The sequence below is a fragment of the Panulirus ornatus genome, chromosome 34, assembly GCF_036320965.1.
Source record: "Panulirus ornatus isolate Po-2019 chromosome 34, ASM3632096v1, whole genome shotgun sequence".
In the NCBI taxonomy this organism is placed as follows: Eukaryota; Metazoa; Arthropoda; class Malacostraca; order Decapoda; family Palinuridae; genus Panulirus; species Panulirus ornatus.
The window spans coordinates 1963838-2076071 of NC_092257.1; the positions used below are offsets into that span (position 1 = coordinate 1963838).

Genomic DNA, 112234 nt, shown 5'->3' on the forward strand with positions numbered 1-112234 from the left:
GTCAGCCTAAGCCAGGTATCCACTTATCGACGAGACCTGAGGGGAGGATGGACACCTAGGTTGGGTGTGGGCCGCCTACCACGGTCAAGATTCGAACCCATGTGAGCCTTATGCCGGGTGGATGTGTGTGTGTGTGTGTGTGTGTGTGTGTGTGTGTGTGTGTGTAGTTGTCAAGGCCAGCTGATCGCCGGCCATGTTTATCATCATGAATCAATTGATGGAGTTATTAAAAAATCATGGGTCATGAACCGCGCATGGTTGACGACCCAGGGTCGTCCATAGTCGGCTAGATGACTCATGACACGCTAGCTAAGGTAGCCTAAATAGGGTCACCTTCTAAGGTCACCTGGGTTGGGGTCATCTTGTATGGGGGTCACCTTCTAAAGGTCACCTGGGTGGGGGTCATCGTGTATGGGGTCACCTGGGTGGGGGTCATCGTGGATGGGGTCACCTTCTAAGGTCACCTGGGTGGGGGTTAGGCCTTCCTACAGGTCGACCACTTGGTATTCATGGGATGTTCTCTCCTTTATCACAGCAGTGTGTTAAGCATCATTTCCTCTTTAAGAATGTTTAGCTAAAATGTCAGTGATATGTAAAGTTCACTGAAATGATCTAATACAGAAACTAACGTAGTGGAATCGGAATCATGTTTCTCTTTCGTATTTATAATGCTTTCTTCATGACCAGTGGATGAATGATATCTATATAGGGTTTCATCCTATCTATATGGGGTTCATCCTATCTATATGGGGTTTCATCCTATCTATAAGGGGGTCATCCCGTCTATATGGGGTGTCATTCTATCTATGTGGGGTTTCATTCTGTTTATACGGGTTTCATTCTGTCTATATGGGGTTTCATTGTCTATATGGGTTTCATTGTCTATATGGGGTTCATATCAATACGGGGTTAATCCTTTCTATATGGAGTTCTGTATTCTCGGTACTGTAGGGGGTTAGAATCACGCATTATCACGGGTTTAATTTCCCTCAAATTATTTACCCCAAATAAAACCACATGGGTAAACGAACTTCATTTTCCAATCGCTTATTTTACGTGTTTAATACATCTTTGTGGAAGTCGGAAATAAACACAAGTGTCTCATAGCGTCTTTGTGGAAGTCGGAAATAAACACAAGTGTCTCATAGCGTAGCTCACATTGCTGAGGGAGATCATAAGATGAGCGTGGAATAAATCTGAAACTAACAAAAACAGGAGACATTCTCCTCTCTCTCTCTCTCTCTCTCTCTCTCTCTCTCTCTCTCTCTCTCTCTCTCTCTCTCTCTCTCTCTCTCCAACGGTCATCCCAGCCCTGCTCGGGCCCCAGCGTTGCCAAAACAAGGTCCCCGAGAGACCAGCGTACTATTGTACAGTCCACACGCGTTAGTCATTAAACCCCCCCCCAACTCCCCTGGGGTTGATAATGACGACACCCACCTGGGACACGTACCTGACCTGGGGAAATGTGTCCTGGGAATTGCTTTTGTAATTCTGCTCTTTTTTTTTTATTATTTACCTGCTGTGAACACGGGCACTGGGAGCTGTCACGTGAGCAGATGGCTGTATTGCATGTATTTACTCTCACTGTAGTGTGTCATAATGTTGTTGTTGATGCGGTGATACAGGTCCTCAGAAAGCATGGTTGTATAACTCACTTTATAATAAAGCATTTTTATGTAATTATATTTTGTATCTTTTTTATTTCTTACGTTTCATTAAAGGCTTGCTCGTGATGAGGAGTTTTATCAGTGCTTGGAGGCATTCAACAAAGAGTATAAACGGCGTAAAACACCTATTAAGTCAAAATAAGTACCAACTACACCTGCTTTTTAAGTAAAAAAACGTAGTTATAGTATAAAATAAACTGTTATAGTTGTGTAAGAGAATAGTTATAATTAGAAAATCGACAGAAATATTTGTGTTCATCACATGAAGAGAGAAGAGTGTAGGATGTATGGCAGGTGGCAGTACACAATGGTTCCATACCTACCTGTAGCGCGGCAAGTGCGAGGCTGTAGCCATGATGACGCCACCAGCGTCGTGGTGGTGGTGGAGGTCTTAGCGTTACGCTCTTCTCCGTCGTTTTCCCTCACAATTCATTTTCTCACGTTCTTGTGTTTCATATCTTTTATAAAGTTTTTTCTGGGTTTGATCCTCTGGTTTGTTGACATGTTTCGGGAGGTTTAAGCCTCCCTCTATTTGGGCAGATGTTCATGGCTGATCATGGCAACTGGCCACTAGATATAAGAACACACAGCTAATTTAATCTGAAATGGAGATCTTCCTGTTAAGAAAAGACCGTGTATACCTTAGAGGTTAATAGAATGCATACGGAATAAATGGTAAACCCATGAACAACATTACGACCCTTAGGTACGACGGAACGACCATTGGATGTGACGGTCAGGCCTTTGACCTAACCCTGAAGGTTCCAGTCAAAGGTCAGGCCTTCGTACCCATAAGTCATACTCTCGTGTTCAACGGTCGTAACCTCCTGCTCTGGGGTTAATAAGTCGTTAATTGTCGTCTGGACCCACAGTACGCGTGAGAATGATGTATTTGTTTAACCTCAAAATATAGACACAACTTGCTATGTATTTTGACGTGTATTGTGTGGTAGAGTATGATATTGCTGTCTTAGCAGTGGATCATTGAGTATCAGGTGAAGCAGCATACATAACCCATATATTTCTTTGCTGTACGTATGCGACTAAATATCCTTTTCCTCTGTCTGTAATGCACCTTTTACCATGATTTGGCGGGGTAAACCGTGCACTGTGTCCTTCAGTCATTTCTTTAATAATAGTACAATTATTATCCTGTTTTATTTTCGGGTGTGATTGTGTACCCGATATTATTTTACTGGAAATAATTTAATATGGCAAAGAAATAAATGCTTCTCATGTGGTGACCACTTTAATTGTAATTATCATAATTAGAGATGCAGATAGCTTAATTGTTATAGTCTTAAACATTTAAATCTGTAAATCTTATTAGGTTAACCTTGGTGGAATGTTTACTGACCAATTATAATCTGGAAAGATGTTATGTGGATTGAACGTTAATTGGTATTCAAGAAATTACTTCATTCATAACATCAGCTGTGTATTCAAGACTAGTTACACGTGTGCCAGTATTTGGTACTTCCATTTTCGGGTTAAGCAACTGACTGGCAGCGGCTTTGTTCTGGGTGATTATTGAGACGGTACGTAATATTTGCACTGATGTCGTGTTGTGGAGTCACAGTGTCATGTATAATGGCATAACAGAACCTAATCCTGAACTGTTAGCAGTGACATACGAGACTTGATCTATCAAGAAATTTTTGGAGAAGCTTATATAGTGAGAGGGAAGTTTATACACCATAGATGGCGTGTCGGATACCCATAGTTCTGAGGTGTACGTTGTATGATTTCTTGGTCGTAGACGCTTTATCCCATTGCTCTGGGTATGAAGTCTATCTTAAAGCCTATCTACACGTACAACTTTATAGTAATTTGCCTCTTGTTTTATATATAGATTCAGGTTTGTGGTATGTCAATGTCTACATTTTCTGTGTAGATGGAATTTGTAGTCAGGGGGTGTTGATATATTGTGATTGTGAGGAGGATGTATCATATGCCACTTTCATTTATCCCTTTATAATAACATGCACTTGTTCCTGATAGCTGTTCAAGTTCACACGTTTTCGATAACTTTATATCTTGATTCATTTTTTCTGTATTCATATAATCAGTAAACAGTAACTGTCACGTTACAAAATTCCTGAATGTCATTTCATAATTCTTCTTTCATCAAGTAACGTATTTCAGATACACATAACACAGGTCCACACAATTCTACTTCACTGGGGGAACCTTAATCACCAGTATCTTTAAACCACATGGTCACTGAATCACGATAGCCACCTTATACTGGTACTGTACCACGGAGATCACTTGGCTCTGAGAGAGAGAGAGAGAGAGAGAGAGAGAGAGAGAGAGAGAGAGAGAGAGAGAGAGAGAGAGAGAGAGAGATCCGGTACCGTGTGAGGCGGGGCGTCTCCGGAGCTCCGGTAACGTGATGGCTATAACTCGAGTGGTCAGTCACTAGTATACGAATCGGTCCAGCTCCTCGCGTTAACCGATGCATGTGCGTCAAAATCCTCAATGTTTGTTGTAACTTTACCTTTAAAACTCCATCAGAATGCATGATTTTTTTTTAATTCGGTTTCTATGCAAGGAAGTTAGATCTCTGTGAAATCGAGTATAGGGAATTTAGATGAATAAGTAAAGCTAGCGATGACAATATCCATGTTGCAGCAACTGGTGTTGTGTGTGTGCGTGTGTCGGGGTTGCTAGCGAACCGACCGACCCCCCAGCACACCGATGTACCAATATCCACCTTCCTTTCAACACTCTATACCTACTTTGTCTTGATGATGTCCCTTGGTTGATGGTTACTTGGACGTAATCATCATGATAATATACCTGTAGTGTTTGTGTTATACTAAGCGATAAATGGTTTTGGTTTTCGATATGTGTCTATCGTGTTTATAAGTTACCAAGGCTACTTAAGTGTAGTACGCTACTTATCGTCGCCTCAGTGCATACCATTTCTTTCTTTTTCTTTTTGTTGTTACCTCATCGTTATGGATTAATTAAAATGACTCTACGGTTGAATGATATTATACCTTATTTCATCGCAGTACATCATTATACGTTTATGAAATTAACATCTATTGCGTGTAAAGTGCCTTGAATTTAATGTTAGTTATGGTTTGGTATGTACTGCGATCACGTAGAGTGTATATATATATATATATATATATATATATATATATATATATATATATATATATATATATATATATATATATATATGATCGCCGTTTCCCGCATTGGTGAAGTTGCGCAAGGAACAGACTTTAAGAAAGGCCACATCCGCTAAGTTACATTAAAAAAACGTGACATATATATGATGAATTCAACAGAGACACTCTCCTAGTGCAGATTAAAAGAATTCTACCAGTAAGGTAGGATTGCTAATTAGTTAGTTTTCTTTGATCTTTCTCTATTATTAATTTTACGTTGGGCTTTTATGACGCATCTTTTCAAGGAATACTTTAGATTGTTTTCATTTAACAGAAATTCGTAACGTAGTTTTAAATGCATGTTATCCTTTCTTTATAGACTCTGATGACGGTAGATGAAATTACTGAAAAGTAAGCCAATAAAACAAACTTGTTTATCCAAACTCTGGTCATTCTTTTCCCATTGCGACTGCGTTTTCAGAGCAACAGATCCAGTGCTTATATATATATATATATATATATATATATATATATATATATATATATATATATATATATATATATGTAAATAGATAGATAGATAGATAGGTAGGTAGGTAGATATAATAAACTTCATCACGAGTGGAGGGGAGTGGGCATTGTACGATGAGTTTGTAGTCTAGTAGCGTGAGCATTAATTGCTTTTTCTTACACCACTTCCTGGAAACTAAAGGTTAACATACCAAGCGACCTCTCAGGTGGATAAGACGAGCACGCAAGGTACACTACAATTAAAACATGCATCTTCATGAGGTAGTCTGCAGTGTGCACGTGTGTGCCTCTGGTCATATGAGAGCACAGTGTGAGGACTTGGCGCAAGAGGTGGTAGACAAGTCGTCTGTCTAACACTTGTTTCATAGAATTTTTCACTTTTTTCTCTTTCCTTTCATGCAAGGAAAGGAATGAACAGTGTCTTGACTTTGTTAAGGCATTTGACAGTAAGGTATAAGATTCTACTGTAAAGATTAGGAAACAGAAAAGAGGTAGAGTAGCCAGATGAATGAAGAAATTTGTGACAAAATAAAGATTAAGATACCATGACGGATGAAGATGCTCTATCTGTAGTTCCCTTGGGATCGGTCTTAACCTCAGTGTTCTTCATAACAATGGTATCCGACATAGAGACAAAGAAATAAAAGAAAGTGTAATACGCTGCTTCAGAGATGATGCCAGAATAAGCAAAATGGTGAGCACATAGGAGGTCAAGAGAAAATGCAAGAACCAAAGGTAATTTACAAATGGGATGAGGAAAAAATTAATGGAATTCGATGAGGAATTCATGAGATAAGTCATGGAAAGATATTGGAGATAACACCACTGAAGTGTGTGAGGACAGAATTAAAGACTTTGGAAAAGTGATCGAAAATGAAAAGCTAGAACAAGAACACATTGACGAAATAACGTTATCTGGTCGAGGAATGAGTGGAGTGATAATGAGAACATTTACCACGAGAGGTAGAACGTTGATGATGGTGATAATTCCATTTATTGAAAGTAAACTTGAATATTGATGCATAATTGGTCACCATTAAGACGGAGAAATTAACACGCTAGGAAAGAATTTAGAAATACTTCACATATAAGATTACGAAAATACAGCATTTAGATTATCATGAGAGGCTAACAGAACTCGAACTTTTCAGCCTAAAAAGGGTATAAAAAATAGTTGAAATAGACTGAACCATACCTTTCTCATCGATGAAAAGTATCCATAAAAGCCTTCACCCAACGCGTCTGGAAATTGTGACAGCCTGTGCGTTTAATGTTGCCAAGTTAGGTCTTTTGTTTGCCTGTGGTATGTGACATTTGGTAACCATTTGGTTTGATACTCATTACTAATTGACCCCACATGAAAAAAGTACTTAGGGGTTAACTCGCCAAAGAGTTTGACAATATTGTATCGAAAATTCTTTCAGTAGTTTGTGAATACTTAATGATGCAAGTTGCTTCCACCTCAGTAGTCGAGAATAATCGAGTATGGCAGCAGAGTTCTGAGGTTCACTACCTCTTGCTTTAGCCTTGCTTTGACTCATTCAAAAACAGTGCCAGTACTAATGATGAACGCTTCATAACTCAGAACTTGATGTAGACTGATACTGAGGATGAACCATTGTCTTCTGTTTCGCTGTATCACATTTAAAATCATAGATTTAAGTAGATGAATGAGGAACATTACTGTGTAAGTAGTAAGATTTAAGGGGGCAAGTAAATGCATCTACAAATTCATACTAACAGATTTATTGAATATAAAATGGGAGGTTACAAAGACTGCTCGTACGCAAATAGGCAAGTAATACTTGAATTATACGTAACAAACTTTCTACATGAGTCATCCTTTAAAAAGGGTGATACAAAAACATTAAAAACAATACATTTATTTAAAAAAATAGAATAATTCCAACTTATCAAATGGTGTGTAAAACATTAAACTACAATACTGATGTCATCATCTTTAACCACATGATTCATGAACAAGAAACTATATACATACAACATTCATATCACGAAATTACGATGTTTTCGTTTCCATTCTAAACACTGCAGGCTAGCATTTTTTGAAAATCATATAGCTACAGGATGATTGGATTTGGCACCTTTATGAATAGAATATTTGACATTTACAAAGATTACGTGAGGATTGAGCTTTACACTTCACATTTTGTTAGATAAAAGGAAAACACTTTTATAATGCTCCACAGTGTTCTAGCAATGGAAACCTTTTAGTTTTATAACTCTCGAAGGAGTTTAGTAATAACTGTGTTTCTAGGTGCTAACAAGGCTTTTGCTGTGGTTGAGCACTCCCAACTATGTTGGAAGTTAATAAGGCATACGATACCCCTTGCTACTGCAAGGTCTGTACCTTTCACATCCTTTCAGAAAGGCATGTGTGAAACTGACTAACAGTTGATTTGATATTCTTTTCTTATAGTGTACAAAGTAGTGAAACACGGTTTATTATTGTCCTATCTTGCCGTGATTTTAAATCCAGTCACTACCAATCAGTGATCTTGCCAGTTATGTGCTCATTTATGTAGCACTATGACATAACTTTTAGTTTTACTTAATGATATGTTACTGGTGACACTCAATAGGGGTCAAATAAGGAAATAACTGCTTGATAAGTAATGAGTAAATTGTAATCATTAATTATTGTGCATTGTATAGTGTTTGTAGTTTTTTCTCATGTGACAGCAGTTAGTGAGAGCTACTACTTGTCCTCTTTCGTAATCTCTCAGCAATGGAGGCCGCCAGAGCAGAACCCTTGCCAGACCCATCAAGTGCCAGGCAAAGGTCAAACTGTCCAAGAGAAAGAAATTTCAACTCAGTATATTTTGGACATTCAAATATCACCTATATCTATCTGCCTAAATCTGACTCTGCTTCACCTATATAATGGGATACTTCTGCTTAACCTGCTGAATAGTGGAATATTTTATGGGAGATATTCATCCATAAAGTGGGTTTTATATATTTCTTTTGACATGTTTCTATACTGAAATCCCTCTAACAGAAATATTTCTAAAATGACAATTTATTACTACTCAGTCAACACAAACCAACAATGACCCTCTTTTGTTCACGTTCATCCTATCTATCACATCTTTTCAGTTTCCACACAAGACATCATGTAATATAACATACCGGTCTGCCTGGGGCAAATTCTGAGATAAGCTTTTCCATAAGCGGTGGGAATCTTGGATGGTTTTTGAAAAGGGAGCCATCAATAGCTATGGTACAGTGGTCACGCTGCATCCTCTCCAGTAGCAGACCAGTTACTATGTATGAAGGATGTGTGCCAGTTAACAATAGGGCTTTGGAGGAAGACTTGCATGAAAATATATAAATCATCATTTATTTTATATGAAAAGCTCATAAGCTGTGTTAGTTTCTTATACTGTAAAAAAAATCAATATTTGAAATGATAAATGCTGTCCTGCAATGTCTGTGGATGCTGGGAATAAGAATGATGTACTACAGAACTGAATGGATGCAGAGATTATACGTTTGTCAGAGTATAGCTGTGATTGACAAAATTTATTGGGATTGCAAATAGTAAAGTATGAAATTAAAGGGGTTAATTCATGGAGAGATGTGGCTGTATGAATCAGATATTTACCATGGAAAAGACATTTAGAACAATAAATACACATCAGATATGTATCTGATAAAGTAGATGATACAGTAAACAAGTAAGAGCCAATAAGGGGTTTCTAAGAGAAGAATGGGGCATATTTTAGAATAAATGGATGAAAAAATGAGTGGTTCACGTTAAGTACAGCATGAGCAAATGTGTGTTTTAGGTTCCTTAATGTTTACTTTCTTATTTAATGGAATTGTAAAATGGATACTGTAGGAAAACCTATAGGTAGATTTGTTATGTGAAAAAAGGATGGAGGGGAGAGAAAAGTAAAGAGGTGCTACTACATATATATATGACACTCTGTAAATAAGTAACCTTGTAGGTAAACTGAAGGACATCATAATGTTATCTTGAAAGGAATGAGAAGAAATTGAAATAATTTCCAATACAATCAAGGTAGCAGTATTTGTAAGGAAGGTATTAGTGTGGGGTACTGATAGATAATGAAAGGTGGAAGAGGGGCAAGAATTTCGAATGAGGAAAAAGTGAGGGTGGAGAAACAAAATTGAGATATCAGCAAAAATGCAGAAAAACAAAGAGAATTGATGGCTTTTTTTAGGAAGGTCATGAGGGATAAAAGTATATGTGTGAAAGTTATTATGCATCATCAAATATGAGGTGTCTGAAACAATTTTAGGTCATACATTAACGAGTAAAATGACATTTTTCTAATTATACATTAATGAATAAAAGGATTTTACTTAACCAACCTACTATTCTATATTTTTCTCATCTTTTGGCTAAAGCACAGCGTATGTAGCAACACTTTAAAAACATTAGTCACTTACACAAGGATATGAGCATAACCCCCCTGTAGGAAATAATGCCAGCAGTGTATTGGGCGATCTGTAAATCATCCGCATCACAGTTCAGACCTAAATCTTTAAGCACTGTGCTTGTCTCCTGAGTTTCTCCTTTGAAGCTGTCACTGTTGAGAGAGTACAAGTTTAGAGTATCAATGAATTCAGTACATCATTATCATATGCTCCTTAGTTCAACTCGTGTGTTACATTGACAACATATGTAACATAGACAAGAAAGAAAAAAGTATTTACTGATATCAGATTGATAAGAATCCCAGTTTAGAAATATGAAGCTAAATATGAATTATACAAACTTTTCACACTTCTGTTGTCCAGATCATTAGTTTAGATGATGTAAGTTACAGCCTTGAAATTACACACTCAGGCTACATGATCAAAATTTTATCAAGCATTAAACTGTCAAACATTAATTACTAATCCTTTCCCAGTTGCAGTTGTCAGCTTATATGATTTTTTAAAGTGATGAACAAATTTCATTCTTCATAAAACTGTACCAAAATGATTCAGCTGTACCCACCAAACACTACATAGCTTATTTCATGTATTGTAATGCCCCATCCACAAAAGCATTAAATAACTAAGGCACTAATACACAGTTCTGTTGCACTTTCACATGTATTTCAAACTACTCTTTGATAACATTATTCACTTACACAAGACTAACTCTACTTGGAAGCTCTTAAAAGCATTCTGAGGTTTGCCATACATATCATACAGTCACAATTTTCCAGCATTACTTCCCACTGAATTCACTGTGTACCATTTTATACATCCATAATTGCTGCACAACTTTATTTCCTCTAACTCTCGAACTTTCTCCAATATTTCCTTTAGTCTAGAAATATAGTAATGCAATATAGTAATATACCTTGCCAGTTATGCCACGAAGCCAACTTCTGTTTCAAATATTTGACATGTGTGCAAAGATTCTGAAACATCGATAAAGTAATTCATATGACGGAAGTTATGATAGGTCCTAAATGCTGGTAGGCAAAACAACACAAATCATGGCAGGGAAACTTTCAAAATAATTTCCAGAGCAAAAGATATTGTATGAAGATTGGGTCAAACCACCATCTTAGCTCATCCAAAACAAACCAATTAGAACCAGAGTCCTACCTCTCAATGTGTGAAACACTTGTGGTGGTGATGGACCCATGGGTGTTGAGGTTGCCAATGGTACCACTTGAGAAGAGTCCCTCCTTAGCCAATGTTAGGAGAACCTCCCGGTACAAGTCGCCTAAATATTTGCCAGCGAAGTATTTTTCAAACCTGGGATAAAAAACATTATTGATTATTTTTGGTTATATGTTCTTTAAACATCAATAAATTGATGATAATGAAAATGTTACCTGTTCCCAGGAGAAAAATTTTTCCATTCATATGACTAATTCTGCTCCAGTGTGACTCTTATGATAATGTGCGCCTGAAATCAAATGCTAATTTGGTAATTAATCCATTATAAAGTTCAACACTTTCCAGGTCGCACACAAACACTATAACAATGTGTCTTTCTTATTGCTATCTCTTTGCATCCTGTATCCTGAAGGATGCATTTCTCAAGCATTTTGTAGGATAACAAGACAATGGAGAAATTTCCCTATAACAGTCCATTTTTTGAGTTTGCTGTAACATACTTCATGCAGCCAGAACAAAATATAAATTAACTTATAGAGTATGCCTGAGCCATATGCCTTACGTATATGAATGGACAAGCAGTGACTGGTCATCGACAGCTCTGTCCCACTCAGTCTTGATGAAGTCCAGGACACCATTATCTCCAAATGCACCCCACTCAATATCCACAATCATCTGTGTGGAAATTTGACTAATGTATACATGTAATCTCATAGCAACTTATTCTATCATCCAATTATAATAATACAGCCTATGCTATACAGCCAACTATATTGACCCAACCTGAACTATACACATAACTATATTGACATAACCTAACCTGTGCCATACACCCAACTATGTAGACACATCCTATTCAATACACCCATTTTAACATAATTTGTGCAATACACCTGACTATATTAACATAACCTGTGCTATACACCAAACTGTACTGACAAGACCTTTGATATACACATATTTGTAAGAAAAAATTTGTGCCACAACTAAACTCTACTGAAAACCTATTACTTTTTCATGAGGAATGTAACACAAGCTACCTGAAGTTATCAATCAGCAAGAACGTAAGGGTGCAAGGCTATATGATAAAGTGGAAGTTTTCAGCTGTCCAAGATATACAGGAAATGGCAGAGTAATCTGAGTGTTTTTAGTTGTATATCTCTGTTTGTGTGACTGCTAACATCTGGTGTGGCCAGTAACAGATCTGCTTGTAACATCTTAGTAACTAACCTCAGCTTCAGAGTGTTTTCCAAGCCACTTCTCAATACGTTCAACATTTTCAATATAGCAACCATTGCATCCTGTTCCCAGGATCATACCCAAGGCACAACGTTTGTCCAAGTAAGCACCCATCACCAAAGTTCCTGGCAGTAAGAAGAGTAAGATTTGCATAACATCAATAGAAGTATCACTGTTGATTTAATATATATACTTAAGGTCCATTATCTATCTTAGCATCCATGCTTGAATGCGCCATGCATTATTACTTGGTATTTCTGTCATAAAAAGAATACTGTGTAGTAGCAGTATTATCCCCTTCCGTTAGGTCAAGGTCTGGGAAAAGTTGAACCGAGTTGGAAGTTTTTCCTTCATTAAAGATATCACAGCAGAGATAAATGCAACCCAGTGATGGTTGGTAGCTTCAAGTGAACAGTTAGGTTAGCTGTGTTCCTGCTGGTTCTATGAAGATCATATATATGCTTGGAGATTTCAGGTAACAAACACTGTTAATCAGTATATAAAAACTAATATATATATATATATATATATATATATATATATATATATTTTTTTTTTTTTTTTTTTTTTTTTTTTTTTTTTTTTTTTTTTATACTTTGTCGCTGTCTCCCGCGTTTGCGAGGTAGCGCAAGGAAACAGACGAAAGAAATGGCCCAACCCACCCCCATACACATGTATATACATACGTCCACACACGCAAATATACATACCTACACAGCTTTCCATGGTTTACCCCAGTCGCTTCACATGCCTTGATTCACTCCACTAACAGCACGTCAACCCCGGTATACCACATCGCTCCAATTCACTCTATTCCTTGCCCTCCTTTCACCCTCCTTCATGTTCAGGCCCCGATCACACAAAATCTTTTTCACTCCATCTTTCCACCTCCAATTTGGTCTCCCTCTTCTCCTCGTTCCCTCCACCTCCGACACATATATTCTCTTGGTCAGTCTTTCCTCACTCATTCTCTCCATGTGCCCGAACCATTTCAAAACACCCTCTTCTGCTCTCTCAACCACGCTCTTTTTATTTCCACACATCTCTCTTACCCTTACGTTACTTACTCGATCAAACCACCTCACACCACACATTGTCCTCAAACATCTCATTTCCAGCACATCCATCCTCCTGCGCACAACTCTATCCATAGCCCACGCCTCGCAACCATACAACATATATATATACATAGATGCACAGGGCATGAATTTCACACCGCTAAAACCTTAACTTCCAAGACCAGGTTCTTTTACCTGTGGTATCATTGAGGATGGCTGTGACGGTGATGTCCAGATCTTTTCTTCTTTTGATGGCTTCATTCAGCATCCTTACAGCATCCTCACCAACAACTCCAGGACAGTTGAAAGATTTAGTCCATGAGACAAGAATACCTATGTCAAGGCTCTTCTGTGTCATTGGAAAAGAGAACGTGAAACCTGAGAATAGAAAACACTTTATGTCACCAAAAGTTATCAAGAATTGAAGATATATATATATATATACAACCTACACTTGAAAACCAATAAACTAAACATCCAAAGACAAGACATTCCTTGTGACAAGCTCAGGAATGCAGAGACAGAAACTATTTGAACTGAAATGATTAATAACCAAAATATTCTTAAAAAGTGAGTGAATGAGAAATTTCCAGTTTTGGTGTCATCAAGATGATTTGTGACTAAGACAATGTTACCACCAACAACTTATCAAAATTTACCAAAAACTTTTAATTTTTTACTACCTGCACAGACATCCAAACAAGGACTGCATATACTTAAACAGTTGCTTTTCATTATGTATATACATAGTGAAATGAGATAAATTTAATGTAACCGAATGTATTTTGTTTAGTAACATTAGATCCACAATTTAGATAAACCACAATTTTGTTTAAGAGAAGAAGAGTGAAAATTAATTTCATTCACTGATTACAAGGTATGAGAGTCGTACCTAGCTGAAAATTTCGACCTCCAAGCTTCCGCTTCTGGATAAATTCAGCAAGACACTGAGCCAGGAAGTCGAATAATTCTTCTCCTGGCCCAAGTCGCTTCTCGGTAGGGACATGATAATAGTCTACAATCTTGAAGGAAAATTATGGATAGAGATTAATACATACATATATGAGAAAAAATGTTTATGAAAACTACAGTTACAAACATCTCAACACCAATATGACTGTATTGGGGGAAAGTGCATGGCTAACCTCTTCGGAAAATTTTCCATCTTTCATTAGAACATATATCACTCGGAAGTTGGTCCCACCAAGGTCCAGAGCCAGGTACTCTCCATTCTCTGCAAGACAATATTACTATAAAATATCATCCAATAAAAAACATGAAATCAATTGTTTTTTAAATATATCATATATATATATATATATATATATATATATATATATATATATATATATATATATATATATATATATATATATATATATTCGCCATTTCCGGCGTTTGCGAGGTAGCGTTAAGAAGAGAGGAGACTGAACCTCAAAAGGGAACTGAAGGGAGAAAGAATACTTCCCACATATTCTCTACGTGTCGTACAAGGCGACTAAAAGAGGAGGGAGCAATTATGAGAACTATTATAAGAAAAGAATGATACGACCAATAGTATGTGTTCATGGATACAGAACTATAAAAACTCATGCAGACTAAAGCCTTTCAAGATGAGAAAGCTAAGCCCAGTATCGCAGACTTGATATGACGGCGAAGATCTATGGTAGATTGACTGATGGTAAACAGGAAGAGATAAACATGAAAACGTCAGCATCAGTGTGTGAACTGTGTAAAGTTCGAGTTTGTTTTTTTTCAGAGGATGATGCCTAAGAAATGGTTTCAATTGGGTGCACTGGATATGTGTTGTGTGTAAAGTTGAAAGTGTGAATACGAAGGAATGATGGAAAAAACATGTTGTCAGGTATTCAGTTTTATCATAGGCTTGGGATAATGACACGATGACCTACCTGTACCATTTGGTAGTTCAGGGATAAAAGTGTTCTCCATCAAGAGTGAGGATTTTTTCTCCGGCTTGGCAGCAAGGCCAAGGCGCATCTCATCCAGGAAAACATCTCTGATCTTCTGCTGCTGGACTGGAGTCAGGACCAGCTTTGACAGATGGCCCAGTACCTTGAAAAAAAAAATCAGTACCTGAACAATACTACATGTTCCACTCATTTCCAAAGGAGTTGTGAGATATGTAATGTCAGTAGATGCCTTTAAAAAAGTTACAGAAAACATATTAAATCTTCAGGACTACATGGGCAGTTTTAAGGTACAATGAAAGACTATAGTAGATTAGGTTACATAAGTAGCCTGCAGAGCTTACATGCCGTATGTAGGATACAGACGCTGTCTCTAGACAAGACGAGCAATATCTAGGGTTTAATAACATCATGTGGCGTGGCCTAGACGTACTTTGGCTCACACACTCGTGGCCCATAAGCTTCACAAAAAGCCCAATAGTTCGGCACTAGTTCTCTACCGATGGTACGCGAAAGCCGTCCAGATGGTACATTGTACATACCCCTACAAGTTCTAATTGTATGTTAAAAGGAATATGAATACATTCTTATACACAGGAATGTTGGATCATATGTTTTACCCACGCTTGACGTTACTAGGTAATATGGTAAATATAGGATTTGTTACGTTAAGCTGGGATTTGGGACGTAAGGTGGTTTACAAAAGAAGAGGAAAGCCATGCAGGTGCTACGCCACTCGGTATGGTTAGGAACCACTGCTCCAGGGTACATACAAGAGTCTGAGGTACTACGTGGCCCCAAGAATACAATGCGATACTTCATTTTTAGCTTGATCTCTGTGACCAGAGATCCTTAAGGACCGTACCGTCGTGCTTAAGGGTTGTACCGTCGTGCTCGAGGGGGTTTGCTTGGTAAAAAGGTCGTGTTTACAGGTCGTGCTATCGTGTATGACGGTGAGGTGCCGAAGGGTCATAACAGTGTGGTGGATGGTTGTTTCATCGTTCTCAAGGGTCGTATTGTCTTACTGAAGGCAGCTAACACACGTCATTTTTCATATGATACACATAAGGTCTCCAAGGTATGTATATTGTCTCTAATACTGATGCACATTTGAGGTTTCATTCTAAAAGACAGAAACTTTACAGCATTGCTCTTAAAGTATATAGCCCCTTCGTTCATTATGTCCATAACCCAGTGCAATCACTGGGTTCATAATTATGGCAACAGATGTATGTATGTATACTGGACTTTATCATCATCGATGGTTAAGTGTGTAGAGAGGTGTTCAAACGCCTTTAAAAGCAATCAAAAAGCTGACATGTGGGATGAAGACCATAGTTATTATACAGCCATATGTAAATATTGCTTGCTAGTAATACTGAATGCTTTAACGATATATATATATATATATATATATATATTACAAAGGTGAACGGACTGAGATATCGACAAGTGCGTCCTTGTCAGTGGACCCCAGCAACACCAGGCGGGCGGGCAAGGCAAGGTTATCCGTCCCTAAAGCTTAACCAGAACCAATTGACAACGCTGCGGGTTGGTAGTCTACCATCTTGGATTGCCATCCTGCTATTTACTCGTCGGATTTTTGTTTCCAGTATTTCAGGCCGGTTTCGATTATTTAACATGCTGTGTACGGTTATATTCTTTATTTTCATTAGTAGTCATGATTTCTGTATTTGTTTGCCAAGTATTTCATTCCCTGTATCGTAAATCATAATCATGCTGGTATAATGTCAGTAATACTACAAAAATTGAATTTTAGCGACAGAAGCTTTGTGATCTTGGTACATCATCGTTGTGGATATGTTCTAACATTTCGTAAGTTTACTGCCGGAGGCCACCACCCGCGACCCCTCCAAAATTATACCGTCTGCCCTTTCCTGTAACTTTATGGGAACCAAGTGGGGATGACTCATAGCTTTCGATGCAAGTGACAGCTGTTGTCGATGACAGTCACTGAAAGTTCTCGTTACCTCCACAATGGCAGATCTTTACTTGAGCTAATTATTTTGCAAGTTTACTTAAAACGCTACGTGACCGTAATTTCAAGCATATGGAAACTTAAGGGTGGGTTGAGAGCCACACACACGCACACACACACACACACATATATATATATATATATATATATATATATATATATATATATATATATATATATATATATATATGCAGTGCGTAGATGTAAACATAGTACAGGTTGGGTCAAAAACCGTATATATGGAAAACGAGGAACGTTTGAGTATGGTCTCATAGGTGTTACAGAGGAGGGTTGAAGTCTTTCTGTATTTCTTAAATAGACATACAGAGAATGGATGGGGTCAGCATACATTTATACAGACAGGAGAGCAGTACATACGACAGACTGCAGAGACTGGGTTAGCATACATGTCTCTGGACAGCAGAGCAAGTATATCAGGCAAGGTGTACATGACCTTGAGGGTACAATCCACTACAGCTTAGGATCTGGGGTAGAACATCATTAAATACGCCAGAGTCAGAGGAAAATTTACAAAGTTCATAAAACAGGAGATCTTAAGGCATGCAAAAATTTCTTGATGTAAACTTGATAAGCTTTAAACCATGCAATGGTTTAGTTCACTCATTTTAGTAGAAGCGTAAAAAAGAATCCCTTTGAGATATAAAACCTGGTGTCTCAGATAAAAACTATTTTGGGATTATAACAGCGGTAGAGAGTGTGCTAAAGATAGATGATTGACACATCCATTTTGGCTGAGGCAGTCTTATAGGCTAGGGAAGGGGGCCTTCAGCCCCCCCGCCCCTCACTTTCCAAGAATAGAATTTCCAGGGATTAACATATAGTTACATATACAGGAAGGCATTAGCATTAAGATTTCACTGCATTCTACTGCTTTTATCTGCTATTATCATTTTTCCATATGTTGAGAGCGATCAAACACCATCGGGAAATGACTCGCAGACCTCTGATACCCCGAACTGTTAAATATTATGATCAACCGTTCATGTTGTAACTATCTATTGGCTGTACAATACGGCCGGATATTTTAATCCATTCTCTCTAATATCGAAGCAGACATTGAAGTTCATCAGATCTGATACGAAAACGAATAATAATAAAAGAAATGACACGCAGGAGGAGCGGTAAACCTTAGCCACGATCTCGTATGTCAACTCACACGAGTGACGGAGTTTCAAGCAGGGGCGGTTGTTGCCGAACCCAGTGGAAACTTGGGAGGAAATTGATCATTACAGAGGAAACTTGTAGTTCTGACCACGATGGCGTGTGTTTATGTGCAATACTGAGGTTGGCGGTTGCTGGGGCTGCGAACTTGTCTGCTCCTGTACTTCTTTCGGTTACATTATGGCACATACGAAGTGACAATTTTAGTGGGTTCCTCTTTGCTACTAGAGATTTTTTTTAACATTTCTTTACGTAAGGTGGAATATGCCAATTTGCTTCTCAACTCATACCTTTTTAAGTAAGGACGAGACTGCTACTAACGACACATTAATAATTTTTCTTAAAAAATTAGGAAATATGTTTTTATAGTAAAGTTTTACGTTATGAAAATGTCTTTTTCACTCATTAAAAAGACATTTTTCTATATTTGAGCACGTGAGATTATGTAAGAAACTGAACTTACTAATCCACATCCGTGATTATATTTAGAAAAATTAAACTCATTCGTCAGACATGAACGATTACGTCGAAAACCACGCTGAGAGTCGGTTATAAAGAGGTGGTCTTGTATACAGTTTATGGTCTTATACCGACGGATGGTTTCCATTAAATTAACCACCTTACCGACGAACTTGTTTTCCCCAGGTTGTTTGATTTCTGAAGTTTATATTTTTCGTGTCGTGTTTCGCCCGCGGTAGTGGCGTGGGGTGTAGAACCAAGGCAACGTACCACGACTGACAATGTTACCATGATCTAAGAATGGCTTCCACAGTAACTTTTTTTTTTTTTTGTTTTGCTTCCGACAACCTTCTGCGTAGCCAACCGAAGCCTTACAAGGCCTCAGTACCGTTGGTGTCGTGGTAAACTCAGTTTGAAAACTGGTGTTTACATCTGGATACTGAGGCTGCCAGTACTCACTCGGGCTCCCTGGTCCTCAATTTCGCCTATTTTTAATAACTCAAGCTTGTTGTTTTTCATTCCTGGCCTGTGACAATAGCAGCAAGCACTTATCGATTCTTTTTTCTCTCTCTCGTCAGGATTTTGCCTATAGAGGTTTTCTAGGCATAACTATGCGAACGTAGCCTCGCTCGACCCAAAATACGACTCATACCCTTTCCTCTTTACACCGCGCAGGACTGTTATGACCACTACATTTGACAGCAACTCGCATCACAGCCTAATATGAGCTTTTATTCCTAATTAGCCGGTGTCAAAAGGATCAAAAGGCGACACACGACTAAAAATGCTTGGCAGCCACAAAGCCGGCCATCCCCTAGTAACTATAATCTGCCGGCCGGTGCGGCTCACAGCCAACCCTCCCCCTTGCGGCTGGTCAATAAATGAGTACCTGGCGTAAGCTGGGGGAAGGTTAAATACAGGCACTAACCACACTGGCTCAACAGGGAGGAGTAAGTGGATGTAGTCACTGAAGGGTCTCTCTCTCTCTCTCTCTCTCTCTCTCTCTCTCTCTCTCTCTCTCTCTCTCTCTCGCTTGTAAGGGTAGGCCGACGTTGTATCATCGTCGGTGAATGAAAGTGAGTCTGGTCGAAGAACTCGCTTAAAAAGGGATCCATCATTTCACTGCTACTGGAAGTAGGGTAGCATTAAAGCTACAGGAGATAATGCTAAAGGGGCCCTTTCAAGAAAAGTCCTTTTGTTCCAAGAAAATTATATATATATATATATATATATATATATATATATATATATATATATATATATATATATATATATATATAGTGAATCATAGGGTGGGGGAGGTGACGAAAGTTCTGGGAGCGTTGAAGAATATGTGTGGAAGTCGAGAACATTATCTCGGAAAGCAAAAATGGGTATGTTTGAAGGAATAGTGGTTCCAAGAATGTTATATAGTTCCGAAGCGTGGGCTACAGATAGAGTTGTGCGGAGGAGGGTGGATGTGCTGGAAATGAGATGTTTGAGGACAATATGTGGTGTGAGGTGGTTTGATCGAGTAAGTAATAATAGGGTAAGAGAGATGTGTGGTAATAAAAAGAGTGTGGTTGCGAGGGCAGAAGAGGGTGTTTTGAAATGGTTTGGTCACATGGAGAGAATGAGTGAGGAAAGATTGACCAAGAGGATATATGTGTCAGAGGTGGAGGGAACGAGAAGTGGGAGACCAAATTGGAGGTGGAAAGATGGAGGAGGGTGAAAGGCGTGCAAGGAATAGAGAGAATTGGAACGATGTGGTATACATGGGTCGACGTGCTGTCAATGGATTGAACTAGGGCATGTGAAGCGTCTGGGGTAAACCATGGAAAGTTCTGTAGGGCCTGGATGTGGAAAGGGAGCTGTGGTTTCCGTGTATTATTACATGACAGCTAGAGACTGAGTGTGAACGAATGTGGCCTTTGTTGTCTTTCCCTAGCGCCACCTCGCGCACATGAGGGGGGAGGGGGTTGTTATTCCATGTGTGGCGGGGTGGCGATGGGAATGAATAAAAGCAGAGAGTATGAATTACGTACATGTGTATATATGTATATGGTTGTGTTTGTATATATATGGAAACGCTGAGATGTATAGGTATGTGTATGTGCGTATGTGGAAGTGTATGTATATACATGTGTATGTGGGTGGGTTGGGCCATTCTTTCGTCTGTTTCCTTGCGCTATCTCGCTAACGCGGGAGACAGCGACAAAGCAAAATAAATAAATATATACTAGTAGCAGTGTGTGTGTGTGTGTGTGTGTGTGTGTGTGTGTGTGTGTGTGTGTGTGTGTGTGTGTGAAGGAAAGTGTGAGTGAGGACGTGTAAAAACTAGGTAACCAAGACCTTCCCACTTCGCCAAGGCCGAGACTTCCGTACCTTCTTCTGTCGTGCAGGGTCGGTCAGGCTGAGTGTGGGCAGCTCTGTGGGCGAGGCGGTGACCATCTTGAGTCTGCAAACAACCAGAGGTTCAGATGAGAGGGTTATTTCTAGCACGTTACATAGCATTGTGGCTACTAAACATATATGCACAATGTACAAGACAGACCTGTGACGCTGCCAACCACACAATCCCGCCGTATCTGACTTGCCCAAATCTTTATGTTGGAGACTCCAGCCACGGACACAAGGCCACACACAGGCCGAACCTTAATTGATATATAAAAAAAAGTTGAAAAAAGGGAAAGACAAGAGACGGGGATAAGTACTTACGAACTTTGGTGGAAGTAAAAAAACAAACTATTTTAAAGAGATCCAGGTCAAAGTTGTTGGGAAAGACATGGGAAGGCAAAGAGGCCTTCGAGGTGTCGGAAGAGAAACATTTACGCAAAACGGCCCACCCTTGAGGTGCCTACGGCCACACAGTGATCATCTGGAGTAGCAGTTTGCCGAGTACTGACTGTGCGGTCTAGCTAGTGGTGGGGGCACACAAGCAGCCAACTCTCGGGAACAAAAAACAAAGTAATACTTGTAGGAGAGGGAAAGTCAACCAACACTGCGGTGTAGGGCAAGCGGGTCAAGGAAAAGTTTATAAGTCGGACCGCTTTCGACTCATCTCTGTCAGGTAAGGATACAAAGCTACAGCCACATAAGACGAGAGCAGTATTCCATACTAGGACAGACCAATCCTTTGTATAAACGGAACAACTGTTCGGAATAAACGAAATTCAGACATCTAAACAGGACTCTTAGTTTCTCAAAGGTAGACTTATTTCCGTAATATGGGGTCTCCAAGATAGTGTCGATGTTACAGTAATAATACAAAGTATGTTCACCAAGTCAAGATGTGAAATTACATAACCGTTAAAACGAGAGCGAAATTGCCAGATGCCCAACATAAACGAAATGGTAACTTTCCTACCGAGCGTTATATATAACCTTAAATAACCTGGATGTAAAGCCATGTTTCAATCGATCCCGCAACCGGTTATATATATAGGGGATAGGGGAGAAAGAATACTTCCCACGTATTCCCTGCGTGTCGTAGAAGGCGACTAAAAGGGAAGGGAGCGGGGGGCTGGAAATCCTCTCCTCTCGTTTTTTTTTTTTTTTTAATTTTCCAAAAGAAGGAACAGAGAAGAGGTCCAGGTGAGGATATTCCCTCAAAGGCCCAGTCCTCTGTTCTTAACGCTACCTCGCTATCGCGGGAAATAGCGAATAGTATGAAAAAATATATATATATATATATATATATATATATATATATATATATATATATATATATATATATATATATGAGATGAGCATGTTCCACGAATTTGATTTCACTTCCCAGACTGAAGTCATATTCGCACGCAGAGTCCAGCAAAATCTGTTCTGTGAATGTTGATAGCGATCAAAGAAAACCTTTTAAATACCTGCGGGGGGAAATGATGGCCCTAAAATTAGTGGAGCAGCTATTATACAACCACAGTTTTGTGGCGTGAAAGAAGCGTATCGGCAAAAGTGAGAACAAGGTTTGGATCCATGGCAACACTGTCAAGGCAAAGGTTGGGGGGTAGAACACCGTTACATGTGAAGACGAGGCAGCTGTTGCAGCCTCCTGCGATGTCAACAAAATTTTCTGTGAATGTTTATGGTGTTTATAGTCCCTCCTGATAGTCTGTCATATATAAACTGTATGGCTTACATGTTGAATAACACACACATATATATATATATATATATATATATATATATATATATATATATATATATATATATATATATATATATATACGTGATTGAGTTCCATCGAACAAGAGAAGCTATGTGATTTACGAGCCTGTGTTATCCCACAGCTGTCTTGGTATTCCTTAAGAGGGAAAGAACCGCTTTAGAATCAATTGGTATAACTGACTGTGTACCATCCAACACAAATATGAACATGCTTATGATTTAATTACACAACCCAGTGTCCCCATTTTTGGCTCTCGCAGCGTCCAGGGTGTGCTCCAACCAGGAGCAGGGATATTGTAGACTTATTTTGAGTGCGGAATTCCTCAACAAGACGGTATTTGTCTTCGTCCAGTGACTTTTCACATGCGGTGTACCCACAAGCAGGAGTAGTCCGGTAACACCGGTGTCTATGAATACGGTGATGTCTGAGTATGTATGTTGGTCAACTGCAAGATGACATGGGTGGAGTACCCCAAGGCCAGCCACTGAGGAAGGGCGCCTCGCACACCTGGGCCCAACCCGACCATCAGGTCCTCCCACAACTTCTCCCCGACGTGTTCAGAGATGTACTGGGTTATATTAGGTCTCAGCATGGCAACGGTTAAGAAATTATACAATCCCTCTGACCCTCTGAATAAAGGTTAACGTTTGCGATTGAAACCGACCTGCTACTGATGCATTCTCAAACTGAGATAAATCGGAAACACACACAGTCTATAAGAAATGACCAGAAACACTAATACTGATAGTCGTAAAATATCATGGAATGCCTTTTACTAATAATACGCTAATGAAAAAGTAACGCAATAATAATTTAAGTCAAGCTTATACTCAAAACTGAATGCATAAGCTTAGTACATCTTTCACGATGCTGCATTCGATATTGCCAGGAGGTAAAAAATCAAATATGACGAAGGACACCGGTAGTCAGTCAGTCAGTACCGTAGATACCTACTTCATGGTTGCGGAAGGAAGACGAGCTGTAGCTTGACAATAATGCTGGCTGGAGGGTTACTGAGGGATGTACACACCCGGCCAGACGCTTTATACACGCCCTCTGATACGGATTTGATGAACTAGCCTAGTGCCCCCACCTCCCTCGGTAATTTACCCCACGACACACGCACATGAGGTGTCGTGTGAGGGATTAGTTGCCAAGGTCAGCTTGTGTTATCTCCAGACACGTTTATCTAAAGTTCATGAGATTTTGAGTGTATAATTGGTACGCAGCGGTGGGGCGATCCCTGGCCCCATGATGATGATGATGATGATCGAGGAGGTGTAGCAGCAGCAGCAGCTGTTCTCTTGGTGACAACGTGTCCTCATCACCACCACCTCCGTTGTGCTCAGAGACTCAAGCGTAGCACCTTTTTTTTCCTCGAAGCCGTTGATGCATGATCCTCACCATTCGACAAGTTATAACCTTTACTTAGAATGGAATATTCTTCTCGTATTGTTTTGAATCGTTGACATCGCTTTTAATTAGACTTATTTCAACAGACGCTGACTAAAGTTGTAATCTCGCAGAAGTTTTCTTGTACCGAGTGTGAAGTAAATGTTCGTTATCACTCGTTATGCCACATCACCGTTGCTTGCTTGCTTGCTTGCTTGCATGTGGGCGTCGACTTTCACGTCTATACACGTCTGCCTGGATCCATCTCATGAGGTCAGGTAAGGATGGGTTTAACAGACTTCAGTGTCTTCCCCTGCTGCATCCTGGAGAAGGACGACCAGCACTTCTGCCTAACCTTAATCGGTTTGAAGTTAATTACCCAACATAGGTGCACTACTGCAACATATTTCCTTCTTTGAGAATCAGAGAGTAACGAGCCAATAAACTGGTTTCAGCCAATCACGAGTGGGTAAGGGCGTTCTCGTCCAATCACATCGTACGATCCAGATAATATTCTTGTCCTGTTCACCAGTTCAGACCGGACCCCGGGGGCCACGGACTGTTTCAAGTGGTCTCGATCCTGGGAATACCGACTGGTACTCAAGACTATTACACCAATCATGTGCACCGGCTGTGGCGACATCAGCTGGGTACTTGGTCTCCACCATTGCATACGAAGAAAACTACCCAAAGCTCAGTATCGCATGGCAATGTAGGAAGCGAGGTTAGCAAAGTGTGATGTTTTGTATGGTTGTCAAATGGCGACTTCAGTTTATAAGGGCCAGTCGTCGCCATCATTTAGATCTACGTCGTTTGTTGTGTAATGAATCACTATCAACCGAACAAGAGACAGTCAGTAGAATGGTAAGATGACTTGTTAACAAGAACCTATGTTCTGAGTGGTAACCCTCCACTGTCGTGGAGAGAATCACTCGACTGATGAAAGAAATCACCTAGTGATCCCAAGATAACTTGGTCATACTCTTTTTTCTTTACTGCTTCATGAACTACTTGTGTTATACTTCACGATAACTGGTGGAGCTTGGAGGAATGAGGACCTTTAGCAAATACCTTTTTTGAATGAAAAGGGACATTGATTGCTCATTAATAACATTGATAGGCTCTATACCATACGTCCCTCACGCCGTAACATATCGTTGGTTCTCACATAGTGACACTACAATTCCTATTCATTTCTCTGCATTGAAGTACTACTAACATCTTGAAAATATGAAAAAAAATTAAATGCTTTATATTCAAGGCTGTATGTTTTTCCTGATATTTGAATCTCATTAACAAACCTTAAGTGTGGTGAGACGTTAACCATAATCTACAGGAAACTACAGATAATGTATTTTTTACGTAAATAAAAAAGAAGGTAGGCCTACTGAGGATATTCCCTCCTCTGTTCTTAACAGAAGAAATTCACAGGAAAATGACACGATAAGTTCCCAAGTGCACTTTCGTGTAATGATCACATCATCAGGGGAGATACAAGAATGAGATAGAGAACAGTCAGTTAATATACAAGGATATACGTCTCTTCCTCGTATATCAACAAACTGTTCTGTATTTCATTCTTGTGTCTCCCCTGATGATGTGATCATTACACGAAAGTGCACTTGGGAACTTATCGTGTTTCAATTTCCTGTGGATTTCCTGCCTATACTGGGTCACGCGCACCATTGTGACTAGCATCCGAAAATCTTATTTCACATCAGTTAAATACACAGATCCTCCCGGGGGAAATATCACAAGTCTGTAGAGATATTTGGGAAATGAAAACAGTAAACCCAGGAGTGACCCAGTACAGAGCAACAATGGCGGGTATGAGAGTCGTGTCAGCAGGGCAAGAGAGTCAGCCAAACCTAATGGCACAGCGACTAGCCTTGTCAGAGGTGAGTTCCTTAAAGCAACAGCTACCTCTCTGTTACCACAAACACCCTCGTATACAATCGTTGACCCCAGTTATCATGCTTAACCATCGTTCTGACATATAAGCCTCGTCCTGCACCCAAACATGCGAAAGGTGACCTCTTAGAGGTACGAGGTCAAGAGGGGTGACTGTGTGTGTGTGTGTGTGTGTATGTCTGTGTGTGTGTGTGTGTGTGTGTGTGTGTGTGTGTGTGTGTGTGTGTGTGTGTGTGTGTGTGTTGTGCATCGTGATGCATACACCCGGGTGGGGGTGGGTGGGTGTGACGACTGGTGTCAGTTCTGAGGAAGAGCTGGACGAGGTTGACGGGTGGAATTTCCAATGTGTGTGTGTGTGTGTGTGTGTGTGTGTGTGTGTGTGTGTGTGTTAACTCCACTTCCTGCCAGATGGCATGCGCTCGGCGGTCACAAAACACCACCTGGGCCACCCACTGGTTCTGATATTTATCATAGTGACGTTCATAAATCTCTCTCTGGTTTGTGTAGTCTGTCCATGTACGTAACGCTATGTAACACTCTCTCTCTCTCTCTCTCTCTCTCTCTCTCTCTCTCTCTCTCTCTCTCTCTCTCTCTCTCTCTCTCTCTCTGGTTGGCATTCACTCCACAAACATACAGTCTCTCCCTCTGACACGTAACAGCACGTAACTCACGCGTACTTGTATTATATCTTCCGTCACTGCGCCCTACTTGCTTAGTCCTACTTAATGACACACAAGATCTTTGTCCTAAGTCAGTCAGTAACCTGTTCTTCTCTCTCTGCTTCACGGGATCTGTCTGTTATCCTCTATATACAAACCATGAGAACCAGAGAACCTGTTCCCTGTCTTACAATGGAAGCCTTGAAATGCATGGCTGTTTCCGTCCCATCAGTGTCATATCAATTATACCTAAACTTCAGCTGTCGATGATTAGCGACGGAATCACATACTGCCACGATCAACACAGCCTGGTCACTAATACACAGCGTGGCTTTACAAGACACAGGTCATGCCTCACAAACCTTGAATTTTGTCATAAATTATTCAGTCCCGACGACAAGAAAATATATATAGATTTTATATTTCTCGACTAATAATAAGCATTGGACGTTAAACTGCTGAATAAAATCTGGGTCTTGGGGATTTCTGGTTGCATCGGATATTGGACAGAAGCCTAGCCACGTATAGGGAGGGAGGCAGAGTCACCCGTTACAAGTGGGGTTCCTTAAGGATCCGTACTTGGGCCTATGCTTTTCATCATTTACACTGGAGATATTGACGCCGGCCTGAATAACTTAAATGTCCAAATTTGCAGATGACAAAGAGGAGCAATGTCATATCAAATGAAGAAGATTGGGTAAGATTATACGAGGATGTAGGTACAATCGCTGAATTGTTTACACAGTGGCGAATGCCATTTAACGTCAATAATTATCTGCTGTTACAAGAAGAAAACCTCAACGAAACATTTGACTATGAATTGATCGACCGCAAGATAAAGGACACCCCTTGTGTGAGGGCTCTAGGGGTCACTGTCTCCAACAACTTCAAATTCTTCCATCATTGAAATGAAATTGCCAAGAGAGCAAATACGATGTTAGGATTTATCAACACAAACTTTTCATATGGCCACAGCATCTAAATCTAATTAAAACCCACCTTGGATATAGGCTTAGCAAAGCAACACTCTTAATATCTTCAAAATTAGGTTTGATCTTCACTTGTCTCTCTCCGGTATTGAATAATTCATTTCATCATGACCAAAGTGGTATATTGAGTTACCTCCTCAGTCATCGATCTCTTCCTAGCCATGCTGCGGTGACACACCGACATTGATTAACCCTTGTTGCCTGCTTGAAGAGAGCAAGAATCCTTGTATCATTCTTCCACATCAGTAGTAATATAGACATGGTAAGTCCAGGGGCTGGAGCTCAAGTTTATCCTTTCAATTGTCTCTATATAAACAGCGAAGAGATTCATGTCACTGGTGATTGGGACGCATGATATATTCATGTTTATTCTCCTTTATATGACTTTCCAATTTCCATCAGGCATGTTCATCCTGCAAGATATTTTTTTTTCTTTGTCTTCCGTCCGGCGTGTTGCTGGAGGGTGGGGAGGGAACCATTGCTTTCCTGTTCTTTTCTTCTACTGCTTTTCAAGGGACTTCTTCAAATAGTGTTAAGGCCAGACCTGGAGCCTGGGTCTGTGTAACTACAGCGGGATGGAACCACATGCATCTTCTTTGAGGGAGCGGCAGCGTCTGATAAGACATGATAGGCCCTTCCCAACCCTCCTATTCTCTCTCTCTCTCTCTCTCTCTCTCTCTCTCTCTCTCTCTCTCTCTCTCTCTCTCTCTCTCTCTCTCTCTCTCTCTCTCACACACACACACACACAGTCTCACCCAAGAACCTTAGTAGATTTTTCTTCATTCCTTGTCTGTCGTGGAAGACGGGGAGGGAAGTGGCGGGAGGGGGGATAGCCAGACGCAAGAAGTGGGGAGGGGACTGTGTGTGTGTGTGTGTGTGGGGCGGGGGGGGGAGCCAGACGGGCAGCCTGCATGAAACACACTGACTGGTAAAGACATGAAGTGATAGATGGCTGACTGTACGACTATATCGTTATCTTGGCAGATAGAGATAGATAGATAGATAGAGATAAATAGATAGATAGATAGAGATAAACAGACAGATAGAGATAAATAGATAGATAGATAGATAGATAGATAGAGCTAGATAGATAGATAGATAGATAGATAGAGAGAGAGAGAGAGAGAGAGAGAGAGAGAGAGAGAGAGAGAGAGAGAGAGAGAGAGAGAGAGACCTATATCTACAATCAGTAAAAAAAAAATTATAATTAATTTAAGGAGTTATCATTTCCCGTGTGTTGCCTTCCTTCTTGTGGCCTGTGTTCACCTCTCTCCTGTATGTTGACCCGTATAGTGACGTATGGTGAGATGTATGGCAACTCAAGCTATTAGTGTCCACACCCACGCCACCACCAGGTGGCCTCCCACCCCCAGGCCAGCAGCATCCCCAACACGTGGTCTGTCACCGAGGAACACACACGGTGGGTCAACCATGCCTGACCTTTGGGAGGTTAAAACTGAAGGTCAAGACTGGAAGTACCAGTACATTAGGCTGTCTGGTAGTAGCAGTACGTTAATCAGCACAAACCAGCGGCCTCTTATAAATAGGTGAATGGTACGACCCTTAGGTATATGACCTGACCTTTGACCCCGGGGGTCAGGTCAGAGGTTTCCCGCCACCCTCCCCAGCTGCGATACAGTGGTTGCTGCCAGGGTGCGACGGGAGGGAGGGAGACGCTAACATCTGGGTGAAAATAACCTGACCGCGTACTGCTCTCGCCATGTCGTGTCTTGTAATCAGTAGTTCTGCCGGAGAGATAACACGATAAAACCCCCGCGTCACATGATCCAGCGGTGGTCAGGCGTTGCTTGAGGGGGGAACTGGTCGATGGGCATCACGTGACCACGGTGAGAGGGTGTCACACGGCGCAGATACTCGAACACTCGAACACTTATGACAAGAACTACTGGTAGTCGACATTACGCTTCCTTCCCATCCACTCTCTCTTCTCTCTCTCTCTCTCTCTCTCTCTCTCTCTCTCTCTCTCTCTCTCTCTCTCTCTCTCTCTCTGACAACACATAATGTCCTCCCTGATAGCAGAATTGGAACCCCCAGCCATTTGCGTGGCAACTGTAGACGCTTGCTACTAAGGAGTTGGTTATCGTCCCAGCTCGCACAGCAATGGCAATTGTCCTCAGGCCCCCCACACATCTTTCCATGGTATACCCTGGATGCTTCACATGCCCTGGCTTAATTCCTTGACAGCACGTCGATCCCGGTATACCACATCATCATAATTCACTCTATCTAGACTCTATCTAGTGCACGCCTTTCACCCTCCTGCATGTTCAGGCCTCGATCGCTCACAATCTCTTTCATTCTATCCTTCCATCTCCAATTTGGCCTCCCGCTCCTCCTTGTTCCCTCCACCTCTGATACATATATTCTCCTTGTCATCCTTTCCTAACTCATTCTCTCCGTATTTCTAAACCATTTCCTCTGCTCTCTCAACCACACTCTTAATACCACACACACACACACACACACACACACACACACACATATATATATATATATATATATATATATATATATATATATATATATATATATATATATTTATTTATTTATTTATTATACTTTGTCGCTGTCTCCCGCGTTTGCGAGGTAGCGCAAGGAAACAGACGAGAGAAATGGCCCACCCCCCCCCCCCCCATACACATGTATATACATACGTCCACACACGCAAATATACATACCTACACAGCTTTTCCATGGTTTACCCCAGACGCTTCACATGCCTTGATTCAATCCACTGACAGCACGTCAACCCCGGTATACCACATCGCTCCAATTCACTCTATTCCTTGCCCTCCTTTCACCCTCCTGCATGTTCAGGCCCCGATCACACAAAATCTTTTTCACTCCATCTTTCCACCTCCAATTTGGTCTCCCTCTTCTCCTCGTTCCCTCCACCTCCGACACATATATCCTCTTGGTCAATCTTTCCTCACTCATTCTCTCCATGTGCCCAAACCACTTCAAAACACCCTCTTCTGCTCTCTCAACCACGCTCTTTTTATTTCCACACATCTCTCTTACCCTTACGTTACTCACTCGATCAAACCACCTCACACCACACATTGTCCTCAAACATCTCATTTCCAGCACATCCATCCTCCTGCGCACAACTCTATCATAGCCCACGCCTCGCAACCATACAACATTGTTGGAACCACTATTCCTTCAAACATACCCATTTTTGCTTTCCGAGATAATGTTCTCGACTTCCACACATTCTTCAAGGCCCCCAGAACTTTCGCCCCCTCCCCCACCCTATGATCCACTTCCGCTTCCATGGTTCCATCCGCTGCCAGATCCACTCCCAGATATCTAAAACACTTCACTCCCTCCAGTTTTTCTCCATTCAAACTCACCTCCCAATTGACTTGACCCTCAACCCTACTGTACCTAATAACCTTGCTCTTATTCACATTTACTCTTAACTTTCTTCTTCCACACACTTTACCAAACTCAGTCACCAGCTTCTGCAGTTTCTCACATGAATCAGCCACCAGAGCTGTATCATCAGCGAACAACAAGTGACTCACTTCCCAAGCTCTCTCATCCCCAACAGACTTCATACTTGCCCCTCTTTCCAAAACTCTTGCATATATATATATATATATATATATATATATATATATATATATATATATATATATATATATATATATATATATATATATATTCTTTCTTTTTCTTTCAAACTATTCGCCATTTCCCGCGTTAGCGAGGTAGCGTTAAGAACAGAGGACTGGGCCTTTGAGGGAATATCCTCACCTGGCCCCCTTCTCTGTTCCTTCTTTTGGAAAATTATAAAAAAAAAAAACGAGAGGGGAGGATTTCCAGCCCCCCGGTCCCATATATATATATATATATATATATATATATATATATATATATATATATATATATATATATATATATATATACTGGTTGGCATTTACTGGGGTGGTATGGATGAGCCGGGAAAGTGGGTACATCACTAGACACGTGAGTCACCGTGAATGAGGCTGTGGCAGTCAATGGCCGGGTAGATTACAGTTTGGTTGAGGACCTTCTCATTCTGAAGGAGTCCATCGTCTCCCTGCTACTGCCTGGAGCGCACCCTCGGATCTTCAAGAGCCAGACACATGAAGTACTGGGGTCGTGTGTGTGTGTGTGTGTGTGTGTGTGTGTGTGTGTGTGTGTGTGTGTGTCAGCCAACGAGGCAGCTCTGGGTCTGTACGTCTTGATTTCCTTTTCTTCGTGTTAGTCAACTTTTATTCTTTTTTTTCTCGGTAATTATCTCTCGCTCGGTCTTATCAGTTTATCTCTCTATCACTCTCCTTTATGTGGACAACCCCCCCCCCCCAGCAGCAGGGGGAGCACTCCCCACCAATATACCGTGTATTCCAAAACCTCTGCTGGCGCTGCAGTAAAAGTGTCGACTGTGAAGGGAATACGAGATGAAGGGTGGCGTGTCAGTGGCTGCGGAGGTGTCAGAAAGCGCTTATTCCACAGTTCCGACAGAGATGGTCAAAAAAAAAAAAAAAAGGGAAGCATTTTCTCGTTTTGAGAGATAAGGCCGCTTAGATATAGATGGAAACTTGTTTAAACGCCTGAACCAGGCAGCGTGACCGGTGGGTAGTATGATGGTGCGTAACTCTGACCTGAGCCTTCGAAGGTTAGGACAAAGGTCACGGAATCATACCCACAGGTCGTAAAGTCCGGATCAAAGACGATGAACGAAACACATCGTTCGAAACACGTTGGGGAACCAACTTCCCGCTGGGTAGAATTAAATGGTATTGACCTATGGGACGTCTGCCATCTGTGTGGGTGAGGCTAGGTCATGGGTCACATCGGATGTGTTCCCAAATAAGCTAAATTTGTTGAGAAAAGTAAGGAACACTCAGGACTACGATGGTGTGCAAAGTAGTATCAAGCAAGCTCCAGTAATGATCAGACTCATGAATAATGAGATACGAATAGACCAACTGTAGAATAATAATGATGAAGAGATTGTGATATAGTTTTATGCTATGACTCTCAATACGTATGGGAGTTAAGGAAGGGAGATACATTGGGTGTGGCATGTCACCTGGTCTCCTTGCTGGGAAATAAGGGGCTCTACATGAGGCAAACTATATATTGCTCTTAATTTCGGGGCAAAGTGAGATGCTGAGAAGGATATATAAGACATGTTCGACCTAAGTTAATGTATACTTTTCCTTAAACTACCCACGCTGAAGTACAGAGATAAAGAAAGACATGATAGATGATTTTAAATGCCTAGAGTCATGTTGATATATGCCAGTTCGTTGGCGTCAGAAGGGAAACTGAGGCAGAACAAGACTGAAGGATAAGCATGAAAAAAATTCTTATATCACATAAACAGACACCTGTGCAAACCTAACCATGAAAACACTTGAAAATTCAACAACGTATGATAGAATTGTGAGGTCATGAGACGTGATCCTACAAATGTGTATAGCTTCCCCTCCCTCCCTCCCTCTATACGTGTAAAGGGCACCCGTTTCCCCTACACACACACACACACACCCCTAACATCACCACAATATACCGGTCCTCTCACGTATTGTTTTACGTCGACAGTGGAAGTTCCCAGCTCTGTACATACTGTGTCAACATGGCATGATTCCTTATTTTCCTCATTGCATCGTAATGCCAGTTAAATTGAACGAATTCAGACCAGCCTTCTTTTTTTCTGATACCCTAAGTAGTGTGAACGGACTACGTATCTGTCTTGGCGGACCATCATGATAAAGACCTGGGTTAAAGCCCATGGAGTAAAGCGTCGGGGGCTTGGGTAACCTTACGTGCGTGTGTGTAGACAACATTGTCGTTTCTAAGGCATCCCTCATGATTATATTTATCCATAACTAAGCTAAGTCAACAACCATCACAGTATGTTTACCTGAGCTGTCAGTGGCCCGTTATAGTATGAGGGTGAGGTAACTGGCCGGTGTGAATCCCCGATATGTAATATCACTACACTTACGATAACACTGTGGTCTGGCAGTGTGGTTTCATTAATCCTTGCTGCCGGCGACTGATGGCCATGGTATCATACGGTCTCCATCACCTGGAAAGGGTGTATGAATTTCAAATTGTCTCATTTATATAAGAACGTTTTGAAATACTGTAGCCTAAGAAAAAATGTACTTGTTTTCGGCGGCAGATGTAAATATCTTAAAGTTCTTGAACACTGTTTTTGAAGGTTTCTTTCGTGCTCTTCTCCATTGCTTCTGAACGATCAATAGGTTTATAAAACACCGGCCAGAGAGCAATGAAAGAGAGCAAAAGAGGAAGCGGTAGAAAATATGTGAAAACAAAAGTGTAAGTTAAAGTTACATGTTCAGGATGTTTACCTGTGGGTCAACGGAAATAATAAAAAAGCTTTGGAGAACTTGTAATATCCCTGAGCAGCGACCAGAGCCTGTAGTTCCAGCCTGCTCTATCGTACGCAGGGTTTAGAGATGGTGTGTACTTTCAGGTTAAAAGTGTAATGTAATTAATGTTGTTAACCATATCTAGGCTTAGATTCATACGGTATTCTGAGCTTTGAAGGCTGCTGACGAGGTAAGGGAAGTGGGGCGGGGCGGAGGGAGAGCTTCCCCTTCTATGGGGTTACATAACCACTTAACACTGGAAATGTTGACCAGGAAACGTGTTGTTTAGAAAGCTTGTTTTCCCTATGATAATCTCTCGATTACGAAATTCACAGAACGTGAACATAAGAATAAACTTAGAATTATGCTTTTATACTGTAACGATTCGTGTGCGCAATGCAGTGCAACAGATGAAAAATAAACTACCTGCTAAAGGAGCATTCTTAACCTTAGTAAACAAGGAAGTACTGACCATTCCCGACCCCGGTTAACGACCCTAAGGGATATAATGGCGTGGGGTTTGACCTGACCTTAAGAGTTAAGGGGTCTCCCATAATTTGAGAGAACCCAGCTAGGTTGTAGTTACTCGTTTATAACAATTAGGCCATAGTTACGCGTTTATAACATGGCTGTTACGTTGATTTCATGTTGTGGGTGTCTCGAGGTGAAAATGAATGCAAAGCTTAACTTATAAATAACTGATTTATGATGACGGTGCTAGGATTAGAGCGGCAGTAGAGTTAGGCAGGAGGAGAAGCAGCTCCGAGTTATTCATACTGGGAGAGGCTGGCCATGTTTATACTCTTAGGTCATGTAACTGTGATGGTGGAGTGAGTGATAACCCCCGCTGGTGTGGTGGTGGTGAGAGCAGGAACCAGGACCACAAGGGTGTGGTCTGCGTAGAGGCTAGGATTCTTTTTTAAATTCCTTTTTTGCCAAGTGTATGGAGTTCATTACTGGCAAGACAATATCTTCTGACCCAGGTCACTTATATGTACTTTTGAAGTAGTGGACTTACACATGTCTAAAAAAAAAAAAAATTGAAGCGATTATTCATACTGTTATATCCTCTCTCTCTCTCTCTCTCTCTCTCTCTCTCTCTCTCTCTCTCTCTCTCTCTCTCTCTCTCTCTCTCTCTCTCTCTCATAAGAGAGATGTGTGGTAATAAAGAGTGTGGTTGAGAGAGCAGAAGAGGGTGTATTGAAATGGTTTGGTCTCATGGAGAGAATGAGTGAGGAAAGATTGACAAAGAGGATATATGTGTCAGGAGTGGAGGGAAAGAGAAGTGGGAGACTAAATTGGAGGTGGAAGGATGGAGTGAAAAATAGTTTGAACAATCGGGGCCTGAACATGCAGGAAGGTAAAAGGCGTGCAAGGAACAGAGTGAATTGGAACGATGTGGTATACCAGGGTCGACGTGCTGCAATGGATTGAACCAGGGCATGTGAAGCATCTGAGGTAAACCATGGAAAGTTTTATGGGGCCTGGATGTGGAAAGGGAGCTGTGGTTTCGGTGCATCATACATGACAGCTAGAGACTGAGTGTGAACGAATGTGGCCTTTGTTGTTTTTTCCTAGCGCTGCCTCGCGCGCTTGCGGGAGAGGGGGTTGTCACTTCATGTGTGGTGGGGTGGCGACGGGAATGAATAAAAGCAGCAAGTATGAATTATGTACATGTGTATATATGTATATATCTGAGTATGTATATATGAGTATACGTTGAAATGTATGGGTATGTATATGTGCGTGTGTGGACGTGTAAGTATATACATGTGTATGTGGGTGGGTTGGGCCATTCTTTCGTCTGTTTCCTTGCGCTATATATATAAGCCATTTCTTGTTAGCAAGGCAGCGTCAAGAACAGATGGTTGAGCCTTAGATGGAAAACTCATCACTTGGCCCCCTTCTCTGTTCTTTCTTTTGTTAAAGTAAAACAGGAAGGGAGAATTTCCAACCCCCCCCCCCTTCCCCTGCTCCCAGTCCCCTTTAGTCGCCTTCTACGACACGTAAGGATTACGTGGGAAGTATTCTCTCTCCCCTCACCCCTCAGAAGTAGCAAGTTAGTTAGGTTTCCTCAGTACCTTTTATGTTGTAATGACCACACTCCCAAGTCATGGTCACATCCCCAGGTCTGCATGATTGCCTTCTCGTAAGAATGTGAGTCATTATGATATATTGAAGACAATATTGGTAATGTGACTCTGGGTTTCACCGAAGACAGTTTTCTCTGAGATGATTGTGTTGCAGAACTGAGGGTTTTTATGTTGTCTTGTTGCACTGGAGGATGGTTGGTTATAACCGCTGTAGTGTGTTAATCACACGTCTTCAGAGGCTTGGTGAACATACAGAACACGTGCAGAAAACCCACGTGAGGCGCTGGGGGTCACGTCCCTAACCTGATCTTTGTCGAAGGGATACGTAGCTGAGGTCAGGTCAGGTTGTGTCAGGTCCCAGGGTGTCATTTCTCACCACCCTACACAGGAGAAGCTTTGCCTCAGATAATCAATAAACTTTGTATGGCTTAACTGGAACGAAGGAAGTCTCTCATCTTGCTAATGTAACTCATATCAATATTTGTCATCAGTGCATGTGTCATGCACCATCCACATGACGATGAAGACATCCAACTTATTTGTCATCAGTGCATGTGTCATGCACCATCCACATGACGATGAAGACATCCAACAACGTAAGACTTGGTGAGAAATTCCATATGTGTTCTTCTGAAACACTTTATTTTTTTTTTTGAGTAAAAAAGACTTCTTGTTTTGGATGAGACATTTTAGTTATTCCAAGAACATACTAATGACATCAGTCGCTATGTATAGTTCATTTCCTCCACCTTATTATCCACATATGGTTTGGTTATTTTGTCTGTGCTTCTGATATCTGTCTACATATTCAGCTCTCAGTTTTAGCTAATAATATCTGCATCTACAACTCTCTCTGTAATCTCATGTTGAAACCGACAGACATTTCTCCATTTCATTTTCCTCTTTAGCTTTTTTGATTTGGAATTATAGTTTAAAATTCATGTGAGTTGACTGTAATACGGCCCACGTCACCCCATACGCCCACCACCTACCTAAGCCGGGGTGATATTCTGTTGAGTAAACATCCACATATCGGCACACGCCCTGTGTGCAGGTGTTGCTGGTGACCTGATAAAAATAAGGTCATCGTACGCTTCGACCTGACAAGACACCACAGCTGCTTTATATCTGTTCTGTATATTAAATTCGCGTTTGGAAATGTGCCACATACAAAGACAGTGATTTTTGTAAGAAATTCTGTGCATTACAGACAATTGGTTTAGATATGATCTTGATATTTCGTGTTAATCAGAAAGCGTTGCCACCACTGTCATAGATGTAATTTGATTGGTTCCCTGTCATTCCATGCGTTAGATGGGGTTGAGGCCAGACGCACTGCTTACAGCCTGTAGTTATCCTCACTATTCACCAAGCATTGCAGGACGGCAGAGTGACCGCTGACGAACGACTGGGGGAACCGTGTCCTCAAACATGGCTGGAAAAAAAAATGTTTGTTATAGATTTCATATAAAAAAGAAATAACTATCATATGTGACAGTGCATTAAAAGATGGCAATGCAATAGATTCTGAGCATTTCTGTGAAGTAATGATAATCATTTCAGACAATAAACTTTCTTCTTGGCTGTAGCGGGGAAAACATGCAAAAACCCAACACATTCTTCGTAATCATTTGTATCTTTTCCTGGCCCAGGGAAGACGCGTGTACATCCCGCTGAAAGATATCATTCATGTTAAATGTGGCTTTCTTCAAACTCTGTAATGCTACATTCTCATAGATTTATTAGTTGTATACATGTGTATGACTGACTGTGTTTATCGTTGAATTTAACTAATGGCTATGGAATATGCATACATACACTTTGCGGCACCAAATTATATTAAAGCCTGGTTTGTCATGTACGATAATCTACGCCTCGAGTACGATAACCTCTTGAGTGCGGTTCAGGGACAACCTGAAACCCGATTCTGTAATCACAGCTTGACTTTACTTATTTTTTTCCTTAGGTTTGTGAATATCCATCTTAGAAGGATCACGCTGGAGTTGTGAAATAATCATTTCTAATACACTGAATCACAAGTTTGGTTATTGGTGGATATGTTAGCCGAGTACTATAAAACAAAGTACAATAACCTCTCAGAGACGAGCGAGCGAAAGTGAACAAAGACAAACATTCCATAATTATGAACTTGGTGTCGATTACCACTCACGACCCTACTCATACTCAAATACAGAGTCATACCCGTTTTTTAAACTACTGACTAGTGCTAGGGCAGTGATAAAGCGTTTTAAATCATTCTCTAAAGCCATGATGATTTCATCGGTGAAAAAAGTAATGACGTGGAGAACAATGCTGTAGGCCACCAGGTGCACGCTCGCTCCCTTGGCGACACGTCAAACACACGGGGAAGGAAGGAAGGAATTCTGTCATGAGTCAAGTTGTACTAAAGTATCAGAAAGCATACCATAAGGTACTTATTCCTATGGTGTCTCACACATGAACATTGGCGGTGTGCTAAAGTACATTTCCTTGTGTTAAATACAAAGCGAATTCTCGTACTCCGTTGCGGTTTTAGCACAAAATGGACATGAATGAAACGGAAACTAAACATGGACATGACTGAAACAGGAACTCAACATGATCATTACTGAAACAGACTAAATCATATTGATATTTCGGTCAACGATCTCAAGAGAGTGTCAGCTCAAATCATATGACCTGACGCTTGTTTTGACCACACTTTGTAAATTCGGTTTCTTAGATTAAGGATTAACTGACTGGTTGGTACTTTGCCATGAGACAAATGCCTGATTTCCTTGTTTATTTATATAAATCAGGGGAATAAAAAGATCCCCTATATTTACAAAGTTGCATGTAATAATATTTTTACTCTAAATATTTAATGAATAGACACGTCAGTACACGAACGAGTGCATCAGGTAACGCAACTCCGGAAATGGTGTCGCTCCACTTCAAGCATGCCTTCTGGTTTTATTTTTCCCGTTGTGTTTATAAATAACTATGCAATGATGACACTTCGCCATATTATCTATTCGTTTTCTGTGAAATTAGTTGGTTCCAATCTGGGTGGGGTACTTCGGTTAGGCTCCTCCCCTCGCAACATCCTTGAGGGAGCGAAAACGGGGAATTCAAGTATTCTTTTTTTCGTTTGTATGTTCATGAGACTGTCCTCTTTACTAATATGATGCAAAAAGAGCAGATTATAATTCTATATATATATTAGCTCATTATATCTTAGAACGACCTTTGTTTTCTATTCCACAGTCAGATATATATGACAGTCAAATGACGTAAAAACACCTTGAACTCTGAACACGTTTGCGCATGCGCCTGATCAGCTGTTGAGCTATAGACGAATAAACCTTTGTTATCAAAATACGCTGTATTGACTCGTTCTTTAAAAGGATTGAATCTGAATCGGTGTAGACCGGAATGTGAAACAAGTTTAAGATGTATATAGGTTCTAAATATGTTATTGTCTATTTAAAGCCCTCTATAAATAATAGATCAGTTACTAAGTCTTATTTGTTTTAGTTTCTTTATGTTGTTAAATTGAGAAGAGATGAGGAAGGCCAGCATAAAGGACGCACAAAAGTTCTGATACGTAAATCGTGAGAAAAACACTTTAAATGTAATGAAGACGCTTGAGACATTGTAACGAAGGCTGTGTGAGGTGTACAGTATGTTGGAGCTTGAGGTTTATCCAGAACAGTCGCTAAGCTCAGAAAAATGGGACTTTGTTTTAGGTGAGTGGCAGTATCCTAAATCACTGATTTCATTCTCATTCCTGAGAGTATGATGTGATTTGTGGACATTTTTAATGGAATCTTACGTGTTTACTCATGAAAGAAACAGTTATGAATGAAAAAGTTGTTGGTAACAAGGATATCATGGATGAATGCCTGAAACATTAGTTCAGAAGTCGGATCCAAGTAACTCGCTCTAATTCCTGCGGACTCTGTAGGGATACGAGGGATAGTGATCGATCAGGATTAAGTTTTCGTATGCATGTTTTCACTAAAAACTCGTTTGTAATCTTTTCTGTAATTGTAACTACCTAAACATTGTTCCTTTGCAGTTTATTCGAGATTTGTTTAATTGTATGGCGTATACGTAGATACGAATGTAATCTCTCGCATATTATAAGACGCAAGACATACATCAATGGATTGAAAATTTGAAGTGATATGTGGTGTCTCTATGTATAAGCTAAGTACAGGGATCAGTATGTTAGCTGAAATACTAATATTTTAGATATTAATTAGAAATTGTTAACAATATAGGAGGACATGGTTCATAAGGAAAATATTGGGTTCAAGTGCAGATTTTTATATTATTGCTTGTTCATCCTTGATTTATTATGTGTATGTTTTTAAGACATCTATGTAAGCTATTAGTATTCATTGCCATTACAGGCACATGTTTATTATACATTGAACACTTGCTCATTTAAATATGTAGTTTAAGGAAGCATGTGTAACTTTTGTCATATCTGTGAAAACAATGTTAGGTAATATGTTTCTATATGAATGATTATAGGCACGCAGGCTTTAGTTTCAAGTAACCTTACTAATCCTGCAATATCATTTCCTCGAAAATGGGTAGGTTATGAAGCAGAGGGAAGATATGGCGTTAATTTAGACTAATAAGTAGGTAAAAGTGAATAACTTTACCTAAGTAGGTGTAAGTAAGTAGGTAAAAGGGAATAACTTTACCTAAGTAGGTGTAAGTAAGTTTGAAAACACTTATTTTGGTAAAATATTAGTATAAGGATATGCATTTATTAATTTACCTGCGTTGATGATAATTATATGAAATGAGAGTCTTCATTACGTGAATAATTTCAGACACTGTTCAATGTTATTTTCATCTGTATGTCATTAGATAAACAAAAGAACTGAAATACTGATTTACCTTCTTGTTGATAGTTTATGATCTAAGCACTCTTTTAAGAAGGTACCCAACTATATTTGAATGATATAATGCATATCTTGAATAGGTGGGTAGTTAAAGCAGACACATAGTCATATAAAAATGTTCTAAAAAGAGTCAGATTTAAAGGGACTTTCTTGGTCTTAAGGCATGACAAACATATAGGAGGGATTGCATTGTGTATCCTAAAACATACCGTACATTAATAGGAATATATACTGTGAAATGAAGTTGATATGCTGTGAAATGTTTTTAGTGTAATTTATGATGGAGCTCCTTATTTATAAAGGCCCAGATTTCCAAGCAAAGGGAATATTATGTGATTATATGCTTTGACAAGGTATGATTATTAAGTACAAAATAAAAGAATATTGTTGAAATGATAATAAGAAAGTGAACTAAACTCATGATATTTTGTTATGAGAACAAAGAAGAAAAAACAAAAAAGATACGGAAAGTCCATGACATCATGCTTGAAATTTGACTAATCATTGTAAACCCTTATGCTTGTGCCTTCATCACTGAAAAAAATTGCTTGTCCTTTTCAGCCAGCACCTTTCCTCTCCTCTATCAGAAAGCAATTCATTTATATCTATATTTATTTATTATACTTTATCGCTGTCTCCCACATTAGCGAGGTAGCACAAGGAAACAGATGAAAGAATGGCCCAACCCACCCACATACACATATATGTACATACACGTCTAGACACGCATATATACATACCTATACATCTCAACGTATACATATGTATACACACACAGACATATACATATATACACATGTACATAATTCATACTGTCTGCCCTTATTAATTCTCGTCACCACCCCACCACACATGAAATAACAACTTCCTCCCCCTGCATGTGCGCGAGGTAGCGCTAGGAAAAGACAACAAAGGCCACTTTCGTTCACACTCGGTCTCTAGCTGTCATGTGTAATGCACTGAAACCACTGCTCCCTTTCCACATCCAGGCCCCACAAAACTTTCCATGGTAAACCAGACGCTTCACATGCCCTGGCTCAATCCATTGACAGCACGTCGACCCCGGTATACCACATCGTTCCAATTCACTCTATTCCTTGCACACCTTTCACTCTCCTGCGTGTGTATGTGGGTGGATTGGGCCATTCTTTCATCTGTTTCCTTGTGCTACCTAGCTAACGCAGGAGACAGCGACAAAGTATAATAAATAAATATGAATAGATAATATATATTTATATATATAATACAAACCTCCAACAGCCTGTGCCACAGGCAGGAATGCTACCGCTAGGCTATGGGCCTAGCATTCCCACCTGTGCACAGGGGTCTCTGGTTCGATCCTGGCTGTTGGAGGTTTGTATGTTGTAAGAAGGTGCGCGTTCATATGCACTTTATTCGTATTTTTATATATATGTATATATATACATATACATATATACATACATACATACAAATATAGTGCACATGAATGCACACTTCCATATAATATTATGGAAAGATGAAATATCAGACACAGTTAATCACATAAAGTGATTTTACTTGAAAAGCTTTAATCAAAAATTGAAAAGAAGTGCCAGAATTCTTTTTCCTCCATTTAAGAATGTAAGAACTGTAGAGAGCCATAAGCCTTCAAAACAGCTCCTAGATTTTATATTGAGAAAGAATGTGAGAGTAAGTGGTTATATTAGTGAATTTGCAGCTCAGTAAAATATGGAAAACCCAGGGAAATAATTATTTGATTATAAAACCCCAGGAAACCATTTATAGGTATCCTGCAGCTTGCTTCATGGCTGCACTCTACTCGGGAGCAGAGAAATACTAGACTCCCTTACAGCAAAAAGGTCCTTCACAAGATTGTACTGCACTCCCTTCCATTTATAATGATACAGACCTGTCAAGGGTACCACAGTACTTGCTGTGCAGCCACCAGTAGGCGGAGCTCAGCGGAAACATGATGATGGATATATAACTTTTCAACTGTACAATGCCGGGACTCTATTAATGGGGCTCAAACAGCTTTAAGGCACATCAGTTAGAAGCAAGGAAATGATAGTTTCCTTTCAAGCAAGAAGTCCTCAGTAAGTGTACTTTTCACAGACAGTCATAAAACCTCACTGGTGCTTTACCCATATGCGGGCTGAGTCAGATAATGCATAATATATAATATATATATATATATATATATATATATATATATAAGAGAATGAGTGAGGAAAGATTGACCAAGAGGATATATGTGTCGGAGGTGGAGGGAACGAGGAGAAGAGGGAGACCAAATGGAGGTGGAAAGATGGAGTGAAAAAGATTTTGTGTGATCGGGGCCTGAACATGCAGGAGGGTGAAAGGAGGGCAAGGAATAGAGTAAATTGGAGCGATGTGGGATGTCTGATCATTATCTTGTGGAGGCTAAGGTGAAGATTTGTATGGGTTTTCAGAAAAGAAGAGTGAATGTTGGGGTGAAGAGGGTGGTGAGAGTAAGTGAGCTTGGGAAGGAGACTTGTGTGAGGAAGTACCAGGAGAGACTGAGTACAGAATGGAAAAAGGTGAGAACAATGGAAGTAAGGGGAGTGGGGGAGGAATGGGATGTATTTAGGGAATCAGTGATGGATTGCACAAAAGATGCTTGTGGCATGAGAAGAGTGGGAGGTGGGTTGATTAGAAAGGGTGGTGAGTGGTGGGATGAAGAAGTAAGAGTATTAGTGAAAGAGAAGAGAGAGGCATTTGGACGATTTTTGCAGGGACAAAATGCTATTGAGTGGGAGACGTATAAAAGAAAGAGACAGGAGGTCAAGAGAAAGGTGCAAGAGGTGAAAAAAAGGGCAAATGAGAGTTGGGGTGAGAGAGTATCATTAAATTTTAGGGAGAATAAAAAGATGTTCTGGAAGGAGGTAAATAAAGTGCGTAAGACAAGGGAGCAAATGGGAACTTCAGTGAAGGGCGCAAATGGGGAGGTGATAACAAGTAGTGGTGATGTGAGAAGGAGATGGAGTGAGTATTTTGAAGGTTTGTTGAATGTGTTTGATGATAGAGTGGCAGATATAGGGTGTTTTGGTCGAGGTGGTGTGCAAAGTGAGAGGGTTAGGGAAAATGATTTGGTAAACAGAGAAGAGGTAGTAAAAGCTTTGCGGAAGATGAAAGCCGGCAAGGCAGCGGGTTTGGATGGTATTGCAGTGGAATTTATTAAAAAAGGGGGTGACTGTATTGTTGACTGGTTGGTAAGGTTATTTAATGTATGTATGACTCATGGTGAGGTGCCTGAGGATTGGCGGAATGCGTGCATAGTGCCATTGTACAAAGGCAAAGGGGATAAGAGTGAGTGCTCAAATTACAGAGGTATAAGTTTGTTGAGTATTCCTGGTAAATTATATGGGAGGGTATTGATTGAGAGGGTGAAGGCATGTACAGAGCATCAGATTGGGGAAGAGCAGTGTGGTTTCAGAAGTGGTAGAGGATGTGTGGATCAGGTGTTTGCTTTGAAGAATGTATGTGAGAAATACTTAGAAAAGCAAATGGATTTGTATGTAGCATTTATGGATCTGGAGAAGGCATATGATAGAGTTGATAGAGATGCTCTGTGGAAGGTATTAAGAATATATGGTGTGGGAGGCAAGTTGTTAGAAGCAGTGAAAAGTTTTTATCGAGGATGTAAGGCATGTGTACGTGTAGGAAGAGAGGAAAGTGATTGGTTCTCAGTGAATGTAGGTTTGCGGCAGGGGTGTGTGATGTCTCCATGGTTGTTTAATTTGTTTATGGATGGGGTTGTTAGGGAGGTGAATGCAAGAGTTTTGGAAAGAGGGGCAAGTATGAAGTCTGTTGGGGATGAGAGAGCTTGGGAAGTGAGTCAGTTGTTGTTCGCTGATGATACAGCGCTGGTGGCTGATTCATGTGAGAAACTGCAGAAGCTGGTGACTGAGTTTGGTAAAGTGTGTGAAAGAAGAAAGTTAAGAGTAAATGTGAATAAGAGCAAGGTTATTAGGTACAGTAGGGTTGAGGGTCAAGTCAATTGGGAGGTGAGTTTGAATGGAGAAAAACTGGAGGAAGTGAAGTGTTTTAGATATCTGGGAGTGGATCTGGCAGCGGATGGAACCATGGAAGCGGAAGTGGATCATAGGGTGGGGGAGGGGGCGAAAATTCTGGGAGCCTTGAAGAATGTGTGGAAGTCGAGAACATTATCTCGGAAAGCAAAAATGGGTATGTTTGAAGGAATAGTGGTTCCAACAATGTTGTATGGTTGCGAGGCGTGGGCTATGGATAGAGTTGTGCGCAGGAGGATGGATGTGCTGGAAATGAGATGTTTGAGGACAATGTGTGGTGTGAGGTGGTTTGATCGAGTAAGTAACGTAAGGGTAAGAGAGATGTGTGGAAATAAAAAGAGCGTGGTTGAGAGAGCAGAAGAGGGTGTTTTGAAATGGTTTGGGCACATGGAGAGAATGAGTGAGGAAAGATTGACCAAGAGGATATATGTGTCGGAGGTGGAGGGAACGAGGAGAAGAGGGAGACCAAATTGGAGGTGGAAAGATGGAGTGAAAAAGATTTTGTGTGATCGGGGCCTGAACATGCAGGAGGGTGAAAGGAGGGCAAGGAATAGAGTGAATTGGAGCGATGTGGTATACCGGGGTTGACGTGCTGTCAGTGGATTGAATCAAGGCATGTGAAGCGTCTGGGGTAAACCATGGAAAGCTGTGTAGGTATGTATATTTGCGTGTGTGGACGTATGTATATACATGTGTATGGGGGGGGGTTGGGCCATTTCTTTCGTCTGTTTCCTTGCGCTACCTCGCAAACGCGGGAGACAGCGACAAAGTAAAAAAAAAAAAAAATATATATATATATATATATATATATATATATATATATATATATATATATATATATATATATATATATATATTGTCTTTTTCTTTCTTTTACGCTGTTCCTCGTTTTACAAGGGCAAAAAACTGGAACTTCACGTCAGCTGCCCATTTTACCCCCGCCCTTAACTATGCCTTGATTCTACGTTAAGAACAGAGGACTGGGCCTTTGGGGAATACCCCCACCCGGCCCAATTCTCTGTTCCTTCTTTTAGAAAATTAAAAAAAAACGAGAGGGGAGGATTTCCAGCCCCCAGCTCCCTCCCCTTTTAGTCGCCTTCTACGACACGCAGGGAATACGTGGGAAGTATTCTTAATCCCCTATCCCCAGTATAATAAAAAATATAAAAATATATATATATATATGCCCTCCTTTCACCCTCCTGCATGTTCAGGCCCCGATCACACAAAATCTTTTTCACTCCATCTTTCCACCTCCAATTTGGTCTCCCTCTTCTCCTCGTTCCCTCCACCTCCGACACATATATCCTCTTGGTCAATCTTTCCTCACTCATTCTCTCCATGTGCCCAAACCACTTCAAAACACCCTCTTCTGCTCTCTCAACCACGCTCTTTTTATTTCCACACATCTCTCTTACCCTTACGTTACTCACTTGATCAAACCACCTCACACCACACATTGTCCTCAAACATCTCATTTCCAGCACATCCATCCTCCTGCGCACAACTCTATCCATAGCCCACGCCTCGCAACCATACAACATTGTTGGAACCACTATTCCTTCAAACATACCCATTTTTGCTTTCCGAGATAATGTTCTCGACTTCCACACATTCTTCAAGGCCCCCAGAATTTTTGCCCCCTCCCCACCCTATGATCCACTTCCGCTTCCATGTTTCCATCCGCTGCCAGATCCACTCCCAGATACCTAAAACACTTCACTTCCTCCAGTTTTTCTCCATTCAAACTCACCTCCCAACTGACTTGACCCTCAACCCTACTCTACCTAATAACCTTGCTCTTATTCACATTTACTCTTAACTTTCTTCTTCCACACACTTTACCAAACTCAGTCACCAGCTTCTGCAGTTTCTCACATGAATCAGCCACCAGCGCTGTATCATCAGCGAACAACAACTGACTCACTTCCCAAGCTCTCTCATCCCCAACAGACTTCATACTTGCCCCTCTTTCCAAAACTCTTGCAATTTTTTTTTTTTGCCGCTGTCTCCCGCGTTTGCGAGGTAGCGCGAGGAAACAGACGAAAGAAATGGCCCAACCCACCCCCATACACATGTATATACATACGTCCACACACGCAAATATACATACCTACACAGCTTTCCATGGTTTACCCCAGACGCTTCACATGCCCTGATTCAACCCACTGACAGCACGTCAACCCCGGTATACCACATCGATCCAATTCACTCTATTCCTTGCCTTCCTTTCACCCTCCTGCATGTTCAGGCCCCTGATCACACAAAATCTTTTTCGCTCCATCTTTTCACCTCCAATTTGGTCTCCCACTCCATCTTTCCACCTCCAATTTGGTCTCCCACTTCTCTCGTTCCCTCCACCTCCGAGACATATATCCTCTTGGTCAATCTTTCCTCACTCATTCTCTCCATGTGACCAAACCATTTCAAAACACCCTCTTCTGCCCTCTCAACCACGCTCTTTTTATTTCCACACATCTCTCTCACCCTTACGTTACTTACTCGATCAAACCACCTCACACCACACATTGTCCTCAAACATCTCATTTCCAGCACATCCATCCTCCTGCGCACAACTCTATCCATAGCCCACGCCTCGCAACCATACAACATTGTTGGAACCACTATTCCTTCAAACATACCTATTTTTGCTTTCCGAGATAATGTTCTCGACTTCCACACATTCTTCAAGGCTCCCAGAATTTTTGCCCCTCCCCCACCCTATGATCCACTTCCGCCTCCATGGTTCCATCCGCTGCCAGATCCACTCGCAGATTTCTAAGACACTTTACTTCCTCCAGTTTTTCTCCATTCAAACTTACCTCCCAATTGACTTGACCCCCAACCCTACTGTACCTAATAACCTTGCTCTTATTCACATTTACTCTTAACTTTCTTTTTTCACACACTTTACCAAACTCAGTCACCAGCTTCTGCAGTTTCTCACATGAATCAACCACCAGCGCTGTATCATCAGCGAACAACAACTGACTCACTTCCCAAGCTCTCTCATCCCCAACAGACTTCATACTTGCCCCTCTTTCCAAAACTCTTGCATTCACCTCCCTAACAATCCCATCCATAAACAAATTAAACAACCATGGAGACATCACACACCCCTGCCGCAAACCTACATTCACTGAGAACCAATCACTTTCCTCTCTTCCTACACGTACACATGCCTTAAATCCTCGATAAAAACTTTTCACTGCTTCTAACAACTTGCCTCCCACACCATATATTCTTAATACCTTCCACAGAGCATCTCTATCAACTCTATCATATGCCTTCTCCAGATCCATAAATGCTACATACAAATCCATTTGCTTTTCTAAGTATTTCTCACATACATTCTTCAAAGCAAACACCTGATCCACACATCCTATACCACTTCTGAAACCACACTGCTCTTCCCCAATCTGATGCTCTGTACATGCCTTCACCCTCTCAATCAATACCCTCCCATACAATTTACCAGGAATACTCAACAAACTTATACCTCTGTAATTTGAGCACTCACTCTTATCCCCTTTGCCCTTGTGCAATGGCACTATGCACGCATTCCACCAATCCTCAGGCACCTCACCATGAGTCATACATACATTAAATAACCTTACCAACCAGTCAACAATACAGTCACCCCCTTTAATAAATTCCTGTGGAATATCATCCAAACCTGCTGCCTTGCCGGCTTTCATCTTCCGCAAAGCTTTACTACCTCTATATATATATATATATATATATATATATATATATATATATATATATATATAATCCCTGGGGATAGGGGATTAAGAATACTTCCCACGTATTCCCTGCGTGTCGTAGAAGGCGACTAAAAGGGGTGGGAGCGGGGGGCTGGAAATCCTCCCCTCTCGTTTTTTTTTTTTTTTTAATTTTCCAAAAGACGGAACAGAGAAGGGGGCCAGGTGAGGGTATTCCCTCAAAGGCCCAGTCCTCTGTTCTTAATGCTACCTCGCTAACGCGGGAAATGGCGAATAGTTTAAAAGAAAAAAAAATATATATATATATATATATATATATATATATATATATATTTCTTTCTTTCAAACTATTCGCCATTTTCCGCGTTAGCAAGGTAGTGTTAAGAACAGAGGACTGGGCCTCTGAGGGAATATCCTCACCTGGCCTCGTTCTCTGTTCCTTCTTTTGGAAAATTAAAAAAAACGAGAGGGGAGGATTTCCAGCCTCCCACTCCCTTCCCTTTTAGTCGCCTTCTACAACATGCAGGGAATACGTGGGAAGTATTCTTTCTCCCCTATCCCCAGGGGTGTCTAAATGTGTGTGGATGTAACCAAGATGAGAAAAAAGGAGAGATAGGTAGTATGTTTAAGGAAAGGAACCTGGATGTTTTGGCTCTGAGTGAAACGAAGCTCTAGGGTAAAGGGGAAGAGTGGTTTGGGAATGTCTTGGGAGTAAAGTCAGGGGTTAGTGAGAGGACAAGAGCAAGGGAGGAGTAGCACTACTCCTGAATCAGGAGTTGTGGGAGTATGTGATAGAGTGTAAGAAAGTAAATTCTAGATTGATATGGGTAAAACTGAAAGTTGATGGAGAGAGGTGGGTGATTATTGGTGCATATGCACCTGGGCATGAGAAGAAAGATCATGAGAGGCAAGTGTTTTGGGAGCAGCTGAATGAGTGTGTTAGTGGTTTTGATGCACAAGACCGGGTTATAGTGATGGGTGATTTGAATGCAAAAGTGAGTAATGTGGCAGTTGAGGGAATAATTGGTATACATGGAGTGTTCAGTGTTGTAAATGGAAATGGTGAAGAGCATGTAGATTTATGTGCTGAAAAAGGACTGGTGATTGGGAATACCTGGTTTAAAAAGCGAGATATACATAAGTATACGTATGTAAGTAGGAGAGATGGCCAGAGAGCGTTATTGGATTACGTGTTAATTGATAGACGCACGAAAGAGAGACTTTTGGATGTTAATGTGCTGAGAGGTGCAACTGGAGGCGAAGGTGAAGATTTGTGGGGGTTTTCAGAAAAGAAGAGAGAATGTTGGGGTGAAGAGAGTGGTGAGAGTAAGTGAGCTTGGGAAGGTGACTTGTGTGAGGAAGTACCAGGAGAGACTGAGTACAGAATGGAAAAAGGTGAGAACAAAGGAGGTAAGGGGAGTGGGGGAGGAATGGGATGTATTTAGGGAAGCAGTGATGGCTTGCGCAAAAGGTGCTTGTGGCATGAGGAGCGTGGGAGGTGGGTTGATTAGAAAAGGTAGTGAGTGGTGGGATGAAGAAATAAGATTATTAGTGAAAGAGAAGAGAGAGGCATTTGGACGACTTTTGCAGGGAAAAAATTCAAATGAGTGAGAGAGGTATAAAAGAAAGAGGCAGGAGGTCAAGAGAAAGGTGCAAGAGGTGAAAAAGAGGGCAAATGAGAGTTGGGGTGAGAGAGTATCATTAAATTTCAGGGAGAATAAAAAGATGTTTTGGAAGGAGTTAAATAAAGTGCGTAAGACAAGGGAGCAAATGGGAACTTCAGTGAAGGGGGCTAATGGGGAGATGATAACAAGTAGTGGTGATGTGAGAAGGAGATGGAGTGAGTATTTTGAAGGTTTGTTGAATGTGTTTGATGATAGGGTGGCAGATATAGGGTGTTTTGGTCGAGGTGGTGTGCAAAGTGAGAGGGTTAGGGAAAATGATTTGGTAAATAGAAAAAGAGGTAGTAAAAGCTTTATGGAAGATGAAAGCCGGCAAGGCAGCAGGGTTTGGATGGTATTGCAGTGGAATTTATTAAAAAAGGGGGTGACTGTATTGTTGACTGGTTGGTAAGGTTATTTAATGTAAGTATGATTCATGGTGAGGTGCCTGAGGATTGGCGGAATGCTTGCATAGTGCCATTTTACAAAGGCAAAGAGGATAAGAGTGAGTGCTCAAATTACAGAGGTATGTGTTTGTTGAGTATTCTGGTAAATTATATGGGAGGGTATTGATTGAGAGGGTGAAGGCATGTACAGAGCATCAGATTGGGGAAGAGCAGTGTGGTTTCAGAAGTGGTAGAGGATGTGTGGATCAGGTGTTTGCTTTGAAGAATGTATGTGAGAAACACTTAGAAAAACAAATGGATTTGTATGTAGCATTTATGGATCTGGAGAAGGCATATGATAGAGTTGATAGAGATGCTCTGTGGAAGGTTTTAAGAATATATGGTGTGGGAGGCAAGTTGTTAGAAGCGGTGAAAAGTTTTTATCGAGGATGTAAGGCATGTGTACGTGTAGGAAGAGAGGAAAGTGATTGGTTCTTAGTGAATGTAGGTTTGCGGCAGGGGTGTGTGATGTCTCCATGGCTGTTTAATTTGTTTATGGATGGGGTTGTTAGGGAGGTGAATGCAAGAGTTTTGGAAAGAGGGGCAAGTATGAAGTCTGTTGGGGATGAGAGAGCTTGGGAAGTGAGTCAGTTGTTGTTCGCTGATGATACAGCGCTGGTGGCTGATTCATGTGAGAAACTGCAGAAGCTGGTGACTGAGTTTGGTAAAGTGTGTGAAAGAAGAAAGTTAAGAGTAAATGTGAATAAGAGCAAGGTTATTAGGTACAGTAGGGTTGAGGGTCAAGTCAATTGGGAGGTAAGTTTGAATGGAGAAAAACTGGAGGAAGTAAAGTGTTTTAGATATCTGGGAGTGGATCTGGCAGCGGATGGAACCATGGAAGCAGAAGTGAATCATAGGGTGGGGGAGGGGGCGAAAATTCTGGGAGCCTTGAAGAATGTGTGGAAGTCAAGAACATTATCTCGGAAAGCAAAAATGGGTATGTTTGAAGGAATAGTGGTTCCAACAATGTTGTATGGTTGCGAGGCGTGGGCTATGGATAGAGTTGTGCGCAGGAGGGTGGATGTGCTGGAAATGAGATGTTTGAGGACAATATGTGGTGTGAGGTGGTTTGATCGAGTAAGTAATGTAAGGGTAAGAGAGATGTGTGGAAATAAAAAGAGTGTGGTTGAGAGAGCAGAAGAGGGTGTTTTGAAATGGTTTGGTCACATGGAGAGAATGAGTGAGGAAAGATTGACCAAGAGGATATATGTGTCGGAGGTGGAGGGAACGAGGAGAAGTGGGAGACCAAATTGGAGGTGGAAAGATGGAGTGAAAAAGATTTTGTGTGATCGGGGCCTGAACATGCAGGAGGATGAAAGGCGTGCAAGGAATAGAGTGAATTGGAACGATGTGGTATACCGGGGTCGACGTGCTGTCAATGGATTGAACCAGGCCATGTGAAGCGTCTGGGGTAAATCATGGAAAGTTGTGTGGTGCCTGGATGTGGAAAGGGAGCTGTGTTTTCGGTGCATTATTACATGACAGCTAGAGACTGAGTGTGAAAGAATGGGGCCTTAGTTGTCTTTTCCTAGCGCTACCTCGCACACATGAGGGGGGAGGGGGTTGTTATTCCATGTGTGGCGAGGTGGCGATGGGAACAAATAAATGCAGACAGTATGAATTATGTACATGTGTATATATGTATATGTCTGTGTGTGTATATATATGTGTACATTGAGATGTATAGGTATGTATATTTGCGTGTGTGGACGTGTATGTTGTATGTATATACATATTTATGTGGGCGGGTTGGGCCACTCTTTTGTCTGTTTCCTTGCGCTACCTCGCTAACGCGGGAGACAGCGACAAAGCAAAATAAATAATAAATAAATAAAAATATATATATATTTGGATGGTATTGCAGTGGAATTTATTAAAAAAGGGGGTGACTGTATTGTTGACTGGTTGGTAAGGTTATTTAATGTATGTATGACTCATGGTGAGGTGCCTGAGGATTGGCGGAATGCGTGCATAGTGCCATTGTACAAAGGCAAAGAGGATAAGAGTGAGTGCTCAAATTACAGAGGTATAAGTTTGTTGAGTATTCCTGGTAAATTATATGGGAGGATATTGATTGAGAGGGTGAAGGCATGTACAGAGCATCAGATTGGGGAAGAGCAGTGTGGTTTCAGAAGTGGTAAAGGATGTGTGGATCAGGTGTTTGCTTTGAAGAATGTATGTGAGAAACACTTAGAAAAACAAATGGATTTGTATGTAGCATTTATGGATCTGGAGAAGGCATATGATAGAGTTGATAGAGATGCTCTGTGGAAGGTATTAAGAATATATGGTGTGGGAGGCAAGTTGTTAGAAGCAGTGAAAAGTTTTTATCGAGGATGTAAGGCATGTGTACGTGTAGGAAGAGAGGAAAGTGATTGGTTCTTAGTGAATGTAGGTTTGCGGCAGGGGTGTGTGATGTCTCCATGGCTGTTTAATTTGTTTATGGATGGGGTTGTTAGGGAGGTGAATGCAAGAGTTTTGGAAAGAGGGGCAAGTATGAAGTCTGTTGGGGATGAGAGAGCTTGGGAAGTGAGTCAGTTGTTGTTCGCTGATGATACAGCGCTGGTGGCTGATTCATGTGAGAAACTGCAGAAGCTGGTGACTGAGTTTGGTAAAGTGTGTGAAAGAAGAAAGTTAAGAGTAAATGTGAATAAGAGCAAGGTTATTAGGTACAGTAGGGTTGAGGGTCAATTCAATTGGGAGGTGAGTTTGAATGGAGAAAAACTGGAGGAAGTGAAGTGTTTTAGATATCTGGGAGTGGATCTGGCAGCGGATGGAACCATGGAAGCGGAAGTGGATCATAGGGTGGGGGAGGGGGCGAAAATTCTGGGAGCCTTGAAGAATGTGTGGAAGTCGAGAACATTATCTCGGAAAGCAAAAATGGGTATCTTTGAAGGAATAGTGGTTCCAACAATGTTGTATGGTTGCGAGGCGTGGACTATGGATAGAGTTGTGCGCAGGAGGATGGATGTGCTGGAAATGAGATGTTTGAGGACAATGTGTGGTGTGAGGTGGTTTGATCAAGTGAGTAACGTAAGGGTAAGAGAGATGTGTGGAAATAAAAAGAGCGTGGTTGAGAGAGCAGAAGAGGGTGTTTTGAAATGGTTTGGTCACATGGAGAGAATGAGTGAGGAAAGATTGACCAAGAGGATATATGTGTCGGAGGTGGAGGGAACGAGGAGAAGAGGGAGACCAAATTGGAGGTGGAAAGATGGAGTGAAAAAGATTTTGTGTGATCGGGGCCTGAACATGCAGGAGGGTGAAAGGAGGGCAAAGAATAGAGTGAATTGGAGCGATGTGGTATACCAGGGTTGACGTGCTGTCAGTGGATTGAATCAAGGCATGTGTATGGGGGTGGGTTGGGCCATTTCTTTCGTCTGTTTCCTTGCGCTACCTCGCAAACGCGGGAGACAGCGACAAAGCAAAAAAAATATATATATATATATATATATATATATATATATATATATATATATATATATATATATATATATATATATATTTATATATATATATATATATATATATATATATATATATATATATATATTTATATATACATATACATACACACGTCCACACACGCAAATATACATACCTACACAGCTTTCCATGGTTTACCCCAGACGCTTCACATGCCTTGCTTCAATCCACTGACAGCACGTCAACCCCTGTATACCACATGACTCCAATTCACTCTATTTCTTGCCCTCCTTTCACCCTCCTGCATGTTCAGGCCCCGATCACACAAAATCTTTTTCACTCCATCTTTCCACCTCCAATTTGGTCTCCCTCTTCTCCTCGTTCCCTCCACCTCCGACACATATATCCTCTTGGTCAATCTCTCCTCACTCATTCTCTCCATGTGCCCAAACCATTTCAAAACACCCTCTTCTGCTCTCTCAACCACGCTCTTTTTATTTCCACACATCTCTCTTACCCTTACGTTACTTACTCGATCAAACCACCTCACACCACACATTGTCCTCAAACATCTCATTTCCAGCACATCCATCCTCCTGCGCACATCTCTATCCATAGCCCACGCCTCGCAACCATACAGCATTGTTGGAACCACTATTCCCTCAAACATACCCATTTTTGCTTTCCGAGATAATGTTCTCGACTTCCACACATTTTTCAAGGCTCCCAAAATTTTCGCCCCCTCCCCCACCCTATGATCCACTTCCGCTTCCATGGTTCCATCCGCTGACAGATCCACTCCCAGATATCTAAAACACTTCACTTCCTCCAGTTTTTCTCCATTCAAACTCACCTCCCAATTGACTTGACCCTCACCCCTACTGTACCTAATAATATATATATATATATATATATATATATATATATATATATATATATATATATATATATATATATATTTTTTTTTTTTTTTTTTTTTTTTTTTTCAAACTATTCGCCATTTCCCGCGTCAGCGAGGTAGCGTTAAGAACAGAGAACTGGGCCATTGAGGGAATATCCTCACCTGGCCCCCCTCTCTGTTCCTTCTTTTGGAAAATTAAAAAAAAAAATTGAGAGGGGAGGATTTCCAGCCCCCCCGCTCCCTTCCCTTTTAGTCGCCTTCTACGACACGCAGGGAATACGTGGGAAGTATTCTTTCTCCCCTATTCCCTATATATATATATATATATATATATATATTATCCCTGGGGATAGGTGATTAAGAATACTTCCCACGTATTCCCTGCGTGTCGTAGAAGGCGACTAAAAGGGGAGGGAGCGGGGGGCTGGAAATCCTCCCCTCTCATTTTTTTTTTTAATTTACCAAAAGGAACAGAGGGGGCCAGGTGAGGATATTCCAAAAAAGGCCCAGTCCTCTGTTCTTAACGCTACCTCGCTAATGCAGGAAATATCGAATAGTGTAAAAGAAAAGAAAGATATATATATATATATATATATATATATATATATATATATATATATATATATATATATATATATATATATATATATTTTTTTTTTTTCATACTATTCGCCATTTCCCGCATTAGCGAGGTAGCGTTAAGAACAGAGGACTGGGCCTTTGAGGGAATATCCTCATATGGCCCCCTTCTCTGTTCCTTCTTTTGGAAAATTTAAAAAAAAAATGAGGGGAGGATTTCCAGACCCCCGCTACCTTCCCTTTTAGTCGCCTTCTACGACATGCAAGGAATACGTGGGAAGTATTCTTTCTCCCCTATATATATTTATCTATTTATTCACTTTGCCCTGTCGCCGTCCCCCGCGCCAGCGAGGCAGCGCAAGGAAACAGACGAAAGAATATATATATATATATATATATATATATATATATATATATATATATATATTTTTTTTTTTTTTTTTTTTTTTCATACTATTCGCTATTTCCCGCGATAGCGAGGTAGCGTTAAGAACAGAGGACTGGGCCTTTGAGGGAATATCCTCACCTGGCCCTCTTCTCTGTTCCTTCTTTTGGAAAATTAAAAAAAAACAAAAAAAAAAAAACGAGAGGGGAGGATTTCCAGCCCCCCGCTCCCTTCCCTTTTAGTCGCCTTCTACGACACGCAGGGAATACGTGGGAAGTATTCTTTCTCCCCTATCCCCAGGGATATATATATATATATATATATATATATATACACACACACACCTTATCTTTCTACCCAATGAGCCCCTTTTGTGGGGCCTTTGCTGTGCTCAGGAAGCCAGCCACATCTTGGGCAGGACCATAGGTCATAAAATGAGATGATGGATCTGTGGGGTAAGCATAGGCCAGTTGAGGAGTACCCCCCTTTCAGCCCCTGAAGCTTCCTCTTGTACATCTCTTAATCACTTTTGAGTAATGCCAATACTCCTCTCTTTTCTCATTCTTCAATAATTTCCTTATTTCACCTCTCACTTCCCTTTCCAACATGTCCACATCCCATCTGCATGCCACGCAGTTTTCTCACACATGTAATCACTGCTCTCCAGAATACCTCCCGATACTTCCCACTTCCCTAGTTTTATTCACTCTTCTTTTGCTGTTCTTCACTTGGTCTCTCCTGGTATCTCCTCTCACAGATCTCTTTTCCAAGCTCACTCACTCCTACCACCCTCATTCCATCCATGTAATTTTCTTGTTTCCTAAAGCCTCAACAGACTTTAACCTTTGCTTATCTCAACAAATGATCATACATCTCACAAACTGCCCATTCCAGCACATTTACATCCAAAAGTCTCTGTTTAGCATGCTTGTTAATTTGGACATCATTAAGTAATGCCCAATTACTATCAATTCCATTTACCCTTACATACCTATGGATGTCAGTTTCCAATCATCATTTCTTTCTTTTTTAAGCTAACAACTCAAGCTATTCACCAATTTTATTTAAAATGGGTACCCCATGTCCCCCAGTTATACCTTCAACTGCCAAGTCACTGACTCTTGCATTCAAATCACCCATCACTATTACTCAGTTCCTCACATCAGACTTACTGACACACTCATTTCCTTCCGAAGAACACACTTCTCTTCATTTCGTTTGGTACTAGGTGAGTATACACAAACTTTCAAAATCTTTTCATAAACCTTTTTCATTATCACCCACATCAATCTGGGGTTCATTTTCTTTCACTTTCAGACATTCCCACAACTCCTCTTTCAGCAGAAATGCCACCTCCTCCTTTGCTCTATCCCTCACACATACCCCAAGATTTTACCTTTAGTAGATTTCCAAACCATTTTTCCCTTCTATTCAGAAGCTTTATTTAACTTAAGGCCAGAAAACCCAGGATTTTATCCCCAGACACACACACAGAAAAAAGGCTTTCATGCATTGGGGATTGTATTTGTGAACAAATTTTATTACTTACTAATGGTGGGGTATTGTATTTTTGGCAGCATGGTACTGTTTTAGAAGTCACTTACTCTGTGGTATTTAGAGTAAAACAGATGCAAGTGTTGATTGCAGTCCTTGTGTTCAGTGATATTTTTGTTATTTCCATTCTGGGTGACATTTTTTTCTCTACCAGTAACTGAATATGGGTTCTCAGAAATTGCCTCAGGAACCTGGTGAACTTGGCTATCCCAGTACATCTTGAAAGTTTGCATGTGAGCACATTGTCTTGCTTCCAAGCAAGAATATGGCTTTTTCTTCCTGATACAACTTCTAAGGACCCATGGTTAGTTACTGGTAGAAGGAAAATATCACCTGGAGCAGAAACAGTGAAAATATTACTAAACAGAAGGACAGCCAGCAAAAATTGTATCTGTTGACCCTCAATAACATGGGGTAGCAGAGGCAGCTGATCATGTCATCTGATGTTTAACACTGTAACATGCTTTTAGACATATGATATCCCACCACAAGTGAGTAATAGGATTTGTCCCACAAACATAGCATGGTGCATGAAAATTTATTTTAGATGGTTGTTGTTGAATTTTTTTGGGGGAGATTTTACTTCCTTTCTCTCCCTTCTCATCCTGGTTACATCTATGCACATTCAGACACCCTACCCTGAGCCACTATGGAGGATAAGCAAGAAGTACATCTATGCACATTCGAACATCCCACCTGAGCCTTTGTGGAGGATGACCTCTCCTGTCTTGGCTTCTGTTTCAGTTCCATGTTTTAGGAATTGGAATAAAGGAAGGGGATGATTTCAGTCCTCATGCTCCCACCCCTTTTAGCTGCCTGGTATGACATTCAGGGAATATGAGAGTTGTAATCTTACTTCTCTATTTCATGGAATAGTAATACAGATGATAATATCAATAATGATGATAAGGATATGATAAAAGATGGAAATGATAATGACAATAATTATAGTAATGATATTGATATGATTTTAAGAGTGTTGATATAATGGCATACTTGTGGGCATTGGCTTAAAGTGGAAATTATTTGGATCGGGAATTGTAATAGAATCCATTACTGTACTGTGAAATGAATATTGATGCTGAAATTAATGGTTTAGAAGCATTTTTGAACTGGTATATGACCTTTCTCAGTTGAAATCAAGAGGTGGATCATTTGAATTTTCTTTTCCTAGTTATCACTCCTTCACTGATATGATCTATCACGTAAACTTCAGCCATACTGATAATCTTATTATTCTTATGTTGTACAAGTCTTTCAGCTCTACTGGTCACATTTTTATTCTTGTGTTGTACAAATCTCATCATAGTGTGAACGTTTTTAGTGAGAGCTTGTTTAAGTTATGAATTTTTGTTGCATATTTAATAACCTAGTGTGTTTATGAAATAGCTTTATTTAGTAGAATTTTTTCTAGGGGAAGATCTTAGTTGAATCAAATCTAGCTATTGTGCTCAAAGTCCTGTTTTTTCTGATTTGACAGGCATGCACTTCAGCCAGGCTGTAGCAATAATACAGCATCAAGTTGGTACCATTCGTGGTGTACAGGTCCTCTACAGCGACACCGTAAGTAGTGGCTGACAAGTCATTGAACATATACTGGGTTCTTATCTACATTTTTTCTAATCTACTTTTGTTCTGTGTTATATATGGTGAATTATATTGTTTTTACAAACTGGATGATGCATTGTCAAAATATTTTTTTTTTCTGAAGTTGTATTTTTATGGCAAACAGAGAATATATGGAGAGAATTCTCTTTCTTCTAATGCAAGGGATAGATACAGTAAATATTTTGTTGATATCTCCATCACATAATAGTTCTTTAGGATACTTCCTTTTTCAGACTTCGCTGGAGACTGACCTTATACTGAATCTCTCTAATGATGGTATTCAGTTATACTTTGACCCTGTGTGTCAGCGGCTCAAGGTTATTGAGGTGTATAATATGAAGGCTGTTAAACTAAAATACTGGTAAGTCATTGGGATATGTGAATATAGTAAAATCAAGTTCAGTTATAGTATAATATGAAGGCTGTTAAACTAAAATACTGGTAAGTCATTGAGGTATGTGAATATAGTAAAATCAAATTCAGTTATAATTCTGATATTTTGTTTTAAACATAAGATCAAAATTTTAAAGCTCCAAAGATATCACAAATCTGGCATTATTTTTAGTTAAAAATGGGATAAACACTAAACTTGTGTTATAGCTAATCATTTGAATTGAATTTCCTTACAGTGGGATCCCTTTTAACTCCCCTGAGGTTGTCCCTAGTATTGAACAGATTGACCATTCATTTGGGGCTACTCATCCTGGTATCTATGATTGGGAGCGCCAGATTCTTGCAATCAACTTTCCAGGGCTCTCCTTCTTCTTCTCTGTAGACCAGAAATACCAGGTAAATACATAGTAGCATAGCAAAGAGAATGGAGAGAGGTAGGGACTTGCCAATGAGTTCCATGTGATTATGATTTTTAAGAGTGTATACCTTGTGTTATTTGTTTAGTTCGTTTGCTGTGGCAATATTAATTTGTCATTCATTTTGTTGATTGTAACAATTGATAACTGATTAAACAGTAAACCCTCAGTCAAGTTAATTTGTCTTTTAGAATTCTCAGTGAGCCATACTGAGTAGATTTTCCATTGATTGAAGTAGATTCCTTAACTTTTTGCCACAGAGGTCCCTTGTATCTTATATGCAAATCTCAGGGTTCTGAAGATGCTAGCCACAACCAGTGGGTAGGACCACAGATCATAAAGTTTGACAATGTTGTGTGTGTGTCTGTGTGGGGAGAGTGCTGGTCAGTTGAGCAGTAAGTGTTGTCTTTAGTGTGGTAGTTGCATAATGGGCCTGAAGTGTCCTAAAATATGGAGAATCAATGTTTTTTAATGTAGGAATTATGGTATCTGAAACATAGACGAGAAAGTTAACTTGCTTAGGTTTAGGGTGTGTGGTACCAAATGGATGTATGTCTGATGGGGTAGTATTTAACAGTGAGTTGGGAGGGTGGATGTTTAGTGTGTGTTAGGTCATTTTCTTGGATAAGTGTCTTTGTTATGGAAGGGGGATCTGTGAGTATAAGTTTTTGAAGTATGAAGAAGGTAAGTTTTTATCAAGGGTGTAAGGCATGTGTATGAATAGGTAGAGAGGAGAGCAATTGGTTCCCAGTGAAGGTTGGTTTGTGGCAGGGGTGTGCGATGTGACCATGGTTGTTTAATTTGTTTATGGATGGGGTGGTTAGGGAGGTGAATACAAGAGTTTTGGAGAGAGGGGTGAGTATGTAGACAGTCTGTTGAGGATGTGAGGGCTTGGAAAAGCGATTCAGTTGTTGTTCATCATTGATTCAACACTAGTGGCTAATTAGAATGAGAAACTGCAGAATTTGGTGACTAAGTTTGGAAAAGTGTGTGAAAGGAGAAAGTGGAGAGTAGATATGATTAAGAGTAAGGTTATTAGCTTTAGCAGGGTTTAGGGACAGGTTTGTTGGGATGTAAGTTTGAATGGAGAAAAATTGGAGGAAGTGAAGTGTTTTAGATATCAGGGAGTGGACTTGGCAGTGAATGGAACCATGGAAGCAGAATTGAGTCATAGGGTAGGGGAGGGGGCGAAGGTTCTGGGAGTGATGAAGAATGTGTGGAGGGAGAAAATGTTATCTCGGAGAGCAAAAATGGGTATGTTTAAAGGCATAGTAGTTCCAACAGTGTTATATGGTTGCGAGGCATAAGCTATAGATAGGGTAGGATGGTGGATGTGTTGGAAATGAAATATTTGAGGACAATATGTGGTGTGAAGTAGTTTGATCGAGTAAGTAATGAAAGGGTGAGAGAGAGATGTGTGGAAATAAAAAGAGTGTGGTTGAGACAGCAGAAGAGGGTGTGTTGAATGGTTTGGACATCTGGAAAGAGTGAGTGAGGAAAGATTGACAAAGAGGATATATGTGTCAGAGATGGAGGGAACAAGGAGATGCAAGAGACCAAATTGGGTGTGGAAGGCTGGAATGAAAAAGATTTTGAGTGATCAGGGCCTGAACATACAGGAGGGTGAATAGAGTGAATTGGAATGATGTGGTTTACTGGGGTCAATGTGCTGTCAATGGATTGAACCAGGGCATGTGAAATGTCTAGGGTACACCATAGAAAGGTCTGTGGGGCCTGGATGTGGATAGGAGCTGTAGGTTTCAGTGTATTTCACATGACAGCTAGAGACTGAGTGTGAACGAATATGGTCTTTCTGTTTGTTTTCCTGGCGCTGCCTCGTTGAAGCAGGGGATAGTGATGCTGTTTCCCGTGGGGCAGGGTAGCGTTAGGAATGGATGAAGGCAAGCAGATATGAATATGTCCATGTGTATATATGTATATGTCTTTGTATGCATATGTATATGTGTGTATATGTTGATATTTATATGTGTGTGTATCGGGGTTTATGTTTATCTATGTGTATATGAGTGGATGCTCCATTTTTGTCTGTTTCCTGGCACTACCTCAGTGACGTGGGAAAGAGCAGTTAAGTATATTATATAATATTATAGGTCCTGGTTGTGGATAGGGGTCCTGTGATTTCCATGCATAGACGTGGCAGGTAGGGAGTGGATGTGAGTGAATGAGGCCATTTCTTTGTCACTTTCTTGCATTTCAAACTACTTGGTAGTGGTTATTCTGTGGGTGAAAAGTTACCTTTGGTGAGGTTATGTCCATGTTGTACAACCTCACCAGAGAACTTATTTCAAAGGATTCTATTCTTTCCATGCTGCTGATCATAGCACAGCCTTGAGGCTTTAGGAGCCCCCACAGAAGGGGTCCTGAGGATATGTAATAATATATGTACAAGTACTAGTTATCCTTTCTTTATCTGTGCTTTGGACAACACCTTTCACTCGAATATTAGAAAACTGTTTCTATATATCACAGGACTCTCATACCCAGATGCAGCTACCACAGTGAAGACACTGTACTTGTATTCCTTTGTTGTCTTGCACTATCCCTACATAGACATACACACAGTACCACATTTATGACCTGTGGTCTTGACTGGTGGTTATGTATGGCCTTTTGAGCATTGCAGGAGCACTATGAAATGGACACTTGGGGCAGGAAGGTTGGTAGATATTTCAGTAGATTAATTGGAAGTTATCTCATTGGGATGCCAAATGTAAGGCAAAAGGGCAGAGTGAATTACAGTGTTTATAAGTTTATAAGTTTGAATGGAGAAAAACTGGAGGAAGTAAAGTGTTTTAGATATCTGGGAGTGGATCTGGCAGCGGATGGAACCATGGAAGCGGAAGTGGATCATAGGGTGGGGGAGGGGGCGAAAATTCTGGGAGCCTTGAAGAATGTGTGGAAGTTGAGAACATTATCTCGGAAAGCAAAAATGGGTATGTTTGAAGGAACAGTGGTTCCAACAATGTTGTATGGTTGCGAGGCGTGGGCTATGGATAGAGTTGTGTGCAGGAGGATGGATGTGCTGGAAATGAGATGTTTGAGGACAATGTGTGGTGTGAGGTGATTTGATCGAGTAAGTAACGTAAGGGTAAGAGAGATGTGTGGAAATAAAAAGAGCGTGGTTGAGAGAGCAGAAGAGGGTGTTTTGAAATGGTTTAGGGCACATGGAGAGAATGAGTGAGGAAAGATTGACCAAGAGGATATATGTGTCGGAGGTGGAGGGAACGAGGAGAAGTGGGAGACCAAATTGGAGGTGGAAAGATGGAGTGAAAAAGATTTTGTGTGATCGGGGCCTGAACATGCAGGAGGGTGAAAGGAGGGCAAGGAATAGAGTGAATTGGATCGATGTGGTATACCGAGGTTGACGTGCTGTCAGTGGATTGAATCAGGGCATATGAAGCGTCTGGGGTAAACCATGGAAAGCTGTGTAGGTATGTATATTTGTGTGTGTGGACGTATGTATATACATGTGTATGGGGGTGGGTTGGGCCATTTCTTTTGTCTGTTTCCTTGCGCTACCTCGCAAATGCGGGAGACAGCGACAAAGCAAAAAAAAAAGAAAAAAAAATAAGTTGGTACCTTTAAGATAGGTGTGCAGGGATTTAGGTAATTAGATGGGAATTGAAGAATTGTCTGTGAGTCAGGGATTGAGAAATCTAGACTGAAATTGAAGGTAATATTCAGGAACTGTGAGTGTAGGAATTGATTTATATAATTGTGAGTAGATGCATATTTGAATTTTTTTTCTCCTTTCTCCTTTGTCAGCCGTGCCTAAACAAGGGCTTAGGTTCACTACAATTTCCCAGTGGAGCATCACCAGTGGTTTCTAAAATGCTCATATACAGTGGAAGTAACCCAAACGATACTAGAGCACCACCTTTGCCCTCCTCCTGCATACACAATCTGATACATCTAGAATCCCTCTTGGTTCTTCGTGATATGGGAAAGACAAAGGGCCTGAGACTCAACCTTTTCACCGATGATGGTATGTATTTTGTTTTCTTTCTCTACACAACCAGTTGTTGATGATAGTTATCTTGCAGGTCCTCTAATGGCTTATGCTAGAAAAGTTTTTCTAGTGTAAATGAGCAGAGTAGATTAAATGTCTGCAGGATTAGATTGGTAACTGAGTATGCCTATGCATATATGCAAAACAGGTTTTACTGGACTTTGCCTGCTTGTGGTTACAAATGCAGATTTTAAGATACCTTTGTCAAGGCTGTATCATCATCATTTGTGAGAGAGTACAGTCTTGTTGAGGTAATTATTGTCTAAAGGAGTCCATCATTTCCATGCTTTTGGTTACAGTGCCTCGAAGCAGCAAAAGTTATATATTATAGTACTGTTGATAATTATTTCTTCATACTTGTTTGTTCTTTTCATGTAGTGAAGTGGGACTAGGAACAGATGAAGAATGGCCTCATTTGCTCACATCCAATCTCTGGTTGTCATGTATAATAATGATGATAATAATAATGATAACAATAATAATAATAATAACAATAATAATGAAGATGAATATTATCATAATGATTTATTTATTTGTTATACTTAGTCGCTGTCTCCCATGTTAGCGAGGTAGCGCAAGGAAACAGACGAAAGAATGGTCCAGCCCACCCACATACACATGTACATACACAAACACCCACACATGCACATATACATATGTATACATTTCAACATATACATACATATACATGCACAGACATATACATATATACACATGTACACATTCATACTTGCTGCCTTCATCCATATGAAATGTTTGAGGACAATTTTTGGTGTTAGGCAGTTTGATTAAGCAATGAATGAGTAAAAGGGATGTGTGGTAATGGAAAGTGTGAATGAGAGAGCTGAATAGAGTGTGCTGAAATGATTTGGACATATGGATGGAATGTGTGGAAAGGTTGACAAAGAGGATATATTTATCGGAGATGGAGGGAAGAAGGAGAACAGGGAGATCAGATTGGAGATGGAAGGATGTAGTGAAAATTATTTTAAGTGATCACGGCCTGAACATGGAAGAGGGTGAAAGACGTACATGGGACGGAGTGAATTGGAACAGTGTATTATACTAGGGTTGATGTGCCTGTCATTGGACTGAACAAGGGCATATGAAGCATCCAGGTTAAACCATGGAAAGGCCTGTGGGGAGTGGTTGTGGTTTTGGTGCATTTCACATGCCAGCTAGAGAATGGATGAGAGCAGATGCGGCCTTTCTTTCTTTGCTCCTGGCACTGCCTTCCTAACATGTGAAATTGCGATCAAATGTGAAAAAATTATGATAATAGTGTAGCAGAACCACTGACTTATCTAAGGATTTGAGTCCCCTCATACCCAATCAATTAATTCATTGTCCTCTGTAAGTTCCACATGGCCAGTTAGCCATTAGACTGTTCTCTTTATCTTGTAACAAAACTAATAGCCCTGCTCCCATTGTCACATGATGAGTTAACTCCTTAACTACCAAGTGATGTTTCCTTTCCAACACAGTAATTTCTCCTTCACTACCAAGTGATGTTTCCTTTCCAACACCGTAATTTTGAGTTGAAGATTGTTTTGAAATAGTATTTAATCCCTGTTAAGGGAGATAATAGGGCTTGGCTACTATGATGCTGGTACATGTATTATCACCTGGGCTGTTTTCTTTAGTTTTTACTTCCCACAGAAACCATTCATACAGCCTTATCTGGTGGACTGATGGAAGAAACCACCCACAGAACCAGGGAAATGATCTCAGTCAAAGTACTGTAGATTTGCTCATCCCTAAGGGCCTCCAGACTTCAGTCATGACCCAGAGATGCTTCCTTGTATAGTTATGGCTTTAGAAGATTATTTTCATTGTTTGAGAGTTTGCATGGAGTATTTTTCTCCCTGAAGAGCTGAATTATTGATGATCTTTTATTTTCATATTTATGTTCATTTAGAAGTATGATTTTTTTATGTAAGTACATTATGGTCTTTTAGGATCCCTCAGATTCTTCATGCATTCGGTTTGTGGATGTAACTATGTAACAGCATGCTGAGATTGTCAGCAGAACAAGCTCTTTAAGTTAGGTTAAGACAATAAGTACCATATGCAATGTAAAAAAGAATGACCTAGGTTAAGTTGATATTAGCATTGAAGCTAATGGTTATCTTTTTCCATTGTTAAGTGAGTTTTGCTAACTTAATGATGATTCTCACATTTTTTCCCTCATTGCTACATTAAGTATCACTTGTGATCTACAGTATTGAAGAAGGCAACCTTTTTGAGTGATGAGAATCTTTTCTCCCATACCAGTTTGACTTGATCATAACATGGAAGTACCTTGCCTTTTTTAAGTTGCTTTCTATGAAAAGAGTACCCTTAAAAGCTTTTGAGGAGAAGGCAAAGGTTTAAAAAATTTTCTTGAGGTGAAGAAGACTTTTTGTTCTTCAAAGCTAGTTGGTTTTGTTTTTTCTGGGAAATCTTTACTGATATCCATTATTTATATTGAACCTCAGATTTGGAGACAAAATAGTTGGAAGGATAACATGTGCGTGCCTTTAGAGTTCAGTTCCCTACTTTTGCTGCTGTATGTAGAGTTTGTCACTGTGTATTTGCAGAGGGATGGCACATGGAAAATGTTCCCTAAACATTTACAATTTTGAACTGCCTCCATTAGATGCTGATGAGCCAGCTGAATACTCCAGATATTTAGTGAGGATTAATATAAGTTTGTGTCACTCTCACAAGTGAAGCACCTGGTGCTTAGATTTGCAAAGAAATGTGTAAAGAGATTGAGGGTTACCTCTCCAAGTATTTACAGAGGATAAGGTAAAATTAAGAAGTATGGAAAATTAATCGAAGTTTCTTCATGATCAAGAGACTGTTTTTTAAGGCATGATTATTAGATATTTGTTACTTTTTCAGGGAGGTCTCGCCACCATGAATCTCGTCAAACCTTCACTCGGACTATTCACTTTGGGGCTTCTTGTCAAGAAGTAGCAGTTGCTTTAGGGGCACCATCAAGGATTTTCTACAAATCTGAAGATAAAATGAAGATCCATAATGCCCATGCCCGAAAAGCAACCACACGCTCCGATTTCTTTTTCAACTATTTCACTTTAGGATTGGTATGTTTGCTCATAGTGTTTGTAGTCTGATTTTTATTTCAGCAAAACAGAATTAGTATCCAGTAGGCTGTCATAGAATCTCTTCTGGGTTTCAAACATAATTTTTGAAAACTCATCATCACTCCATACAGTATTTGTTAAGAGGATTCTGTTGTATTAGTTTTACTGCATCATTGAAGTTTCTTTATGTAATTTACTGTAATGCTAGAGTATGATAGTTATCTGTTCCTGATGCTACTGTACTAAGTTAGGAAATGGTTAACTAGTATGAAAGGAAGAGATGAAAATAATTTTGGTGATGGTGACATGGCATGCAAGTTAACCCATCTGCAAAGGGGTAAGAGTTGAAAAGGATAAGGAATATGAGATATTGACAGAAAAGGATTCAAGAAAAGTGTTGAGTTTGATACTATGTAACAGCATGTGTTGATGATTGAGGTTTGAAAATATATATTCAGGATGAGATAAAAATTCATATTAATTGCTAATGAATGACTGGTTGCTGTATATGAAAACAACCCTTTTGATGTATTTGAAAATCATGATAGTAATGCTTGGAAAGTTTTTTTTTATGATAGTGTCCCCTTTTGATAATTTCAGTTTGCTTTCTTAGGTCATAATTTTGCTACTTATTACATGAGTAAATTGATGAGGGAATTATATATTTTTTTGCAAAAAACAAAACTTTTCCATCAGTTTTTAAAAGTAGTGACCTTTAATAGAATCTAAGTGTTAATTGTTTGCATGTTTTTCAGGTGTAGGGTTTGAATCCTCAGTGTTTCTTTGAAAATTATTGTGTCTTCCTCTTTTAGACTTTCTTTGGCTTTGCAAGAAATTCTTTGATGCAATGGAGGGATGAGTTAAGGATTGCTTGTGTTGCAACAATATGAATCTGTTTTTGTATGTCTTGGTTCACCCCTTTGATAGGGAGATATTTTTGTCAGTGAATCTTAAAGTAAGTTTGTACCCCTCTCAATTGAAACTCTAATTTGATATCTGTTAGTGTTAATGTCAGTGTCTCCCGTATACCATTTTGAAACTGAAACACTAAATTTTGCCCACTTTGCTTGTTTTTCTCTGGTGATTGAGTACAGTTACTAAAATATAGTGTTTTTCAGCTTTCTTAACCTTTTGATTTATTGTCAGCATGCTCTGCTGGAAATAGCAAGCTTTCTTTTATGTGGTGATTGCCAGAATTGAGAACAGAGTCTTTCAATTTGAATTTTTTTGTTTAAGCCTATATATGTTGTATTTGTATGTTCTACTTTTAGGACATTCTCTTTGATGCCAAAACTCAGCGTGCCAAGAAATTTGTTCTGCACACCAACTTCCCAGGGCATTACAACTTCAACATGTACCATCGATGCGAATTTGAACTTCCTCTTACTGTTCCACGTCAACCTGAAGATGGAACACAACTCATCGACTTACCCTCTACAATTACGGTATGGAGTTTAATAGACCATTACAATTTATCAAAATCAAAGGTGATAATTATGAGAAAATGACAAATGTCTGCCGAAAGCAAATTTTTCTCAGAGATAAATATATTAAAGGAGGTGAATGTTTTAACAGTTGTTTGTATTCATTCATATAGCATGCTTTGAGAGGAAGTGTGTTTCTTCATGGTCTTTCTCAGTAGATTGCCTTCTTTTTTACTTTGTTAATTTCATCATATTTATTAACATTATCTTCTTGTTGTATAGATGAGAGCACTGCATGCCTTTAATGATGTAGATATTTTATTTTTCACTGTCATACAATAAGAACTAATGAAGTAGAACTTTCCCTTCACCTAACTCTGACGTATCTCAAGAAAGGTAAACAACCATTGGAGTATTCAGGGAGGGCTTTGTGGAATCATTATAATTGTGTAACTTTCAGATCCTCAGTGATATATAACAAGTAAGTTTTACGTGGGTGTATTAGCAATGAATGCAAGATGAATGACTGAGGTCTTGTTTGATGTGTTATTTTAAGCTCCAGTATCTTATTGAATAATGACATTATAACTTGAGTTGATTTTAAAGTATTTTCTTTTGTTTTGTTGATTTTCATCTAACTCCTGAACAACGATTCACCGCTGGCCCACGACTGATGACATACGTAACGACCCATCATTGTGCTCTCACTTTATGTTGTAAATATGGTAAGAGGTTCAAGGAAACAAGGGCCATTTTGCTTTCATGGGTTTGATTTTACTTCTCTTTCTTCTAGCAGTAAATATTGAAAAATCATCCTTTGTAGTTTTTTGTCATATTGGAAGTTTTCTCTAGTTAATATCATGCATTGATTATGTAGCATATTTGATGTGCTCTGATTTACATTTGAAAATGAGTTGTCAGTGCAGAAAATATATATTAAGCCTGACAGCGAATTGAGAACACAAGTGATCTAAACTCCCGTTCAGGTTTTTGATGGACAAAATGTTACACTGAAAATTCTGAATAAAGTCAGTTTTAGTGATTCTGTTCACAGTAACTGAATGAAAGAAGTTTGCAAGTGATAAAATGCAAACACAATTCATCCATGTTATTGATGTCTGCCAGTTATAACTACCCACCTCAAGCCCGGTATATCCAGCAAGTGGCAAAAACTACTTTGCACAGGCTGGCATAAATATGTACACACTGCAATCATAATACCTTGGAGATGTGAAGAAGAGGCTGGGTCTTTCCCTATGTATCAGTTTTGTATTATTTATGTACCAAAGAAATATTGTGAAGCAGTCCTTGAGGGAAGTAACTCTTTGTGTAATGCCTTAGCCTTGCCTAGTTTTTCAGTTGATGTGGAGCCGAACCCTAGTCATTGCTTTACAGACCATAATGCCAGTGCTGAACAATGAGTGAGTTTGCTCACTTCTGATTGGGGAGTGAACACTGGTGCCGATGGCCATTCAAAGTGTGTGGACTCTGTCTACTGGTGGGAGTGTGTCACAAGTCCATTGGAGGGATTTCTTGCTGAGATTGACCAATTATGTGGTGAATTAAAGAAATCATCCTCAGCGTAGTTCACTTCTGAAAAAAGGAATAATAAAAGTTGATGCTTTATAAGGGTATTGCTGTTATGAACATTATCTAATAGATCTGCCAGTGTCTGGATCTTTCTTTGCTCTTAAGCCATGAATTTGATTATAAATCTGTTTTAGATGGCTTTAATTATATCAGATTTCCATGTTGTTAGATAAAATACAATTTTCCAAATGGAAATGTCATTCCTGAGGGATCAGTGGGAGAGAATTCTACCCATTTGTCTCCTGTATTTCACAGAATACGGTTTAGAGGGACATGAGCAGGATGCTATAAATCCTCACTCTTGTATTATCTGTCTAAAAGTAGGAACAGAAGTCAAACGAGGAATTTTCTTTGAAAGCTCAATCCTCTGTTCCTGGTGCAAACTAAGGCAGGGGAGAGAAAAAGGTATTTGCCTTCACTGGTAATACACCTAGCCTATATACATGGTCTTACAGTTCTAATAAGTCTTCACAGTGCAGAGTTAGATTTGACAAATAGGTTTAGAAATAAATTATGCATACATGTTTTCCAAAGGTATAACACTTTTAACTCCGATGAACAAAAGGCCTCCTTGGCACACATAAGCCTTGTTTTTTTATTTGACTATTAGGAACACAAATATACCACATTTCAAATATTTTTTTTTATTAGGAAAAACTTTTTCTTGGCTCAGAAAACAAGCTCTAAGAATGTTAGACTTTTCTAAATCAAGATAGGGAGCAAAGGACATGCTTGCTGTTTCACTTCATCTGGATGAGTGCTATCTGTTTGCTAGTCAGGAGAACAGGGCTTGAGGTGGAATTGTGTCATTTGATGGTGGTCTTTAGCATTATGGCAGAACTTTCTTTACATTGTATATAGGGTTTTAAGTAACATCTTTTAACAATTTATTATTTGTGTTAGTGGGGGACCATTATTGTTGAGTACACAGAAACTTTAAATGTAATATTTTGTCAAGTCAACACCTGCATAAGGGCTCAGAGTACTGTGTCTCAGCACATATTATTTCAGGCTCAAAAATTTTTTTTGCTTGAGTGTGTTGCTTATTTCAGTTTGATTTAGGTAAGTTTGCTATTGATCTTTGTTTCATTTGTCAATACAGTAGAACCTCAGTATGTGCAGTCACTTCTATCGTTTAACTTCTGATATGTACTGCATCTGACTAATGTTTGCATGCATTGTTATGTGAACCAGCTTGTTGAAGCTTCTGATGTCTGATTACACACTTATAAATGGTTTTGTATTTCCATTATTTTTCAAGAGATTTTTATATATTCTACCATATTTCTCCTCATACATTGGATGAATGTTACTGTCTTCGTGGTAGCACAGATTTCTATCTATAGAATGGACATACCATGGATGTGTCCATTACAGTTTACATACTGTTTGTTGAACACATGTCGGTCAGAATTCATAAGTAGCAAAAGTTTTGATATTTCCGGGTAAATGGATGAAGGATGAGTAACACATTGCATTTTAAGTTATTTGTTTAAAACCTTTTAAGGAATTTTATTTTAAAGTTGAATTTTTTTCCACAGAAATTGGATTTTTATCCATAATTCTATTTTAAAGAGTATGAATACTTTTAAGGAAAACAGGACATCAAACTCAATACAAACAGGCATTCCAAATAGTTGTATACTATTTTTCCAACATGTGATGATTCTTGATGAGCCTGAAACAGTATCCTGGACCATTGATATTCAAAGTAAAAATGTGTAGCTGCTACACTCAGTTTTGAATGAATAAGAGTTAGAACCAGCGTCATTCAAAATATGCATATCTGTGCCCTTTTAAGTAATTTTGTGCTGACACAGGTACTGCCACCCCTCTCAGTGTGACTAGGGGAACAAAAATATGTCTAAATTCTGGTAAAGTAACCTTCAGAAAATATGCAATACACCTAACCAACTATGAAACAATTAGGAAACAAAACAAAATATGATATCACCTACACACCATGGATATAATTATCTTACAACAGTAATGGTGGTATTGTGCAACTGTTTACATTCCACCCACTGAAAAATAGACCAGCATGTTATAAGGCCCATGTTAAACGTTTACACAAAAAAAAATGAAGTATACTCAAAATATCTGAAATAATGTAAAACAAACAAAAATCAACTGACTATGTTGCCAAACCCATGTGGTAGTGGAGACTCTCTTGCACAATCATTAGACATCCCACATTTCAAGGCCACTGTCATGAGTGTATGCTGTAAGCATGTTTATATTATGTTTTCCACCACTACATATGATCTGTTGATCAATGGCATGTCTAAAACAAATTTGCATCATGAGCTATAAACCATAAATTTTCATTTATGAAGCACAAGATGGGGACACTGTGGCTAGCAGATTATGATTAAGGTTGTTTTCTTTTATATGGATAAATGTATTGTGGCCCTTGACAACTTATGGTTACCAGAGCGTCCCTACGTAAGTGCTTTTAAAAGTGCTGAATCTAAAACTGTAACCTTGGGTCTGCATGGAATCAGCAAATTTACAAAAGCTGTCCCACAGAAATAAGGTCAAAAGGTGTTTTTTTTTTTTTTTTTATTGAACATCAGCAAAACTTGAGTACCGTACTTTTACTACTATTGGCGGTATACAGTAATGTACACAGTAAGCTGAGCCAGAAGTGATACAGTTTTTTAAAGGAAAAGCAACATAGACCAATTTATGTTCCAACTGGCAGATACATTTTGAAGATAAACAAACTTGTTTACGAGTGGGTCTGATAAATTCATTATCTTTGTGTAATGCTGTTCATATGGTGTAGGATTATCAACACAGAGATCATGCTAGTTTGGTTCAGAATATGACTAGTTTAGTTATGGTTCATTTATTTGTTTTATATACTGTTCTTATTGTTTTTTTTTTCCACTTGATCACCATTTCCCACATTAGCAAGATAGCTCTAGGAATGCAAAGAAAGGTCACATCCACTCATGCATTCTGAAGTTGTCATGTGTAATGCACTGAAACCACAGCTACCCCATCCATAACCAGGCCCCACAGTCCCTTCCATGGTTTACCCCAGACGGTTCATATGCGTTAGTTCAGGCCATTGACAGCATATCGACTTCTTTGTACCATATTGCTCCAGTTCACCCTATCCTGTGCATGCCTTTCACCCTCATGCATATTCTGGTCCCAGTCACTCAAAATCTTTAACACTCCATCCTTCCATCTCCAATTGGGTCATCTTTTCTCTTTGTTCCCTCCACTTTTGATATACATCCTTTTTGGTAACCTCTTCTCATTCATTCTTTTCATATGTCCAAGCCATTTTAGCACACCGTCTTTAGCTCTCTCAACCACAGTCTTTTTATTTCCACACCTGTCTCTTATTCTTTTATTACTTAATCAAACCACCTGACCTGACTATCATCATTATCATAATTGTTTTTATTTATTTATTTAATTATTTATTTTGCTTTGCCGCTGTCTCCCGCGTTAGCGAGGCAGCGCAAGGAAACGGACGAAAGAATGGCCCAACCCACCCACATACACATGTATATACATACATGTCCACACATGCACATAGACATACCTATACATCTCAATGTATACATATATATACACACACAGACATTTTTTTTTTTTTTTTTTTTTTTTTTTTTATACTTTGTCGCTGTCTCCCGCGTCTGCGAGGTAGCGCAAGGAAACAGACGAAAGAAATGGCCCAACCCCCCCCCCCCCATACACATGTACATACACACGTCCACACACGCAAATATACATACCTACACAGCTTTCCATGGTTTACCCCAGACGCTTCACATGCCTTGCTTCAATCCACTGACAGCACGTCAACCCCTGTATACCACATGACTCCAATTCACTCTATTTCTTGCCCTCCTTTCACCCTCCTGCATGTTCAGGCCCCGATCACACAAAATCTTTTTCACTCCATCTTTCCACCTCCAATTTGGTCTCCCTCTTCTCCTCGTTCCCTCCACCTCCGACACATATATCCTCTTGGTCAATCTCTCCTCACTCATTCTCTCCATGTGCCCAAACCATTTCAAAACACCCTCTTCTGCTCTCTCAACCACGCTCTTTTTATTTCCACACATCTCTCTTACCCTTACGTTACTTACTCGATCAAACCACCTCACACCACACATTGTCCTCAAACATCTCATTTCCAGCACATCCATCCTCCTGCGCACATCTCTATCCATAGCCCACGCCTCGCAACCATACAACATTGTTGGAACCACTATTCCCTCAAACATACCCATTTTTGCTTTCCGAGATAATGTTCTCGACTTCCACACATTTTTCAAGGCTCCCAAAATTTTCGCCCCCTCCCCCACCCTATGATCCACTTCCGCTTCCATGGTTCCATCCGCTGACAGATCCACTCCCAGATATCTAAAACACTTCACTTCCTCCAGTTTTTCTCCATTCAAACTCACCTCCCAATTGACTTGACCCTCACCCCTACTGTACCTAATAACCTTGCTCTTATTCACATTTACTCTCAACTTTCTTCTTCCACACACTTTACCAAACTCAGTCACCAGCTTCTGCAGTTTCTCACATGAATCAGCCACCAGCGCTGTATCATCAGCGAACAACAACTGACTCACTTCCCAAGCTCTCTCATCCCCAACAGACTTCATACTTGCCCCTCTTTCCAGGACTCTTGCATTTACCTCCCTTACAACCCCATCCATAAACAAATTAAACAACCATGGAGACATCACACACCCCTGCCGCAAACCTACATTCACTGAGAACCAATCACTTTCCTCTCTTCCTACACGTACACATGCCTTACATCCTCGATAAAAACTTTTCACTGCTTCTAACAACTTGCCTCCCACACCATATATTCTTAATACCTTCCACAGAGCATCTCTATCAACTCTATCATATGCCTTCTCCAGATCCATAAATGCTACATACAAATCCATTTGCTTTTCTAAGTATTTCTCACATACATTCTTCAAAGCAAACACCTGATCCACACATCCTCTACCACTTCTGAAACCGCACTGCTCTTCCCCAATCTGATGCTCTGTACATGCCTTCACCCTCTCAATCAATACCCTCCCATATAATTTACCAGGAATACTCAACAAACTTATACCTCTGTAATTTGAGCACTCACTCTTATCCCCTTTGCCTTTGTACAATGGCACTATGCACGCATTCCGCCAATCCTCAGGCACCTCACCATGAGTCATACATACATTAAATAACCTTACCAACCAGTCAACAATACAGTCACCCCCTTTCTTAATAAATTCCACTGCAATACCATCCAAACCTGCTGCCTTGCCGGCTTTCATCTTCCGCAAAGCTTTTACTACCTCTTCTCTGTTTACCAAATCATTTTCCCTAACCCTCTCACTTTGCACACCACCTCGACCAAAACACCCTATATCTGCCACTCTGTCATCAGACACATTCAACAAACCTTCAAAATACTCATTCCATCTCCTTCTCACATCACCGCTACTTGTTATCACCTCCCCATTTACGCCCTTCACTGAAGTTCCCATTTGCTCCCTTGTCTTACGCACCCTATTTACCTCCTTCCAGAACATCTTTTTATTCTCCCTAAAATTTACTGATAGTCTCTCACCCCAACTCTCATTTGCCCTTTTTTTCACCTCTTGCACCTTTCTCTTGACCTCCTGTCTCTTTCTTTTATACCTCTCCCACTCAGTTGCATTTTTTCCCTGCAAAAATCGTCCAAATGCCTCTCTCTTCTCTTTCACTAATACTCTTACTTCTTCATCCCACCACTCACTACCCTTTCTAAACAGCCCACCTCCCACTCTTCTCATGCCACAAGCATCTTTTGCGCAATCCATCACTGATTCCCTAAATACATCCCATTCCTCCCCCACTCCCCTTACTTCCATTGTTCTCACCTTTTTCCATTCTGTACACAGTCTCTCCTGGTACTTCCCCACACAGGTCTCCTTCCCAAGCTCACTTACTCTCACCACCTTCTTCACCCCAACATTCACTCCTCTTTTCTGAAAACCCATACTAATCTTCACCTTAGCCTCCACAAGATAATGATCAGACATCCCTCCAGTTGCACCTCTCAGCACATTAACATCCAAAAGTCTCTCTTTCGCACGCCTGTCAATTAACACGTAATCCAATAACGCTCTCTGGCCATCTCTCCTACTTACATAAGTATACTTATGTATATCTCGCTTTTTAAACCAGGTATTCCCAATCATCAGTCCTTTTTCAGCACATAAATCTACAAGCTCTTCACCATTTCCATTTACAACACTGAACACCCCATGCATACCAATTATTCCCTCAACTGCCACATTACTCACCTTTGCATTCAAATCACCCATCACTATAACCCGGTCTCGTGCATCAAAACCGCTAACACACTCATTTAGCTGCTCCCAAAACACTTATATTTTATTTATTTTGCTTTGTCACTGTCTCCTGCGTTAGCGAGGTAGCGCAAGGAAACAGACGAAAGAATGGCCCAACCCACCCACATACACATGTATTTACATACACGTCCACACACGCAAATATACATACCTATACATCTCAACGTATACATATATATACACACACAGACATATACATATATACACATGTACATAATTCATACTCTCTGCCTTTATTCATTCCCATCGCCACCTCGCCATACATGAAATAACAACCCCCTCCCCCTCACGTGTGCGAGGTAGCGCTAGGAAAAGACAACAAAGGCCCCATTCGTTCACACTCAGTCTTTAGCTGTCATGTAATAATGCACCGAAACCACAGCTCCCTTTCCACATCCAGGCCCCACACAACTTTCCATGGTTTACCCCAGACGCTTCACATGCCCTGGTTCAATCCATTGACAGCATGTCGACCCCGGTATACCACATCGTTCCAATTCACTCTATTCCTTGCACGCCTTACACCCTCCTGCATGTTCAGGCCCCGATCATTCAAAATCTTTCACTCCATCTTTCCACCGTCCAGTTTGGTCTCCCACTTCTCGTTCCCTCCACCTCTGACACATATATCCTCTTGGTCAGTCTTTCCTCACTCATTCTCTCCATGTGACCAAACCATTTCAAAACACCCTCTTCTGCTCTCTCAACCACACTCTTTTTATTACCACACATCTCTCTTACCCTATTATTACTTACTTGATCAAACCACCTCACACCACATATTGTCCTCAAACATCTCATTTCCAGCACATCCACCCTCCTGCGCACAACTCTATCCATAGCCTACGCCTCGCAACCATACAACATTGTTAGAACCAGTATTCCATCAAACATACTCATTTTTGCTTTCCTAGATAATGTTCTCGACTTCCACACATTCTTCAAGGCTCCCAGAATTTTCGCCCCCTCCCCCACCCTATGATTCACTTCCGTTTCCATGGTTCCATCTGCTGCCAGATCCACTTCCAGATATCTAAAACACTTCACTTCCTCCAGTTTTTCTCCATTGAAACTTACCTCCCGATTGATTTGTCCCTCAACCCTACTGTACCTAATAACCTTGCTCTTATTCACATTTACTCTCTGCTTTCTTCTTTCACACACTTTACCAAACTCAGTCACCAGCTTCTGCAGTTTCTCACCCGAATCAGCCACCGGCACTGTATCATCAGTGAACAACAACTGACTCACTTCCCAAGCTATCTCATCCTCAACAGACTGCATACTTGCCCCTCTCTCCAAAACTCTTGCATTAACCTCCCTAACAACCTCATCCATAATCAAATTAAACAACCATGGAGATATCACGCACCCCTACCGCTAACCGACATTCACTGGGAGCCAATCACTTTCTTCCCATTCGCACACATGCCTTACATCCTCGATAAAAACTTTTCACTGCTTCTAACAACTTGCCTCCCACACCATATATTCTTAATACCTTCCACAGAACATCTCTATCAACTCTTATCATATGCCTTCTCCAGATCCATAAATGCTACATACAAATCCATTTGCTTTTCTAAGTATTTCTCACATTCTTCAAAGCAAACACCTGATTCACACATCCTCTACCACTTCTGAAACCACACTGCTCTTTCCCAGTCTGATGCTCTGTACATGCCTTCACCCTCTCAATGAATACCCTCCCATATAATTTCCCAGGAATACTCAACAAATTTATACCTCTGTAATTTGAGCACTCACCTTTATCCCCTTTGCCTTTGTACAATGGCACTATGCATGCATTCTGCCAATCCTCAGGCACCTCACCATGAATCATACATACATTAAATATCCTTACCAACCAGTCAAGAACACAGTCACCCCCTTTTTTAATAAATTCCACTGCAATACCATCCAAACCCGCTGCCTTGCTGGCTTTCATCTTCTGCAAAGCTTTTACTACCTCTCCTCTGTTTACCAAATTGTACTCCCTAACCCTCTCACTTTGCACACCACCTCATCCAAAACACCCTATATCTGCCACTCTATCACGTAACACATTCAACAAACCTTCAAAATACTCACTCCATCTCCTTCTCACATCACCACTACTTGTTACCACCTCCCCATTGGCCCCTTTCATTCCAGTTGCACCTTTCAGCATTAACATCCAAAAGTCTCTCTTTCACGTGCCTATCAATTAACACGTAATCCAGTAATGCTGTCTGGCCATCTCTCCTACTTACATACATATACTTATTTAAATCTCTTTTTAAACTAGGTATTCCCAATCACCAGTCCTTTTTCAGCACAGAAATTTACAAGCTCTTCACCATTACCATTTACAACACTGAACACCCCCATGTACACCAATTATTCCGTCAACTGCCACATTACTTACTTTTGCATTCAAATCTCCCATCACTATATTATTATTACTATATAACCCTAATAACACTTTAAAGGGGCTCCTGCAGCTTCAAGGCTACCATGTTGTTTTCCTAACACTGTTGATGACAGAACCACATTGATGTTGAATTCTTACTCATGGTGTTACCACTTGCATGTTGAGTCTCTTCTCACTAATTGACTTAGTAATATATTTTCTTATCATTGTAAGTTTTAATTGACTGAGTTATAAGAACAGTCTCTCTGAGAGGCTTTAAGCGATTATGGCCTGAACATGCAGGAGGGTGAAAGGTTTGCATGGGCTGGGGTGAATTTGAATGATGTGGTATACAGGGATCGATGGGCTATCAGTGGAATAAGCACAAAGCATGTGAAGTGGGCGGGTAAACCATGGAAAGGTCTGTGGGGCCTGGTTGTAGATAGGGAGCTGTAGTTTTGGTAAATTGCACATGACATCTATGGAGTGGATGTGAGCAAATGTGATATTTCTCCATCTGTTTCTTATGCTTCCTCAGTAATGTGGAAAATGGCAATCAGGTATGAAAATAAGATAATAGTAATGGTAAATATTAATAATAATGATGATGGGAGTATTAATAATACCATAATATTTTGTTTTATACTTGGTTTCCAGGAATAGACAAAGAATGGCCTTATTTGCTCTCATCCTCTATGAACCTATCATATATAATGCACCAAAACCAGACCTCTATCCACAGTGAAGCCCTACAGTTTTATGATATCCCCTAACTTAATTCAGCACTAATGACAGAACATCACCCTCCGTACACTGCATTGCTGCCGTTTCCTTTATCCCATACATGCCTTTTATGCTTCTGAATGTGCAGGACCTAGTAACTCGAAGCCCCTTCACTTCATCCTTCCATCTTCATGGTCACCCCATCCCACTTGCTCACTCTACTTCTGATAAGTGTATTCTCTTAGTTAGTCCCTCTCTGCTCATCCTTCCTGTATCTCCAACCTTTTCAGCACACCCTAGTGGACTCTCTTAAATCCTATTTTGCCATTCCCTATGTGATCAGCCTTGCACACACAAGTACAGTCCTCACTTATGTAATTTCTGGCATGTATCCCCCCTCTTTTGTTCTTTTGCATTCAGGGCCCAAGATACACCCAAAGGACACTGCTGGGATGACTGTACCACCAACGTACCCATCTTTGCCCTCACAGGCAGTGACCTCTCCTTCTACAACCTCTTCATTATACCCAGTACTTTTTATCCACACCCACCCTGTAATTCACTACAGCTCCCATAGTTTCATCTGCTGCCATGCCTACTCGTAATTATCCAAGCTTTCCACATTTAGGTTCTCCCTATTCAAACTCAAACTCAGACCAACCTGTTTCAACCCATCTGCGAAAGCTTATAACCTTATCTTTATTTACATAAATTCTCAACTTCTTCCTTTCACACATTTCCCAAACTCTGGACCAGTTGCAGAAAAAACAGAACATGCTGGATGGTGAAAGCATTGCACGGGATACATTGAATTAGAATGAAGTAGTATACTGGGGTCGAATTCCTGCTGTTATACTGAACCTGGGCATGTGAAGTGCCTGGGGTAAACCATTGAAAGGTCTATGGTGCCTGGTCGTGGATAGGTAACAGTAGTTTTGGTGCATTACACGACAGCTAGAAAATTGGTGAGAATGGATGTGGCCTCTATTCGTCTGTTCCTGGTGCTACACATTAATGTTGGAAACAGCTCTTAAGAATTAAGATGATTATAGTTTCCAATTGATTTTGCGGGTATGAGTGAAATATAAATGTTTGAGTAGCAGCAGTTGGTAGGAAACTGTGGCTCTTTTGCTTAAGCTCCTCCAAATCATGTGATGTAGGAATCCCATTCCAAAGTCACTACTAGATTGTCATCATAATATTAACATCTGGATTTGTGGCAAATTTTTTTCTGTTGCAGTGCCATAGTTACACCTGGTATAGGTAAAGGTTAGGCTTTATTTTGATGCCACAGTGACATGCAATATGAGGTAAAGATGAAGGATTTATTATAACACTACAGTAGCATAAATTATGCCTAAAAGTGTTAATAGCTCTCTTCCCCAGTCCATGAATGTACATCGAGCTGCATTAGCTTGTGTCTCATGAGAGAGAGCAAAGTGCAACTTGGTTTTTGAATGAGAAATATGAATGAAGCCATTAGTATCAAAATTTTTCATAGTTTTCACATTCAATTCTATGGTATTTTGCATATCTTATCTGCAAGGACTCTGGTGGCTGCAGATGCTGAGCAAATAGTTCTACTGTATTGACGATGTTGTAGCTTCTGAAAGAATGATTTGATAATGGGTTTCAGGCTTTGAGATTATACTGTTTGTTCTTTTCATTGTTAGTAGCATTGACATGTTTGCTGTTTTTGGAAAATTGTTTCAGTTGCTTGCAAAAATGTGTTTCCCATAATTGCTTCACCTACTTCAGAGACAGTGTCCCTTGAAAATGCAATACTTGCACCCACTTACTTTCCTTACTTTCAGGTGGTGGCCAGAACATTCATTACTTATGCCCATGTTTTTTTGTGACTAATTAACTCAATGTTAAATTAGGTGGCAACTTTTTCTGCAGATTATATAAATGGTTAAATGTTGTAAAAAGTTTCAAAACGGTACATCATGAAAAAGAGGATTTGCAGCAAACATAATGCATAAGTAGTAGGTGGTATTTGCTAAATTTATGATGATGCTAGTGTTGTTATTGGGCATTATATTAAGTGAAACCTGATGATGGTTTGATTTGTTGTCTGTGCTTATCATGTTATTATGACATGGTCATTGTACTACACCAGTGTATGGCAGTGGTTCTTCAGAATAGAAAACATGTTTAAATGATTGGTAAATTCCATACTAGAATTTACTATAGAATAAACACCCCATCATATATATCTGTGGCATTTAGCATGGTAGGCACAGCTAACTAGACTTTTCTTTCTTATACAAGTCAGTAGTTGGTATCTATTTTTTTTATATCCCAACAAATTTAATATAATTATGTTTACCTAGTTTTTATCTGTGATATCTCCTGACATCGTAGCATTTGAAATTCTCAATAAAAGGGGTGGCAGTGATGTGTAATGGTTAGCCAGGATTCAGTGGATGTATGGCTCAAGGAAAGATGCCTAAGGAATGGCAGAATACCAGTATGTGCCATTGTATAGAGGGCGAAGAGGACAAAAGTGTTTAAATTACAGCAATATAGTTTTGTTAAAGTGTACCTGTTAAGTGTAAGGGGGACTGATGATTGAGAGGGTGATGGTATTCACAGTGCATCAGATTGGGGTGAAGCATGTGGCTCTAGGAGTTTTTTGTTTTGATGAATTTATGCGAGAAATACTCAAATAAATAGAAGGATTTGTATCTGGTATATGTGGATCTGGAAAAAGCACATGACACTGTTGATAAGAGATGCTTTGTGGAAAGTGTTACAAATATATGGTGTAGAAGATAAGCTGCTAGAAGCAGTTTGGAGTTTTCATCGTGTCAGTGAGTTTATATTGAGTGAAATGTGTCTGTGATTATGAAGAAAGAAGGGGGAGAGGTTACAAGTGAAGATGCATCTTTGGCAGGGGTGTGTGATTTCACCAAGGCTGTTTCATCTGTTTATGTAGAGGGTGGTGAGGGAGGTCAATGCAAAGGTCTTTGAGAGGGAGGCAACCTACAACAGTCTGTTGTTGGTCGAGTGGGGGGGGGGGTTTCCCTGGGCGGCAAGTCAGTTGCTGTTTGCTGATGACACAGCAGGTGGCAGATTTGAGAGAGAAACTGCAGAAACTAATTTCAGAACGTGGGAGAGTATGGAAAGGGCAGTTTGAGAGTTGTACTAACACACTGGTAGTCTAGAGGACAGACCATCTTTCTTTTTTAATTATTTCTTCAGAGTTTTAGAAAAAAGTTAACAAAAATAATGTAAAAAAAAAAATGTGCACCAACTTCGCTTACTAGAAATAAGAGTTTTGCAGCTTTAGTATGCAAAATGCAGTATTTTTTTCTGAGAATGTAGATAAAAGGATTGTCATGAAGTTTCACTTTATTATCTGTGTATTCATTTATTTATCTCTTTCCATTCATATATCTATTGCATATACATTGTAAATTCATGTTTGTATTGAACTCCTTACAAGTGGGCTTGATGTGCTAGTTGCAGCCAAAACTAAGCAAAAGTTTTTCATCATCTATTACTTTTGCATCTGTGGAACCTTGCATTTGTTCTTGGAGTTATCATTACCAGCCAATTTATCCATAACATCCACAGATCTCTTTTGAACTGAAAAGTGTGTGTGAGTGAACTGAATATGCTGGCTTGGACCAGATTTTAGTTGATAGAAAAACAGTAAATTCATGAGTAGTTGAGTAATGTGTAGTTTTATATTTATCTGTACACAATATTGCTCTATGCTTCATCTTTTTGTATGTGAATTATCTAGGTATTTAGTATGTAGAATGAATCCAATGATGTTAATGATATTTTTCTCATACTTGATTGCCATTTCCTGTGTTAGCAAGGTAGCATCAATAAACAGACGAAGAAAGGCACATCCATTCACATACACATATTTATACATATACACATACAAACACACACATATATATACATATATATACATATATATACACATACGCATATAGAACATATGTACACATTCATACTTGCTCACCGTCATCTATTCCTGATGCCAACCCACCCCACAGGAAACAGCACAAATGCACGAAAGAAAAGAAAAAATGATAACATATACAGTCTCCCCCCCCTCCCTCAACACACACACCCACATGAGTTACCTCCTGCATCAGAGGTAACTCCAGGAAACAGACACTGGAAGCCCACATCCATGCTCTAACTGTCATGTGTAAGGCACTGAAATCACAGCTCCCTATCTGCATCCAGGCTTCACAGACCTTTCCAGGGTTTACCTTGGATGTTTCATATGCCTTGGTTCAGTCCATTGATGACAGCATGTTGACCCCAGTATACCACATCATGCCAATTCACTATTCTGTGCATACCTTTCACCTTCCTGCGTGTTCAGGCCCCGATTATACAAAATCTTTTTCACTCCATCCTTCCATCTCCAATCTGGTCAGGATCTCTTTGTTCCCTCCACTTTTAACACATATATCCTCTTTGTCAGCCTTTCCTCACTCATTCTCTCTAAATGTTCACACCATTTCAATACACCCTCTTCTGCTCTCTAACCACACACCTTTTATTACCACACGTCTTTCTTACCATTTAATTAATTACTCGATCAAACCACTTCACACCACATATTGTCTTCAAACATTTCATTTCCAACTCATTAGCCTTCCCTACAGAGCCGTATCTATAGCCCAAGCCTCACAATCATATAATAATGTTGGGACCACTATTCCTTCAAACAAACCCATTTTTGCCCTCCCTGATAACATTCTCTCTTTCCACACATTCTTGAGTGCTCCCAGAACCTTCGCCCACTACCCCATCCTATGATTCACATTCACTGCTATATCACTTCCAGATATCTAAAACACTTCAGTTCCTCCAATTTTTTTCCATTCAAATTTACATTGCAACAAACTAGTCCTTCAAACCTGCTGAACCTGATAGCCTTGCTTTTATATACATTCACTCTCAACTTTCTCCTTTTACACAATGTTCCAAACTCAGTTATCAATGTCTGTAGTTTCTGACTCGAATCAGTCACCAGTGCTGTACCACCAGTGCCTTCTCATCCCCCACAGACTGCATACTTGCCCCTCTCTCCAAGACTTGCATTTACCTCCCTCACCACCCCATTCATAAACAAATTAAATAAGCATGGTGGCATCACACACCCCTGCTGCAGACCATTCTTCACATGGAACCATTCACTCTCCTCTCTTCCAACTCATACACATGCCTTGCACCCTAGATAAAAACTTCTCACTGCTTCTAGCAGCTTAACTCACACAACATAATATAATTAATATCTCCTTCAAAGTATCTCTATCAACCCTATCATATACTTTCTCCAGATCCACAGATGCCATTTGCAAATATATCCATTTTCCTAAGTATTTCTCAACTATTCTTTACAGCAAACACCACATCCACACATCCTCTACCACTTCTGAAACCACACTGCTTCTCCCTAGTCTCATGCTCTATCCATGCTTTCACCCTCTCAATCAATAGCCTCCAATATATAACTTAAGTGGTATACTCAACAAACTATACCTCTGTAGTTTGAACACTTGCCTTTATCCTCTTCGCCTTTATACAATTACATTATACATGTAATATGTCGATCCTCAGGCACCTCATCATGATCCATACATACAATGAATATCGTTACCAACCAATCAGCAACACAGAATCTTTCTTAATAAATCAACAGCTATACCATCCACTTCAGCTGCCTTGCTGCATTTCATCTTATGTAAGACTTTCACCACCTCTTTCCTCTTCAACAAACCACTCTCAAGACTCTGTCACTTTGCATACCATTTTGACCAAAACACACTAAATCTGGTACTCTATCATCAAAAACATTTAACAGTACTTATCATCAAAAACATTTAACAGTCTTTCAAGTTACTCATTGCATCTCCTCCTCACTTCATCGCTACTTGGTATCACTTCCCATTTTACTCCTTTCACTGATGTTCCCATTTGTTCTCCTGTCTTTTGCACATTATTTACCTCCTTCCAAAACATCTTTTAATTCTCCCAGAGGTTTAATGATACTCTCTCACCTCAACTCTCATTTGCCCTCTTTTTCAATCCTTGCATCTCTTTTTCAACTCTTGACTTGTTGTGGCATTTACATATACATCTCCCAATCATTTGTACTCCTTCCTTGTAAGTACTGCTCTTTTCTCTTTCACTAGCAACTTTACTTCATTCCACCTCTTGCTAACCTTTCTATTCTTCCTGCCTTTTGCATGCCATGTGCATCTCTTTCACATGCCATCACTGTTTCCATAAATACCTCTCATTCCTCAATCACTCCCCTTGCTTCATTTACTCACACCTTTTGCCATTCTACACTCAATCGCTGCTGGTATTTCTGCACGTCTCCTTTCCAAGCTCGCTCACTCTCACCACACTCTTCTCCTGACATTGTTTCCTCTTTTTTGAAAACCTCTACAAGTCTTCATCCTGGCCTTCACAACATAGTGATCAGGCATCTCACCAGTTGCCCCTCTTAGTACATTTACATCCAAACGTCTCTCTTTTCCATGCTTATGAATTAATACGTAATCTTATAATGCCTACTGACCATCTCTCCTACTCTCATATGTATACTTGTGTATATCCCTCTTTTTAAATTAGGTATTCCCAATTACCAGTCTTTTTTCAGCATACAACTCTGCACGCTCTTCATTATTTCCATTCATAACACTGAATACCCTATGTGCCCCAATTAAACCCTCACCTACCACATTGCTTATTGCATTTAAATCACCCGTCACTGATACCAGGTCTCATTCATCAAAACTGCCAACACACTCACTCAGCTGTTCCCAAAACACTTGTTTCTTGTGATCTTTCTTTTTATGGCCAAGTGCATAAACACAAATAATCACTCATCTCTCGCCATTCACTTTCAGTTTTACCCACATCAATCTAGAATTTACTTCTTTGCATTCTGTTACACATTTCCTCAACTGTTTCAGGAGGAGTGTCCCCTTTAGTCACCTTCTACAAAATGCAGGACGTATGGAGGTAGAATTCTTTCTCCCATGCATCAGGAATTAAATTAAATTATTTCTAGCAATCTGAGGCCTTCAGATGAACATCTTTATAGAATTTAAACCTTTTGAACTGAAATGCTGTCTTACAATCATTGGGAAAATCAGACGAGTTTTATGCACCGATGATGTAATAAATTTTGTGAGAAGCTAGATTTGCCCTCTACCAGTGGCCTGTAAAAGGTGTTAAAGGTGTGGGACTGAAGGCTAAGAATTGGCACAAAAGTTCATGTTATAGAGACTTTTGCCATGGCCACTCCACTGAGGAAGTTCCTGAAAGGAATAGGCATTAGATAGGTAGACAGATGAGAAGTACTCAAAAATTTTAAAAATAATTAGGATATAACAATTATTGTAATATAGTAAACAGCATATGGATCAAACCACATCAGATTTTACAGGAATGTGAACTTTGATTAAGGGTGACTAAGAAATTTTCTAATTTACAGTAGAAGATTTTGCATTAAATAAACTACAGTTAATGAATTTTTAATTTCATAAGCTTTGTTTCACCGAAGAGTAGTCAGCAACTAGCACTTCAACTAATTGTTTTACTTCAACATTGTCACATGTAGCAACATTACTCTGTAACATTTGGAACGGGTAATGGTTTGTATGTGTGTAAATTGTAGTCATATGTTTAATGAGAAACTCCTACAAACAGGTTCAGAGTGTAACGCTGTGGGACACACTGGGGTCTAGGATCAAACCTCGGGGGCGGCCGGTTGTTCTTCACCGATCCTCTTCCACCAATACATCCAATCCTTTTGGCTCAACATTTTGTCATGCATATCAAGATATAATATTTGAGGTATATTGAACTTTATGTCAAGTACTGTATATCTATATAATTATACTCCATATTCTGAGATATTTATATATTACAGTATTTAGATTTGTTAATTTATTGAATCCAGTCTGTTACATCATTTCTTATATACCAAACCACATGCATTCAGGATAGTGTGGCATCAGCAGCTTCATTACTGAGCATTTTGGTAACTATGTATCACAGTATAGTACATTCATTTTTGAAAACCCAACATCAGTTGGTAGATTATTTAACGAGTTTCAGATCACAATTCTCTCATTTCCAATCAGAGCATGATTATTATCTAATACCACATGCTTCTTGGGAGTTAGAACATTGTTTTACTTCCAAAATGAAGTGTATCTGGGAGAATTCACACCCTTTGACCATGAGAAAACATGCAAGGTTGGCTCATACTCATTCGCAGGACTCTGGTCTTACAGCAACCTATGCAGACCTGTGACATTATGGCATGGAGGTGTGGAAGTATGAAGTTAGTAGCTACTGCCAATAATTTTCACTTGCTTTATTGCTCTGTGTGGAGCTGCTGACATCAGTTTGTGTTGTCTTCTTTTTCATTTCTAGCCTTCATATGTATCAGATTGGTATCACTTTCGTTTATTTTTGAGTTTTTCACAATGTGAACTGGAAGTACTATGACCTACTTTGAAAAGTAGAATAAGTGAAAATATCACTGGTGTCACCCATATGTGGGTAACCTTACTCTGTTCAGAAGAGTCATATTTTCAGTTCGCAATAAATTTCTCCTGTAAACAAGAAAATAAAAAACGAAAGCTTAGAATGTCCTCACGGGAAATTTCCCATTGAACTGCATGTACTATAAGACTAAATTTTAATGCCACTGATTGGTATGTGATGATTCATCTTAAGGGGTACATTCATGGCTTTCCCAGTATGTGATGATTCATCTTAAGGGGTACATTCATGGCTTTCCCAGCAGTCCAAGGACTCTTGACAGTTACTTCATCATCTTTTGAACTAGGCACAGCATCATTGACCTTTACAAGGTTAGTTTCAGCCTCTTAACTTATGCCATTAATTTAATTGGTATGCTGGTGTGTCTTGAAGATTTCTTATAGCATCTTTAAAGAAGAGAATTGCATTGGGCTAAAGTGCTTAACTTTAAATGTCTTTCCAGGAAGTATGTTTCAACTTTGATGTAGGAAAATATGATTTCTCCTGATCACTTTACTTAGCTCAGGGTCAGTTAGTGCAATCAGACAGCATTATCTTACCTTCCAGCAGGCTAGGCTTATTTACAGTACAAGTACTGCAGGTGGTGTTATTAACCATGTGTTGCATCTTCTTGTATTTATAACCCAGTGATGTTTGTTCAATCAGAGACTGAGTTATAAACAGTACAGATCATGTTAGGATTGTTAGACACGTGCATAATTGCCCAAAATGGATGTTTAACATAGAAGTGACAACTGCTGTGCTATATTTGAAAGGCAACATGGTGGTCTCCTGTTCTTTTAGATTATGGTTGACTATGCAGGTTTTCTCTCTTAATTTTCTGAAGCTAAGAGAGGGTCCCTATAAGTTCAGCAGTAATAAATCTATACACCTTCAGTTGCTCAAGATTGGGTTAAGTGCATTTTGGGAAATGGTTGCACAGCAGTATGTTTTCCATAGTGGGTCCAAGTTTAGGCCTCAGTTTCTTGGAAACGATTTTAAGGTCTCAAAAACAGATCAGGTGTCTTCTGGTTTAGAATATAACCATTTTGGTTCTTCAGGAAATCCTTAGGCTAGTTGCTCCATTATTTTCCTGGAAGGTTTAGGTCCTGTACCCTGTAAGGAGAACCGACTTAAATTGGAGGAAAGTTGATCCTTCTGTAGCTCATCAAATGAGTATGGTTCATGAGTCCTGTTACATGGTAAGGAGTGTTTGCCTAGAGTTATGGCTTAGGTGGATGTCACCCCAGTGGGTGTCTGGTGTGTTCTTCAGATACTTTACCTTCTTCCTGGGCGGAAGAGTTTTCCACTTTAAACAAGTATTCAAAAAATGGGCTTGAAGCTACCTCAGCTTTCCTGGAATAAGCCATGTTGTCTTCTTTTTTGACTTGCTGAATCGAGTTGTTCACATTTGGAAAGACTATCTTGCCCACTCTTGATTCAGAAACTCATTGGCCAGGTGAGTTTAGATTGCTCTGGAAAGTATAAACAGAGACAGAGTTAAGGATAAAAATAGTGTATGTCCTTGACTGTATTAATGGAGACAGTGGGACAAATAACAGCATTTTAAGCAGGTGTTTTAACAGAATGTGGCCTATTTTGATATATGAAAGGATGACTTAGGTGAAAAAAACAGAACAACTGGTTGAGTATAGAATTTTCGTTTTAATGCAGGAAAACTAATGAAAATTCAAGAATCAAGTTTAACATGCTTGTGATACTAGTCTGGCAACTGGCTGTGATAAGTACTGCTTACTCAGTTTTCAGTGTGAACTAGTATTTTTGAAAGAATGACATGATTTGAGTAGAAGGAAATTTTACCAGCAAGTAAAAGTACATTATGAAGATTGATGAAAGAATTTCATAATGGAAGAAATGGTTTTTAAAATATGCAAGTTGTATGGGAGTAGAAATGTAGTAGGTTAAACCATTTTGCAATCGATAATTTTCGTTGGTGATATGTAAATGATATTTTCAATAAAAAGTGGCCATTTAATGTAAGAATGTATGATGGTAATCATTAAATGATTTATGTTGTATTTTGATAAAGTGTAAAGGAAAGTATGATATATAAAAATTGTTAGGTGTTGTGTTTTGAGTTAAAATTCTCACTTGGTTTTCAGGTGATGGCCAATGGACATATAGCATCCGTAACTTTATATGAGAGTGAAGAAGCGGCATAGTACTGGTTCTAGGATGGTGGCAGCATCCTTGGGAATGTAGAGCTACAGTGAACTAGAGGGCATTCCCTGTGACCAGAAGCATCCACTGTAACTCCAGGATAGTTAATGTTCTGTTGGGAAAGTTCCATGTAATACTGGGCTGTTGTGACCAGAATTGTCCTGTCAGCAGTGAGAAAGTATTAATTAGGAATAGAGTTTGATGGTGCTAGTGAGTGAGCAACACCTTTGGATATGATACTGACTGACTGTAGATGGTGTTGGAATGAGATGTGTTCCAGGAGAATATACTGTAAAATTGAATCATTGGTGAAAATAGGGAGGGTTGTGCAGCACCTCACTGTGGTCCCTTCTGTCTTCAATAGCTTGTTGCCAGTCTAAGTGTTTTTATTTAACGTGTGACTGGGTAATAGAGAAATGTGGGATTAGAATTGCTCATGAAGCTGACGTTAGTGAAAAGACACTAATGTATAACGTGGTTGTGTAGTGTATGGTTTCATATGATTTGAGAAAATATGTCAGCAAAAGGTTGAGCGAAATTAGAGTTGAAAAGCAAGCATTTTATAACCCTTAATTTTTTTGATAATTAATGAAAATTACAGGTACTAAATATGATGTACAAGTTCAACATTTATAGCCATATGTTTACCTGTCTTGGACCATCCAGGATCAGGTGATGAAGAATCATCTCAAGAAGAGATCATATTTCAGTGTGGCTAAGATCATTTGTAGTTTATGTGCAGGCACAAAGAAAATTTGTAAATATTTTATCAGTGCATATATTTAATTAAAATCTAGCTTTTTATGTTTTTTATGCTGTGGAAATGCTTTTCTTGAAAATGGATGTCAGAAAATTTGTCATCTTGATTTTAGAACAGTTAAAAGATGGAGGATGTGTTCATATGTAAAAGAAAAATGACAGAATAATGTATTTGATTTATATCTGGAAAAAAAGAAAGGACTTTGCAAACACTGAAAAGGGAATTTTCAAACTAGATAAGCCGTTGAAGTGTTAAGAATATGTAATTACCTTTGCTGATTCTTGGAATGTCTGAAGTTTATCATGACTGTTCACAATACACAATACTGCATCAATTTCCATCACAGGGTTCTGCAAAAGATGATTTTGTCATTATAAGATGTTTAGCATTGGCTACCCATTTGAGACATGTATATATATTATTTGGAAATGTTTTTAGGAGAATCACCCAAAGCAGTCTTCAAGGCATTTTATGTACTGTAATTTGATTAAAGCAAAGGATTAGTAATGATTCCCAGTTGTGATCCTATGAGTTAAGAATGCTTAAATGGTTTAATTGATGTCCTTTGCCTTAAATCTTAATTGATTATAGTGCAGCATCTTAAGGTGTTGGTTGAATATATATAGAAACGATATTTCTTCTTTCTTTATACCTGCTTGCCTTTTTCCTGCCCCATTGAGCCTTTAAGGAAAAACTTGTACTGCTTCCTATTCTGTTCCCCTTTTAGAAGTTAACACTGAGGGGAAGAATTCCCAGCCTCTTTTTTTTATTGCCTTTTGCATCACACAGGAGTATTCTCCCTCTCCTATACTTAGCAACAATATATATACATATTTGTTTCGAGTCTGGGATAGTCTGTGACAGGAGAAAGTTGAGAGTAAATGTCAATGAAAGCAAGGTTATTAGGTTTAACAGTGAAGATAAACAGGCTATTTGGAGAGTGACTTTGAATAGAGAGAAGTTGGTGGAAGTGGAGTAATTTAGTTATCAGGTGACGAAAACTGCAGTGAATGGAAACATGGGAACTGGAGTTAACTGTAAGCTTGGCAAGGGGGCGAAGTTCTTGGACATATTGAATGTGTTGAAAAAGAGGTCACTCTGTTGAGAGCAAAGATGGGTATGTCTGATGGTATAGTCGTTCTACCAGTGTTTTATGGATGCGAGCACAGACTCTAGATGACCAAGTACAAAAGAGGCTGAATGTATTGGAAGTGAAATGTCAGAGGGCAATCTGTGATGTGAAGAGGGTTGATTGATTAGGAAATGACAGGCTAAAAGAGAGGTGTGTTAGCAAAAGAAGTATGTATGAGAAAGCTGACAAGGGTATGCTGAAATGGTTGAACATGCGAGGATGACTATGAAGGATACATATGGATGGGACTAGGAAAAGGGGAAAACCAAGGAGGTGGAAGCATGGAATGAAAGACACTTTGAGAGTTTGGGGCCACAACAGGTACAAGGGTGTTAGGTGTGCAAAAGACAGGTTGAAGTAGAGTGATTTAGTATACAGGGGGCAATGTTTTGTCAATGGCTGAACTGGGGCATATGAAGCAGTCAGGTAAAATCATGGAAATGTATGTGGGGCCTAGTTGTGGACAGGAGGATCTGGCATTGATGCATTATATATGACATCTAGAGAGTGAACATGAGCAAATGAGGCCATTTCTCCATCTGCTTCTGGCACTACCACATTAATGCAAGAAACAGCAAAAAGGTAATTGAAAAAAGAAAAGATTTTTTCTCATACCTGTTTGCTGTTTCCTACTTAGCAAGGCAGCACCAAGAACTGAAAAGAATGGCCTCATTCACTCTCAAAGTTGCTATGTATAATGCACAATAACAAGCACCCTCTATCCACAGCCAAGCCTGTTTGACCTGTCAGTGGTTTTCCCTGACAGCTTCATATCCTCTGGTTCAGCCTGCTGCCACACACTGACCTCTATATCTATATACAACATCCCTCCAATTTATTCTCTCCCATACATGTCTCACACCTTCCTGCACGTCCAGTTCCTGACCCCTCAAAGCCTCTTTCCCTCCATCTTTCCACCTCCAACATGGTTTCCCCCTTCTTGGTCCCACCACTATTAGTTAGCCTCTCTTCATTTAACCTTTCCATATGTCCAAATCCATTCAGCATATCCTCTTCATTTCTCTCATAAATCTTTTTACTTCCAAACTTCTCTCTTACCCAATCCTTTCTTTTTCCCTCAACCTTCCTCACACCAATTATTGTCGTCAAACATTTTATTTCCAACATATCTACCCTCTTCCATCTTTTTTCATCAAAGGCCCACATCTTGCATCCATACAACACTGTCGGGACTACTATGCTATCAAACATACCCATCTTTGCCTTCACAGACAGTGACCTCTGATCTCTCTTTCCAAACGCTCCTCAACATGCCTAGGGGAGAAAGAGTACTTCACACATATATCTGTCATAGAATAAGACTAACAGGAGTGGAGGTGGAGGCATGGAAATTCTTACTTCCTTGTATTTCAGTTTTTAGAAGGTAGAACAAACTAAACAAAACTGAGGATGCTGAACAGTCACTGATAGCTTAACAACCACAAACTCTCAACACTTACACGAAGGAAAAGAAAGATCCAATCACACCTTAATATGCTTAGCACTAAACCCCTCCCATCTAAACCACTCCATAACTAACCACCAAGTAGAAATAAAAAGCTTACCACTGCTTCACACTCCAACAATCTATACTAAGCTACTAACACAGTTTTAAACACTACCCTAGAAGACATACACCCACCTGAAACCACACTTCTCAGGCATATATGATTTACACTTTCTCATCAGTGCTGTGGACACTGCCCAACTCTACAATGTTACAAACACTGATTTAACATATCACAAGACCCCTCATGCCCAAGATGCAACTTCTATCCTGAAGACATGCTATGAATACTCCAAATTTGTTCTACATCCACTTAATACAGACATGCACACATCACCACACTCCCTGATCTATGGTCCTGTCTTAAAAGTTGCTGGATTTTTTATGCTTCAGGAGCCAGGAGCTCCATAGAAAGGGCTTCTGGAGAAGTGATAAAGTTGCAATTATATGTATATATATATATATATATATATATATATATATATATATACAAAGAAGGTGGCCAAGTGAGGATATTCCCTCTAAGGCTCAGTCCTCTGTTCTTAGCGCTACCTTGATTATGGTGGAAATGGCAAGTATGTATGAAAAAAGAACAATATATATATATATATATATATATATATATATATATATATATATATATAAACATATGAATATATATTTATTTATACATTGTCGCTGTCTCCCACTTTAGCGAGGTAGCGCAAGAAAACAGATGAAAGAATGGCCCAACCCACCCACATACACATGTATATACATACATGTCCACACACGACCTATACATTTCCACATATACATAGATATACATACACAGACATATACATACATACACATGTACATAATTCATGCTTGCTGCCTTCACTCATTCCCATCGCCAACCCGCCACACACGAAATGACAACCCCCTTCCCCCACATGCGTGCGAGGTAACGCCAAGAAAAGATAACTAAGGCCACATTTGTTCACATTCAGTCTCTAGCTGTCATGTATAATGCACCGAAACCACAGCTCCCTTTCCACATCCAGGCCCCACAGAACTTTCCATGGTTTATACATTTTATAATAATCACTGTTTCCCGCATCAGCGAAGGTAGGGTAAGGAAACAGACGAAGAATGGTCCAACCACCCACGTACACATATATGTACATAAACACCCATACGTGCACAAATATGTACATAAACATTTCAAAGTATACATACACAGACATATACATATACACACATGTACATTATTCATACTTGCTGCCTTCATCCATTCCTGTCACCACCACGCCACACATGAAATAACATCCCCCCTCCAGCGAGGTAGCGCCAGGAAAAGACAAAAAAAGCTACACTCGTTCACACTCTGTATCTAGCTATCATGAGTAATATATACTTTTCCAAAAGAAGGAACCGAGATGCGAGCCAAATAAGGATTTTTTCCTCTGAAGTTCTGTCATCTGTTCTTGACTCTACCTCGTTAATGTGGGAAATGACAAATATAAGTGAAAATATAAATATTTTATATTTTCTTTATTATACTTGATCGCCGTTTCCCACTTCAGTGATGTAGTGCCAAGAAACAGATGAAGAATGGCCAATCCACTCATATACACATATATATACATAAATGCCCATACATGCATATAAACATACCCCTAGGGATAGGAAAGAAAGAATACTTCCCATGTATTCCCTGCGTGTCATAAAAGGAGGCTGGAAATCCTCTCCAGTTTTTACTTTTCCAAAAGAAGGAACAGAAAGGGGGGCCCAGTGAGGAATTTTTTCTCTTAGGCTCAGTCCTCTGTTCTTAACACTACCACGCTGATGTGGGAAAAGGCAAATATATATGAAGAAAATCAACATATATATACATACACATATATATATATATACACATGTACATATTCATAATTGCTTGCCTTCATCCATTCCTGGCACTACCCCGCCCCACAGGAAACAGCATCGCTACCCCCTGCTTCAGCGAGGTAGTGCCATGAAAACAGACAAAGAAGGCCACAGTCGTTCACACTCAGTCTCTAGCTGTCATGTGTAATTCACTGACACCACAGCTCCCTGTCCACATCCAGGGCCACACAGACGTTTCCATGGTTTACCCCAAATGCTTCACATGTCCTGGTTCAGTCCACATTGACAGCACTTCGACCCCAGTATACCACATCGTTCTAATTCACTCTATTTCTTGCACACCTCTCACCCTCCTGCATGTTCAGGCCCTAATCGCTCAAAATCTTTTTCACTCCATCCTTCCACCTCAAATTTGGTCTCCCGCTTCTCCTTGTTCCCTCCACCTCTGACACATATATCCTCTGTGTCAACCTTTCCTCACTCATTTTCTCCATACATCCAAACCATGTCAACACACCCTCTTCTGCACTCTAAACCAAACTCTTTTTACTACCACACATCTCTCTTACATTTTCATTGCTTACTCCATCAAACCACCTTACGCCATGTATTGTCCTCAAACATTTCATTTCCAATACATCTGCCCTCCTCCACACAACCCTCTCTACAGCCCATGCCTTGCAACCATGTAATATTGTTGGAACCACTATTCCTCCAAACATACCCATTTTAGCTATCTGAAGTAATGTTCTCTCCACACAATCTTCATTGCTCCCAGAACGTTCGCCCCCCTCCCCTACCCAATGACTCACTTACACTTCCATGGTTCCATTTGCCGCCAAGTTCACTCCCAGATTTCTAAAACACAATCAATCGGTTGGGACCTGAGGTCATAAAGTGCTGCAATTTTGTGTGTGCACCTGTGTGCAGAAAGTGCAGGGCAAGAGAAAAGTAAGTGCTCGGTGTTTTCTTTAAGGTAGTCGTGTTGCGGATGAAGGGTTTTGGGATATGCTGAAACAGAGCTTGTAGTAATGGATTATGTCCAGAGTGTAAGTGGGAGAATGTGCCCTGTGTTTCTCTGCGGAGTGTGGTTTCTGATGATTGCATGTCTAGTGGGTTGGAGTTTAAGACTAAGTAGGGAAGTTGCTGTGCATGTGTTTTGTTGTTTTCCTCTACTACCCTTGTGAGATAGTGTCATAAACAATTAACGATGTAAAATGTACAAAAACCACAGCCTAGCATATACTAACAAGCCATGTACAGACCACTCCATATGCCCTGATTCAGCCTATTGATGCATGTAGCCTTCAATATACTACAATGATGCAATTCATTCTATTCTGTGCACACCTCTTGACTCCCATGAATGTTCAAGCCCTGATACCCTTATACCTCTTTCACTTCATCCATCTTGTCCTTCCCAGTCAAGCCTCTTCCAAGAGTTCACTTTACATCTGATAAAAATGTTTGTCTTTTATCTGCTTATTCTATCCATATTTCTGAAGCTTCTCTGGAAATACAGTCTCAGTTAGACTGCACTTAATACCACACTTTTCTTTTATACTGTCCTTTCTGACATGAACATGCTTCACAAAACACTATCCTCAAGCATTTCATTTCCAACATGACCATCTTTTTCCTTTCTTTTGGGTTCAAGGCATAAAACTAATCTATGCAACATCAGGGACTCTACCAAACATACCGATCTTTGCCCAAACAAACAGTAACTTGTCATATTCTCCTTGATGCAACCAGGATTTTATCCCCCTCATCCATCCTATGACTCATTTTAGCCCTCTACAGTTCAAGCCATGGCCATGTCCACTCACAGACCATTAAAGCTCTCCACTTCCTCCAGGACCTCCTCATTCAAACTTAGACTCAAACTATCCTGAGACAGGATTGTTTGTGTATACAGTATACTGTTGATTTTAGAAAACCATGACTTTATATGGGCCTCTGGTACCTTCAAGGCTGCATGCTATACAGAAGCAAGGAAATTACAAGACTATACTCCTTTCCATCCACTGAAGATGATACAGACTCCTTGAAGGTGACTTCTTGTTCACAGTGTAACCACTTACAAGCAGTCTAGTGACACCTAAGACAAGAAATGGTGAAAACTTTCGGAAAAAACTAGTTACCATTCTTGCTTTAATGGGGTAACAGAAACAAACAAGGGACTCTCTTGCACACATCTAATCTTTACCTGTCCTATAATGTTCCAAAACCATGTAATACTACTATATACAATACCTGATGAAAAATTACAATTTGGGACAATATTTATTAAGGTATTTCAATGTGCTAAATTTGGAGAATCAAAAACATTCATCATAATTAAACCTTTGAATTAATCAAAGTACAAAACATGCCTTCAAGACTGCTTCAAATTGTTTTCTAAAATCTTTTCCAAATAACATACTAGCAAAAAAGCTTCAAATGGTCAGCCAACACTAAACAACCCACAATGTTGAAACATATCTTTTGTATTAATCTGCAAAGGATATAACCAGTTCCGATATACTTATGGTTTTCTTTATTAACATTTAGGATTTCCCAAAATTGATGGCTAAATTTGGAGATTAGAAGGACCAAATTAGTATGTGATATTATAAACTTCTGTATCTATTTTACTTTATCTTACTGACATCAAAATGGCTTATTGGATGATGACTAGAAAATTAAATTTAAGATATAAATATATTATCTATAATTTTTCATTAAGTATGAATTATGTCATTTTTTGCATTCAGCACAGGATGGCAAAGACAAAAATTTTCTTAATCTTCTGGTATGTTGGATCTAGACAAAACACTTGGAACACATTCTGAAGAATATTGCACTGTGGTTTAGCTATCATGGTAGTGAAATTTTCAGCCAATTGTACTTAAGTATGTTAGAGTAGGTGCAAAAAAGACTGAGGGTTGGTGCATTGAGTATACTCAAGTATGAAAGCAGATATAGTAAAAGAAGAAAAGATACAACGGTGAAAACTTGGGGAAGCAGTAATGTTGCAAAAATGGATAGTAGTAGCCTTTGAGGAACAGTATGGCATTTGTGAAAATATGGTAGACTACAGAGTGAGGCTTAATTACGAGTATGGCTAAAGAAAAGAAACATCAATCGGAAAAGGACAGTTCATTAACATCTCCCACAGTAGTGCTTCCATTGGCGACTGAAGCCAAATTATCTACTGCCTGATGATAAGTTTTGAATTTTTCATATTTTCAGTACAGCATTTCTTGCCCAATTAAGTGGTTATCTCCCTATTACAATTCGAGTTGAGCACATTGCACTATTTGATATTGGAAAACAGCACAGTGGCAAAGATAAGCTTATTTTGTACACTTTCATTATAGCTCATGAAACTTGGACTTTACCAGAAAACATAAGACTGTACCTTTACATCAGCATAATAAAAGTATAATGTTCTCTGGATATAATGCACAGTAACTTCACATTAAAGTCTGCTTGTTCAACATATCCATTATTAATATTGTGCGTGAAGAATATATGTATTTGGCTGAAGCACGCAAGTGTTCGTACTAACAAAATCATCTGTCTGGAGTAAGTCATCACGGTATTATCATTCTCTCATCTTTTTGGCATCACACCCTTGTATTCAAGCAAAACTAAATTGGTTAACTTATGAAACCTTATGTATTAAAAATCTTTTAGGAGTTAACCAGCTTGGGAATACTGAAGGCATGATAGAAAAGAACCATTGATAGTATATAGCATTGTTAAGACAAAATTTTCATAGATGATTATTACTTGTGTATAATTTTAAACTATAGCACATAGGAATTTTTAGATTCTTATTAACAGTGAAGTAACTTTGCTTTTACCTAAGGAATTAATCAGGACGCACAGTGGATGAAAGGGAATTGCCATGCCAAATTTCCCATATCCAAGGCATTAAAAATTTTAGATAAAAAGTTTTGTAAGATTTTTTCTCAAGAAAATATATATAAATACTTCATTATGAAAATTTCCCAAGATGCTGGTAATTTTAGTTTCCAATCAAGTCTTTCAAATTTTTATTCTTAATATACATGTACATTTCTTATTAGTCGTAAGGTTAAAAGATTGTTGACATTTTAGTCAAGAGTTAAGTTCACTGACTACAAGTGTAATCAGTGGCATGTAGATGGCAACATAGTTGGGCTGGTTATAAAATCTTCCCGAGCTCAATATTGACAAAAGTATTTTCCCAAGGAGTTACATAAACAGAGCTTATTGGCACCCAGTTTCCAAGATGTTGGCAATTTATAACCTAAGTGCTTTAATGAACTAATATTTCAAACTTCCACTTTACAATTGTTTTGTTAAAATTATAATAATAAGATTTTCAGTGATGCTTAACTGAGCTAATTTATACAAGCAGCTTAACTTGTACAGTGTAAGTGTTTAATAGTGTAAGTATCTTCAGTCTTATATTTACCTCATGCATGATACTGGAACTAATATGATACAGAGTAACAAATTATTTTCTGTTGCAACAGTAGGGCAAGGAAAATAAGAGATGTTCCATTTTGAAAAGAAGTGTCTTTAGATACTCTGATGTGAAATTAGACTTAAAATAAGTTAAATATCTGTGCATACATGTGATAAATATCCCAAGAGATAGGTAAGAAAGAATACCAACCATGAATCTTTTGCATGTTGCAGATAGAGAATAAGAAGGGTGGGAATGGATGTCTGGAAATCCTTCCCTCATGTATTTTCACTTTCTAAAACTAGGAACAGACGTATGAACAAAGCAAGGATTTTTCTCCACAAGCTCAAGCTCAATTCCTGATGCTACCTCTCAAAGGTGAGAAAGCAAAAAAATATATGGCGATGGGAATGAATAAAGGCAGCCAGTATGAATTATGTACATGTGTATATATGTATATGGCTGTGTGTGTATATATATGTATACATTGAGTTGTATAGGTATGTATATTTGCGTGTGTGGACGTGTATGTATATACATGTGTATGTGGGTGGGTTGGGCCATTCTTTCGTCTGTTTCCTTGCGCTACCTCGCTAACGCGGGAGACAGCGACAAAGCAAAATAAATAAAAAAAATATATATATATATATATATATATCCTTGGGATAGGGGAGAAAGAATACTTCCCACGTATTCCCTGCATGTCGTAGAAGGTGACTAAAAGGGAAGGGAGTGGGGGGCTGGAAATCCTCCCCTCTTTTTTTTTTTTTTCCCCAAAGGAAGGAACAGAGAAGGGAGCTGGATGAGGATGTTTCTTCAGAGGCCCAGTCCTCTGTTCTTAACGCTACCTCGCTGACGCGGGAAATGGCGAATAGTATGAAAGATATATATTTCTTTCAAACTATTCGCCATTTCCCGCGTTAGCGAGGTAGCGTTAAGAACAGAGGACTGGGCCTTTTTTGGAATATCCTCACCTGGCCCCCTCTGTTCCTTCTTTTGGAAAAAAAAAAAAAAAAAACCCTCCCCTTTTAGTTGCCTTCTACGACACGCAGGGAATATGTGGGAAGTATTCTTAATCCCCTATCCCCAGGGATATATATATATATATATATATATATATATATATATATATATATATATATATATATATATATATATATATATTATTTATCTATTTATTTTGCTTTGTCGCTGTCTCCCGCGTTTGTGAGGTAGCGCAGGGAAACAGATGAAAGAAATGGCCCAACCCACCCCCATACACAAATGCCTCTCTCTTCTCTTTCACTAATAATCTTACTTCTTCATCCCACCACTCACTACCCTTTCTAATCAACCCACCTCCCACGCTTCTCATGCCACAAGCATCTTTTGCGCAACCCATCACTGATTCCCTAAATACATCCCATTCCTCCGCCACTCCCCTTACTTCCATTGTTCTCACCTTTTTCCATTCTGTACTCAGTCTCTCCTGGTACTTCCTCACACAAGTCTCCTTCCCAAGCTCACTTACTCTCACCACCCTCTTCACCCCAACATTCACTCTTCTTTTCTGAAAACCCATACAAATCTTCACCTTAGCCTCCACAAGATAATGATCAGACATCCCTCCAGTTGCACCTCTCAGCACATTAACATATTTTTTTTTTTTTTGCTTAGTCGCTGTCTCCCGCGTTTGCGAGGTAGCGCAAGGAAAAAGACGAAAGAAATGGCCCAACCCACCCCCATACACATGTATATACATACACGTCCACACACGCAAATATACATACCTACACAGCTTTCCATGGTTTACCCCAGACGCTTCACATGTCCTGATTCAATCCACTGACAGCACATCAACCCCGGTATACCATATCGATCCAATTCACTCTATTCCTTGCCCTCCTTTCACCCTCCTGCATGTTCAGGCCCCGATCACACAAAATCTTTTTCACTCCATCTTTCCACCTCCAATTTGGTCTCCCACTTCTCCTCATTCCCTCCACCTCCGACACATATATCCTCTTGGTCAATCTTTCCTCACTCATTCTCTCCATGTGCCCAAACCATTTCAAAATACCCTCTTCTGCTCTCTCAACCACGCTCTTTTTATTTCCACACATCTCTCTTACCCTTACGTTACTTACTCGATCAAACCACCTCACACCACACATTGTCCTCAAACATCTCATTTCCAGCACATCCACCCTCCTGTGCACAACTCTATCCATAGCCCACGCCTCGCAACCATACAACATTGTCGAAACCACTATTCCTTCAAACATACCCATTTTTGCTTTCTGAGATAATGTTCTCGACTTCCACACATTTTTCAAGGCTCCCAGGATTTTTGCCCCCTCCCCCACCCTATGATCCACTTCCGCTTCCATGGTTCCATCCGCTGCCAGATCCACTCCCAGATATCTAAAACACTTTACTTCCTCCAGTTTTTCTCCATTCAAACTTACCTCCCAATTTGACTTGACCCTCAACCCTACTGTACCTAATAACCTTGCTCTTATTCACATTTACTCTTAACTTTCTTCTTTCACACACTTTACCAAACTCAGTCACCAGCTTCTGCAGTTTCTCACATGAATCAGCCACCAGCGCTGTATCATCAGCGAACAACAACTGACTCACTTCCCAAGCTCTCTCATCCACAACAGACTTCATACTTGCCCCTCTTTCCAAAACTCTTGCATTCACCTCCCTAACAACCCCATCCATAAACAAATTAAACAACCATGGAGACATCACACACCCCTGCCGCAAACCTACATTCACTGAGAACCAATCACTTTCCTCTCTTCCTATACGTACACATGCCTTACATCCTCGATAAAAACTTTTCACTGCTTCTAACAACTTGCCTCCCACACCATATATTCTTAATGCCTTTCACAGAGCATCTCTATCAACTCTATCATATGCCTTCTCCAGATCCATAAATGCTACATACAAATCCATTTGCTTTTCTAAGTATTTCTCACATACATTCTTCAAAGCAAACACCTGATCCACACATCCTCTACCACTTCTGAAACCACACTGCTCTTCCCCAATCTGATGCTCTGTACATGCCTTCACCCTCTCAATCAATACCCTCCCATATAATTTACCAGGAATACTCAACAAACTTATACCTCTGAAATTTGAGCACACACTCTTATCCCATTTGCCTTTGTACAATGGCACTATGCACGCATTCCGCCAATCCTCAGGCACCTCACCATGAGTCATACATACATTAAATAACCTTACCAACCAGTCAATAATACAGTCACCCCCTTTTTTAATAAATTCCACTGCAATACCATTCAAACCTGCTGCCTTGCCGGCTTTCATCTTCCGCAAAGCTTTTACTACCTCTTCTCTGTTTACCAAATCATTTTCCCTAACCCTCTCACTTTGCACACCACCTCGACCAAAACACCCTATATCTGCCACTCTATCATCAAACACATTCAACAAACCTTCAAAATACTCACTCCATCTCCTTCTCACATCACCACTACTTGTTATCACCTCACCATTTGCACCCTTCACTGAAGTTCCCATTTGCTCCCTTGTCTTACGCACTTTATTTACCTCCTTCCAGAACATCTTTTTATTCTCCCTAAAATTTAATGATACTCTCTCACCCCAACTCTCATTTGCCCTCTTTTTCACCTCTTGCACCTTTCTCTTGACCTCCTGTCTCTTTCTTTTGTACATCTCCCACTCAATTGCATTTTTTCCCTGCAAAAATTGTCCAATTGCCTCTCTCTTCTCTTTCACTAATAATCTTACTTCTTCATTTCACCACTCACTACCCTTTCTAATCAACCCACCTCCCACTCTTCTCATGCCACAAGCATCTTTTGCGCAATCCATCACTGATTCCCTAAATACATCCCATTCCTCCGCCACTCCCCTTACTTCCATTGTTCTCACCTTTTTCCATTCTGTACTCAGTCTCTGCTGGTACTTCCTCACACAAGTCTCCTTCCCAAGCTCACTTACTCTCACCACCCTCTTCACCCCCACATTCACTCTTCTTTTCTGAAAACCCATACAAATCTTCACCTTAGCCTCCACAAGATAATGATCAGACATCCCTCCAGTTGCACCTCTCAGCACATTAACATCCAAAAGTCTCTCTCGCGCGCCTGTCAATTAACACGTAATCCAATAACACTCTCTGGCCATCTCTCCTACTTACATACGTATACTTATGTATATCTCGCTTTTTAAACCAGGTATTCCCAATCACCACTCCTTTTTCAGTACATAAATCTACAAGCTCTTCACCATTTCCATTTACAACACTGAACACCCCATGCATACCAATTATTCCCTCAACCACATTACTCACCTTTGCATTCAAATCACCCATCACTATAACCCGGTCTCATGCATCAAAACCACTAACACACTCATTCAGCTGCTCCCAAAACACTTGCCTCTCATGATCTTTCTTCTCATGCCCAGGTGCATATGCACCAATAATCACCCATCTCTCTCCATCAACTTTCAGTTTTACCCATGTTAATCGAGAATTTACTTTCTTACATTCTATCACATACTCCCACAACTCCTGTTTCAGGAGTACTGCTACTCCTTCCCTTGCTCTTGTCCTCTCACTAACCCCTGACTTTACTCCCAAGACATTCCCAAACCACTCTTCCAATTTACCCTTGAGCTTCGTTTCACTCAGAGCCAAAATATCCAGGTTCCTTTCCTCAAACATACTACCTATCTCTCCTTTTTTCATATCTTGGTTACATCCACACACATTTAGACACCCCAGTCTGAGCCTTGGAGGAGGATGAGCACTCCCCGTGCGACTCCTTCTTCTGTTTCCCATTTTAGAAAGTTAAAAATACAAGGAGGGGAGGATTTCTGGCCCGCCACTCCCGTCCCCTCTAGTCGCCTTCTACGACACGCGAGGAATGCGTGGGAAGTATTCCTAACATATATATATTAACATATATATATTAGTGAAAAGAGAAGAGAGAAGCATTTGGACGATTTTTGCAGGGAAAAAATGCAAATGAGTGGGAGATGTATAAAAGAAAGAGGCAGGAGGTCAAGAGAAAGGTGCAAGAGGTGAAAAAGAGGGCAAATGAGAGTTGGGGTGAGAGAGCATCATTAAATTTTAGGGAGAATAAAAAGATGTTTTGGAAGGAGGTAAATAAAGTGCGTAAGACTAGGGAGCAAATGGGAACTTCAGTGAAGGGGGCTGATGGTGAGGTGATAACAAGTAGTGGTGATGTGAGAAGGAGATGGAGTGAGTATTTTGAAGGTATGTTGAATGTGTTTGATGATAGAGTGGCAGATATAGGGTGTTTTGGTCGAGGTGGTGTGCAAAGTGAGAGGGTTGGGGAAAATGATTTGGTAAACAGAGAGGAGGTAGTAAAAGCTTTGCAGAAGATGAAAGCCAGCAAGGCAGTGGGTTTGGATGGTATTGCAGTGGAATTTATTAAAAAAGGGGGTGACTGTATTGTTGACTGGTTGGTAAGGTTATTTAATGTATGTATGATTCATGGTGAGGTGCCTGAGGATTGGCGGAATGCTTGCATAGTGCCATTGTACAAAGGCAAAGGGGATGAGAGTGAGTGCTCAAATTACAGAGGTATAAGTTTGTTGAGTATTCCTGGTAAATTATATGGGAGGGTATTGATTGAGAGGGTGAAGGCATGTACAGAGCATCAGAATGGGGAAGAGCACTGTGGTTTCAGAAGTGGTAGAGGATGTGTGGATCAGGTGTTTGCTTTGAAGAATGTATGTGAGAAATACTTAGAAAAGCAAATGGATTTGTATGTAGCATTTATGGATATGGAGAAGGCATATGTTAGAGTTGATAGAGATGCTCTGTGGAAGGTATTAAGAATATATTGTGTGGGAGGGAAGTTGTTAGAAGCAGTGAAAAGTTTTTATCGAGGATGTAAGGCATGTGTACGTGTAGGAAGAGAGGAAAGTGATTGGTTCTCAGTGAATGTAGGTTTGCGGCAGGGGTGTGATGTCTCCATGGTTGTTTAATTTGTTTATGGATGGGGTTGTTAGGGAGGTGAATGCAAGAGTTTTGGAAAGAGGGGCAAGTATGCAGTTTGTTGTGGATGAGAGAGCTTGGGAAGTGAGTCAGTTGTTGTTCGCTGATGGTACAGTGCTGGTGGCTGAGTTTGGTAAAGTGTGTGAAAGAAGAAAGTTGAGAGTAAATGTGAATAAGAGCAAGGTTATTAGGTACAGTAGGGTTGAGGGTCAAATCAATTGGGAGGTAAGTTTGAATGGAGAAAAACTGGAGGAAGTGAAGTGTTTTAGACATCTGGGAGTGGATTTGGTAGCGGATGGAACCATGGAAGCGGAAGTGAATCATAGGGTGGGGGAGGGGGTGAAAATTCTGGGAGCCTTGAAGAATGTGTGGAAGTCGAGAACATTATCTTGGAAAAAAGCAAAAATGGGTATGTTTGAAGGAATGGTGGTTCCAACAATGTTGTATGGTTGCGAGGTGTGGGGTATGGATAGAGTTGTGCACAGGAGGGTGGATGTGCTGGAAATGAGATGTCTGAGGACAATATGTGGTGTGAGGTGGTTTGATCGAGTAAGTAATAATAGGGTAAGAGAGATGTGTGGTAATAAAAAGAGTGTGGTTGAGAGAGCAGAAGAGGGTGTTTTGAAATGGTTTGGTCACATGGAGAGAATGAGTGAGGAAAGATTGACCAAGAGGATATATGTGTCGGAGGTGGAGGGAACGAGAAGTGGGAGACCAAATTGGAGGTGGAAAGATGGAGTGAAAAAGATTTTGAGTGATTGGGGCCTGAACATGCAGGAGGGTGAAAGGTGTGCAAGGAATAGAGTGAATTGGAACGATGTGGCATACCGGGGTCGACGTGCTGTCACTGGATTGAACCAGGGCATGTGAAGTGTCTGGGGTAAACCATGGAAAGTTCTGTGGGGCCTGGATGTGGAAAGGGAACTGTGGTTTTGGTGCATTATTACATGACAGCTAGAGAATGAGTGTGAACGAATGGGGCCTTTGTTGTCTTTTCCTAGTGCTACCTCCCACACATGAGTGGGGAGGGGGTTGTTATTTCATGTGTGGCGAGGTGGCGATGGGAATGAATAAAGGCAGACAGTATGAATTATGTAAATGTGTATATATGTATACGTCTGTGTGTGTATATATATGTATACGTTGAGATGTATAGGTATGTATATTTGCATGTGTGGACGTGTATGTATATACATGTGTTTGTGGGTGGGTTGGGTCATTCTTTCGTCTGTTTCCTTGTGGTACCTCGCTAACGCAGGAGACAGCGACAAAGCAAAATAATGAAAAAAAAAATGTATATGTATGTACATGTGCGTGTATAGGCATTTATGTATATATATGTGTGGATGGGCCATTCTTCGTCTGTTTCCTGGCACTACCTAGCTGACGCAGGAAACAGCAATGAAGTATAACAGGGGAGAAAGAATACTTCCCATGTATTCCCTGCGTGTCACAAAAGGCGACTAAAAGGGGATGGAGTGGGGGGCTGGAAATCCTCCCCTCAAGTTTTTATTTTTTCCAAAAGAAGGAACAGAGAATGTGGCCAAGTGAGGACTTTCCCTGTTAGGCTGTCCTCTATTCTTAACGCTACCTTTCTAACACGGGAAATGGCAAATATGTATAAAAGAAAAAAAAAATTTGTGTGTATATATATATATATATATATATATATATATATATATATATAATTATTTTTTTTTTATTATACTTGATCGCTGTGTCCCATGTCAGCGAGGTAGCACAAGGAAACAGACGAGGAAAGGCCCAACCCACCCACATACACATGTATATACATAATTGCCCATATACATACATATACATTTCAATGTACACATACATATACAGTTACATATATATATATATATATATATATATATATATATATATATATATATATATATATAGGCCCCGATCACACAAAATCTCTTTCACTCCATCTTTCCACCTCCAATTTGGTCTCCCTCTTCTCCTCGTTCCCTCCACCTCCGACACATATATCCTCTTGGTCAATCTTTCCTCACTCATTCTCTCCATGTGCCCAAACCATTTCAAAACACCCTCTTCTGCTCTCTCAACCACGCTCTTTTTATTTCCACACATCTCTCTTACCCTTACGTTACTTACTCGATCAAACCACCTCACACCACACATTGTCCTCAAACATCTCATTTCCAGCACATCCATCCTCCTGCGCACAACTCTATCCATAGCCCACGCCTCGCAACCATACAACATTGTTGGAACCACTATTCCTTCAAACATACCCATTTTGCTTTCCGAGATAATGTTCTCGACTTCCACACATTTTTCAAGGCTCCCAAAATTTTCGCCCCCTCCCCCACCCTATGATCCACTTCTGCTTCCATGGTTCCATCCGCTGACAGATCCACTCCCAGATATCTAAAACACTTATATATATATATATATATATATATATTTATATATATATATCATACTTGATCTCAGTTTCCCGCATTTGTGAGGTAGTACAGTAACAGATAAGGAAACGCTGTATATGCTCACATCCATTCTTTTGCATTTATGTGCAATGCACCATAACCAGACCCCACAGACCTTTCCTTAGTTTACCATGGGCCCTTCACATACCCTGGTCTAGTCCATTGGCAGAACATTGATCACAATATTCCACATCCATCCACCTTGCTTTATTCTGTGCACACCTTTCACCCTCCTGTATGTTCAGGCCCTGATCACTCAAAATCTTTTTAACTATCCTTCCATCTCCACTTTAGTCTCTGGTTTCTGTTCTCCTTGCTCCCTTTACTTCTGACATATATACCCTTTTTGTTAACCTTTCTTCACTCATTTTCTCTATATGCCCAAACCATTTCATCACATCCTCCTCAGCTCTCTCAACCACACACTTACAATGAGGATTAAAGTATTATAATGAGACTGAGGTTAACAATCATATTACCATAATTACCACTGACAAGAATTTAAAGAACTTATCCATAATCAGTTACGTACTTCTTCAGAGAGATTTAATATGCTTTACATTTCTTCCCTAGCACTGCTAATAACAAATGTTACAGGAGACATTATTGTACATATATCTGCTAATTTATGGTTATGGGAAAGCTATGAATGAAAAAGAAAGATGAAGAATTAATATGTTTTACTCTAATAGCTGAACATCTGCTGAGTTAGGATAATGTTGATGTCTTTCACATACATAACATACACAGTATTTTAAGTTGGTAACTTACATTTAAGGTCATTTACTGTGGAGAACTTTGTACATACTGAATTTTAGTATGTTTTTCATGTACTGATCTTACAGTTTGGAAAACTATAATACCCCAACATATGGATTTGTTTTTCATATTACTAATTATGTAAACCTCCCTTTGGTCAAGAGTAAAGGTGTGTGGTTCTGAAGTATGGATGGTATTCATGACAAAAAAAAAATGGTGTCATCCAAGGTATAGATATAAGTGATAGAAGCAGAACATGAGAACATTTAGTCATTACCGAGTTTTGTGATATAGCAATTTTGATTAATTAGCACGGATGAAAATCATTCCGATGGATTCATTGCTGTTAGTAGGATTCTGTTCTACCAGCAGTGATCTTTTTGAAGAATGTTATGTTAGGTTAGGTGACAGTCGACTGAATAATGTTAAGATACCTTTGGTTTACATTAGGTGTCTTGGATTGGTATTGTTTATCTTTTCATGTTCATCTGTGGTTTTATAAAAGAAATGCAATATCAGCCCAAGAAATGTAATGTAAACCTAATGTATCTTAACATTATTCAGATGGCTGTCACCGGTGGAATATAGTTCTGCAAACTGTAAAATATTTATTGGAAAGATTTTCATTAATATCATGAAATTGCTGTCACAAAACTTTATAACAACATGATTACCAAATATGAAACTCTGTATGAAAGCTGTTTTTGTTGATTGGCATCTTTCTGACTAATATGATAAAAGACATGTTTATATTTTTTGACTGATTGGCTAGCATGTTTAGTATGAACTAGTTAAAGCTGGTTGTCCATCTGCACATATCCACTTGCTCTTTTCTTTTGCTTTTCCTGTTCTGCCGTTTTCATGTCATATTGGCCTGAAAACTGTACTGTAAACATTTCAGTAATGAGTAGTACACTCATGAAATGTACACTCTTCCAGTGCTGAAGCTCAAAATGTACATCTATCCATGAAAGTGTTTCCCAAATCATATATGTTTATGTAGTCATTTAAAATACTGATTAATATTTCATCATACTCATGGTGTATTTCTAACTTTGTTGTTAATAGTATGTTTAATCAGAAAAGTTTTTCTTATCACAGTAGGTTATTTTCTTTGTTTTGTACCTGTTTTCTGTTTTCCACCTTCGTGAAGTAGTGCTATGAACAGCTGATTGAGCCATTGAGGAAAAAATCCTCACATGGCTCCTTTCTTTGTTCCTTCTTTTGGAAAATTCTAATTGTAAAATCCTGTTTCTATTAAAAATAAATATTATTACTAAGGACACTGACCAAATTCCTTCTAGTAAAGCACTTTTTCTTGTTTATGCTCAATGTGAAAAATTCTTTTGTAAATATCCTTATGAATATGGAGTGCCCTGAGATTAATGTGTTAAGTATTTATATGACCCATTTTACTCACCTCTGTAATATGATTTGTTGGTACTGTTAATTTTTTACACGTGTCAGTAATTTATTCAGTTACTGATTTACAATATTAATGAATTAGAAAATGCAGCATCAAAATCTTTTTTTTGTCAGTGGCTGTTTGTGTGCCACTTTTTATGAAATGATTTTCTCACTGTTTTTGTTACTTCATTTATGCAAGCAGTGAATACCTGTCAGAAATACTTTCCTGCTCAAATCAGATCTGAGGAACTATTCTGAACCGGGTATGTAACCTTGGTTTATCCATAAGTAAATTTTAAGTGCTTTTGCTTTAATGTTCCGGGGTGATTAAGTTGTATATTTCTATCAGATAATTCAAGTTTATACATAATTACAGTGCATGCAGTCTTTCCAGTGAGTCATTCATGCCTGTTACTACTACCAATAGTTCTCATGTTAAATTATAGAAACACTATATACACTTCCATACATGTGATGAGAGGATTTCAAGACTGTGAGATGCCAGTCTTCCAAGACTGGTTTGTTTGTTAAATATCTTCTATGAAAAATATAGGAATTTTTGCATATAAAAGATTGTGTAGGAGATAAAATGTATGTGGACACAATTAACTTGAAATGTAATGACATGGATACTTAAAAGAATTCAGTAAAAAGTAATTTTTTCATTTGACAGGCTATTTATATAGTATTGCCTAAGATCGGTACCATTACCCATATTGTAAGTGAAAAGAATTGGACCTCCTTTCCTTCCCATTATGTTGCCAAGGTGTTTAGGAATGAGTGTTCAGTTTCTTTAGTATATACTTTGTAAGAGCTTATTATCCCTAGTTGTTAAGTCATTATTTGCCAACAACATAAGATTCATTGACAGTGAGGGTCATTGTGAATGAAGAATGATGTTAAACTTAATTTGATCTTTTATTAAAGGCTTTTAGGTGGCTCATGAGACAAAAATATTTTTTGACGTCAAAATTTTTCTCTGAATTCTTTTATCATAATGAATCAGTGATATAGGGGGCAAACAGTAGTGAGAATTTCTAAAATCCTTCTAACCTTTCTTTATATTTAACTGCAAAGGGGAGAACTGCTAAGTGTTTGATAAATCTAGGGCTGTAATGAAAGAC

General features: G+C 39.7%; 2 protein-coding genes across 5 annotated transcripts; one reads left to right on the plus strand and one right to left on the minus strand.

Annotated features, from left to right (window-relative positions):
• Nucleotides 1-7053: 7053 nt before the first annotated feature.
• On the minus strand, nucleotides 7054-33953 carry LOC139759756 (hexokinase-1-like). Of its 2 annotated transcripts, none has more exons than XM_071682198.1 (12): nucleotides 33817-33953; nucleotides 21163-21235; nucleotides 15141-15303; nucleotides 14376-14464; nucleotides 14123-14252; nucleotides 13426-13608; nucleotides 12164-12297; nucleotides 11496-11608; nucleotides 10916-11068; nucleotides 9761-9900; nucleotides 8474-8607; nucleotides 7054-8128 (listed from the first exon to the last, which is right to left on the minus strand). In XM_071682198.1, exons 2-12 carry the CDS (start codon nucleotides 21226-21228, stop codon nucleotides 8027-8029), a joined length of 1407 nt encoding a protein of 468 aa, XP_071538299.1. In that variant the 5' UTR covers nucleotides 21229-21235; nucleotides 33817-33953; the 3' UTR covers nucleotides 7054-8026. The 2 variants fall into 2 exon arrangements, with proteins under 2 accessions (XP_071538299.1, XP_071538298.1); XM_071682197.1 differs by lacking the exon at nucleotides 33817-33953 and adding an exon at nucleotides 23897-23989.
• Nucleotides 33954-39907: 5954 nt separating this feature from the next.
• LOC139759758 (PHAF1 protein CG7083) lies at nucleotides 39908-92175 on the plus strand. 3 transcript variants are annotated; one of them, XM_071682201.1, is made up of 9 exons: nucleotides 39909-40112; nucleotides 59474-59556; nucleotides 59835-59962; nucleotides 60231-60390; nucleotides 64197-64416; nucleotides 67327-67529; nucleotides 68801-68974; nucleotides 87758-87904; nucleotides 90724-92175. In XM_071682201.1, exons 1-9 carry the CDS (start codon nucleotides 40049-40051, stop codon nucleotides 90781-90783), a joined length of 1239 nt encoding a protein of 412 aa, XP_071538302.1. In that variant the 5' UTR covers nucleotides 39909-40048; the 3' UTR covers nucleotides 90784-92175. The 3 variants fall into 3 exon arrangements, with proteins under 3 accessions (XP_071538304.1, XP_071538302.1, XP_071538303.1); XM_071682202.1 differs by having other exon boundaries at nucleotides 87764-87904; XM_071682203.1 differs by lacking the exons at nucleotides 87758-87904; nucleotides 90724-92175 and adding an exon at nucleotides 69684-74136 and having other exon boundaries at nucleotides 39908-40112.
• The last annotated feature ends 20059 nt before the right edge of the window (nucleotides 92176-112234 follow it).

Excerpts from the sequence above, each read along its gene's own strand:
- LOC139759756 (XM_071682197.1), bottom strand. Across the intron at positions 14,465-15,140 it reads TGAACTACCAAATGGTACAG|AGAATGGAGAGTACCTGGCT; the intron begins GTAGGTCATCGT and ends ATTGTCTTGCAG. Across the intron at positions 9,901-10,915 it reads AGTGTTTCACACATTGAGAG|TGACAGCTTCAAAGGAGAAA; the intron begins GTAGGACTCTGG and ends CTCTCTCAACAG.
- LOC139759758 (XM_071682201.1), top strand. The coding sequence starts at position 40,049 with ATGTTGGAGCTTGAGGTTTATCCAGAACAGTCGCTAAGCTCAGAAAAA. Across the intron at positions 59,557-59,834 it reads AGGTCCTCTACAGCGACACC|ACTTCGCTGGAGACTGACCT; the intron begins GTAAGTAGTGGC and ends TTCCTTTTTCAG. Across the intron at positions 68,975-87,757 it reads ACTTACCCTCTACAATTACG|GTTCAGAGTGTAACGCTGTG; the intron begins GTATGGAGTTTA and ends TCCTACAAACAG.